The sequence below is a fragment of the Rhinopithecus roxellana genome, chromosome 1 (assembly GCF_007565055.1).
Source record: "Rhinopithecus roxellana isolate Shanxi Qingling chromosome 1, ASM756505v1, whole genome shotgun sequence".
In the NCBI taxonomy this organism is placed as follows: domain Eukaryota; kingdom Metazoa; phylum Chordata; class Mammalia; order Primates; family Cercopithecidae; genus Rhinopithecus; species Rhinopithecus roxellana.
In genome coordinates this window covers 117,882,154-117,991,572 of record NC_044549.1, presented here as the reverse complement: position 1 = coordinate 117,991,572, position 109,419 = coordinate 117,882,154, and the positions used below count along the sequence as shown (strand labels likewise).

At 41.1% G+C, this 109,419-nt stretch overlaps 1 protein-coding gene across 1 annotated transcript; it reads left to right on the top strand.

The window, feature by feature from the left end:
- The first annotated feature begins 3,028 nt into the window (after nt 1-3,028).
- On the top strand, nt 3,029-92,047 carry PRKCI (protein kinase C iota). The gene is made up of 18 exons (XM_010374966.2): nt 3,029-3,369; nt 16,541-16,662; nt 43,578-43,667; nt 48,269-48,319; nt 52,476-52,561; nt 55,933-56,073; nt 59,147-59,201; nt 61,046-61,104; nt 66,619-66,795; nt 67,576-67,673; nt 68,295-68,381; nt 70,487-70,622; nt 77,169-77,256; nt 78,230-78,355; nt 81,045-81,124; nt 82,424-82,513; nt 84,098-84,213; nt 89,097-92,047. The coding sequence occupies exons 1-18, from the start codon at nt 3,269-3,271 to the stop codon at nt 89,182-89,184; spliced, it is 1,791 nt and encodes a 596-aa protein (XP_010373268.1). The 5' UTR covers nt 3,029-3,268; the 3' UTR covers nt 89,185-92,047.
- The last annotated feature ends 17,372 nt before the right edge of the window (nt 92,048-109,419 follow it).

Here is a 109,419-nt window from a genome sequence, read left to right as displayed (position 1 = left end):
AATAACTTTTGTTTGTTTGTTTTTTTGGGACAGGGTCTCACACTGTCGCCCAGACTGGAGTGCAGTGGCGTCATCTCGGCTCACCACAACCTCTGCCTCCCAGGCTCAAGCGATTCTCCTGCCTCAGCCTCCCGAGTAGCTGGGATTACAGGCATATGCCACCACGCCCGACTAATTTTTGTATTTTTAGTAGAGACGGGGTTTCTCCATGTTGGCCAGGCTGGTCTTGAACTCCTGACCTGAAATGATCCACCCACCTCGACCTCCCAAAGTGCTGGGATTACAGGCATGAGCCACTGTGCCTGGCCAAATTAAATAACTTAACCAAAGATGGAGATTGTCAGACTGGATAACAAAACAAGTTCCAATGGTGTGATATTATATATACAGTATATACACTTTAGATTTAAAGATGCAAACAGATTGTAAGTTAAAAATTCTTTTTTTTTTGAGACGGAGTCTCTCTCTGTCGCCCAGGCTGAAGTGCAGTGGGGCAATCTCAGCTCACTGCAAGCTCCGCCTCCCGGGTTCACACCATTCTCCTGCCTCAACCTCCCGTATAGCTGGGACTACAGGCACCTGCCACTGCGCCCAGCTAATTTTTGTATTTTTAGTAGAGACGGGGTTTCACCATGTTAGCCAGGATGGTCTTGATCTCCTGACCTTGTGATCCGCCCATCTCAGCCTCCCAAAGTGCTGGGATTACAGGCGTGAGCCACTGTGCCCGGCCAAAGAAAAAAAAAATTTTTTTTTTAAAGATATACTGGCTGGGCACGGTGGCTCACATCTGTAATCACAGCACTTTGAGAGGCTAAGGCAGGCGCATCACCTGAGGTCAGGAGTTTGAGACCACCCTGGCCAACATGGCGAAACCCCGGCTCTATTAAAAACACAAAAATTAGCCAGGCATGGTGGTGCGTGCCTGTAATCCTAGCTACTCAGGAGGCTGAGGCAGGAGAATCGCTTGAACCTGGGAGGTGGAGGTTGCAGTGAGCCGAGATCATGCCACTGCACTCCAGCCTGGGCAACAGAATGAGACTCCATCTTAAAAAAAAAAAAAAAAAAACAAAACAGATATACCATCTAAACAGCAACCTTAAGGGAGCTGCAGTGGCTATATTACTATCAGAAAAGATAGACTTTAAAACAAAAAAATGTTATCCAGGTGTAGTGGAATGCACCTGTAGTCCCAGCTACTCAGGAGGCTGTGGTGGGAGGAGTGCTTGAGTCAAGAAGTTCAAGACTGTAGTGTGCTATGAGCGCATTTGTGACTAGCCACTGCACTCCAGCCTAAGCATCATAGTGAGTCTCCATCTCTAAAAAAATGAAAACAAAAAATGCTTTCCCTGATAATCACAAGTAAAGTTCCATCTTTCAGAGAAAGAAAACTTATTTATACAGTGGTATTGATGCAAATTATCAATATGTACAGATTCTCATAGCTGACAAAGTAAGCAGTAAGCCTCCTCTAGAAACAATGGTCACCTTCAAAATCAAAGCATGCTGTCAATGAAGAAGGATTTTTCAAAATGTTAAGGAATCAAGATCAAGAACACTTTCCATGTCTTACCTTTCATTTCTCTATACATTTTCACTCCCTATATGACATAAATTTCTTTTTCTACAGCATTACAAATTTGTCACAAGCCTGCTCAATTTTCCACTAGAAATAATGTATATTCCATAGTTAATCCCTCCATATTAAACATGCTGATGCAGGTCTCCAATTGCTGAAAACCTGATATCAAGTTTTCAGTGGGATTTTTGTTTGTCTATTTAAGAGATGGGGTCTCACCATGTTGCTCAGGCTGGCCGTGAACTCCTGGGCTCAAGTGATCCTCCTGCCTCAGCCTCTCAAAGGCTGGGACTACAGGCATGTAGCACTTTGCCTGACTCAAGGGGAATTTTTAGTAAGAGTATATAATCCAAGTCTGTAGCAGTTGGAGGATGTCGTACCACGCTAAAGTGTCACACATAACTGATGACTCAGTCCCCCAACCCTATTTTATCATCGTAAAGAAAGCTATTTCTTTGATTATTCCAACTGGTTCAGCACCAGGACTGCTGCAGGGGCTAGATTCATGCTACCTGTAGTTGCAGTGTCAATTATGTGTCAGAGCCAAGATCCTAGGAAAGTCAGAGACTAGGTTACAAGGCTGATTCTTTCTAATCCTTGGTAAGCCAGTTTTTAACAGAATGAAATGCTCTTGGATTGACTGACTTGATTGGGTAAGTATTCACTATGCTCTTGTTCCATGCAAGGGCAGTCTACAAGGGCCTAGATATGGGGGCCCCCAAATAAGAAAAATCGGGTTTTCATCATATCTTCTGGTTGACTTTCTTCCTTTATTATATTTGTTACATATGTTATTAAATTATTTCCATAAAAGAGGTTACGCTGAGCAGGTAACCAAATTCTTGTTCCCCAAAAAGACATGTATAATTTAGACGATTTATGCAATTAGAAGATGGGAGACTTAATCAGATAATAAAATCTAGAACGTAAGGAAGCCCAGTCATTTCCAGGACCTTCAGATGCCCAAGCTAGATCCAGGTTTTCCACCCCGACAGCTCCAGGGAGCACGCTGGAGAGAGAGACTTCATCAGCGGGAATGCGCGGAACCCTACGCGCAAGGAACCTCAAGTCCCAGAATCCCATGAGGACTCCAAATCCCAGAAACCTGCACGCAAATCTATCCCGGGTGCCAAGTCGGCCGACCGCAGGCGTGACCAAGTTGGGAGGCTAGGGTGAGGTGTCGTAGAATTTGTCCCTACCATTGTTCCTGCAGGGAAGAGACTTTAGTGATCTAGAGCTGGTCATTGTCTCTTTCACAGCTCGCGTGAAAGCACCCCTCCCGGCGTGTTTGATGCCATAAGCAGCGTCTCCCATTCCCCCTGTCCCCTTTCTCTATCCCCGTAAGGATGGTTCAGCCCGGTATTGAGGCTCCTTGAGCTGGCTAGATGGTTGCGCCCGCCCTACCCCGGAATGTGGGCCTTTGGAGCGAGCGAAGTGGGAGGGACCGACGCAGGAGGTGTCCTGGGCCCAGGCGGCTATAGAGGCTGCGGCGCCTACGGGGAGTGGGAGGAGCCGCGCGGTTCCGGCTGCTCCGGCGAGGCGACCCTTGGGTTGGCGCTGCGGGCGAGGTGGGCAGGTAGGTGGGCTGACGGCCGCGGCTCTCCGACAGGCGCGGGCGGCGGAGTCCCCCACGGGGTCCGGAGCGACCCCCCGCACCCCCGGCCTCCAGTGTTGAGGCAGGGGAGTGAGGAGATGCCGACTCAGAGGGACAGCAGCACCATGTCCCACACGGTCGCAGGCGGCGGCAGCGGGGACCATTCCCACCAGGTCCGAGTGAAAGCCTACTACCGCGGGTGAGTGTCCTGGGGCAGGGCGGAGGGCGGGAGGGGACAGGCCGGCTCCACTCGGCATGGAGGAGGGGAGGGTGAGGGGCTGGAGGTGTTGTAGGCGGGTTGGGCTAGGCGGGTTGGGTTGGGAGGGCGGGCAGGCGGCTCCGGTGACTCAGGGCGAGTTACGAAGTGATGAGGGTGGGGGCGAAGCAAGGGGACGCAGGACTCGGGGGGTACCCAGGTATGGCGGTGCGGGGACCCGAGGGGCCAGAGTAGGGTCCGAGGAGGAACCTAGGGGATAGAGTAGGTGCACCTGGTGTGGACGAGAGACTCGTCTACTGAGAGCTTTGTAGTGGCCTTGCATCCTTAAGTCTGGGTGTATTTAGGGTTGCGAGTTGAGGATTCCCAGTGGTGCTTTAGTTAACTCTGTTTGCTGTGGGGATAGAAAACGGGACTACTTCAGTTAGCTGACCGTTTTGATTACCAGCAGGCCTAACGCCTCTCGTTCTCTTAGATGTATCTTCATCCCCGTTGTGTTCACGTAGTGTATCTGCACTGCCAGTGTGTTAGACATAGGGGTTGTATTTAAGAATCAAGTCGATGCGTTTTCAGGGACGTGCAGTGGGTACTTATGTCTCGTCAAGATTAAGTTGCATGTGTGTAAATCAAAATTTTGTGAGCCTTTCTTTCTCAGTGTTGTTTCAACGACTACCCGATAGGGTGAGATACTGCAAGGTGAGAAGACTAGCCTACTTACAGTTTTAAATTCTCTGATCTTCACTCCCTTACTATGGTTACAAAAAAAAACACCGTTCTGAGTTCATTGTGTTAAATCATTTTCTATCAGTGACGCAAAGTGCCCCCTTCCTTTAAATTCAGTTGTAGTTTGAATTTTTTTTTTTTTTGAGATAATTATGTTTAGGAGCATTAGAAATGTGAAATGTTAGTGTGACCATAAAGGTTTGAGACTGAGAAGTCACAAAAAACCCAGCTACTTTGGCTTGCCTTACTGCTTGTCCAGGTAGAAGTAAATTGCTTTAAAAAACTCAAGCAGTGGTAGGTTGAAATTGCAGTGCATACTTTTACATTCCTGAGAGGATCAGTGAAGATAGCAAACTCTCAAACTGCTTCTCTTGTTTTGATTTCAGAGAAAATCTAAGCCCCTAAATGTTGTGTTGATTTGATGTAAGGACTTACTAGTTTGCTGCCATGAAGCCTCTGGCCTCTGTTTATTATTAGCCTGACTGTATGCAGGAGTAGTTTATTGGAGTTATATAGGACAGTATGATACCTTTGTGTTTAAACAGGTAAAATTGAATAAGGAGGTTTTGATTTTAAATCAGTACCAAGAAATATGTGTATATTTTTTCAAAGTTTGTGGTTGTCACAAGAACTGTTTTGACTTGAGGATGGTCAGCCATGAACTTTGCAAGGCGAGAAAAAAGCTTCCTTTGCTTTTTTTAAAAACCCTTACTTGTGGCCGGGCGCGGTGGCTCAAGCCTGTAATCCCAGCACTTTGGGAGGCCGAGACGGGCGGATCACGAGGTCAGGAGATCGAGACCATCCTGGCTAACATGGTGAAACCCCGTCTCTACTAAAAAAAATACAAAAAAATTAGCCGGGCGAGGTGGCGGCGCCTGTAGTCCCAGCTACTTGGGAGGCTGAGGCAGGAGAATGGCGTGAACCCAGGAGGCGGAGCTTGCAGTGAGCTGAGATCCGGCTACAGCACTCCAGCCTGGGCGGCAGAGCGAGACTCCGTCTCAAAAAAAAAAAAAAAAAAAAACCCTTACTTGTAATTTGATGAATGAGATGTTTCACTTTATTCTTTTATTTTATTTTTGTTTGTTGGTTTTTGAGACACAGTCTTACCCTGTTACCCATGCTGGAGTGCAGTGGCATGATCTTGGCTCACTGCACCCTCTGCCTCCCGGGTTTGAGCAGTTCGCTTGCCTTAGCCTCCCGAGTAGCTGGTATTACAGGCATGCGCCACCACACCTGGCTAATTTTTGTGTTTTTAGTAGAGACGGGGTTTCACCATGTTGGCCAGGCTTGTCTTGATCTCCTGGCCTCAAATGATGCGCTCGCCTCAGCCTCCCAAAGTGCTGGGATTACAGGCATGAGCCACTGCGCCTGGCCCTAAGGCTTTCAATAAATTCTTGGCTTATTAAATTGAGATCATCTTCTCCAATGAGTCTGTGAAAGGTAAGAAATTAGTGCTTCTGCTGGGCGCGGTGGCTCAAGCCTGTAATCCCAGCACTTTGGGAGGCTGAGACGGGCGGATCACGAGGTCAGGAGATCCAGACCATCCTGGCTAACACAGTGAAACCCCGTCTCTACTAAAAAATATGAAAAACTAGCCTGGCGAGGTGGCGGGCGCCTGTAGTCCCAGCTACTCGGGAGGCTGAGCAGGAGAATGGCGTGAACCCAGAAGGCGGAGCTTGCAGTGAGCTGAGATCGCGCCACTGCTCTCCAGCCTGGGCGACAGAGCGAGACTCTTGTCTCAAAAAAAAAAAAAGAAAAAAGAAAAAAAAAAGAAATTAGTGCTTCTTTCTGTTTTCCCATTTATATTAGTTTGACACATGTAAATAGGCCTAGTTAGGAAATGAAAATCGTTGTAAACTTCTCCTTTGAGAAGAAATCGAAGTCTTGCTGTACTTCATGAATTTAGATAGCAAATTATCTTGGCTTATTGCTCCAGTTATTAAAAAGAAGAGAATAAGGACATACAGCTTCTTTAGTGTTTGACTAAAAATTTTCCAAGACATTCAAGGTAACATTGTCTTCTAAAATCTGTGAAATTTTGCTGAGGCACAGATAACCTCTTGCCCATTGTATACTGGTCTTTGCTCAGTGAAAGCTTTCTAATGGTACCTTCATTTCAAGCCTCATTTAAAGACAATATCAGCACTTTAAATTGTACCAAATTTCTGTCCTCTGAAATTAGATCTGTTAAGATTCTGTGTTTGTATAGTCTAAACTGATGATTGTGGTATTACATAGTCAGCTGCTCATTAATATAGATGAAGCTAAAATGAGTCACGGACAAGGATAGTTAATAAACAGGTTGGCTAACTAGAACACCTACCTGATTTTAAAATAGAAAATGCTTCCTTTATTCCAAGAAATGTAAGAACATTCTGCATTTGAAAAAGTTTTCTTTTCTCTCCAATCTTCTGAAGGGCCATTATTACATAGCATTTCCTCTATCCCTCTACCCTTTTCTTTCTTTCTTTCTTTTTTAAATAGAGACAAGCTCTCACTGTGTTGCCCAGGCTGATCTCAAACTCCTGGGCTCAAGTGATCCTCCTGCCTCACCCTCTCAAAGTGCTGGGATTACAGGTGTGAGCCCCTGTACCTGGCCCCACTACCCTTTTCTAACAATATTTCCTTCCAGTGAATGTTGACTCATTTAATAGCCAGCATTTTTTAGTGAATAAATTGCCCTCTCTTTTCAAAGATGTGTATAGTGTTGTTATTCTGTTAAGCTTGATCTCAGTGAAAATGTGTTATCTCTAGATCAAATAACATTTAATTTTTTTCTAGTTTTTATTTTTATTTTATTTATTTATTTTTTTGGAGATAGAGTCTCGCTCTGTCGCCCAGGCTGGAGTGCAGTGGCGTGATCTCAGCTTATTGCAAACTCCATCTCCCACGTTCAAGCGATTCTGCTGCCTCTGCCTCCCGAGTAGCTGGGACTACAGGCAAGCGCCACCACGCCCAGCTAATTTTTGTGTTTTAGTAGAGACGGGTTTTCACCATGTTCGCCAGGTTGGTCTCGAACTCCTGACCTTAAGTGATCTGCCCACCTCGGTCTCCCAAAGTGCTAGGATTACAGGCATGAGCCATCTTGTCCAGCCAATTTATATCTAGTTTTTAAGCAAGAGATTAATAGCACTGAAAATTAAATTTTATTGGACACCACGTCTTAGTTAGATGCCTTTCTCATGGCCTGCACCCGTCGTTTCCTAGCAAGGAAGGTTTCCAGTGAGGGGCCTTCAGTTATTACCTAATGTTATTAGGTTGGAGGAAGAGAAACAGGTTTTGCTAATTAGTGATAAACTGTTAATGTATGTGCTTATCCTTATATAAAATTACTTGATATTATGGGATAGACTTTACCAAGGCAACATCTGGACTGCTTGTATCTTTACATTATATGTGTATGGAAATTTTTGCAGAAAGCTTGTAAAAGTTCTTTTTAAACCATTGCTGCCAAGCAGTAATAACAATACAGAGGATTCCTTCTGTGCACATCTAGAAATAAAAGATTGTTAACTCTTTGCATATTTGGAATAGCTGCTTCAGTGAAGAAGTATGTAGAGTTTTTCTTACTGTGAACAAGTCTAGGCAAGACTTGTTTTTGAAAGAAATGCAAGATTATTTTAGAAATATACTTTAGTAATGGTTTTGAGGAAATACAAGTGGTATCTTGAGGGTTGGGGGGATGTTAGCTGATTGGTCTTGGAGCTTCAGCCGTGGCACCTAACCCTAGGGCAGCTTATCCATAGCTTGGCCAGAGAGAGAAAAAAATAGAGCATGCTAGCCTGGTGCCAAAAAACCAAAACCAAACACAAAAAACCCTCAGAAATTTGAATGAGATAATATGGAGATAAAATTGGTCAGCACTGGGAACTGAAGCTGGAGTTGCAGAGAGAGTCTGGTGAGGCCAGAACTGACAATGTGCAAATGAAAGTTGTGAAGAAGCAGAAACTGAGGAAGCAAAGGAGAAAGAAGTAACTCTATAGAAAAATTCTCCCCAGAGGTCCTTAGTTTGTGATAGCTTTTGAATGCAACTCCCACCGCCCTTTTACAATTTTAGTGTCTGTTTTTTTTTTTTATGATTGAAATGAGCCTAATTTAAACATGAATTTTAAAAATTCCGATCTTGCTTAAGATTTCAAATATTACCAGAGATTATTCAAACTGAGTTTAGTAAATATTGTTGAACATCTGTAATCCAAGCACATGATGCTGTCGTAGCACAGAGAATGTAGAGATAGGTAAGGCTCTGCCTTTAAGGAACTAAGAGACTTGCGGAGGGAAAGACATGAGTTACAATAGAAACAATTAAATTTGAAGTACGTATGTAAGGTATTTGCAGGAATGAATATTGGGGAGGAGTTTGGGATGATGGAAGCCTTCCTGGAGGAAATGTCTGAGGCTTTTAAAGGATAGCTAGGAGTTTGCCTAGTGAATAATGATGTTAGGTGGGTGTTATAGGCATTAAACAACCACATGGTAAGTTTGGAGAATTAAGATCAGTTTGGTTGTTAGTCTCATATTCATTCCTTATTAGGATATAAAGTATGAAGTAGGCACTGGTGAGAGATGAGGCCTAGAAAGTTCATAGGGGCTAGATTGTGAAGACCCTTGAATGTCATACTGCAGAGTTCAGACTTTTTCTCAGTGATGAAAATTTTAAGTAAAAGAAACACATAATCAGATTTCCATTTTAGAAAGATAACACTTGAAATCAGTATGGGAGATGGATTGGTGATGCATGAAACTGATTTGGAGGTTTTTGAAGTAGTCCAGGTGAGAGATTTTAAGGAGAGAGAAAAGAGTATATGGATTCAGTGGAAATTTTAAGGCGTAGTATCAGTAGAATTAAAGGTAGTCTTATGGGGGTGACGGGAGTTGGACAATCATAGGTTTCTTGTTTAAGAGAGACTGGGGAATGTGGAAGAGATGTGTGGGAGAAGTTAATTAATTGGCTGAAACAGTTCCCTGAATTTTGAGTTCTAGGTGCTTATGAGGTATTCAGGAGGAAATGTCAGAAAGAACGGAACAATTATTTATTGTCTGTCTGCTCTATGTTGCAAGCACTGTGCTTGACAGCTAACCTATGTAGGAATGTGACTGAGAATGATAATAGAAACAAAAATGACACCAGTGGCCAAGTACAGATCACAAAGGCAAGGCACTAAAACTGAATTTTAAAAATACAGAAATACAGAAAGAGGCTGGGTGCGGTGGTTCATGCCTGTAATCCCAACATTTTGGGAGGTCAGGGTAGGTGAATCACTTGAGCGCAGGAGTTGGAGACCAGCCTGGGCTGAATGGGGTGAAACCCTAACTCTACAAAAAAATTAGCCTGTTATCCTAGCTACTCGGAGGGTGAGATGGGAGAAACACCTGAGGCCAGGAAGTCAAGGCTGCAGTGAGCTGTGATTGCACCACTGCACTCCAGCCTGGACAACAGAGTGAGACCTTGTCTCAAAAAAAAAATTTTTATATATACACACACACATAAAGTTCTCCTGTAGTCTCTCACTCTCACCTTATTTTATTAGTTCATTTTTATATATTTAAAGGGTACAAGTGCAAATTTCTTTCTTTCTTACATGCTTATATCATGTAGCAGTGAAGTCTGGTCACTTAGTGTACCCATCACCTGAACAGTAAACAGTAAAACCTAGAAAATTACCTGTACCCGATAGGTATTTTTCAACCCTCATCCCCCTCCCACCTTTTGTAGTCTCCAATGTCTGTTATTCCCTCTTTATGTCCATGTGTGTCTTTTGTTTAGCTCTTACTTATAAGAGATTATGTTGTATCCGGCTTTCTGTTTCTGATTTTTTTCACTAGGGATAATGGCCTTCAATTCCATCCATGCTGGTCTAGAAGATGTGATTTCGTTCTTTTTTATGGCTGTCTTGCTCCCACTTTCTAGAGGTAGCCATCGTTAACAGTTTGGGATATTCTATATCATATCGGTATATTTATAAGTATAGATATTTATGTGCATACACACACACAGACATACCCTTTTATTTTTCCAATAAATGAGTTCGTATTTCCACACATGCATCTGCAACTTGATTTAAAAAATCATGGTCATCTTTCTATGCCAGGATAGACGGACCTCTTTATAGTTGGTAATACAGTGTTCTACAATTGTTGTTGTTGTTGTTGTTGTTTTAAGAGACAGAGTCTGATTCTGTTGCCTACGCTGGAGTGCAGTGGCATGATCTAGGTCCTTTGCAGCCTCAACCACCCCGGGTTCAAGCAGTCCTCCCACCTTAGCCTCCTGAGTAGCTGGGATTACGGTGCATACCACTAGGCTCAGCTAATTTTTTTTTTGTATTTTGTAGAGACAGGGCTGGTCTCCAGCTCCTGTGCTCAAGTGATTCTCCTGCCTCGGCCTCTCAGGGTGTAGGAATTACAGGCGTGAGCCATTGCACCCAGCCGCCATAATATGTTTAATCTTTTTTCGGGTTGATGAACGTTTAAAGTTGTCTTCATCAACTCACTATTTCAAATAATGTTGATGGAACCTCCTTATATTTAATATATATTCTTGCAAATATAGTCAAAGATATGCCTATCTCAAAATTTGATATTGTTTCCCACAAGAGGTTAATTTACATTCTTAACAACAGGACTAGTGAAGCTTCTTCCTTATATTCCCATTGCATGTTATCTGTCTTTTAAATTTTTGACTGTCGGCTTGGCAAAAAAAATGGTAACTTATTTTTATGAGTATCTTTTATATATTAATGATAATTTATATTTCTTCTGGATTGTTTATTCCTATTTTACCCATTTTCTGTTGTATTATTTTTCTTATTAATTTGTTGACAGGACATTGACATTTTGTTAAAGTTGCCAGCATTTCCCCAATCTTTTGCTAGTCTGGAGTTTTTTGTTTTTATTTAATCAAATCTGCCCTTTTTAAGAATTTCCTTGATAGTTTCTGGACTTGCTGTCTTAGGTAGATGTGTTTTTCATTTAAAAATACTCTATTTTTCTTCTATTATGCAACTTTTTTTTTTTTTTTTTTTTTTTTTTTTTGAGACAGAGTCTCGCTTTCTTTCCCAGGGTGGGACCCAGTGGCGTGATCTCGTCTTACTGCAACCTTTGCCTCCTGGGTTCTAACAATCCTCCTGCCTCAGCCTTTTAAGTAGCTGGGATTATAGGTGCATGCCACAACACCCACGCCACAACACCCAGCTAATTTTTGTTTGTTTTTTGAGACAGTGTCTTGCTCTGTCGCCCAAGCTGGAGTGTAGTGGCACGATCCTGGCTCACTGCAGCCTCTGCCTCCTGGGTTCAAGTGATTCTCCTGCCTCAGCCTCCCAAGTAGCTGGGATTACAGGCATGTGCCACCATGCCTGGCTAATTTTTGTATTTTTAGTAGAGACAGGGTTTTGCCATGTTGGCCAGGCTGGTCCCAAACTCGTGACCTCAAGTGACTCACCTGCTTTGGCCTCCTTAAGTGCTGGGATTGTAGGTGTGAGCCACTGCGCCTGACCTATTATGAAATTTTTAAAGTGATTATCTTTTCAGTGAATATGGTATTTTGGGGTTTAGTCATTTATAGGGTACTGACACTACTTTTTTTTTTTTTCAAAATTTATTCTAATACCATTATTGGACAGATTGTCCTTTTATCACTGATTTGAAATGGTAACTCTGTTGTATACTAAATTTCTCACAATGTGCATAGGTACTTTCTGTTGTTTCATTGATTTTAGGGGAGAGATCTATTTTTGCACATACCACTATTGGTTTAATTATTGTAATATTATAGTTAACTTTGATATATGTTATGGAATGGCTTGATTTCGTTATTTAATTTTTTTTTTTTTTTTTTTTTTTTGAGATGGAGTCTTGCTCTGTCATCCAGGCTGGAGTACAGTGGCGTGGTCTTGGCTCACTGCAACCTCTGCCTCCCAGGTTCAAGCGATTCTCCAGCCTCAGTCTCTTGAGTAGCTGGGATTACAGGCAAGGCGCCACCATGCCCGGCTCATTTTTGTATTTTTAGTGAAGATGAAGTTTCACCATGTTGGCCAGGCTGGTCTGGAACTCCTTACCTCAGGTGATCCATCTGCCTTGGCCTCTGAAAGTGCTGAGATTACAGGCCTGAGCCACTGTGCCCAGCCTATTCCTATATATTTTATAATCATATGCTTTTGTGAATGGGGTCTTCTCGTAGACCTATTATATACTGTTTTCTTTTTGTATGTTTAAATTAAACTTTCCACCTTACTAATAATTTACCTGTCTTAGAATTTTTAAGGTAGAGAATGTCATCTGCAAGTAGCAGTTTTGCCTCTTCTTTTCTATATCTTATTTATTTATTTATTTTATGTTTTCTGAGACAGAGTCTCACTCTGTCGCCCAGCCTGGAGTGTAGTGGTGTGATCTTGGCTCACTGCAACCTCCGCCTCCCAAGTTCAAGTGATTCCCCTGCCTCAGCTTCCTGAGTAGCTGGGATTACAGGCACGCACCACCGTGCCTGGCTAATTTTTGTAGTTTTAGTAGAGATGGGATTTCACCATGTTGGCCAGGCTGGTCTCGAACTCCTAACCTCAGGTTGTCCACCCACCTTGGCCTCCCAAAGTGCTAGGATTACAGGTGTGAGCCACTGCACCCAGCCTTTTTTATTTTTAATCATTGGCTAGGATTTTCTAGACGGTATTGAATTATAGCAATAATCTCTTAGTGAAATATAATAGAAAAGTTTCTGTCAATTAAAGAAAAAAGCTTTTAAAGAATTAAAGTTAGTGTTATTCAGAACTGTTACTGAGAACGAGTGCAGTGGCTCACGCCTGTAATCGTGCCACTGCACTTCAACCTGGGTGACAGAGTGAGACTCCGTCTCAAAAAAAAAAAACCTCAACCAAAAAAAATGGAACAAAAGAAAAAGAACTGTGATAAGTATTTGGCACTTTCTTTTTTTTTTTTTTTGAGGCACATTCCTACTCTGTCACCCAGACTGAGTACAGTGGTATAATCACGGCTCACTGCAGCCTTAACTGCCCAGGCTCAAGCAATCCTCCTATCTCAGCCTCCCAAGTAGTTGGGACTGTAGGCACGCACCACTGTGTCTGGCTCATTTTAAATTTTTTTGTAGAGACAAGGTCTCCCTATGTTGCCCAGGCAGGTCTTGAACTCCTGTACCCAAGCAATCCTCCCACATTGACCTTTCAAAGTGCTGGGATTATAGCATGAGCCACCTTGCCTGGCTGCACTCATTTATTTTCATTTATTTTTCATTTTTTGAGTCAGTGTCTTCCTCCATCACCCAGGCTGAAGTGCAGTGACATAGTCACAGCTCACTGCAGCCTCAACCTCCCAGACTCAAGCTGCACTTATTTTTATTTAGTCTTCATGATAATACTCAGAGGCATATATGATTATCTCCATTTTTCAGATGATAACATTGAGACTTAGTAACCCACAATACAAAGCTGAGTGTGTGTTTTTTTTTTAGAGACAGAGTCTTGCTCTGTCGCCCAAACTGAAGTCCAATGGCTCAATCATGGCTCACTGCAGCCTTGAACTCCTGGGCTCAAATGATCTTTGTGAGTAGCTGGGAATACACTATGCCTGGCTAATTAAAAAAAATTTTTTTTAGAGACAGGGTCTTGTTCTGTCACTCAGACTGGCCTTGAACTCCTGAGGCGATCCTCCCACCTCAGCATCCTGAGTAGGTGGGATTACAGGCGCAAGCCACCTTGCTGAGCCAAAACTGGACCTTGAACTTCAAAGAGATTTCTCTTTTCCCCTTATTACTTTGACAAAGCTTTATAAGATTGCCTTTTTACTTTATTGTCAAATTCATATTTCATAATTGTTATTTTTGAGTTCACTATCTTTTTGATTATTAAAAGGTGGAAATTGCTTTATGACTTTTTTATAATTAATAATTTGGGAGGTGATTCTTTGAGATTATATGAATACTCTAGTCCCCCAAAACATTTTGCCCAATGGTCTTACCATTCATGGATAATCCTGCCTAAACCAATTATTATAATGGTTATTGCAAATAAAAGTATTTTTTCTGAATAGTCTAATTTAGGAGAAAAACTTACACTGAGGTAGCAGGACTGAATTTGATTCTTTTGGGGGTTTATTTTTTAAAAGCAACTAGTCCTAAGGAAAAACTTTATAATAGATTCTATATTTTAGAATATAGGCACATTGAAAGCAGTTTGTCTTCTGAAACTCAATAGCAAAATTAAAAATGCTTAAAAAAATTCAGCTAAAACCATATCTAAATTCACCATTTTGGGAATCTTTGTGATATAGGAGATTATATTCTGTTGAAGAACAGTGATAAAATAATTTGTGCTAATGTTGAAGTTAAACTAGAAAAAAACATCATACATGCATAATTTGTTTTATACCTTTAGAATGTAATATCTTTATTTCGCAGCTCATTTTTATCTTTGGTACTGTAACAAGGATCTGGTGATTGTGGAATGTTATGAACATAGTGGTTTTGCAATTACTGAGAGAAGTGTTTATATAAAACTCCCTTGAATGTTTTAGTTCCTGGAACTTAAGGAGTGGTAGTTGATAAAGCATAACTCCTTCATGGAGTCTCTGATGGGTGTCTATACTTAAGCTTTTTTTTTTTTTTGAAACAGAATCTCACTTTCTCGCCCAGGCTGGAGTGCAGTGACGTGATCACGGCTCACTGCAACCTCTGCCTCCTGGGTTCAAGAGATTATCCTGCCTCAGGCTCCCAGGTAGCTGAGATTATAGGCACCCACCACCAAGCCTGGCTAATTTTTGTATTTTTAGTAGAGATGGTGTTTCACCATGTTTGCCAGGCTGGTCTCGAACTCCTGACCTTGAGTGATCCACCCGCCTCAGCCTCCCAAAGTGCTGGGATTACAGGTGTTAGCCACTGCACCTGGCCTATACTTACACTTTTTTTTTTTTTTTTTTTTGAGATGGAATTTCGCTCTTGTTGCCCAGGCTGGAGTGCAATGGCTCAATTGGTTCACTGCAATCTCCGCCTCCCGGGTTCAAGCGATTCTCCTGCCTCAGCCTTCTGAGTAGCTGGGATTACAGGCATGCGCCACCACACCTGGCTAATTTTGTATTTTTAGTAGAGATGGGGTTTCTCCACGTTAGTCAGACTGGTCTTGAACTCCCAACCTCAGGTGATCTACCCGTCTTGGCCTCCCAAAGTGTTGGGGTTACAAGCGTGAGCCACTGTGCCCGGCCTTATACTTACACTTTCAAGTATTACACAGATGTTTTGAAAGTATTTGTATGTTCTGATAAGTGTTTTTTAGCTTTTGAAAAGTAAAATTTATGTAAAAGCCTTGCTGTTTATAAATGTTTACCTATGTGTTAATTTTAAATGTGGACTTTGATAAGGAAGTTATATTTTCGTGATATCCAGTGTAACTAATTTTTTTCCCACTTATTCAAGAAAGATAATTTTACACTTACTCTTTGACAGAGAAATTCTATAGAAATTTTCTTCTTCTAATTTAATTCCAGAATACATTCTTTCAACCCTATGCCCTCATACTAGTAATCTTGAGGGTTCTTTGAAAGAAAGATTGCTTTAAAGCAAGCAATTCTCTTTTGTCATTAAAATAAACTATTTTCGGCCGGGCGCGGTGGCTCAAGCCTGTAATCCCAGCACTTTGGGAGGCCGAGACGGGCGGATCACGAGGTCAGGAGATCGAGACCATCCTGGCTAACATGGTGAAACCCCGTCTCTACTGAAAATACAAAAAAAAAACTAGCCGGGCGAGGTGGCGGGCGCCTGTAGTCCCAGCTACTTCGGAGGCTGAGGCAGGAGAATGGCGTGAACCCAGGAGGCGGAGCTTGCAGTGAGCTGAGGTCCGGCCACTGCACTCCAGCCCGGGCGACAGAGCAAGACTCCCTCTCAAAAAAAAAAAAAATAAAAATAAATAAATAAATAAATAAATAAGTAAACTATTTTCTATTTTTATTTTTAAAAACTATTTAAAACAGTATAATTATTCAAGTGTATATATATGTATTTGATTTTTTTTGTTTTTATTTATTTTTTTGAGACAGTCTCCTCTGTTGCCCAGGCTGGAGTGCAGTGGTGTGATCTCGGCTCACTGTAACCTCTGCCTCCCATGGTCCCAGCCTGAGAAAGGATCCTTCCACCTCAGCCTCTTGATAATTTTTTTTTTGTATTTTTAGTAGAGACAGGGTTTCACCATGTTGCCCAGGCTGGTCTTGAGCTCCTGGGCTAAAGTGATCTGCCCAGCTCAGCCTCCCAAAGTGCATGAGCCATCATGCCCAGCTTGATATTTTAATTTTTACTTTAATGAAATCATTTACTGGAAGCAGTGCATGTTGATGCACACACAAAATGACTGAAGTTCATCAGATTGTCAAGCATTCAGTAATATGTAGAACATCATTATTTTTAATCATTTTCAAACTTAAAACTCCTTTTCTTTTTCAGGGATATCATGATAACACATTTTGAACCTTCCATCTCCTTTGAGGGCCTTTGCAATGAGGTTCGAGACATGTGTTCTTTTGACAACGAACAGCTCTTCACCATGAAGTGGATAGATGAGGAAGGTGAGTGGTAAAGGCAGGGCTGCCTGTGTAAGCATTTTATTTAAGATCTTATTCTATCATTTGTTCTAAAAATATAAGAGTCCTAAAAAGTTTAAGAGGAAAGACTATTAGAAATTTGATGTCATTCTTATTTTTTCTTAAAGTGTTTAAAAGAATACTGAAGAGTACAATCTTTGTTTTGCCCCTTTTATGCCAAAATGATGTGAAATTAACTTGACCTTTTTTTTTTTTTTTTTTTTTTTTTTTTTTTTTGAGACAGAGTCTCTCTCTGTTGCCGAGGCTGGAGTGCAGTGGCCTGATCTCAGCTCACTGCAACCTCTGCCTCCCAGGTTCAAGCAATTCTCCTGCCTCAGCCCTCCGAGTAGCTGGGACTACAAGCGTGCGCCACCATGCCTGGCTAATTTTTGTATTTTTAGTAGAGACGGGCGTTTCACTATGTTGGCCAGGCTGGTCTCAAACTCCTGACCTTGTGATCTGCCCACCTCGGCCTCCCAAAGTGCTGGGAGTAATTACAGGCATGAGCCACCATGCCCAGCCTAACTTGACTTTTTTGAGCACGAGGTAAGCATCTCATCAAATAGTGTGATATTTTACTTTAATTTTGTTTTTTATTTGAATTAAATTTTTGTTTGTTTATTTATTTATTTATTTTGAGACGGAGTCTCGCTCTGTCACGCAGGCTGGAGTGCAGTGGCGTGATCTTGGCTTACTGCCAACTCCGCCTCCCGGATTCACGCCATTCTCCTGCCTCAGCCTCCAAAGTAGCTGGGACTACAGGTGCCTGCCACCATGTCCTGCTAATTTTTTGTATTTTTAGTAGAGACGGGGTTTCACCGTGTTAGCCAGGATGGTCTCGATCTCCTGACCTCATGATCTGCCCACCTCAGCCTCCCAAAGTGCTGGGATTACAGGTGTGAGCCACCGTGCCCAACCTTTTTTTTTAATTTTTAAAGACAGGGTCTTGCTAAGTTGTCCAGGCTGGTCTCCAACTCCTGGCCTCAAGTGATCTTCCCACCGTGACCTCCCAAAGTACTGGGATTACAAGCATGAGCCACTGCATTCAGCTTCACTTAATTTTTTAATTTAATTTTTTTTTTTTTTGAGACAGAGTCTGGCTCTGTCGCCCAGGCTTGGAGTATAGTGGCAGGATATCAGCTCACTGCAACCTCTGCCTCCCAAGTTCGAGCAATTCTTGTGCCTCAGCTTCCCTAGTAGCTGGGATACAGGGGTGCACTACCACACCCAGATAATTTTCGTATACGTAGAAGAGACGGGGTTTTGCAGTGTTGCCCAGGCTGGTCTTGAACTCCTGGCCTCAAGTGATCTACCCACCTAAGCCTCCCAAAGTGCTGGGATTACAGGTCTGGGCCACCACACCCGCCCCCCAGCTTCACTTTAATTTTGAATATGCTTTGTCTTACATTTTAATTTAAAAGATTATGGGTTTTTAAGCTGAATATTACCTTAAAGAAAATATTATGGAATGAAAGTGATTTTGACAATCACTATTTCAAAGTAGTGGCAGAAACCTGATACCTCAGTGACTTGTACTCAGAAAACATTTATCATATATATAGGCTTACGCCTGTAATCTCAGCATTTTAGAGGCTGAGGTGGGAGGATTGCTTGAGGCCAGGAGTTCGAGAACAGCCTGGGCAACATTGTGAGACCCTGTCTCTACAAAAAGTTTTTAAAACTTAGCTGGATACGGTAGCGGGCACCTGTGGTCCCAGCTATGTGGGAGACTGAGGTGGTAAGATTGCTCAAGCCTAGAAGGTCAAGGCTGAAGATGGGCCCTGATTGTGCCACTGCACTCCAGCAACAAAGCAAGCAACTCAAGACCCTGTCTCAAAAAAGAAAAAAGGAAAAGCAAAAAAGAAGCAAGTATCTGTGTGCTGAGGACAGACAGTTCCTATCTTCAAACCCATAGTCTGATTGGGAGATGGACACATGTGTAACAAATGTGATAAATTCTGGAACATAAACGCATCGGGGCCTTGAGGAATACAAAAGAAGACACATCTGTAATACATCTGCAGTGTTTGACCTAAACCTATAACAGAGTAAAAGTTTTTGAGGTAGAGGAGGTGAGGAGAAAACCATATAGGCTGAAGAAGAATACATAGAAAGGCACAGGAATGTGAAGAACATGATGAGTGAAAATCTGTAATTCGCTGTATCTGAAGTATGAAGTGATGAGGTATGAGTTTGGGCTAGACCCTCGCTACTCAAAGTGTGATATACTGGACTTGTTAGAAATGGGGACTTTTAGGTCCCGCTGCAGACTACTGAATTGGCCTACAGTTTAACAAGATCCACGGGTGAGTTGTATGAATACAGAAATGTGTTTGAGAAGCGTGAGACTAGATCCCCAAGAGCTTTGCAGATCACATTAAATTTTATTTTACATGGCTGTTGTTGAAGTCTAGTTAAAAGGTACCCTAAAGGAAGGGTGGGTTGGGGTGAGGGATAAAGGTACATATTGGGTACAGTGTACACTGCTTAGGTGATAGGTGCCCCAAAATCTCAGAAGTCACCACTAAAAGAACTTGCTCGTGTAACCAAACACCACCTGCTCCTTGAAAACCTATGGAAATATATATATAAAAAAAAGATACCCTAAATAGACTACTTTTGTACAATAGTTTTCTGTTAATTGTTATACAAATAGAATTTCATTTTAAGGAATGTCATTATAATATTTAGCTCAATATTTGGGATAATTTCTATATTCCCTGATATAAAGAGCTCTGGAAAGTCATTATTGAGACTGCAAGCTATAGGTAAGCGCAAACACATTCTCATTTTTTAAAACAGTGTTCCTGAAGTAATTCATGTTCACTGTTCAGGAAAAAAAGTAGTGCAAAAAATTATGAAATGTAAAAAGAAGCCCCCTGTTTTTCTTTTTTTCTCTCTCCTCCCTCACCAATTCCAATTGTAAGAGAAGAATAGCTTAGTATATATCCTTTTATATATTTTCTATGCATTTGCAAACATGTATGTTTCTATAAATTCTTTATTAACAGTTTTATTAACATGACAAATGACATACAGCTGATATTTTGCAGTCTTGGTGGGCATGGGGAGCTTGGGGCTCAGTGCCACCCACCTTGGCCCTCCATGGCCTTTAAAAAAAAATTATCGGTGGCTCAAGCCTGTAATCCCAGCACTTTGGGAGGCCAAGACGGGCGGATCATGAGGTCAGGAGATCGAGACCATCCTGGCTAACAGGGTGAAACCCTGTCTCTACTAAAAATTACAAAAAACTAGCCGGGCGTGGTGGTGGGCACCTGTAGTCCCAGCTACTCGGGAGGCTGAGGCAGGAGAATGGCGTAAACCCGGGAGGAGGAGCTTGCAGTGAGCCGAGATCGCGCCACTGCACTCCAGCCTGGGCGACAGAGCAAGACTCCGTCTCAAAAAAAAAAAAAAAATTATATGGGGCCGGGCATGGTGGCTCATGCCTACAGTTCCAGCATTTTGGGAGCCCGAGGCGGGTGGATCACCTGAGGTCAGGAGTTCGAGGCCAGCCTGACCAACATAGTGAAACCCCATCTGTACTGAAAAAACAAAAATTAGCTGAGCGTGGTGGCGGGTGCCTGTAATCCCAGCTACTAGGGAGGGTGAGGCAGGAGAACCGCTTCAACCTAGGAGATGGCGGTTACAGTGACCTGAGACTGCACCATTGTACTCCTGCCTGGGTGACAGAGTGAGACTCCATTTAAAAAAAAATATATATATATATGTGTATATATATATGTGTGTGTATATATATATATGTACACACACACACACAAATTGTTATTCAGTGTTTTCCTTTATAGTGTGCACTGGACATTTTTTCATTTCAGTGTATTTCAATTTGCATCACTTTTTTTTTTTAGTACTGCATAGTATTACATATTATAGATGTTTCTTGATTAATCCCTTATTGGTGGACATTTGAACTATTTTTAGTTTTTCACTACCATAAACAGTATATAATGAACATTTCTTTCTTTCTTTTTTTTTTTTGTGACAGTCTCACTCTGTCGCCCAGGCTGGAGTGCAGTGGCTCAATCTCCGCTCACTGCAACCCCCTCCCCCTGGATTCAAGCAATTCTTGTGCCTCAGCCTCCTGAGTAGCCAGGATCACAAGCTTGCGGCACCATGCCTGCCTACTTTTTGTATTTTTAATAGAGATGAGGTTTCACCATGTTGGCCAGGCTGGTCTTGAACTTCTGGGCTCAAGTGATCCACCTGCCTTGGCCTCCCAAAGTGCTGAGATTACAGGCATGAGCCACTACTCCCAGCCTTATTTATTGATTTTTTAATATAGAGGCTGGGTTCTCACTATGTTGCCCAGTCTAGTCTTGAACTCTGGCCTTAAGTGAGCCTCCTGACCCAGCCTTCCAAAGTGCTGGGATTACAGGTGTGAACCACTATGTCAAAACATATGTATATCAAAACATCATGTTGTTTTTTTTTTTTTTTTTTTTTTTTTTTTTTTTTTTTTTTTTTTTTTTTTTTTGAGACGGAGTCTTGCTCTGCCGCCCAGGCTGGAGTGCAGTGGCCGGCTCTCAGCTCACTGCAAGCTCCGCCTCCCGGGTTCACGCCATTCTCCTGTCTCAGCCTCCCGAGTAGCTGGGACTACAGGCGCCCGCCTCGTCGCCCGGCTAGTTTTTTGTATTTTTTAGTAGAGACGGGGTTTCATCGTATTAGCCAGGATGGTCTCGATCTCCTGACCTCATGATCCGCCCATCTCGGCCTCCCAAAGTGCTGGGATTACAGGCTTGAGCCACCGCGCCCGGCCCAAAACATCATGTTGTATACCACAAATATAATTTTTGTCAGTTAAAAAATTCAACTAATTTTTCACACAACTACATGAAATGAGAGGATTTTTTCATTCTTGCCCTTACCAAGCTTAGATATTATGAATCATTAACATTTTTAAAAATCAGTAAGTGAAATGCTAACCTGGTATTTTAAATTCTGCATTAAGAGGAAGGTTGAGTATCTTTATCTTTTTGACCTACTCTATCACAAAGATAGTTTAAATGTGGTTACTTATAAATTTCATGACTGTCTTACCGTGTGTCTTCAGCCAGAAAATGAGACTATATATAATTTAGCACAGTGTGCGACTTATGCTTAGCATTCAATAAAATGCTTCTTATAAACAAATATTACTCTCATTTTAATCCTGTCCTGATCATTTCATACCATTTATTTGCTGATTAGAGTTGTTTTTCAGTCACTGATTTTCAAACTGCAGCGCATGTAGGAATCACTGGACAGTGCTTTTTATTAGAAGTACTTAGTTTAGCGATAGTGCATTAAACATTTTTATAATACCTTTGTATTATCCTTGCCTGGAGAGTTCTGTTCCCAGATTGTCACCTCGCTGTCTCTCATCATTCAGGTTTTAACTCAAAATGTCATGTCCTCCAAGAAGCCTTCCTACCTCCATTCACTTTGTATCTTTTTGCCCTGTTTTTTCTCTTTTTCTGTTTTTGGTGGGTTTTTTTTTTTTTTTTTTTTTTTTTTTTTTTTTTTTTTTTGGTATGGTAGAATGTAAACTCCATGAGAGAAGAGGTCTTGTCTGTTTCGTTCACGTTGGAGCTGCGTGCCTAGAGCAGTACTAAATAATATTATGCTCAAAAAATATTTGTGACTGGGTGCAATGGCTCACGCTTGTAATCCCAACATTTTGGCAGGCCAAGGCAGAAGGATCCTGTGAGCCCAGAAGTTTGAGACCAGTCTGGGCAACATAGTGAGATAGTGAGACCCTGTCCCTACAAAAAAAATTTTTTTTTTAATTAGCTGGGCATGATAGTGCGCATGTATAGTCTCAGCTACTCAAAAAGCTAAGGTGGAAGGATCGCCTGAGCGTGGGAGATCGAGGCTGCAGTGAGCCATTGTTGTGCCACTGCACTCCATCCTAGGCAACAAAGCAAGACCCTTTCTCCAAAAAAAAGATATATTTGTGTGTGTGTGTGTGTGTGTGTGTGTGTGTATATATATTTGTGAGTTGTACAAAAGTCTAGGAGCAAGCCTTTCCCTGGTTTAATTTTACTTCAGTTATTGGAGACTTTTTTGTTTTTTTTTTTTGAGACGGAGTCTCGCTCTGTCGCCCAGACTGGAGTGCAGTGGCTGGATCTCAGCTCACTGCAAGCTCTGCCTCCTGGGTTTATGCCATTCTCCTGTCTCAGCCTCCCGAGGGGCTGGGACTACAGGCGCCCGCCACCTCGCCCGGCTAGTTTTTTGTATTTTTTAGTAGAGACGGGTTTTCACCGTGTTAACCAGGATGGTCTCGATCTCCTGACCTTGTGATCCGCCCGTCTTGGCCTCCCAAAGTGCTGGGATTACAGGCTTGAGCCACCACGCCCGGTCAGTTATTGGAGACTTAAGCATTGGCAGTTATTGTTTGTTCTGTTTTTTTTTCTTAAAGTAGCATATTTTAATTAACAGATGTACATAGTAAATTCACTTTCTGATGAAACAGTCCTATTATAATGCATTTCATACTTCTTTCTCCCTGAGTAGCTGTTAAGTTTCCTAATTTTCTGGGGAAAGCTGTGAAGCTGTAGGCTTTGTCTTGTTCCAGTTAAAGGTTAAATTTTTCATTAAGGTCTATTGATTCCCATGCGATCCTTTTTACCTTGCTTAATTCTGATACCAATCTTTTCTTAATTTTAGACATACAGAGCCAACAGTAATTATTTTTAAGTTACTTTCAATTATTTTTCAGTTGTAATTTTGTCACCTTTGTTTTTAATCATGTAGGCATTGGGGCATGTCGGTCTGATCTGGAGAAAAAAAATTCTCTAGGATCAAAGACAGGCCAATCATTTGATTTCTCTGGCATATGAGAAGTGCTGTTCCTCAAGCCAAACGTTTAATTGTTGGGATTTTATGTTGGAGCAAGTAAAGATCTTAAGCTTTCTTCATCTGTTTAAAGAGATTTAAGACAACTGCCCTTTTTCCTTACACTCAAAACCAGTCTTATTGATTTGTTTTACTGTGGAAAAACTGGTTTGCTTAATCTAACTAAACATTTTAGAATGAGTAGTAATTTTGTAACCATCATGCCACTCTCCTCTTTCTCATAAATTCTTGTGTAACAAAAGTGTGGGACAGGGAATGACAAATGTGACTTTATTTTTTTTTAACAAAGGTGAGTTTTCAGTTTTTAAAAAAATTTTTAATTGCAGATAATAATTGTATATGTTCATGGGATACAGTGTGATGTTTCAATACATGTATATGTTGTGGAATGAAAAAACCAGGGTAATTAACACATCTGTTACCTCAAATGCTTATTTCTTTGTGGTGAGGACATTTAAAATCCACTCTTTTTGTTATTTTGAAATACGCAATACATTATTATGAATTGTAGTCACCACGCTATGCAATAGATCACCAGAACTTACTACTCCTGTCTAACGACAACCTTGTACCCTTTAACTGGCGCCTCTCCTTTCTCTATCTAACCCACTCCCTCCAGCCTCTGGTACTCTATACGTGTATGAGTTCAACTTTTTTAGATTCCACATATCATGTGGTATTTGCCTTTGTATGCCTGGCTTATGCTTATTTCACTTAGCATAATGTCCTCTAGGTTCATCTGTGTTGTTGAATATGACAGAATTTTCTGCTTGAGGCTGAGTAGTATTCCATTGTGTATATATGCCGTATGTATTGTATCTGTTTATCCATTGATGGACATATCTTAGCTATTGTGAATCATGCAAATGCTATAGTGTAGTTCACCTTTGTTTTGAGAGAGAGAGAGAGAAAGTCTCACTCCGTTGCCCAGGCTGGAGTATACTGACGCGATTATAGCTCACTGCAGCCTCAAACCCATGGGCTTATGGGATCCTCCCATCTCAGCCTCTTAGCTACAGGTGTGTACCACCACACCTAGCTACTTTTAAAAAATTACTTTGGCTGGGTGCAGTGGCTCACACCTGTAATCCCAGCACTTTGGGAGGCCGAGGTAGGAGGATCGCCTGAGGTCAGGCCAACATGGAGAAACCCCATCTCTACTAAAAGTACAAAATTAGCCGGGCGTGGTGGTGCATGCCTGTAATCCCAGCTACTTCGGAGGCTAAGGTAGGAGAATTGCCTGAACCCAGGAGGTAGAGGTTGCAGTAAGCTGAGATCACACCATTGTACCTAGCCTGGGCAACAAGAGCAAAACTCCATCTCAAAAAAAATTTGTTTTTGTAGAGACAGGGTCTTGTTACATTGTTGCCCAGGCTGGTCTTGAACTCCTGACCTTAGCCAATGCTACTTCACCTATTTAGATAGCAGTATTATGACTCCAAACCTGAAAATTGAAAAATTAATTTTAACAGCCAGGCATAGGGTTCATGCCTGTAATTCCAGCACTTTGGGAGGCCAAGGCTGGAGGATCACTTGAAGCCAGGAGTTCAGACCAGCCTGGGCAACCGCGAGACCTGTCCCTACAAAAAAAAATAAAGACGATTAGCCAAGTGTGGTGGCATGAGCCTTTAATCCCAGCTACTTTGGGTGGCTTAGCCCAGGAGGTTGAGGCTGCAGTGAGCCAAGAGTGCACCACTGAACTCTAGCCTGGGCCACAGAGTGAGACCCCATCTCAAAAGAAAAAGAAAAGACGCAGCACACCAACATGGCATAAGTATACATATGTAACAAACCTGCACGTTATGCACATGTACCCTAGAACTTAAAGTATAAAAAAAAAAAAAAAAAAAAGATCATCTAAAAGCATCAAAAAAAAAAAGAAAAAGAAAAGACAAGAAAAAACAGCAATTAGAAAAGGAAAGCTAAGTACCTCCAAGCATATCTAGTTTTGTAACTGATATAGTTTTCCTTTTGTTTGAAGAACTTCCTTTAACATTTCTTTTGTTTTTGTTTTGTTTTGTTTTGAGATGGATCCTTGCTCTGTCGCCCAGGCTGGGGTGCAGTGGTGTGATCTCGGCTCACTGCAACCTCAACCTCCAGGGTTCAAGTGATTCTCCTGCCTCAACATCCTGAGTAGCTGGTATTACAGACACCTGCCACCATGCCCGGCTAATTTTTGTATTTTCAGTAGAGATGGGGTTTTGCCACATTGGGCAGGCTGGTGTTGAACTCCTGACCTCAGGTGATCTGCCTGCCTCAGCCTCCCAAAGTGCTGGGATTACAGGAGTGAGCCACTGCACCTGGCCTCTTTAACATTCCTTATAGAGAAGTTCTACTGGTTATAAATTGTTCATGTTTTTAATTTCACTTAAAAATAAATTTATTGACGTATAATTGACATATAATAAGTTATACATATTAAAACTTTACAGTTGGATGAGTTTTGATACCTAGGAACCCATCAGCACAGGCAAGATAGAGAATGTATCTGTTATCCCCAAATATTTCCTTGTGCTTAGCAGCACCTCACTCCTGCTCTTTTGTCCTCAGGCTACTACTAATCTGCTTTCTGTTACTACAGAGTAGTTTGCATTTTTTAGAGTTTTATATGGGTAGAATTATACAGCATGTACTTTTTGGTGGGATGTGTGACTTCTTTACTTAGCATAATTGTTGATACTTGTATTAGATGTGTGTATCAGTAGTTCATTCCTTCTTATTGCTGAGTAGTTTTCTGTCCTGTGGATGTATTACAATTCATTAATCTGTTGAAGATCATTGGGATTGTTTCTGGTTTTGGCTGTTTTAAAAAAGGTGCTGTGAACAGTCATGTATAAGTCCTTGTATGGAAATATATTTCCATTTTTCTTGAGTCAATACCCAGAAGTAGAATAGCTGGATCATGTGGCAGGTATATATGCTGCTTTTATAAAATGGGAAAAGATTTGGAAAAGGAGATGAGATGGGGCAGTTCATCCCAGGCACATCCTTAAGGAATTCACATGGAAGTTGAGGATCAGGAAATTGATTCCTTTTAAAAATTGTCTATGCCTGTTCGTCCCTGAAAAGTTTGCCTGCACTCTAGGGGTGCCGTTTTCCAATTAGAAGATAGCTGACTAGAGATGTCCCCAACTACTTCTCTTAGTTCTGGCCTCTGCCCCTGCTCTGTTCTTCAGACAGACCTTATGCCCAGGAAATTCTGGCTGCCATCTTTTATACACCAGGCTGTCTGGAGGCCTGGGAGGAAAAGGAATTACACTGGGGTTCACCTGGGAGAAACCCTTGGCAGGAGTGGGGATGGATTCAGAGGTGAGGTGTGATACTATAATGTAATGAAAAAATATATCTGCTATTCATCACTGGTTCCTGACAGTGCCTAAAACCCTTGTTTTAGGCACTGTAAAAGGTTAGATTTTTCATTAAGGTCTGTTGATTCCCATGAGATCCTGAGTAATAGAAATTAGAAGACCATCTTTTGTTATTTATGATAAGCCCCTGCCAACCAAACCTTATTTTATGCTAATGAGGTGGCTCTTGGAGGATGGCTTCTGGTTGCCAGAGGAATCAACCATGTGGTTAGAGAGTTGGGACCTTCAGCCTACCTCCCCCTTATTTCTGGGGAAGGCAGAGGGGCCTGGAGATGGAGTTAATCACCAGCGGCCAATGGTTTAATCAGTCTTGCTTAGGTAATGGGACCCCCTTAAGAACCCAAAATGTAGGAGTTCAGAGAGCTTCCTGCTCGGTGAACAAATCAAGATCCTGGGAGGGTGGTACCTCCAGACCAACTTGGAAGCTCTGCGTCCCCCTGTACCTTACCCCATGTACCTCTTCATCTGGTTCTTCATTTGTATCCTTTATAATATCCTTTAAAATAAAGTGTTTTTGGAGTAAATTGTTTAACATGAGGAGGGGGTTGTGGGTGTAGGGGCCAGGGAAAAGCTTCCCCATTGCTCTCCAAAGGTTTGCTGAAAAATCAACTTGCCGGCAGGGCGCAGTGTCTCACGCCTGTAAGGGAGGCCGAGGCGGGCGGATCACGAGGTCAGGAGATCGAGACCGTCCTGGCTAACACGGTAAAACCCTGTCTCTACTTAAAATACAAAAACATTAGCTGGGCGTGGTGGCGGGCACCTGTAGTCCCAGCTGCTGGGGAGGCTGAGGCAGGAGAATGGCATGAACCCAGGAGGCAGAGCTTGCAGTGAGCCGAGATCGCGCTACTGCACTCCAGCCTGGGCGACAGAGCGAGACTCCGTCTCAAAAAAAAAAAAAAAAAAAAAAAAAAAAAAAAAAAAATCAACTCACAAGAGGCAGATTAATTGGAGAAAAGTCATACAGATTACAGATTTTATTGCACGAGGGAATCACAGAGATTACTCACCCCCCAGTGGAGTTCCGAAGCATATGTAATATCCTGTCAAAACAGGTTATATGGCTGGTCCAGGTGCAGTGGTGTTTACAGCTAATTGATCACAGCCAGTTACAGATTTCTTTGTTCCTTCTCCATTCCCATTGCTTCACTTGACTAGCCTAAAAAATAAATTAATTAAATAAAACAGGTTATAGGAGAAGGGAAAAGAGGAATTTTGTTGTGGGGATTACTAGGAAGAATGAATGGATCAGGGAAGGGAGATTAACTTGTACATTATCTTGTGAAAGGATCTGTAATCTGTGTGATTACATTCTTGGTCTTACTGGGAGGGGAAGACAGAACAGTTGTCCTCCTTGGTGGGTCTGGATTTTGGGCTATAAAGGAACTTCAGAGAAGTCATTCTGGCTTTGGGAGAGGTCAGTTGTAGGGGTGCGTGGTTGGGGGAGAAAGTCTGGGAAGTATTGGTTACCAAGTCCCAACATGGGAATGCCCAGTTTGTAGCCAAGTCAGACTAATTTGGCTGATTTGTGGCTGATTTGAAGATCCACTACTTGCAGTTAGCATCTGAAGTGGGGGGCGGTCTGTGGGACTGAGCCCTAAACCTATGGGGTCTATGCTAACTCCAGGTAGTATCAGAATTTAATTAAGTTGTAGGACGCTCGATTGGTCTCCACAGAGAATCAAAGATTTGCTTGTGGAAAACTCACACATCTGGTGTCAGAAGCATTGTAAGTGGAGAAACAGTTTTTTATTTATGAGGCAAGAGAGGCTGTGGGAGTCTTGAGGCGGTATTGTGGCCCTTAGACGCTTCGTCTGCTCCAGTATCTGGGAAGGTCTGTCCTCATTGGCATCCCATCTCCAGTTGCCCTGTCCTCTTCCTCTCCCTCATAGACCACTGCTCACATGGAATACCCTTATGATCCCCACACTGTTTTCTCCTCACTCTCACTTCTCCATCCGTAGGCAATCACTGATCTGCTTTCTGTCACTATTGCATACATATAAATGACAAAATGTAGTGGGTTTTTTTGTTTTTGTTTTTGAGAGACAGGATCTCACTATGTTGCTCCGGTTGGCCTCCAACTCCTGGGCTCAAGCAGTTCTCCTAGCTGAAACTACAGATGTACACCATGACTTCTGGCTCAAGCATAGTGTTTTTGTGCTTTTTAATAAATGACATTATGTATCCCACATTGTGAAATGTCTCTTTTTTCTCTGAATGTTAATGTCTTTTTTTCTTTCTTTCTGACACAAATCCTTTCTTTGTCACCCAGGCTGGAATGCAGTGGTGTGATCATGGTTCACTGCAGCCTACCTCCCAGGCTCAAGCAATCTGCCTGCCATAGCCTCCTGAGTAGCTGGGACTACAGGAGTGCTCCACCATGCCCAGCTGATTTTTTTTTTTCTTTTTGAGATAGAGTCTCGCCCTTGTTGCCCAGGCTGGAGTGCAGTGGCATGATCTCAGCTCACTGCAACTTCCGCCTCCAGTGTTCAAGTGATTCTCTTGCCTCAGCCTCCCGAGTAGCTGGGATTACAGGCGCCTGCCACCATGCCCAGCTAATTTTTGTACTTTTAGTAGAAATGGGGTTTTGCTATGTTGGCCAGGCTGGTCTCGAACACCTGACCTCAAGTGATCCACCCGCCTCGGCCTCCCAAAGTGCTGGGATTACAGGGGTAAGCCACCGGGCCCAGCCTAAATTTTTTATTTTATTTTTTGTAGAGATAGAGTCTTGCTGTGTTGCCCAGGCTGGTCTCAGAACTCCTAAGCTCAAGTGATCCTCCCGCCTTGCTCTCCCAAAGTGTTAGTTAGGATTACAGGCGTGAGCCACCATGTCCAGCAGATGTCTTGAGATCTGTTAATGTAGTTAGGGAACTAGTGTACCCTTTAAAATTTTTTTATTGTAATTAAATATAAATAAGAAAACTTACCAGTTCAACCACTCTTAAGTGTACAGTTCAGTGGCATAAGCACATTCAGTGTTGTACAACTATTACCACTATCCATCCATTTCCAGAACTTTTCATCATCCCAATCAGAAACTGTACCCATTAAACAATAACTCCCTATCCCTCCTTTTGCAGTCCCTAGTAACCTGTGTTAAACTTTCTATGAATTTACCTATGCTTGGTCACCTTTGTTTTTATGTTTTTGAAAGATGATTGTGATTGGTAAATAATTCCAGGTTGGAAGTTTTTTTTATCTCTCAGTACCCTGTCTTACAGCTTGCATTGTTTCTGATGCAAAATCTACTGTCAACTTCCTTTTTGTATGTGAAGCATCTCTTCTCTGGCTGCTTTTAAGACTTTTTTTTTTTTTTTTTGGAGACAGAGTCTCACTTTGCCACCCAGCCTGGAGTGCAGTGGTACAGTCGTGGCTCACTGCAGCCTTGACCTCCCAGGCTAATTTTTTCGTTTTTTTTTTCTTTTTTTGTAGAGATGGGATCTCGCTATGTTGCCCAGGCTGGTCTTGAACTCTTGGACTCAAGCAATCCTCCTACCTTGGCCTCCCAAAGTGCTGGGATTACAGGCATGAGCCACTGCACCCGGCCTTAAACCACTGTTTAATCCAGTGTTTGAAAATAGTTTTAGATGGAGGATTATGTCTATTCATTTACTTCATCTCTCCCAATGTAAGCGCTGAGGCTGGATGCAGTGGCTCACGCCTATATTCCCAGCACTTTGGGAGGCCGAGGAGGGTGGATCACCTGAGGTCGGGAGTTTGAGACCAGCCTGACCAACATGGAGAAACCCCCGTCTCTACTAAAAATGTAAAATTAGCTAGGTGTGGTGACACACGCCTATAATCCCAGCTACTTGGGAGGCTGAGGCAGGAGAATCGATTGAACCTGGGAGGCGGAGGTTGCAGTGAGCCGAGATCGTGCCATTGCACTCCAGCCTGGGCAACAAGAGTGAAACTCTGTCTCAAAAAAAAAAAAAAAAAAGTTGAGGATGAGCAGCTTCATGCGATGGCATATATTTCTGTAAACACTGACTTACACCTCCCAGAAAAAGGAAGCAACAAGCCAAAAATTCACTACTATTGTTATTGGGCCTAATAGTGAAAGGATGACCACCTAAAAATTATGGCATTCTTGGAAAATTTTTGCAAATCTGTATTTTAAGCAGTGTAACCCTTTAAGTAAGGGAATACAGTGACTTGCAAATGGTTTAGTGTTCTGACTGCATATCCAGAGGCAAGGTGGCAGCACGATGGTCCTGATGGGAACAGAGAGTGAGAGTCTGTGAGTCTGTGGCCAACTCAGATGTCTGGAAGAAGAGTGTGTGACACTGTCTCAGAGGTTGCCAACTTTGGTATTAGGCTGTGTTCTTTGAAATGTGGGGCACTGAATTTAGGCATATACTGAAATAACTAAATAAAACGAGAGTTACATGTATGTTTCATGTTCTATATCCTGTCAGGTTATCTCATATAAATAATTGGATTGTGAATATTTACCTAACTTTTTGAGGTCTAATGCCCTAATTTGCTTTTGTTTTTATAGGTAAAAAACAACAGCGCAACAAAAACGAAAACAGTAGATGTGTTGGGGGAAAAAAGCAAAAAAACCTGCTGATTTAATATACAGATTTCATTACCTTGAAATTCACTGCACTGAACAGTTCTCATTCTGAGTGTATTCCTGCTCTAGGATGTGAATTTGGACTTTTGTAATAGAGTGGGCTTTGAGAAATAGCTTTTCTGCTCATTTTAGTTTCATGATGACTGCTTGGAATGTTTTGCTTCACACTTATGCATTCAGTTTTATCAGGCATTAAGCAGTTGGCCAAAACAGGTAATACTTGAACTAAAGACATTCAGTCCAAGAAAAACAAAATGGATTTTAACATATGTAGAGTCAGTAACTAGCTCTTATTTTCGTACTTCCTTATGGTTATTCAGAAGTGGTAGTCTCTAGGTACATTTTGAAAACAAGTACTTGATCTAGCTTAGATTTCAACTAACAGCAAGCAGATACTGGCCTGATAAAAAGATGATGTCCAGCAAAAGTGAGATGGTTAGAATTGGCTTTTTTCATTCATAGACTACTACAGTAAAATCATCCTAACTGCAGAAGTCACTTGAAATGTGGAAATCACAGTTTGCAACGTATTGGATTTGGTTCAATCCTTTTTTGCTTTCTGGGACATCAGAATTAGCCAGTGAGTCTAGGGAAATCTGGACTTAATGTTTTAATGTTTAGATTTTGAAAAGCCAAGATGCTTATAAAACACTCATTGGTGGCCGGGCGCGGTGGCTCAAGCCTGTAATCCCAGCACTTTGGGAGGAGGCCGAGACGGGCGGATCACGAGGTCAGGAGATCGAGACCATCCTGGCTAACACGGTGAAACCCCGTCTCTACTAAAAAAACTACAAAAATCTAGCCGGGCGAGGTGGCGGGCGCCTGTAGTCCCAGCTACTCCGGAGGCTGAGACAGGAGAATGGCGGGAACCCGCGAGGCGGAGCTTGCAGTGAGCTGAGATCCGGCCACTGCACTCCAGCCCCGGCGATAGAGCGAGACTCCGTCTCAAAAAAAAAAAAAAAAAAAAAAAAAAAAACACTCATTGGTATCATTTATGACAGAGAGAGAGAAAGAAAGAGAGAGAGCGCGCGCATGTATGTGTTTGTGTGTGTGTGTATCTTATTTAAAAAACAGTCTGGACTCAGTTTTCTCACCTGGAATATTAGAAATGAAGTGTTGGCTTGGCGTGGTGGCTCATGCCTGTAATCCCCGCACTTTTGGAGACCAAGGCGAGAGGATTGCTTGAGCCTAGGAGTTTTAAGACCAGCCTGGTCAACATAGGGAGACCCTGTTTCTACAAAAAATGAAAGGGAAAAAAAAGCCAGCCATGGTGTCATGAGCCTGTGGGGTTCAGCTCCCACCTTGGAAGGCTGAGATAGGATGATTGCTTGAGCCTGGGAGGTCAAGGCTACAGTGAACCAAGATCATGCCACTGCATTCCAACCTAGGCAACAGAGTGAGACTCTATCTCAGGAAAAAAAAAAAGGAAAAAAAAATAAATAATGATACTGACTTTCATATTTGTGGCAAAATGAGAGAAATTTACGTAACTGAAAAAGGGAGTCCTTTTTTTAATGACTTACTTTATTTCTTTGAGAAAAAATAGAACAGACTTGTAAACTTTGCTCCTGCTATTTTGCAGGCAAACTTACTTTTGTAAAAATGCTAGACTCTGGCTGGATGTGGTGGCTCACGCCCATAATCCCAGCACTTTAGGAGGCTGAGGCAGGTGGATCACCTGAGTCAGGAGTTTGAGACCAGCCTTGCCTCTGTCTCTACTAAAAAATAAAAAAAAAAAAAAATTAGCTGGACGTGGTGGCGCACACCTGTAATCCCAGCTACTAGGGAGGCTGAGGCAGGAGAATCACTTGAACCTGGGAGCTGGACGTTGCAGTGAGCTGAGGTGGTGCTACCACACTCCAGCCTGGGTGACAGAGTGAGACCAAAAAAAAAAAAAAAAAAAGCTAGACTCCACACTCTTTAAAAAAAAAAAAACTTTACTAAGATATAATTCACCAATGTAAAGTGTACAATTCATTGGTTTTTAGTATAATCACAGAACGGTGCAGCTGTTATCACCATCAATTATAGAACATTTTCATTACCAACCCCCCCTCCAAACAAAAAATCCTGTATCTATTAGCAGTCACTACTTGTTTCCCCCCTACCCCTTTCTCTGCAGGCCCCAGACCTAGGCAACCACTAATCTACAATCTGTTTCTATAGATAGACTGATTCTTGACGTTTCCTATACAGTGTCATTACTAATTCCTTTTATGGGTGGATAATATTCCACTGTATGGATATACACATTTTATTGATCTACTTATTGGCTATTGTGGGTAATGTTGCTATGAACATTTGGTTACAACTTTTTGTGTGAGTATGTTTTCATTTCATATGGTAACTGTTTAACCTTGCGAGGAACTGCCAGTTTTCCAGAGTGGGTGCACCATTTTTCCAATTTCTCTGCATACACTTATACTTATTATTTATCAGTGTACTGAGTTTTGATCAAAAATAGTGTATCTGTGTAATGTGGTTAAATCATGTTGACCTCACTCTTTTTCATCTAGGCTCTTAAAATATCAATACTAAGACATTTATAAAATGAGCATATGAAAACCAGTAACTTTCCTCCCTACAGATTGAAAATATTCAATCAGAAAGTATATTCAAAGAAAATATTTAATCCACAGTAACAACATAAAAACTGGTTTTTGAAAAAATCTAGTAATAAACCTTAGAGAAATTTGAAGAAACTACATAAAGAAACAAAAAACTAAATTGAGTGTCATAAAACGAAACTTGAATGAATGGTTTGGGAAAAAGCAACATTATACAAAGTGAATTCCCTACATATCAATCTGTAAAGAAAACATTTCTCCCAAATTTCCAACAGGATTTTAAGTCTGACAAAAATTTCATCAGGAAAAATAAATGCTCAAAAATAAAAGGAAAATTTTGAAAAAGGAAGTTTGGAAAGAGAAGACTTTTCCTAATTTTGTATACAAGAATAGTAACAACTGAGAGGAAATATTTGCAACATTTACAACAAAGGATTGCTATCTCTATTGTACAATAAATGTCAAGAAGAAATAGATGAAAAATCTACATAGTGAGGTATAAATAGCCAATTCATAAATAACAGGTTCCAAAATCACTAATAATTAACGAAGTTTTAAAATATTAAAGTGAGACATCACTTTTCACCTATTGGATTGGAAAATACAGAATATAGTAATTATCTGTAAGAAATTAGGTGTGATGACTCACACCTGTGATCCCAGCACTTTCAGAGGCCAAAGCCGGTGGATCAGTTGAGGTCAGGAGTTCAAGACCAGCCTGGCCAGCATGGTGAAACCCTGTCTCTACTAAAAATACAAAAATTAACTGGGCATGATGGTGGGCCGCCTGTAGTTCCAGCTACTCAGGAGGCTGAGCAGGAGAATTGCTTGAACCAGGGAGTGGAGGTTGCAGTGAGCTGAGATCATGCCACTGTACTCCAGCCTGGGCAACAGAGTGAGACTATCTCAAAAAAAAAAAAAAAAAAAGAAATTAGGAAAGGTACACTGTTGGTCAAATGAATGTATGTGTAATAACTCTTTTGGGGGATAGTTGGAAATACGTGGCCAAATTTTAAATGGGCAGACTTTTTTTGTTAATTTTTTACTTTAAGTTTAATGGATACATAGTAGGTGTATATGTTTATGGGGTACATGAGCTATTTCGATGCAGGCATACAGTGCATAATCATGTTGGGTAAATGGGATATACATCACCTCAAGCGTTTATCATTTCTTTGTGTTACAAACATCCCAATTACACTCTTAGTTATTTTTAAATATACAATAAATTTTGTTGACTGTAGTTACCCTGTTGTGCTGTCAAGTACTAGATCTTTTTTTCTTTTTTACTTTTTCTAACCTTTTTTTTTTTTTTTCTGAGACAGTGTCTCACTCTGTTGCCCAGACTGGAGTACAGTAGCATGATCACAGCTCACTGCAGCCTTGACCTCCCATGCTCAAGCAGTCCTCCTGCCTCAGCCTACTGGGACTACAGGCTTGAGCCACTATTCCTGGCCATTTAAAAAAATTTTTTGTAGAGACGGAGGTCTCACTATGTTGCCCTGTCTGGTCTTGAACCAAATACTAGATCTTACTCATTCTGTGTGACTATAGTTTTGTACCCACTCTCCACCACTATCATTCCCAGCTTCTGGCAACTATCATTCTACTCTCTGTCTCCATGAGTTCAATTTTTTTTTTTTTTCTTGAGACAGAATCGCACTCTGTTGCCCAGGCTGGAGTGCAGTGGCACAATCTCGGCTCACTGCAAGCTTCATCTCCCGGGTCCACGCCATTCTCCTGCCTCAGCCTCCCGAGTAGCTGGGACCACAGGTGCCCACCACGACACCCAGCTAATTTTTTAAATTTTTTAGTAGAGACAGAGTTTCACTGTGTTAGCCAGGACGGTCTCGATCTCCTGACCTCGTGGTCCACCCGCCTCAGCCTCCAAAAGTGCTGGGATTAACAGGCGTGAGCCGCTGAGCCCGGCTGAGTTCAATTGTTTTAATTATTAGTTTCCACAAATGAATGAGAGCATGTAAGGTTTGTCTTTCTGTATCTGGCTTATTTCACTTGACACAGTGTCTTCCAGTTCCATCCATGTTGTTGCAAGTGACAGGATCTCATTCTTTTTTGTGGCTGAATAGTACTCCCATTGTATTGCTAGACACTTAAGTTGCTTCCAAATCGTGGCTATTGTGAATAGTGCTGCAATAAACATGGGAGTGTACATATCTCTTCAATATACTGATTTCTTTTGGGTGTATATCTAGCAGTGGGATTTCTGGATCATATGGTAGTTCTATTTTTAGTTTTCTGAGAAATCTCTGTACTGTTCTCCATAGTGACTGTACTAAAGTACATTCCCACCAACAGCATGTGAGGTTTCCCTTTTCTGCACATCCTTTCCAGCATTTGTTATCGCCTCTCTTTTGGATAAAAGCCATTTTAACTGGAATGAGATGATATCTTGATGTAGTTTTGATTTGCAGTTCCCTGATGATCAATGATGTTGAAGACCCTTTCATATATCTGTTGCCATTTGTATGTCTCCTTTTAAAACATGTCTATTCAGGAGCCGGGCACGGTGGCTCACACCTGTAATCCCACCACTTTGGGAGGCTGAGGCAGGCAGATCTCGAGGTCAGGAGATCAAGACCATCCTGGCTAACACGGTGAAATCCCCTCTCTACTAAAAAATTAAAAAAATTAGCCAGGCATGGTGGCGGGTGCCGGTAGTCCCAGCTACTCGGGAGGCTGAGGCAGGAGAATGGCATGAACCTGGGAGGCGGAGCTTGCAGTGAGCCAAGATTGTGCCACTGCACTCCAGCCTGGGCGACAGAGCAAGATTCCATCTTAAAAAAAAAAAAAAAAAGTCTATTCAGGGTTAGGAGTGGTGGCTCACGCCTGTAATCCCACCACTTTGGGAGGCCGAGGTGGGCAGATCACTTGAGGTCAGGAGTTCAAGACCAGCCAGGCCAACATAGTGAAACCCTGTCTCTACCAAAAATACAAAAATTAGCTGGGCGTGGTGGCACGTGCCTGCAATCCCAGCTACTTGGGAGGCCGATGCAGGAGAACCACTTTAACCCAGGAGGTGGAGGTTGCAGTGAGCCAAGATTACGCCACTGCACTCCAGCCTGGGTGACAGAACAAGATCCGTTTCAAAAAAAAGTCTATTCAGACTTTTGCCCATTATTTAATCAGATTATTAGATTTGTTTTCCCATTGAGTTGTTTGAACTCCTTGTATATTCTGGTTATTAATCCTTTGTCAGATGCATAGCGTGCAAATATTTTCTTCTATTCTGTGGGCTGTTTCTTCACTTTTTTGATTGCTTTGTTTTGTAGAAACCTAAGTTGATGTGATCTCACTTAACTATTTTTGCTTTGATTACCTGTGATAGTGGGGTGTTACTCAAGAATTACTTGCCTGGACCAATGTCATGGAGAGTTTCCACAGTTTTTTCTTTTAGTAGTTACATAGTTTGAGGTTTTAGATTTAAGTCTTTAATTCATTTTGATTTGATTTTTGTATATGGTGAGAGATAGGGGTCTAGTTTCATTCTTCTGCATGTGGATATCCAGTTTTCCCAGCAGTATTTATTGACAGTCTTATTTATTGAAGACTGTCTTTTCCCCAGTTTATGTTTTTGGCAGCTTTGTAAAAAATGAGTTCACTCTAGATGTATGAATTTATTTCTGGGTTCTCTCTTCTATTCCATCAGTTTATGTGTCTGTTTTTATGCCAGCACCATCCTGCTTTGTTTACTACAGTTCCGTAGTACAATTTAAAGGCACAGAATGCGATTCCTCCAGTTTTGTTATTTTTGTTCAGGCTAGCTTTGGCCATTCTGGGTCTTTTGTGGTTCCATATAAATTTACAATGATTTTTTTTCTATTTCTCTGAAGAATGTTATTGGTATTTTGATAGGAATTACACTGAATCTGTAGATTGCTTTCAATCTACAGATGTCCAAATGTAGTATGGACATTTTAACAGTATTGATTCTTCCAATCCATGAACATGGAATATCTTTCCTTTTTTTTTTTTTTAATGTGTGTGTCTTCAGTTTCTTGCATCAGTATTTTATGATTTTCATTGTAAAGAAAGGATCTTTCACTTTTTTTTTTTTGAGACAGAGTTTCGCTCTTGTTGCCCAAGTTGGAGTGCAATGGCACGATCTCAGCTCACCGCAACCTCCGCCTCCTGGGTTCAACTGGTTCTCCTGCCTCAGTTTCCTGACTGAGGATTACAGGGATGAACCACCACGCCTGGCTAATTTTGTATTTTTAGTAGAGATGGGATTTCTCCATGTTAGTCAGGCTGGTCTCGAACTCCTGACCTCAGGTGATCCGCCTGCTTCGGTCTCCCAAAGTGCAGGGATTACAAGCATGAGCCACTGCGCCAGGCTGAGATCTTTCACTTCTTTTTTGATATTTATTAGTGGGTATTTTATTTTATTTGCAGTTACTGTTAATGGAATTACTTTTTTGATTACTTTTTCAGATTATTTGCTGTGGCATATAGAAATGCTATGGATTTTTGTATGGTGATTTCATATTCAACTTTACTGAATTAGTTTATCTAACAGTTTTTTTTGTGGAGTCTTTAGGTTTTTGCAAATATATAAGATTATATCATCTACAAACAAGGATAATTTGACTTCTTCCTTTCTAATTTGGAGACCCTTTACTTCTTTCTCTTGTCTCATTATGTTTTTTGTTTTTTTTTTTGAGACGGAGTCTTGCTCTGCTGCCCAGGCTGGAGTGCAGTGGCCGGCTCTCAGCTCACTGCAAGCTCCGCCTCCCGGGTTGACGCCATTCTCCTGCCTCAGCCTCCCGAGTAGCTGGGACTACAGGCGCCCGCCTCGTCGCCCGGCTGGTTTTTTGTATTTTTTAGTAGAGACGGGGTTTCACCGTATTAGCCAGGATGGTCTCGATCTCCTGACCTCGTGATCCGCCCGTCTCGGCCTCCCAAAGTGCTGGGATTACAGGCTTGAGCCACCGCGCCCAGCCTCTTGTCTCATTATGTTGAATAATCGTGGTGAAAATGGGCAGCCTTGTCTTGTTCCAAATCTTAAAGAAAGACTTTCAGTTTTCTTCCATTCAGTATGATACTAGGTGTGGGTCTGTCTTATATGGCTTTTATTGTGTTGAGCTATGTTCCTTCCATCCCCAGGTTTTTTAGGGTTTTTGTCATGAAGGGATGCTGAATTTTACCAAATGGCTTTTTTTTTTTTTTTTTTTTTTAGCATCAATTGAAATGATCATATGGTTTTTGTCCTTTATTCTGTTGTATCACATTGTATCAATGTGATGTATCACATTGATTAATTTGCATGTGTTGTTGAACCATCCTTGTATCCCTGGAACAAAGTCCAATTGGTCATGATGAGTGATCTTTTTAATGTGTTGTTGAATTCAGTTTGCTAGTGTTTTGTTGAGGATTTTTGCATCAATGTTCATCAGAGATGTTGACCTGTAGTTTTCTTTTTCTTTTTCTTTTTTTTTTGACGTATCTGTCTGGTTTTAGTAATACTGATGGATATTACTGGATCTTAGAATGAGTTTGAAACTGTTCCCTCCTCCTCCATATTTTGGAATAGTTTGAGTAAGACTGGTATTAGTTTTTCTTTAAATGGCACTGAAGCCTTTGAGTCTTGGGCTTTTCTTTGCTGAGAGACTTTTTATTATGGCTTCGATCTCACTACTTGTTAGCAGTCTAGTCAGGTTTTGGATTTCTTCATGGTTCAGACTTGATAGGTTGTATGTGTCTAGGAGGTTATCCATTTCTTCTAGGCTTTCTGATTTGTTGGCATATAGTTGCTCACCATGACCTCTAATGATCCTTTGAATTTCTGCAGTATCAGTTGTATTGTCTCCTTTTTCATCTGTGATTTTATTTCTTTGGGTCTTGTCTCTCTTATTTTTAGTTTGGTTAAAGATTTGTTGATATTGTTTATGTTTTCAAAAAATCAGGGTTATGTTTTGTTGATCTTTTGTGTGTTTTGTTTCAATTTCATTCATTTGTGTTCTGATCTTTATTATTTCTTTTCTTCTAATTTTGTGTTTGGTTTGTTCTCGCTTTTCTTGTTCTTTAAGATGCATTGTTAGTTTGTTCATTTAGAGCCTTTCTCATTTTTTAGATGTAGGCACTTATGACTTACTATAAACTCAACTCTTAGTACTGCTTTCGCTGTATCCCATTGGTTTTGGTAGTATGTTGTGTTTCTATTTTCATTTTTTTAAGAAATTTTTCAGTTTTCTTCTTGATTTTGTATTGACCCACTGGTTAATAAGGAGCATATTGTTAACTGTCATGTGTTTTTGTAGTTCCCAAAGTCCATTTTGTTACTGATTTCTAGTTTTGTTCCATTGTGGTCAAAGAAGATACTTACTAGTTTTTGTAGGTTAATAACAATATTTGGATTATACTAAGGAATTTTTATCTAGAGTTATAGAGATTTTGTCAAAATGCTGCCATGGTAGAGAATAAGTGGGTGGATATATAGGGAAAAACAACATTTTGAAATATGTTTCAAATTTTCCAGAATAAACAGTTAAAAAGAACAGTTGGTGAACCTAGAGACAGGATTTCTATAATACTCAGTGGGCAACTTTGTCAGGGGCTGCAAGAGAGATCACCTAGAATAAGGACTGAAAAGGTCCTAGATTTCAGCAGCTGGTTTCATGACCTTTGCAACCACAGTTTTGGTGCAGTGTTTGGGCTAAAACCTGGCAGCAGCATTTTGAGAAATGTGTGTAAGATAAGAACATGGAGAAAGGATATGATCACTATGTGAAAAAAAGTTGTTTCATTGTAAAAGATTACAAACTTATGATTTTTAAAATATTAAAGAGAAGTATGTAGTGAAAAAAACAAAGACCTTGCCCCTTTTCCTTTCTCGTCTTCTCACCTGTTTCCTCCAGTTTTAGTGTCTAGTTTTACTCTTGAGATTTGTGGCTACTGAATGAATGGAGTGTCAATCTGAATGGGAAAGAGATTTTTTTTCCCCCCTGAGACGAAGTCTCGCTCTTGTTGCCCAGGCTGGAGTGCAATGGTGTGATCTCGGTTCACTGCAACCTCCACCTCCCAGGTTCAAGTGATTCTCCTGCCTCAGCCTCCCGAGTAGCAGGGACAACAGGCATGTGCCACCACACCCGGCTAGTATTTTTAGTAGAGACGGGGTTTCACCATGTTGGCCAGGCTGGTCTCGAACTCCTCAGGTGATCCACCTACCTTGGCCTCCCAAGTGCTGGGATTACAGGTGTGAGCCACTGCGCCTGACCTGAAAGAGGTTTTTTTTTTTTTTTTTTGAGACGGAGTCTCGCTCTGTCGCCCAGGCTGGAGTGCAGTGGCCGGATCTCAGCTCACTGCAAGCTCCGCCTCCCGGGTTTACGCCATTCTCCTGCTTCAACCTCCCAAGTAGCTGGGACTACAGGCGCCTGCCAACACGCCCGGCTAGTTTATTTGTATTTTTTAGTACAGACGGGGTTTCACCGTGTTAGCCAGGATGCTCTCGATCTCCTGACCTCGTGATCTGCCCATCTCGTCCTCCCAAAGTGCTGGGATTACAGGCTTGAGCCACTGCGCCCGGCCGAAAGAGATTTGGTTTTTGAGAGGGAGACTCAGAAACTCCTTTGCCTGATAAGAGCTAGGAAATAGAAAAGAAAAAATGGAAATGGAGCTGACGAGTTCAGAAGATAAAAGGAAGTAGGGATGCAGTGGTCAAGTGGGAGGAAAAAAAGGGAGAGGCACTCTTCTTTGAGAAGCCAGCAAAAACGACTTCATTTTTCTTTCTCAATTAGCAGACTGAGCTGTATGCTGGTGATTGAGGTTTGGATAGGGTTGGTGGCATCTAGTGTGTAGTAACTACAGGAATTAGCAAATCAATGGCAGAGAAAAGGACTCACTCTCACTCGCTCAGGTTCAAACTAGGCTCTAAATGACTTCTTCTTCTTTTTGTTTTTGAGAGTCTTGCCTTGTTGCCCAGGCTGGAGTGCAGTAGCACAATCTTGACTCACTACACCCTCTGCCTCCTGGGTTCAATTGATTCTTCTGCCTCAGCCTCCTGAGTAGCTGGGACTATAGGCACACACCACTGTGCCTGGCTAATTTTTGTATTTTTAGTAGAGACGGTGTTTCACCATGTTGCCTTGGCTGGTCTCGAACTCCTGACCTTAAGTGACCCGCCTGCCTCGGCCTCCCAAACTATTGGGATTACAGGCCACCACACCTGGCCTGAATGACTTTTTCATTAAGGAATGCCATAGTCCAGGCAGATGTGCCACCTCATTGATTGCCAGGGGTGACTCAGTTGTCTGGCTAGTTGGGTAAGAGAGTTGTTTCTTCCGTCCCTTCTCTGTGTGTCTGTCACTAAAACTGTTCATTTACATTTCATAGCAGCTCAAGTGTGACTGTTCTTCCATAGTTTTGTAGCTTTTCATTTCTGTGACTCCTTTGAGGAGGCTCTGTCATGTGAAGGGAAAAATTTGATAAAATGATTACATGGAGACTTCTAACTAATCATATTGTGGCAATGGAACTACTTTCACTTCCTCTTTTAAAGAAACAAGTAACAGAAAGCCTGCTCTTGGCCATACCCATTAGACACATAGCAGTGACAATTTAAACTGTGGTCAGTAGCCAGTCGTGGTGCTGCACGTCTTTGGTCCCAGCTATTCGTGTGGCTGAGGCAGGAGAATTGCTTGAACCCAGGCGGAGGTTGCAGTGAGCCAAGATCACATCATTGCACTCCAGAATGGGCAACAAGAGCCAAATTCCATCTCAAAAAAAAAAAAAAAAAATGTGGTCAGGAATAGATTCTGTTTGCTGTATTTGGGATATATACAATGTTAAGAACAAAATGGCCAGGTGTGGTGGCTCATGCCCATAATCCCAGCACTTTGGGAGGCCCAAGCGGGAAGATTGCTTGAGCCCAGGAGGTCAAGGCTGTAGTGAGCCGTGATCCTGTCACTGCATTCAGCCTTGAGTGACAGAGTGAGACCCTGTCTCACCAAAAAAACCCCAAAGAACAACATTTTATATCTATATAAATTAGTGTCTGTGAACCTCATGTAGTATTTTTGTACAAATAGAAATGGAAGTTATGTTACCTACCTCAGAAAATTGAATTGTCTAAATAAATATCTAAATATTTGTCCTTAAGCCAGGCATGGTGCTTCACGCCTATAATCCCAGCACCAAGGCAGGCGGATCACCTCAGGTCAGGAGTTCGAGACCAGCCTGGACAACATGGTGAAACCCCGTCTCTACTAATATAAAAATTAGCTGGGTATGGTGGTACACGCCTGTAATCCCAGCTGCTCGGGAAGCTGAGGCAGGAGAATCGCTTGAACTCGGGAGGCAGAGGTTGCAGTGAGCCAGGATCACGCCACTGTACTCCAGCCTGGGCAACAAGAGCAAAACTCCATCTCCAAATAATAATAATAATAAGTAAATAAATATTTGTCCTTGTCACATATTTATGTTTATGAGATTTTTTCTCAAAATTTACATTATGAAATTTGTTTAGTAATCATCACATTTAGGGGTTTTAAAGTGACCATTACTTTACTTTTGTATTTTTAGGAGACCCGTGTACCGTATCATCTCAGTTGGAGTTAGAAGAAGCCTTTAGACTTTATGAGCTAAACAAGGATTCTGAACTCTTGATTCATGGTAAGAGAGTAGTCATTTCATACTCGTCCAGAGTGATAATTTCTTTGACCATTTTGAAACATAATCTTAATGTCATTTTCTCAATCTCTGTGACTCATGCCTAAGTAATTGTCCTTATTTAGTAGTTTCTCACATGCTATAGAAGGTAAAATTAATCTGCTTCTTACAGTCTGGGGAATTTTGTGATCTCTGTATGTCTCGTTGGATATTAAAATGTGATTTCTTAGTGTATCGTAGCAAGTTTATGATTAAGTTAAAAATTGAGAGCCTGGGGAATCTAAGTCACCTACTTGAAATATTATAATGTATACAAATAGTGACCTCCAAAGGTAAGGTATCTTAAATATCCTTTCTTTTGCTTAAAGGTTAATAGTGAAACTATTTACATGATTTCTATATTTATTTTTGGAACAGAGTCTCACTCTGTCACCCAGGCTGGAGTGCAGTGGCATGATCTCACACCACTGCAACCTCTGCCTCCCGGGTTCAAGCGCGCCTCAGCCTCCCAAGTAGCTGGGATTACAGGCGTGCACCACCATGGCTGGCTAATTTTTGTATTTGTAGTAGAGATAGGGTTTCACCATGTTGGCCAGGTTGGTCTCGAACTCCTTGCCTCAAGAGATCCGCCTGCCTTGGTCTCCCAAAGCACTGAGATTACAGGCATGAGCCACTGCACCCAGCCCATTTACATGATGCTCTAGAGGCATTAGTATGTTTAAACCTCAGCAACCTTGCCGGGCGCGGTGGCTCACGCCTGTAATCCCAGCACTTTGGGAGGCCAAGGCGGGTGGATCACGAGGTCAGGAGATCGAGACCATCCTGGCGAACATGGTGAAACCCTGTCTCTACTAAAAATACAAAAAAATTAGCTGGACGTGGTGGCGGGTGCCTGTAGTCCCAGCTTCTAGAGAAGCTGAAGCAGGAGAATGGCGTGAACCTGGGAGGCAGCGGAACTTGCAGTGAGCGGAGATCGCGCCACTGCACTCCAGCCTGGGCGACAGAGCGAGACTACGTCTCAAAAAAAAAAAAAAAAAAAAAAAAAAAGAACCTCAGCAACCTTGAGATGTAGGAAGTGGCATAAAAAGAAGTAACCTAAACTCAGTTATCATGTATGTAACTGGCACATTGTAGACCTGGATTGTGAATCTAGGAATTCTGATTCCAAATTTGTGTTTATTTCATTCAACTATGCTAACTCTCAAACTTTTTTTGTCATGTAAAACTTTTTTTTTTTTTTTTTTTTGAGGCAGTTTCTCTCGCTCTGTTGCCCAGGCTGGATTGCTTTGGTGCAGTCATAGCTCACTGCAGCCTTGACTTCCCAGGTTCAAGCGCTCCTCCCACCTCAGCCTCCTGAGTAACTGGGACCACAGGCACTGCTGCACCGCTATGACTGGCTAATCTTTTTTTTGTGTGTGGAGATCGGATATCACTACGATGCCCAGGCTGGTCTCAAACTCCTGGGCTTAAGGAGTCCTACCACCTGGGCCTCCCAAAGTGCTGGGATTAGAGGTGTGAACCACTGTGCCCACCCAAGAACCTCTTAATATACTGCATTTAATTGCAATGTATTGGCAGTATTTCATTGAACATTTTTGAGAGCTGTGAGACCAGACTTAGGAAACTTTTACAAAAGTAAAACAAATGTAAATCTTTCCTTAAGTATAATGAATCATTTCAGTGCCTTGTTACTATTTCTTTGTATTTTCCTTTACAGTGTGTTTTTAAAAAAAAACAGTGGTTTGATTTTATCTTTTTTTTTTTTTTTTTGAGACAGTTTCACTCTGTTGCCTAGGCTAGAGGGCAGCGGCACAATCTCAACTCACTGCAACCTCGGCCTCTTGTGTTCAAGTGATTCTCATGTCTCAACCTCCAAAGTACCTGGGATTACAGGCGCCTACCACCATGCCCAGCTAATTTTTGTGTTTTTAGTAGAGATGAGGTTTTACCATGTTGGCCAGGCTAGTCTCAAACTCCTGACCTCAGGTGATCTGCCTGCCTTGCCCTCCCAAAGTTTTGGGATTACAGGCGTCAGCCAGCACACCTGGCCTGATTTTTTCTACCTCCAGAATTTGACATAGTGACTCACAAGGGATCCATAATGTACTTTGTTGAGATTCTTTTTTTTTTTTTTTTTTGAGACGGAGTCTTGCTCTGTTGCCCAGGCTGGAGTGCAGTGGCTGGATCTCAGCTCACTGCAAGCTCCGCCTCCCAGGTTCCCGCCATTCTCCTGCCTCAGCCTCCGGAGTAGCTGGGACCACAGGCGCCCACCACCTTGCCCAGCTAGTTTTTTTTTTTTTTTTTTTTTTTTTTTTTTGTATTTTTTAGTAGAGACGGGGTTTCACCGTGTTAGCCAGGATGGTCTCGATCTCCTGACCTCGTGATCCGCCTGTCTCGGCCTCCCAAAGTGCTGGGATTACAGGCTTGAGCCACCGCGCCCGGCGAGATTCTAATAGGACTTTAAGAATCTATTTTTTTGTCATCTCTTTCCAGAATAAAATTACAATGAATGCATAAAGAAGTGATTGATGAATGGTATTAAACAGTCAGTTTTAAGTCTTATTGCCTTTTAATACTACATCACAGATGCTTTCAGAAGCTAGCTTATGTTTCAGCTTTTAAAAATATGCATTAGGAACTGTGCTTCCTGTAGTCTGTGCTGTTTATTTTTATTTATTTATTTATTTTTTGAGACGGAGTCTCGCTCTGTAGCCCAGGCTGGAGTGCAGTGGCCAGATCCCAGCTCACTGCAAGCTCCGCCTCCCAGGTTTACGCCATTCTCCTGCCTCAGCCTCCCGAGTAGCTGGGACTACAGGCGCCCGCCACTTCACCTGGCTAGTTTTTTGTATTTTTTTAGTAGAGACGGGGTTTCACCGTTAGCCAGGATGGTCTCGATCTCCTGACCTTGTGATCCGCCCGTCTCGGCCTCCCAAAGTGCTGGGATTACAGGCTTGAGCCACCACGCCCGGGCCTGTCTGTGCTCTTTATTAAGCTGTGTCCTTTAGTACATCACAGACCAGCAATAGCTGACTAGATATTCATAAATACATTGTTGCTTTATATTCTACCTTGTTATAAAAATGGTTTGAATCAGTATATAAATTTATAGTTTCTGGCCGGGCGCGGTGGCTCAAGCCTGTAATCCCAGCACTTTGGGAGGCCGAGATGGGCGGATCACGAGGTCAGGAGATCGAGACCATCCTGGCTAACACGGTGAAACCCCGTCTCTACTAAAAATACAAAAAAGGCCGGGCGCGGTGGCTCAAGCCTGTAATCCCAGCACTTTGGGAGGCCGAGACGGGCGGATCACGAGGTCAGGAGATCGAGACCATCCTGGCCAACCCGGTGAAACCCCGTCTCTACTAAAAAATACAAAAAACTAGCCGGGCGAGGTGGCGGGCACCTGTAGTCCCAGCTACTCGGGAGGCTGAGGCAGGAGAATGGCATAAACCTGGGAGGCGGAGCTTGCAGTGAGCTGAGATCCGGCCACTGCACTCCAGCCTGGGCGACAGAGCGAGACTCCGTCTCAAAAAAAAAAAAAAAAAAAAAAAAAAAATAAAAATAAAAATACAAAAAAAAAAAACTAGCCGGGCGAGGTGGCGGGCGCCTGTAGTCCCAGCTACTCCGGAGGCTGAGGCAGGAGAATGGCGTAAACCCGGGAGGTGGAGCTTGCAGTGAGCTGAGATCCAGCCACCGCACTCCAGCCTGGGCGACAGAGCTAGACTCCATCTCAAAAAAAAAAAAAAAAATTTATAGTTTCTAATGTAAATTTACATTTTTGAGTTAATTTATTCCTAATTAGTATACATCTTTTAAAAACTAATATTTTATGTTTCATATTTGTATACATTTTGTAATTTAATTTTCATCCTTCATTGTGACAAGCTTGTCCTGCTATACCAAGGATTTAACGAAATGCTAGTTAATGATTTATTTAAGGATAAGAAAATAATGATGTAACAGGGACTGGAATTAGTAATTTGAGCTTCTGATGCTTTGGTTTTTTGTTTTGTTTTGTTTTTGTTTTTTGTTTCTGAGATGGTGTGTCACTCTGTCGCCTGGGCTGGAATGCAGTGGCATGATTGCAGTGCACTGCAACCTTCGCCTCCCGGGTTCAAGCGATTCCTGGGCCTCAGCCTCCCAAGTAGCTGGTATTATAGGCATGCCACCATGCCAGGCTAATAGGCTAATTTTTTTTTTGTATTTTTTGGTAGAGACAGAGTTTTAACATGTTGGCCAGGCTGGCATCTCCTGACCTCAAGTGATCCACCCACCTTGGCCTTTCAGAGTGCTGGGATTAGAGGCGTAAGCCACCATGACCAGGCTAATGCACTGTTTATAGATATGTTTGTTTTTATAAGACCTTTATTTTTATTTTTTATTTTAATATCAACAAAGCAAAGGCAAATAAAACCTTCTTTTATATGGCCTTGGTAAAATGAATCCCTTTGGCAAATAATATTGACCGCATGCTATCTTGTCTCAAATGAAGAGAGGGTCAGGTTGAAATCTGGGTCAGTGTCTTTTACATTTGAATTTTAAATTCTGTGTAATTTGTATGTTTTAAATATGCTGTTAACTCATGTTCATTTATTTTCTTTCAGTGTTCCCTTGTGTACCAGAACGTCCTGGGATGCCTTGTCCGGGAGAAGATAGTGAGTGTTTATATACTTCATACCTTTTGCAAGAGTTACTATGCTATGGTACAAATGAAAGAGAAATCAGAGATAGAATTTTTAGCTAGGCGCAGTGGACAGTGGCTAATGCCTGTAATCCCAGCACTGTGGGAGGCTGAGGTTGGAGGATCGTTTAAGCCCAGGAGTTCAAGACCAGGCTGGGCAAAAAGTGAGACCTTGTCTTTCCAAAAACACACAAAAAAGTTAGCATGGTATGTGCCTATAATCTCAGCTACTTGGGAGGTTGAGGTGGGAGGATCCCTTGAGCCCAGGAGTTTGAGGCTACAGTGAGTCTAGTGTGGGTGACAGAGACAGGCCTTGTCTCAAGGAAAAAAAAAAAAAGGAACTAGAAGTTCTAATTCATTTGATTTCTTTTCCATTTTTCAGTCAATTTAAAATATATTAGTGACTGCCCAAATGCTACTTTTGCCAGATCAAATTCAGATAGTTCTTAGTTACAACTTACATAATTGTCTGTTGCACATATGAAAGGAAAATTAAGTTAAATTTAAGTTTTAAAATTTAATTTTGGAAATGTTCAAACCTATGCAGAAGTTGAAACAACATTGAAAACAAGGATACCTATATATCCTTTGCCCAGATTTACCAATTTTTAACATTTTCCCTGTTTGCTTCATCTCTGTATCTGTCTATGTCTATGCATGCACAGTTATACATAACAAACACACTTGTTTTTTTTTTTTTGTTATACCACTTGAAAGTGACATGACACTCAGCACATGTCATTAGGAATTGGCTTTTATTTTTCTGCAGTGTTTTTTTTTTTTTTTTTTTTAACAATTACTAAGTCACTTTTTTTCTTTTTTTTTTTTAAGAGTCTCGCTTTCTCACCCAGGCTGGAGTGCAGTGGCACAATCTTGGCTCATTGCAACCTCCGCCTCTAGGGTTCAAGTAATTCTCCTGCCTCAGCCTCCTGAGTACCTGGGATTACAGGCACCGCTAACATGCCCAGCTTATTTTTGTATTTTTAGTAGAGTTGAGGTTTCACCGTGTTGGCCAGGCTGGTCTCAAACTGCTGACCCCAGGTGATCTACCCACCTCAGTCTCCCGAAGCTCTGGGATTATAGGCATGAGCCACCGCACCTGGCCCCAAGTCAGTTATTAAATGTCTTAAATATTGCAGACTTCCTACAACTGACTCAGAGAAATGTGTATATTTATTAGATCTCCAACTCCTAGTAACTTCAGGTAACCAACCATAGTCCACAGTGGAACAGTGGTTCTTACCCTTGGACACATTAAAATTGTGGGATGCAGGGAATGATCAATGCCAGATTTCCATCCCCAAGCCTAATGAATTAGTTTGTAAGTGAGATCTGGACATCTTTGTATTTTAAAACTAACTCTCAAAATGTAGCCATTGGGGTCCACGGCGTCAGCTTCACCTGAGAACTGGATAGAAACTGCGCTCAGGCCGGGTGCAGTGGCTCATGTCTGTAATCCTAGCACTTTGGGAGGCTGAGGTGAGCAGATCACCTTGAGGTCAGGAGTTCAAGACCAGCCTGGCCAACATGGTGACAGCCCATCTCTACTAAAAATACAAAAAAGTTAGCCAGGTGTGGTGATGCATGCCTGTAATCCAGCTACCTGGGAGGCTGAGGCAGGAGAATTGCTTGAACCTGGAAGGCGGAGGTTGCAGTGAGCTGAGATCATGCCACTGGGCAACAGAGCGAAACTGTCTCAAAAAAAAAAAATGCACTCCAATCTACGTGATTCATAAACTCGTGGACTGGGGCTGAGCTACCAGGTTTAACAAACTCTTCAGGTGATTCTGATGCACACTAAAGTTTGAGAACCACCACGTAAAAGCTTCCCCAGGTCAGGAATTGTTAATAGAATTTCTTCGGAATATCTAAGCCAATGGTTACTATTAATGAGATGCACTAAAAGAGTCCAACTACTCTTTGTTCTAATGTAATTTAAGTATGCAAACCTATGTTTGATTATAAGTTATTGCTTTTGGTATTTGGTATAATTTACTAATTGTGGATATTAGGCAACTCAATTTCATTTGTGGTTTCTGCACATGCTCATAACTTTAGAAGGAATAGTGGTAAATGTTTTGCTTTGAATTAATTGAAATAGCTCTAAACTTTCAATTCTGTATTAAGCTATCCTAAGAGTTCTAATTGAGAGCATTGCAACTGGTCTTTAGTATCTTAATTTTAAATAGTAAACCCATTGCTACATTTCGTTTAAAATATGACTTTGGGAACCTAATGTAATCTTTCTGTGGTATTAACTATTACTGTTATTACCATTACTGTGGGATGTTATTATTAATGACTAATAGACAATATATATAATAATGATGGACTTAAAAATATGAAGGTGAACTAGATTTGGTCATTTGGAACCTCTTTCTCTAACTATACTTAAGAAACATATTAATATAAAGACTACTGGATGAAAAGTTGTTGGGGAAAAAGATACGCTTTTGGTACAAAATATCTCTTTACAGATAGTTACAAAGAGTGAAATGTGCCTTTACAATGAAGAGATCTAGCAGTCAATACCTTTAATGATTATTGAACATCAGTAGTGGGAGTTGATATTCTGACATTTGTGTACCTCGTGAAAGGTAATGAGATAAGAAATACACAACACTACCTATGTATTGTTTTTGCCAAAGGTATTTAATACTGCCTCTAATTGTAAGTAAACAGACAAACCCAGAATGTGGGATATAATATGAAACAACGAATGAGACTCTTTAAATAAATAATAAATAAATAAATAAGTCAACATCATGAAAAAGAAGTCGCAACAAATAAGGCAGAGTGAATGTTTTAGAATGTTAAGGAGACCAAAAAAGCATGATCAAATGCAGTCCCTGAATCTTGATTGCATCCTGGATAGAAAAAGTGAGCTTTGAAAGTCACTTTGGGGCCGGGCACAGTGGCCCACGCCTGTAATCCCTGCACTTTGGGAGGCTGAGGCAGGCAGATCACTTGAGGTCAGTGTTTGAGACCCACCTGGCGAACATGGCAAAACCCCATCTTTACTAACAATACAAAAATTAGCCAAGTGTGGTGGCGTGTACCTGCAATCCCAGCTACTTGGGTGGCTGAGGCAGGAGAATTGCTTAAACCCAGGAGGTGGAGGTTGCAGTGGGCTGAGATTGCACCACTGGATTCCAGTCTGGGTGATAGAGTGAGACTATGTCTCAAAAAAGAAAGTCACTTTGAGAGCAGTTAAGGAAGTTTGTATATGAATTGTATATTGGTTGATACTGAATTAGTATTGATTTTCTAAGACATGGTAATGGTATTGTGGTTAGGTAGAATTGGGTCAAGCGGAGGGAGTGGAATATCCTTAATCTCAGACAACGGATACTTGGGTATTTAAGGGTATTTAAGTGTCATGATATCTGCATTTTACTTCCAAGTAATTCAGAAAAAAAAAAGTATGTTTTTTTATAGTGAAGAAAGTAAATATGACAAAACATGAATAATTGGTAAATCTTGGTGGAAGATGAAGGTGTCTATTCTTTTACCTTTTCTGTGGGACTAAAAGATGTTCAAAATAAAAAGTTGGAGGAAAATTTTTAAAAAGAAAAGCAGTAGTAGGCTGGGCGCGTTGGCTCACACCTGTAATCCCAGCACTTTGGGAGGCCGAGGTGGGTGGATCATCTGAGGTTGGGAGTCCAAGCCAGCCTGACCAACATGGAGAAATCCCGTCTTTACTAAAAATATAAAACTAGCTGGGCGTGGTGGCGCATCCCTGTAATCCCAGCTACTCGGGAGACTGAGGCAGGAGAATTCTACTCGGGAGGCTGAGGCAGGAGAATCGCTTGAACCTGGGAGGTGGAGGTTGCAGTGAGCTGAGACTGTGCCATTGCACTCCAGTCTGGGTGACAGGTGACAGAGCAAGACTCCGTCTCACAAAAAAAAAAAAAAAAAAAGACAAGCAGTAGTAGTCAAATATTTGTACCCTGTGGATTATTTTTGTCTGGTCCCTTGATGAATCTATTTTATTTTTTGACGTTCACGTTTTTATCAGCATTTTTTTTTCTTGCAATGAGTATCATGAAAAAAATTACAGACTTAATTATAAAATGACTTTTACTCACACTTGCTCTTTTTTCTTTTTTTAACTATTACTCTCTCTTCAGAATCCATCTACCGTAGAGGTGCACGCCGCTGGAGAAAGCTTTATTGTGCCAATGGCCACACTTTCCAAGCCAAGCGTTTCAACAGGGTAAACATAGTTTGTTGAATGCTGATAATGTGAGACAGCTATTTTTTTCCTTTCTGCTGTGAAAGAAAGGTAGTTTGTTATTAAGTCTTGTTACCACACTTTTAAATACATAAGTAACATGACCTTACATTTCCAATTTGCCTGAGGCAGTATGCCTATAATTTTTAATAGCATCTCTTTTCACTCTTAAAAATGCTCCAGGCCAGCACTTTGGGAGGCCAAGGCTGCCGGATCAGTTGAGGCCAGGAGTTCGAGCCTGGCCAACATGGCAAAACCTTATCTCTATTAAAAATACAAAAATCGCCGGGCGCGGTGGCTCAAGCCTGTAATCCCAGCACTTTGGGAGGCCGAGACGGGTGGATCACGAGGTCAGGAGATCGAGACCATCCTGGCTAACATGGTGAAACCCCGTCTCTACTAAAAATACAAAAAACTAGCCGGGCGACCTGGCGGGCGCCTGTAGTCCCAGCTACTCGGGAGGCTGAGGCAGGAGAATGGCGTGAACCCGGGAGGCGGAGCTTGCAGTGAGCTGAGATCCGGCCACTGCACTCCAGCCTGGGCGACAGAGCGAGACTCCATCTCAAAAAAAAAAAAAAAAAAAAAAAAAAAAAAAAAAAAAAAAAAATACAAAAATTAGCCGGGTGCAGTGGCGTGTGCCTGTAGTCCCAGCTACTTGGGAGACTGAGGCAGGAGAATCACTTGAGTCTGGGAGGCAGAGGTTGCAGTGAGCCGAGATTGTGCCACTGCACTCCAGCCTGGGCAATGGAGCAAGACCCAGTCTCAAAAAAAAGCTCCAGATTTGATGATTAATTATTCCACATAATATACCCTAGCTGTAAGAAAATTGGATTTTAAAATATAATTTAGGGCAGCCAGAAAACAAGCAAGGTTTATTTTCTTTATTTAATCTTTATTTTGCCAGTTAGTGTTATAATTTGATTTTCACGGTTTAGAAAATAATAGGCCGGGCACGGTGGCTCAAGCCTGTAATCCCAGCACTTTGGGAGGCCGAGACGGGCGGATCACGAGGTCAGGAGTTCGAGACCATCCTGGCTAACACGGTGAAACCCCGTCTCTACTAAAAAAAATACAAAAAGCTAGCCGGGCGAGGTGGCTGGCGCCTGTAGTCCCAGCTACTCGGGAGGCTGAGGCAGGAGAATGGCGTGAACCCGGGAGGCGGAGCTTGCAGTGAGCTGAGATCCGGCCACTGCACTCCAGTCCGGGTGACAGAGCGAGACTCCGTCTCAAAAAAAAAAAAAAAAAAAAAAAAAGAAAAGAAAATAATAATAGCAAACACTTATCTGGGTTGTACTATATACCAGGCACTTTTCCAAATGCCGTATATACATTGATTCATTTAATCCTTACAACAACCCTGTGAGATAGGTACTATATATTTCCACTTTATAGATGGCAAAACTCAAGTGCAGGCCTCTTAAGTAACTTGCCCAAGATCATACAGCTAGTAAGTGATAGAACCAAAGTTTGAAAGCAGCAGTCTGTCTTCAGAAGTAAGTTATTAATTTATTATTTATTTATTTTAAAGATGGAGTCCTGCTCTATCATCCAGGCTGGAGTGCAATGGCACGGTCTCGGCTCACTGCAACCTGCATCTCCTGGGTTCAAGAGATTCTTGTGCCTCAGCCTCCTGAGTACCTGGGACTACAGGCGTCAGCCAACAGGCCTGGCTATTTTTTGTATTTTTAGTAGAGACGGAGTTTTACCTTGTTGGCCAAGCTCGTCTCAAACTCCTGACCTCACCTGATACATCCGCCTCAGCCTCCCGAAGTGCTGGGATTACAAGTATAAGCCACCATGCCTGGCCAGAATTAATTTTTTTTTTTTTTTTTTTTGAGACGGAGTCTCTTGCTCTGCCGCCCAGGCTGGAGTGCTGTGGCCGGCTCTCAGCTCACTGCAAGCTCCGCCTCCCGGGTTAACGCCATTCTCCTGGCTCAGGCTCCCGAGTAGCTGGGACTACAGGCGCCCGCCTCCTCGCCCGGCTAGTTTTTTTGTATTTTTTAGTAGAGACGGGGTTTCAGCGTATTAGCCAAGATGGTCTCGATCTCCTGACCTCGTGATCCGCCCATCTCAGCCTCCCAAAGTGCTGGGATTACAGGCTTGAGCCACCGCGCCCGGCCCCAGAAGTGAAGTTTTTAAATACTCTTGATAACTGCAAATTTTTGGATGCCATTTCCATTCTAAAATTAATGCTATGTCCTAAATTAATTAATGTAAATAGAAACCACCACCCGAAATCCCTCTCCAAACTCTTTTACTTCCAGTAGCACTGACATTTAAGAAGGCTTTGAGGCTGGGTGCAATGGTACCTGCCTGTAATCCCAGCAGTTTGGGAGGCTGAGAAGGGGGAACACTGAAGCCCAGGAGTTTGAGACCAGCCAGGGCAATGTAGTGAGATCCCATCTCTACAAAAAATACAGTCATTAGCGGGGCATGGTGGTGCACACCTGTAGTCCTAGCTGCTCAGGAAGCTTGAGCCCAGGAGGTTGAGGCTGCAGTGAATCAAAGTGAGTCCACTGGACTGCAGCCTGGCTGACAGAGCAAGACACTGTCTCTGAAAAATACATAAATAAATAAAAAGACCGAGCGTGGTGGCTCACAGATGTAATCCCAGCACTTTGGGAGGCCAAGGCGGGTGGATCACCTGAGGTCCAGGAGTTTGAGACCAGCCTGACCAGCATGGTGAAACCCCGTCTCTACTAAAAATACAAAACGTAGCCAGGTATGGTGGCGCATGCCTGTAATCCCAGCTACACTGGAGGCTGAGGCAGGGGAATCACTTGAACTTGGGAGGTGGAGGTTGCAGTGAGCTGAGATTGTGCTATTGCATTCCAGCCTGGGCAACAAGAGCAAAACTCCATCTCAAATTAAAAAAAAAAAAAAAGGGGGGGGAGGGAGGGAAGGAAGGAAGGAGGGAGGCTTTGAAATGAAAAATCACTTTAGGTTATTGCTCTTTAAGAAAACAGAGCTTTGGTTTGACCTCTGAACAGCCTGCAAGGTTAATGTTTGCTTAGGAGTCATTCGATGGCTTTTTCTGCCATGTATATTTCTAATTTAATTCACTTTTTCTGTTTTCATTATTCTGAACTTAATTATATAAAGACTGAAAATTCTTAGACTTAGAAAGAAATGTGATTGCAAGTTTCACTGTCTGTTTAAAATAAGCTCTGTTTTTCACTGACCTTCATAGCTTTTAAAAAATTATGTATGAAGAAGCTTTGTTTTGCTTTTGTTTTTGTTTTTGTCGTGGGCTGACAGTTGACACCATGACAAAGGGAATTGAGTCAGCAAACTGGGAAATGATTATGACCTTCTTTTTGGTTAATAAAATATTGTTGAATTACTCTTTTCAGCGTGCTCACTGTGCCATCTGCACAGACCGAATATGGGGACTTGGACGCCAAGGATATAAGTGCATCAACTGCAAACTCTTGGTTCATAAGAAGTGCCATAAACTCGTCACAATTGAATGTGGGCGGCATTCTTTGCCACCGGTAAGATACAGCTGTCTGTCCTTTTTTTTTTCTTTTTTTTTAAGAGCGTGCTTGATAACACTACTGGAACAGAGTGCTAAAATAGGGAGGTGTTCAGGAATTACGACACAACAGAGTAGCTACAGAGTGTGGGTAGGAATACCTTACGTTCCTGTTAACATACCTTGAACTTTGGAACTTCGAAATATCTGTGGTAATATTTGTTTGTGGGATACAGTTAGCTTCTTTGACCTACTATAAAATCCTCTGGTCTAAATTAGGAAACTATAGAGAGAACCATTTAAGAGACTTTTTTCCCCCTCTCCTTTAATCTGAACATATTAGTTTATAGCTCACATTATTCTGGCATCTCTCCTAAGCAGATATCAGGTAAGAAGAGTCAAAGATACCATGTTTGCTATTTAAAGTGTGAGATTACTGGGGAGGAAAGCATTTAAAATTTTTATTTATCAATTTCTATTTTAAGTATATAAGTAAAATATGTTTGTTGTAAAAAAATACAGAATACAGATGAATAAAAAAAAAATTAAGTAAAAGTCCACATATATTCTACCATCTAAAGGTAATTGTCATTTGGTGGATATCCTTCCAGAACTTTTCCTGTGCAAATTTATATGCATAAACATTTTTAATTTTCCATATGGAAAAAATGTAAACATGTATAAAAGTAGGTAGAACACTATAATGAACTCCCATGTACTAGAGACCCAGCTCCAACAGTTATCAACTCATGACTAATCTTGGTTTCATCTGTACCCCATTCACTTAACTTCCCCTTGCCCTGTGTTATTTTCAAACAAATCTCAGACATATTTCAGTATGTACCTCTAAAAGAGAAGGACTTTTTAAAAAACTAACTAAAAAACAAATTCCTTATGTCAAATATTCAGTAAGTGTTCTCATAAATATTATAATTTTTTTTATAGTTTTTTTTTTTTTTTTTTTTTTGAGGCGGAGTCTCGCTCTGTCGCCCGGGCTGGAGTGCAGTGGCCGGATCTCAGCTTACTGCAAGTTCCGCCTCCCGGGTTTACGCCATTCTCCTCCCTCAGCCTCCCGAGTAGCTGGCACTACAGGCGCCCGCCACCTCGCCCAGCTAGTTTTTGTATTTTTAGTAGAGACGGGGTTTCACCGTGTTAGCCAGGATGGTCTCGATCTCCTGACCTCGTGATCCGCCCGTCTCGGCCTCCCAAAGTGCTGGGATTACAGGCTTGAGCCACCGCGCCCGGCCTGTAGTTTTCATTATGAATCAGGATCCAAATGAAGTCCACCTGTACAGTTGATTGATCTCTTAGATATTTTTTAACTTACTGGTTCTTTCTTCATTTATTGCTGTCTCTCCTTTTTTTCCTTACAATTTAATTGTAAAAGAAACCTTTGTTTGTCATTTACAGTGTTGCAGAATTTGGCTTATTACTTCTCCATGGTTATGTTCAGTATGTTATTGTCTTCTTTATTCTTTTGTCTTGTACAGTAGTTGGATGTCCAGGTTTAATTAGATTCTGGGATTTGTTCGTTTGTTTTTTGGTGGGTTTTCAGTCAGCTTTACAGAGGGTTGTTTATCCACCAGAGGGCACATGTGCTTGCGTGTGTCTTTTTATTGTTGTTGTTTTGAGACAGAACCTCGCTCTGTCTCCCAGGCTGGAATGTAGTGGCGCGATCTTGGCTCACTGCAACATCCACCTCCTGGGTTCAAGCGATTCTCCGCCTCAGCTTCCCAAGTAACTGGAATTACAGGTGTGTGCCACCACGCCCAGCTAATTTTCGTGTTTTCAGTAGAGACGGGGTTTTGCCATGTTGGCCAGGCTGGTCTTGAATTCCTGACCCCAGGTGATCCACCCACCTCGGTCTCCCAAAGTGCTGGAATTACAGGTGTGAGCCACTGCACCTGGCCAGTCTTAGTGAACTTTCTGGCAAATCTTACTTACTTAAGGATCCAGAATTAGAATTACTGCGTTAAAAGATATGCATTTAAAAAGATACCTGGATGCAGCTTGTCTAAGTGCATTGCCTGTCGATCAGCCCTGCTCCACAAAGAACAGTCAAAAAAAGAAAGAAAGAAAAATGCCTGGATGCATCTTTCTAAATTGTTCTTTAGAATTGTTATTCCATGTTTATTCATGGGACTTTCTTTGGACATTGTGAAAGCAGGTTATTACTGGTAGTTCTTTGATATTAGAATTCTTTAATTAGTTCATATAAGCTTAGGAATGGGTTTGTAGTAAAGGGGAAAATCCAATCTTAAGGAAAAACAGAAGGCTGAATATTTCCAACATAATTTATATAGATTACTGTTAATATTTTTAAGTATTATTTGGTGACATATGGAAGGAAAGGGGGCAGGGTTAGTGATTATATTGGAAATTTAGGATGGGATTAAATGCATTTAAAAATCCTTAAGCTTACTTATGAGCCTGTCTTTAAGGCAGCCTTGAAGTGCTAACTGTATCATTAATGTTCTTTCTCAAGTTTACTTTTTCCTGCTGGTATTCATTAAATGTGAGTCTAAGAATAAATCAGTAATAACTTGGGTTTGAATTTACCTTTTTCCTGAGATTATTCGCCGTTTTTTGGGTAAGTTAGTTTCTAGGAAGTATTTTTTTTTCTCTTTTTTGGGGCCACTGACACCCTTGAGAATCTTCAGGAAAATGAGAAACCCACAAAATTTTACATGTAATTTTAAGGTGTTTTAGATATCCTGAAGTCTACCCCTGTGCCCCAGCTAAAGAATGCATATTCCAGAGACTTATTTTTGCCAAAGATTTGAAGTGGAGCTTGAAGGAAGAATAGGTAGTGTTGAAGAAAAACAAAGCAGAATATATGGCAGTTTAATTTGATTTCTAATTGGTGGTCTGAAATTAGTTTTGTATTTTCTGTAAAATGTGACTAACATTACCTCATTCATAGCAGTATTGTATAGTTTCATAAAACAAAATTAAAAGTAAATATAATTCTCACTTAAGTTATATTCTTTCAAAATTTAATTTTAATATGCTGTGTATTGTTGAAGTAGTGTTGTTTCTGGGTGTAATAGAGGTACTCCACTGAGTTACTGTGTCTTTGGAAATGTTTGTAGGAACCAGTGATGCCCATGGATCAGTCATCCATGCATTCTGACCATGCACAGACAGGTAAGAGTGGTACTGGCACAACCTATTGTTCAGAGTAGCATGTAAAGACTTACTTAGGTGACTCTGTTACCCAAGTTTAACAACATTTATTTCTTTCCAATTAAAAGTAAATACATATATTTTGCTGTGGTAAAATCACACAATTTAACATACACATTTGGCATTTTTAAAAGACAACTATGCGCTGGGTGTGTTAGCTCACATCTATAATCTCAGCACTTTGGGAGGTAGAAGCAGGAGGATCCCTTGAGCCCAGGAGTTCAAGACCAGCCTGGCCAACATAGGGAGACCCTGTCTCTATTTGAAAAAAAAAAAAGGTCGGGCGCAGTGGCTCAAGCCTGTAATCCCAGCACTTTGGGAGGCCGAGACGGGCGGATCACGAGGTCAGGAGATCGAGACCATCCTGGCGAACACGGTGAAACCCCGTCTCTCCTAAAAAAACACAAAAATCTAGCTGGGCGACGTGGCGGGCGCCTGTAGTCCCAGCTACTCGGGAGGCTGAGGCAGGAAAATGGCGTAAACCCGGGAGGCGGAGCTTGCAGTGAGCTGAGATCCGGCCACTGCACTCCGGCCTGGGCGACAGAGAGAGACTCCGTCTCAAAAAAAAAAAGTTATGTAAACTACAACAGATGACTATTTTTTCTAGTTCACATAAATTTCTTTTGAGACTCCTTTAAATTCAGCAAACTCAGTTTTTTTCCATAATGAAAACCATGAAGCTGATTTTGTGACCCATGTTGACTGTGTTCAGGTGACTTGTTTTTTTCTTTTTCTTTCGAGACAGAGTCTTGCTCTGTTACCCAAACTGGAGTGCAGTGGCGCGATCTTGGCTCACTGCAACCTCCACCTCCCAGGTTCAAGTGGTTCTCCTGCTTCAGCCTCCCGAGTATCTGGGATTACAGGTTCATGCCACCATGCCCAGCTAGTTTTTTTTGTATTTTTAATAGAGACGAGGTTTCACCATGTTGGCCAGCTGGTCTGGAATTCCTGACCTCAGGTGATCTGCCTGCCTTGGCCTCCCAAAGTGCTGGGATTACAGGTGTGAGCCACTGCGCCCAGGCGAAGTGACTTGTTTTTATTAAAAGCTTTATTATCAGAAGTAGAAATTAGGTGAAAGATAGAGAGATGCAATATGGGAAATTCCAGGAAGATGGTATAAGTGAAAATGTTAGATAGGTACAAAACCTTAAACACGTATCTGGGAAATTTGGAGAGCAGTGAAAGGCGGTAGAACAGCATGATCTTCTCTGGACTAAATCAAGAAAGGGAAAACAAGGGAGTTTTTCTGGAAAGACAAGATGCAATCTCGTAGTCATAGAAGGATCAGCTCTATGAAAGGTAGGCTGTGTTTTTTTGCCCCAAGTAAGTAGCTTTAAGAAGTAGAAGTTCCATTCTTGTCTGTTCTTTACTTGACCATTGTGGTAGTCAGGAAAATTTTGAGTACAATGGAGTGAGAAGTGAAAACCAGAGGTCCTGTATCTCTGTGTCTTAATCATAGTAAAAAGTTTAAGCATATCTTATAGAGTCATTCATTTAGAAGGAAGTGTTTGATTAATTTGTAAAGAAGAGAAATGTTTTAAAAATAACAAAAGTACTTGTTAAACGCAGTACTTGGCTACCAGGTTGTAATGCTTGCTCTCTTTACCCTCACTAAAGATTGGGATTTAACTATTGTGTTTACATACAATTTGTTATTAGTAGGACAGGTATTCAGTTTTAAATAAGGAAATTTATTCAGAAGTAAAATCTAAAATAAAAATCAGGAGATAATTTTTATTTCAAACTCATTAATGGTTGCTGTTTTTTTCTCCCTGTACCTTTTTTTTTTTTAAATGGGTTTTTAGTAATTCCATACAATCCTTCAAGTCATGAGAGTCTGGATCAAGTTGGTGAAGAAAAAGAGGTAAGATAATTTGTCTTATTGTACATTATGTCATTAGCTTTTTAATAGGGCTCAGGAGTTTAAAAGTATGACATATTGACCTGCTTAGACTTTAGATCATAATGGTGAAATACAGAAATGATTTGTGATGATTCCAGAGTTTTGTTCTCATTTAATTTACTAATTAAATCACTAATTTAAACTAGGAAATAATTTAGTGGGATAGCTTATTTTCATTTTAAAATAGCTGAATCTAAAAATCACAATGTATTTGATACTGTTTAAAATACTTGGTAGTATTGTTGAAAATATGTAGTAGACCCTTCCATTTTGTGCCTGAATTGCTTATTTAGACAATAAATGATTAAACATGTTAACTGTCATTATTTTTTGACTATTAAGTATTTTATCAGTTTTTAAAACAAAACAAATTCTTAATTAAAATTATTTGATTACAATAATAATCAGTTTTTTGAAAAAAACTTATAGTGAAAAAGATGATCGTGTCTCACACCTTCCACTCCCAGTTTGACTTCTTAGCAACCTTTTAAACCATTAGTTGCGTCCATAATGTTTGTATTTCTGTTTTTTAATTTTTCATTTTTGTGTATTTCTGGACATGAAAAGTTTAGTTCACACTGTCTCTTTTTCCCATATCTTTCTTTTTTTTGAGTTGGGGTCTTGCTATGTTGCCCAGGCTGGAGTGCAGTGGTGTGATCATGGCTCACTGCAACCTTGAACCCTGGGCTCAAGTTATCTTCCCACCTTAGCCTGCCTATAGCCAGGACTGTAGGCATGTGCCACCACACCCAGCTAGTTTTTTCATTTTCTGTTTTGTAGAGACAGAGTCTCACTATGTTGCCCAAGCTGGTCCCGAACTCCTGGCCTCAAGCAGTTCTCCCAGCTCAGCCTCTCAAAGTGTTAGGATTACAGGCGTGAGCCACCGTGCCCAGCCAAAAATTTCAAACATAAATAAAAGTAAACAGAATAATATAACAAAGCCTTTGTATCTATTGTTAGTTAAAACAGCTATCAGTTCATGGCCAGCCTTATTTTGTCTGCTCACTTCCCTCACTCCTGTATTATTTTGAAGAAACCTGTAAGTCACCTGTTTGATGTTATGTTTTAGTTTCTTGTTCTGTTTGTCTGAAAAAGTCTTTTTTTCTTTTTAACGTTTTTCTTTTTTTTTTTTTGTGAGACAGGATTGTTGCATAGGCAGCCGTGCAGTGGTGCAATGATGGCTCACTACACCTCAACTTCTTGAGTTCAAACAATTCTCCCATCTCAGCCTCTCAAGTAGCTGGGACTACAGGCATGTGTCACCACTGGACCCTTATCACCATATACAAAAATTTACTCAAGATGGAATAAAGATTTAAATGTAAGACCTCACACTATAAAAATTCTAGAAGAAAACCTAGGAAATACCCTCTCAACATTGGCCTTGGCAAAGAATTTTTGGTTAAGTCTCCAAAAGCAATTGCAACAAAGCCAAAAATGGACAAATGGGACCTAATTAAACTACAGAGCTTCTGTGCACCAAAAGAATCTACCAGTAAACAGACAACCTACAGAATGGGAGAAAATATTCACAAACTATACATCCAACAAAGATCTCATATCCAGAATCTATAAGGAACTTAACAACAAAAAACAACCCCATTAAAAAATGAGCAAAGGGCCAGGCATGGTGGCTTACATTGGTAATCCCAGCACTTTGGGAGGCAGAGGCAGGCAGATCACTTGAGGCCAGGAGTTTGAGACCAGCCTGGCCGACGTAGTGAAACCCCATGTCTACTAAAAATACAAAAAAGAAAAAATTAGGGCATGGTGGCACACACCTATAATCCCTGCTACTTAGGAGGCTGAGGCATGAGAATCACTGGAACTGAGGAGGCAGAGGTTACAATGAGCCAAGATCATGCCACTACATTCCAGCCTGGGCGACAGAGCAAGACTCTGTTTAAAGAAAGAAAAAAAAGGTTGGGGGGGAGCAAAGGACATGAACAGACATATCTCAAAATAAGACCTATCAGCAGCCAACAAACCTGAAAAACCATTCATCATCACTAATTATCGAGAAATAGAAATCAAATCCACAGTGAGATACCATCTCACACCAGTCAGTATAGCTGTTACTAAAAAGTCAACCTGGGCGTGATGGCTCACACTTGTAACCCATCACTTTGAGAGGCTGAGGTGGAAGGATTGTTTAAGCCCAGGAGTTCAAGAGCAGCCTAGGCAACATAGTCTTTACAAAAAAATAAAACATTAGCCAGGTCCAGTGCTGCGCCCCTGTAGTACCAGCTCTTCAGGAGATTGAGATGGGAGGATCGCTTGAACCCCAAAGGTCGAGGCTGCAGTGAGCCGTGATTGCGCCACTACAGCCTAGGTGACAGAGTGAGACACTATCTCAAAAAGAAAAAAAAAACTCAAAAAACAACAGATTCTGGTGAAGCTGCAGAGAAAAGGGAATGCTTATACACTGTTGGTGAGAATGTAAACTAGCTCAGCCACTGGAAAGCAATTTGGAGATTTCTTAAAGAACTTTAAACAGAGTTACCGTTTGACCTAGCAATCTCCCATTACTGGGTATGTACCCAAAGGAAAGCAGATCATTCTGTCAAAAAGACACATGCACTTGTATGTTCATCACTGCACTGTTCACAATAGCAGAGACATGGAATCAACCTAGGAGTCCATCAATAGTGGATTGGTCAAAGAAAACATGAAACCATGTGTTTTGTGGCAATATAGATAGAACTGGAGGTCATAATCTTAAACGAATTAACGCAGGAACCAAAAGCTGAATGCTACATGTTCTTGCAAGTAGGAGCTAAACATTGAGCGCACATAAACATAATCATAGGAGCAGCAGACACTGCTTGCGGCAGGGGCAGCATGGGTTGAAAAACTACCTATTCAGTACCACGTTCACTACCTGGTTGCAATATACCCATGTAACAAACACACACACATAGCCCCTCTAAGATAAAATTTGAATTTAAAAACATTACAAATAACACTTTTACTGTTTCTCTAGAAAATGCAGTGCTTGGCACACTTTAAATTCATTCCTCTTCCATTCCTGCCTTTGGGTGCTACTATTGTCAGAGTTTAAAATTCTGTGTGTGCATATATTTGTTTTTTTAAACAGTTACTCCTTAAGTAGATTTACCCACATTTTACCCTTTTTGTTTTTCGTTCGTTCCTACATCTTTGTTCCTCTATCTGAGATCATGCTTTTTCCCCTTCAAGAACTTTAGTTTTTCCTTTAGTGAGTGCCTACTAGTGATGGATCCATTCAGTTTTTGTCTGAAAATGTTTTTCTTTCACTTTCACTTTGTGAGCTGCTTTTGCAGGATAGAGAATCTAAGTCAGCTGTTTTCTTCTCTTTTAGGCCCTTTGAAGATGACATTTCACTGTTATGTGGCTTCTGTCATTTCATTCAGCCTTATTATTGTGTCTGTGAAGTTTACTCTGCTTTTTTGCTCCACTTGATTCTCTTTTATAGTTTCCAGTTAGCCATATTTCAAGTCTATATGTTGACTTATTTTCTTACAATTCTCTTCTTTCTTAACCTGCCCGAACGTGGTTTCTTTTCACTCTGCTTTATTTGCTTTATTTATCCTTGTGTGTTAGTCTGTTTTGTGTTGTTACAAAGGAGTACCTGAAGGTTGGGTGTTGCGGCTCGAGCCTATAATCCTAGCAGTTTGGAGCTGGAGGATCATTTGAGGCCAGTAGTTCGGGATCAGCCTTGGGAACATAGCAAAACACCCCGTGTCTACAACAAATAAATAAAAATTAGCCGGGTGTGGAAGCACATGCCTGTAGTCCCAGCTGTTTGGGAGACTGAGGCAGGAGGATCACTTGAGCCCAGGAGTTCATGGCTGCAGTGAGCTATGTTCGTGCCACTGTACTGCAGCCTGGGTGACAGAGCAAGAACTTTTCTTAAATAAATAAATGAAGGAAGGAATAAAGGGATACCTGAGGCTGGGTAATTTATACACGATTTATTTGGCGCACGGTTCTGCAGGCTGACCAATAAGTATTGCACTAGCATCTGCTTCTGGTGAGGGCCTCAGGAAGCTTTCAGTCTTGGCAGAAGGCAAAGGAAAAGCAGGTGTGCCACATGGCAAGAGAGGGAGCACCAGAGTCAGGGGAGGTGCCACACTCTGAACTCACTCATTAACCACACAGGAATGCACAAAGCCATTCATGAGGAATCTGTCCCTGTGACCCAAACACCTCCCACTAGGGATCACATTTCAGCATGAGATTTGAGATTTGGAGGTTTCAAATATACTGTATCACCTTGTTACCAAATCAAATTATTATTATTATTATTATTATTATTGACAGGATCTCACTTTGTCACAGAGGCTGGAGCGCACTGGCACAATCACAGCTCACTGCAACCTCGACCTCCCTGGCTCAGGTGATCCTCCCACCTCAGCCTCCCAGGTAGCTGGGACTACGGTGCACACCACCAACACCCAGTTATTTTTGTATTTTTTGGTAGAGATGAGGTTTATCACCACATTGCCCAGGCTGGTCTTGAACTCCTGGGTTCAATCAATCCACCTGCTTCAGCCTCCCTAAGTGCTGGAAATACAGGCATGAACCACTGTGTGCAGCCCAAATTATTATTTCTAAATTGTTAAGTTGTCATTCTCACTCGGTTTTTCTAATACCCTTCTTTCAGTTTTGTGCTTGCAGTTTTCTTTATCTTTCTCAGAATTTCCTCTTTGCTTTTCTTGGTATTCTTCACTTCAGAGATTTCATACTTTATTCTCATGGGTCCCTTGTGTGCTGATGATTTTGCAGGCATCTAATAAAAGACTGTCTTCAGGCTTCTCTGTAAATTGCCAGAAGCTTACATTTGTAGTTGTGAACGAATTTTAAGGCTTACTATGTCGTCCCAGAGGGGCCTTGGTATTCTGTGGAAAAGAATGTCTTCCATTCGCTGAACTACTTCTTGCTTGTTTTCTGTCTATAGCATCCAAAAACGCCTCTGAATGTGCGCTCTCACTAGCTTACATTTTATGTATCAAGCTTCCAGCAGACTCTATCATCTTGATGTCTCATTATAATTTCTGAATTTATTATGAAAAACCCAATCGTTCTCTCCAGTAACTTTGTCAATCTTATCCTAGCCACACACTTGACGTTCCCTGTCAGTGGTACCCCCAATCTCTTGGTCACCAAGGTTAATGTGTTTTTAAAATTCCTGCATCTCTATTGCCTCTATACCTAAAAGTTATCATATCCTTTTTAAGACATCCTTCAATATTTTTGTGATTTCAACTCCCTCCCCATTCTTATTACCATCCTTCTTATCTCAAAATTCATCCATGTAATCTGGGTAGTTAGATTATGTGGTTTGGAATGACATTTGAAAAATATTAAGAACTTAAAACATATTTCTGTTAGGAAAATATCCTTAAATCGTTATAGGTACAACTAGGTGTTAGAAATATAATGTACTATGCAAAGCATTTCCCATTATAACTCTGATACAAATGTTCTCAACAGGCGATGAACACCAGGGAAAGTGGCAAAGCTTCATCCAGTTTAGGTCTTCAGGATTTTGATTTGCTGCGGGTAATAGGAAGAGGAAGTTACGCCAAAGTACTATTGGTTCGATTAAAAAAAACAGATCGTATTTATGCAATGAAAGTTGTGAAAAAAGAGCTTGTTAATGATGATGAGGTAAGCACTGCATATTTTATTGTTTCTAAACTGCTTAAGAATACTATTCTTTTTTTTTTTTTTTTTTTTTTTTTGAGGCGGAGTTTCGCTCTTGTCACCCAGGCTGGAGTGCTAGTGGTGCAATCTTGGCTCACTGCAACCTCTGCCTCCCAGGTTCAAGTGATTCTCCTGCCTCACCCTCCCAAGTAGCTGGGATTACAGGCATGCACTACCATGCCCAGCTAATTTTTGTGTTTTTAGTAGAGATGGGGTTTCAACATGTTGGCCAGGCTGGCCTCGAACTCCTGATGTCAAGTGATCCGCCTGCCTCAGCCTCCCAAAGTGCTGGGATTGTAGGCATGAGCCACTGCGCCCGGCCAAGAATACTATTTTAAAGAAAACCTCTATGTTTGTGCTTTATTATCTCATTCTGCTTTTCTAAATATGTGCTAAGTAAATGAAATATATTATTTCAGTTTACTTTTCTTATAGACTGTATAAGATATTTAAAGTAATTTGATTATTATTAGATTTTTTTAGAAAAACAAAAATCAAACCACATTATTATTATCAGGAGAAATACCTGAGCTTTGTAAAACTTTTCTAGACAGTTTTATAATACTGAAAGATTTACTAGTGTTATTTTTTTCTTTGTTTGTAAATTTTCGTTTCATGATTATCAAAGGTTTTGATATTTAGCCTAGTTAACCATTGCATTTGCAACCATTGAATTGCTCAGAGCAAATTTATCATTAATTGTGATATCAGTTTGACATAGCTTTCTTACATGTTTCAAAACAGGATATTGATTGGGTACAGACAGAGAAGCATGTGTTTGAGCAGGCATCCAATCATCCTTTCCTTGTTGGGCTGCATTCTTGCTTTCAGACAGAAAGCAGGTAAGATTGAAAGATAATAGAATGATTGCTTCATATTTTTGGTCATATTACACAGTTAGAACCTTTCTGCTCTAATTCATGAAGTAGACATCATGGAGGACGCAACAGTTTAGGCTTGTAACTTCCTGCTAATAATACTTACATCAGTGATATCAGTTTGATATTAGATCAGCATTAGGAAATGACCTACTTTAGGCAGAAAAAGAAATAGCCGTGTCATAATTATGGCAATAGAAATCCAACCTTTTAAATATCCCCAATATTCTAGTTTTATGACTTAAAATTTTCTAGAGTTTAACAAGGAAGAAAAATACCTTGACAGTCAAAAATTACTTATTTAGCAAATGCTGAAATTAGGATATTAATAATTAACTCTGGGTTGCAAGTGGTACTACTTTAGAGCAGAAGTAGTCGGTTACAAAATTATTATCATGCTGGTTTACTTTCTTGTATCTTCTGTATCTTCCGTACCCTAGATACTGTTTGTTTCCGCCAAAATTTTGGCATCTTTTTAAAGGCTAAATAGTAGAGAATGCTGTCTGTTGTGATGGTTTCTGAAAATGCAAAGTTACACTACCTTATTTTGAATCTTGATTTCATGGGTTCTCTCCTGTGTTTTAGATTGTTCTTTGTTATAGAGTATGTAAATGGAGGAGACCTAATGTTTCATATGCAGCGACAAAGAAAACTTCCTGAAGAACATGCCAGGTGAGTTTTTGTTTACTGTTTGTGTTGTTTTCTTTTCGGGGCCTTGTGGCTTTTTATGTGCAGAGGTTGGAAACAGTAGATAAATAATTTATTTTTCTACAATTAATTCTTCATAAGTCATGCAGAGGCTGAGCTAAAAGTTACTTTACATTATATATGTAAGTGTAAAACACTTATATATGTGTAAAACAATTATAGTGTATATGATTTTACATTTATACACATACGTGTACGTACACATGCACACAGTGCTTCCTAAGCAATTGAAAAGTGTTAACAGTATTAAAAGGGAAACCTTTAGTCTACTAAAACCAATCTTTTTCAAATATTTTGTCTGTTTAGCATCAGCCGTTTAAATAATTGAGACTAATAAACACTTATTAGTCTTTTCAGGTTTGTAGTGGTCTCTCAGAGAGTTTTTCACGATAGAAGTGCTATTCATACATACTTGAGAGTAATTAAATGATCCCTCTGGCTGGGCACAGTGGCTCACACCTCTAATCCCAGCACTTTGGGAGGCTGAGGTGGGCAGATCACCTGAGGTCAAGAGTTTTGAGACCAGCCTGACCAACATGGTGAAACCCCATCTGTACTGAAAATACAAAAATTAGCTGGTTGTGGTGGCAGGTGCCTGTAATCCCAGCTACTCAGGAGGCTGAGGCAGGAGAATTGCCTGAACCCGAAAGGCGGAGGTTGCAGTGAGCCGAGATCGCACCACTGCACTCCAGCCTGATGACAGAGCAAGACTCCATCTCAAAAAAAAAAAAAAAAAGTATTGAATATTAATTTTGTGCCCTTAATTTGATATTAATATACAAGATTGTAAATTGCTTATGTGTTGGAGGAGATAGGTGGGAAGGGATCATGGCCTTGAGTAAAAGGTTTAATCCATCAGTACCATGTTTTGTTTCTTATTCATAATCAGCAGTAATTCTCACCCTTTCCTACTTCACAAGAGTAATGCCAAAATGAAGCACGTGAGTTTGTGTATGTATGTAATTATCGTGCAGGGAACAAATATTAGAAATTTCATTTAAATTAAAACCTTTGGAAAATTTGCTACTTCATTATTGCATGTCAAAAAGTGATAATCTTTAATTTCATAAGAAGATATAAATTGTACTTATCTAATCTTGAGGCCAAGCTGGGTTTTTTATTTGGGTTTTGTTGTTGTTCTGGTGTTCATTTATTTTCATTGTGTATTTATGCCTTATCAAATGGTCACCCTTCTAGCAGAGCCACAGATGATATTTTGAATTGCAAACATAGCCAATATTTGTTCCTTGTTTGTTCAGTTGAATGTGGGAAAGCTAGTCTGGTTTTTACTATATTAATGTGCCAGTTCTGGTTTTATACCATCTTTGCTTTTGTAAGAACGAAAGCCCAGGATAAGGGCTTAAGTTCCCAAATCACAGAATTAAGTAGCTCGAAGGTATATGTTATGTCCCTCCACACATGATCATGATAATATGCCAGCAAAGCAGCCATACATCAGCTCAGGTGTTCCATTTTCATTAGTCAGGCCAGAAGTTCTGGGTTGTCACCAGTGAGTTGGTAGCATTTTTTTTAAGTTCTTCATTTAATATTGAATTTTATAGTTTGTAGAGTATTTTCATTTAATTCGTTTTCTAAAACCTTCATGAGGATTTTATGGTTTTGAGTAGTCAACTCGTAGTATTCTTTCTATTCTTGACCCCATCAGTGGTTCTTAGCCTTCTCGGGGGATCATGGGTCCCTTAGAGAAGTGATGAAGCTTTGAGGACTCTGTAGATAGTGCATGTACATTTGTGCATACACCTTTGCCCCCAGTTGTAGAAGTATGGACTGCCTGAAGTTCACCCAAGGACCCAGATTAAGAACCCCTGTTTGAGGCTTATCAAATTAATAGCTTTATGAAAAATGTGAGTTTAAGTTAGACAGGAACTTTTACAATTGTGTCTTGGGCTCAGATGTTTTAAAGTAGTTCTTCAGTTCTTTTTTAAAATTTGTTCCTAATATCACTGGGAGAAAAAAATATGTTTTGATACGAATTTTTGTGTTTCCGGTTGCAAATGTAGAACTTAAATATGGTTGAATCAAATGACTTATTTTTTATTTTATTTTAGATTTTACTCTGCAGAAATCAGTCTAGCATTAAATTATCTTCATGAGCGAGGGATAATTTATAGAGATTTGAAACTGGACAATGTATTACTGGACTCTGAAGGCCACATTAAACTCACTGACTACGGCATGTGTAAGGTGAGGAAAATTTTCTAGTTATTTCAAAAGGTCTTCAGCAGCTATTTTAAAAAGTCTTTAGTCTTTGTAAAATAACTTCATGTTTAAAGGTGGAGAAATGATTACTAATGTTGCTAATTTACTTAAGAAAGTTTGTGGAATTCTAGCACAAAGACAACATTTGCAAAATTTGTATCTTCTGTGTTATGTGTACTAAAATAAGAGTTAATTTCTTTTTATTATACCTAACTTTTTATTTTGAAAGTTGAAATATAATTAAAGAAAATTTGGAAATAAAAATTGTCTGCAATTCCACTGCTTAACACAACCATTTGTATATGACCTTCCAATTTTTGTTTAGTAGTGAATCTTATATAGTGCATTCAGGATTTTCCTCAGAAGTAAAACATTTTTTATATTTAAATTTTAAGCATCTGACATAAAGCATAATAGGATAAAACAAGAATTTTAGTTACTCTCAGAATATGTCTTCTTTATTTCTTGATGTTTTATTCTTTTTATAACAGTGTTCCATTTTAAAGGTCTGATATTTTCCCACAAAATGCGTAAGGAACTACTGCTTGTTAAGGTAACTGATACCAAATTATCCTCACATAAACAACAACCAGTATGTAAATGTGTGAATTGCATTCCCTGTTCACCTGTGGGAAGTGCCTCCAGAGTCTGGAGATTATCTAAATGCTAATAACATGGCATATGACAACCTAGTTGTATCGAAGATTTAACTTTATTATTTGTTCACCATGTATTAAAGAATAAAATATTCACTTAAACTATGTTTGATTTTATGTACAGAATTCAGCTGCACTTTTCCCATGATACTTATTAATTAATGATTTTTTTTTTTTTTTTTTTGGAGACAGTCTTGCTCTGTCGTCTAGGCTGGAGTGCAGTGGCACAATCTTGGCTCACTGCAACCTCCGCCTCCTGGGTTCAAGCCATTCTCCTGCCTCAGCCTTCCAAGTAGCTGGGATTAAGGTGCGCCCTATCATCCCTGGCTAATTTTTAATTTTTAAGACAGAGTTTTGCTCTTGCTGCCCAGACTGGAGTGCAATGGCACGATCTCGGCTCTCTGCAACTTCCACCTTCCAGGTTCAAGCAATTCTACCTCAGCCTCTCGAGTAGCTGGGATTACAGGCATCTGCCACCACACCTGGCTAATTTTTTTGTATTTTTAGTAGAGATGGGGTTTCACCGTGTTGGCCAGGCTGGTCTCGAACTCCTGACCTCAGGTGATCCACTCACCTCAGCCTCCCAAAGTGCTGGGATTATGGATGTGAGCCACCATGCCCGGCCCTTACATATTTTTATTATACAGGTTTTCAATCATAAACAATTAGAAAGCTTAGCGAGTGGAACCCCTGTGTACTTATCACTTATATTTATGATACTCTTTTGATCTCATTTTTTTTCCCTGAGGGATTTTTTCTCATTTTAAAAAAAAGTGACAGTGATAGAGGAGTCTTATCCCCAAGAATAAATGAAACTGAACAAAAACCAATGAGAGTATTAATCTTCATATGAAGTGCACAAATTAAAACAATGAGACTTTTTTCTTTTTTTTGCCTATGAGATACTGGTTTTAAAGTTACAACAGTCTATATGTACAAGAGTTTAAAGAAATGGGCATATGTCACTGGTGTGTGTATAAATTGTTACAGCCGGGCGCCGTGGCTCACACCTGTAATCCCAGCACTTTGGTAGGCCGAGATGGGCGGATCACGAGGTCAGGAGATCGAGACCATCCTGGCTAACACGGTGAAACTCCATCTCTACTAAAATACAAAAATAATTAGCCGGGCGTAGTGGCGGGCGCCTGTAGTCCCAGCTACTCAGGAGGCTGAGGCAGGAGAATGGCATGAACCCAGGAGGCAGAGCTTGCAGTGAGCCGAGATTGCGCCACAGCACTCCAGTCTGGGCGACAGAGCAAGACTCCGTCTCAAAAAAAAAAAAAAAAAAAATTGTTACAAACCTTTTGAAAAGCAGTTTGATGGGGAATTATCAGGAATCCTAAAGATGGCCATGTTCTTTGATCCAGTAATTCTGCCTCTTGGATATTCCGAGTAAACATTTTGGTTTATGAAGAGAGATTTCTGACTAAAACTTTTATTGTAGTTTATGATAGATATTATAAAGTCACTTAAGAAGATCTTTATTTTTATTTTATTTTTACTTTTTTTTTTTTAAATAGAGACGAGGTCTCGCTGTGTTGCCCAGGCTAGTCTCAAACCCAGGAGTTCATAATGTTAGCATTTAGATAATCTCCAGGCTCTGGAGGCACTTTCCTCAGGTGAATGCGGAATGCAGTTCCTACATTCACTTATTTGTCTTATTACTATGTGAGGATAATTTTGTTCCAGTTACCTTAACAAGGAAAGCAAGCCATAGCTCCCGGCTGAAGATATTTATAAAAAATGCCTAACACATGATGGCTCAGACCGGTAATCCCAGCACTTTGGGAGGCCAATGCAGGCAGATCGCTGTAGCTCAGAAGTTCGACACTAGCCTGGGCAACATGGCAAAACTCCATCTCCACAAAAAATAGGATAATTACACTGTAGTCCCAGCTACTTGGGAGGCTGAGATGGAGGGATCACTTGAGCCTGGGGCTGTAGTGAGCTGTGTTCACACCACTGCACTCCACCGTGGGTGACGGTGAGATCCTGTTTAAAACAAAAAGACATAACAATGCTTATAATGCCTATAAAATGCTTATAACATTAGGTGAAGTCTTAACATACAGAGTTGTCTGATTCTTTTATGTGTCGTTCTGTTATGTAGCATCACACGTTGGTTCTGTTTACATTTCAGTATTTTTCAAGTTGTTATTTTAAAATGTTATGTTAAATGTGGTTACCAATTGCCTTATAGTACACTAATGCATTTTAATAACATTTCAAAATGTTATTTTTAAATAACAACTTTAATGGAATTACTGCATTGTTTAAACAATGAAAATGGGCAGGATGTGGTGGCTCATGCCTATAATCCCAGCACTTCGGGAGGCCCGGGCAGGCAGATCACTTGAGATCAGAAGTTTGAGACCAGCCTGGCCAACATGGTAAAATCTTATCCCTACTAAAAACACCAAAAAATTAGCTGGGTGTAGTGGCACACCTGTTGGGACCACAGGAGACTAAAGCAGGAGAATTGCTTGAACCTGGGAGGCGGAGGTTGCAATGAGTGGAGATTGCGCCACTGCACTCCAGTCTGGGTGGCAGTGTGAGACTCTGTCTCAAAAAAAAGGAAGAAAAAAAAAAGAAAATATAATCACAAAAATGAATTAAGACTTTTCTCTTGGCCGGGCGTGGTGGCTCACACCTGTAATTCCAGCACTTTGGGAGGCCAAGGCAGGTGGATCATGAGGTCGGGAGATTGAGACCATCCTGGCCAACACAGTGAAACCCTGTCTCTACTAAAAATACAAAAAAATTAGCCGGGCATGGTGGTGGGTGCCTGTAGTCCCAGCTACTCGGGAGGCTGAAGCAGCAGAATGGCAAGAACCCGGGAGGCAGTGGTTGCAGTGAGTGGAGATTGCGCCACTGCACTCCAGCCTGGGCAACAGAGTGAGACTCCATCTCCAAAAAAAAAAAAGACTTTTCTCTTTTTGTCTTTCTTAGTCTTTTGTTACCCTTACTGGAAAATAATATTGGCTTCTTATACATTTTCATTTCTTACAGGGATCCTCAATCAGGTTAGTCCAGGTCTTTGATAAATTTGAGATATTTATTGAGTAGGTCTTTAAATCAAATGTCCTCCTACCTCCCTTTCTGCCTTTCCCCCTTCTCCAAGAGCTGCCTAGGGCGGGTGCAGTGGCTCACGCCTGTAATTCCAGCACTTTGGGAGGCCAAGGCAGGCAGATTACTTGAGGTCAGGAATTTGAGACCAGCCTGGCCAACATGGTGAAAACTCATCTCTGCTAAAACCACAAAAACTAGCCAGGTGTGGTGGCGTGTGCCTGTAATCCCAGCTACTTGAGAGGCTGAGGCAGGACCATCTCTTGAACCCAGGGTGGGGCGGAGGTTGCAGTGAGCTAAGATCACACCACTGCACTGCACTCCAGCCTGGGTGACAGAGTGAGACTCCGTCTCTCTCTCTCTCTCTATATATATATATAAAATTAAAAAAGTAAGTTTATGAGACATTCACCCTCCAAAAGTTTGAATGCTCTTTTATGACTTAGAGTCAACATTTAGCTTACCTGAAGCTTGACTTCATGCAAGTGTTGGATGAATTTCTTTATAAAGATTGCAGAGGATAGTGATGAAAACTTGAATTAATATCTTTAGAGTTATGTTTGAAATGTTTTATGAACATTGATTTTTTGAGTGGAAACCTTTAGTGGTTTTATGAACTGATGTGCCTTTAAGTGTTTTTTTAATCAACAGAGGAATTCTAATAACATCTATGTTATGCTGTAGAAAACTCAGCAAGTGGACCTACATTCCGACATTCACTCAACAAGTGAATGATTAAGCATAACTGTTACAAGTTAACAGAATACATCTCTTACCTCTGACTAGTGCACTGAAAGTACATGTCATTTATCATGAGAATGTATTTCCATTGCCAATAATAGAAAACAATAAAAACCATATTCACATCACTAAAAATAGCATATATATCCCTTTTATAAATCATTTTAAAAATTCTTGGAGTCACAACATATTACTAAATATTTATTCTAGATGTTTATAGCAGTGTTATATATAATAGGGTGAAATTTGAAGAAAAATATGTTCACCATGCCCAGAATATCTCTGGAGGGCCACATAATAGTGGTTGCCTCTAGGGAGCTGGAACTGGGTGAGTCAGGGACAAGAATGGAAGGAAGGGCCAGGTGCACTGCTCACGCCTGTAATCCCAGCACTTTGGGAGGCTGAGGTGGGCGGATCACCTGAGGTCATGTTGGTCAGGCTGGTCTCAAACTCCTGACCTCAGATGATCCACCCACCTCAGCCTCCCAAAGTGCTGGGATTACAGGCATGAGCCACTATGCCCGGCCTGTATTTTAATAGCTACAGGATGGAAAAAATTAAGGCAAAACACACTAACGGGCATAGTAAAGGAACTACCCAATAATTAATGGGGCAATCACCAAGAAGTTGTAACAAATATAAACTTGCATACACTCAACAACACAGTCTCAAAATACAAAGAGTAAAAAAGGACAAAATTAGTATGAGAATTTCACAATCTCCAATCATGATAGGAAAAGTTAATATGAGAATAATCTATATTAGAAAATGATACATCACACATACTAAAAATCAGTAGGCAGAGAAAGATTTGGAAAGAAGCTAGAGCTTTTATATATATATATGTAGAATATGTATGTCTATATGTATGTGTGGAGTGAGGGAGAAGGAAGAGAGACATTAGAGAGAGCGAGACTCCCTGCATGTAAAGATTATCCTTTTAAGTACACATGGGTTACTGGCCATATATTAGGTCATAAAGGAAATCTCAATGTATTCCAGTGAACTAATATTCAAACCATTCTCTGGCCACAAGGCAAATAAAAAAAAAAAAATCAACAGGCCAGGTGTGGTGGCTCACGCCTGTAATCCCAGCACTTTGGGAGGCCGAGGTGGGTGGATCATCTGAGGTCAGGAGTTTGAGACCAGCCTGACCAACATGGAGAAACCCCATTTTCTACTAAAAATATAAAATTAGCTGGGCCTGGTGACACACGCCTGTAATCCCAGCTACTTGGGAGGCTGAGGCAGGAGAATTGCTTGAACCCGGGAGGTGGAGGTTGCAGTGAGCTGAGATTGTGCCATTGCCTGGGCAACAAAAGTGAAACTCTGTCTTAAAAAAAAAAAAAAAAGTGTTCTTAGGAAAATTAAACAGAAGGAAAATATTGTAGTCTTATTAATGGTTGTATTAGGAGGTGAGATTTAAAATGCTTCTTTTCTTAATGAAATATGCCTTATTCTACTAATATTAAAATTTTGGTATTAAATTTTAACTTGTATGTAAATTATTTTAAATGCAAGTCTTACCTTAATTGAATCAACTCTAACAACATCTAATGAGGACAGGTTTTCTTCAAGCTGTTTAGTTGTGATCTGTGATTTTAATAATAAAGGCAGTTGCTAGGCATGATGGCTCACGCCTATAATCCCAGCACTTTGGGAGGCCGAGACGGGTGGATCACTTGAGGCCAGGAGATAGAGACCAGCCTGGCCAACATGGTGAAACCCTGTCTGTACTAAAAATACAAAAATTAGTCGGGTGTGTTGGTGCCTGCCTGTAATTCCAACTACTCAGGAGGCTGAGACACAAGAATTGCTTGACCCAGGAGGTGGAGGTTGCAGTGAGCTGAGATCGTGCCACTGCATGCCAGCCTGGGTGACAAAGCAAGGCCCTGTGAATAATAATAATAATAATAATAATAATAATAAAGGCAATTGTTCTAGTGATGTTAAGTGAGTTTAATGTATCACTACAGATGCTGAACTTATATGATAGGTGAAATAGAAAGGGGGAATTTAAAACAGAATTTTTTATCTCATTCTTTCTTTCTGTTCTTTTTAATAAAAGGAAGGATTACGGCCAGGAGATACAACCAGCACTTTCTGTGGTACTCCTAATTACATTGCTCCTGAAATTTTAAGAGGAGAAGATTATGGTAATAAATAAATTGGTGGTATTATTTTAGCTATTGCTAGATGGGTGGTTAAATGTGGTGCCAATTACATTACAGTACACTAATGCATTTTGATATCATCTTATTAATATAAGCATTCTTGATCCTTTTAAAAACTACACGGAGAGCCCCAGACTTTGAAATCAGAGACAGTGGGACCTTGACAGTATTTGGGGTTACCAAGCTGAATAATGTTTTATTAGTGACAAAACTAAGCAGTAGCAGGCACTATTCTAAGCAGTTTACATATATTAACTAAGTTAATCCTCTTAATGCTGTGAGGTAAGTACTGTTAATGCTCCTTTTATAGATGAGGAAACTGACATACAGAAAGTTTAAATAACTCGTCTAAGATCAAGGATTCAGAACAGCACCCATGTGACTCCAGAGTCATGAACCCCTGGAAGATTTTTCAGACTTCCTGTGATATTTCCCCCAGGAATCTGAAAGATGGTGGAGAGATTAACTGTATCTCAGGCACCCGAAGATACACCCGAGAAAACATTTGACTTTTTGGGTTTTGGCCCTCTGCCTTCAGCAGATATAAAGGAGAATGTGGTACTTGTGAAAGCTGCTCAGAGTCTGCGTCCACTGCCCTTCACTGGTCTTTATCAGCTAGCAAAAGATCGAATTTAAGACCAAGGAGATAACTCTGAAATACAATTTAATTATATCCTCAGCACACAATATTAGATATTGGGCATGAGTCTGAAAGTAGACATACATGGAAAAAGAAAGGTTTTTTTCCTCATAATTTTATTTTTAGAATTATCTTTTAGGTGCCTATCCTTGTAAGTGAAGCATTTCTATAATCTTCAGTGCCTACCATGATAGTTGGAATGCATTTAGTTTCCTTTTTCATTGTTTCTTTTTCCTTTATGTGATAAAATCTCTAGTTACTAACTTTCAAGAATGCAAACTGTATAATTTATTGCTTTAAAATTTCTTTCTGAAGGTTTCAGTGTTGACTGGTGGGCTCTTGGAGTGCTGATGTTTGAGATGATGGCAGGAAGGTCTCCATTTGATATTGTTGGGAGCTCCGATAACCCTGACCAGAACACAGAGGATTATCTCTTCCAAGGTAATTTGGAGTATTTTACAGAGGTTCTCTGAGAAAAACCTATTCTAGAGTACAAATGAGAGTGATTCAGGTTACTACTTTGAGTAAGAAAAATGAGCATAATCTGGAAAATATACTTCTGACTCATTGTATTAGGTTTTGTTGTTGTATTTGTTTGTTTTTGAGACAAGGTCTCACTCTTTGGCCCAGGCTGGAGTGCAGTGGTGCAATCTCAGCTCACTGCAACATCCATCTCCCTGGTTCAAGCAATTCTTCTGCCTCAGCCTCCCGAGTAGCTGGGATTACAGGCGCACACCACTATGCTCAGCTAATTTTTGTATTTTTAGTAGAGACAGGGTCTCACCATGGTGGCCAGGCTGGTCTTGAACTCCTGACTTCAAGTGATCTGCCCACCTTAGCCTCCCCAAAGTGCTGAGATTACAGGCATGAGCCACTGCGCCCGGCCTCTGTGTATTAGGTTTTGATGTTTTTTAATACGTTCTTTCTTCTCTATAGTCTTCACTCCAGTTCACAGTTACCTTCTCATACTCAATATCATAACAGGGGTTATTTAGAATTATCCATCACAGACAGATTAGAGAAAGGAATCCTGTGGCTAGAGAGGATAATCTTTACACAGGGACCCTGAGGCTCGGTGCATAAGTTCAAGAACAGTATGAGGGGAAAATAGAGCACCAAGGTGATGAGTGATCAAAAGATGGGGGAAAAGGCCCCACATCAGGGAATATAAAGAATTGACAGAAACAAGCAGACAAGTACAGGGACCTCTAGCACGGAATCCAAAGAAGTGTGAAAACTGCTATAAAATTCTACATTTAGTAATTAAAGCCATCACCAGATATAAATAGGCATGTCATATAACAGAAAGCCCAAATGGCCATGGAATATGTGAAAAGACATTCATTCTCACTAGCAATTAAGGGAATGCACACTAAATGTTAATGAGTTACCATTTCATATCAGTACATTTGATTAAAATATTAAAGTTGGGGCCGGGCGCGGTGGCTCAAGCCTGTAATCCCAGCACTTTGGGAGGCCAAGGTGGGCGGATCACAAGGTCAGGAGGTCGAGACCATCCTGGCTAACACAGTGAAACCCCGTCTCCACTTAAAAAATACAAAAAATTAGCCGGGCGAGATGGCGGGCGCCTGTAGTCCCAGCTACTCGGGAGGCTGAGGCAGGAGAATGGCGTGGACCCGGGAGGCGGAGCTTGCAGTGAGCTGAGATCCGGCCACTGCACTCCAGCCTGGGCGACAGAGCGAGACTCCGTCTCAAAAAAAAAAAAAAAAAAAATTAAAGTTGGATATTACCAGTGCTGGTGAGGATGTGGAGCAACTGGAACTCCTCTAGACTGCTGGTAGGAATGAAAACTGGCGAAACATTTTTAAAGAATAATTTGGCAATGTCCAGTAAAATTGCATATTGTATATGCCAAGCATTTTACAAATGTTATTTAAGCCTCATAACAATCCTATGAAGTATTTTTTTATTCCTATTTTACAGATGAGGAAATTGAGGTACAATCAGGTAGTCAAAGAATAAGACATTCATGTAAATGATAAATAGTATTCAGATTAGAGGCTTTCTCTGAGAAGAATGGAAAAGAAGGGGATTAGGAAAGTACAAGAGGCACTTCAGTTATATATGTAATATCTTATTTTTTCTCCTGGAATGCCTTAAGTATCTTATAATAAAAAATTGAAAGATTGCTTCCAGGCACAGTGGCTCACGCCTGTAATCCCAACACTTTGGGAGGCCGAGTTGGGTGGATCACTTGAGGTTGGGAGTTTGAGACCAGCCTGGCCAACATGGCAAAACCCCGTCTCTACTAAAAATAAAAAAAAAATTAACTGGGTGTCATGATGGGTTCCTTTAATCTTAACTACTCAGGAGGCTCAGGCAGGAGAATCACTTGAGCCTGGGAGGCGGAGGTTGCAGTGAGCTGAGATTGTGCCACTGTATACCACTGGGCGAGACAGTGACACTCTGTCTCAAAAAAAAAAGAAAAAAGAAATTTAAAGATTGCCAGGTGCAGTGGCTCACACCTGTAATCCCAGCACTTTGGGGGTCCAAGACAGGAGGATTGCTTGAGCGCAGGAGTTCAAGACTAGCCTGAACAACATGATGACACCCTTATCTCTACAAAAAAAAAATTAAAATTAGCCAGCCATTGCTGGCTGCAGTGGCTCATGCCTGTAATCCCAGCACTTTGGGAGGCTGAGGTGGGCGGATCACTTACCTTCATGAGGTCAGGAGTTCAAGACCAGCCTGGCCAGCATGGTGAAACCCCATCTCTACCAAAAACACAAAACTCACTGGGCATGGTGGCACATGCCTGTAATCCCAGCTACTCAGGAGGCTGAAGTGGTAGAAGCCCTTGAACCCGGGAGGCAGAGGTTGCAGTGAGCTGAGATCGTGCCACTGTACCCAGCCTGGATGACAGAACAAGACTCCATCTAAAAAAAAAAAAAAAATTAGCCAAGCGTGATGGTGGCGCCTGTGGTCCCAGCTACTTGGGAGGCTGAGGTGGAAGGATTGCTTAAGCCCAGGGAGTCAAGGCCACAGTGAGCTGTGATTGCACTACTGCACTCCAACCTGGGCAACAGAGCAAGACCCTTTCAAAAAAAGAAGAAAAAAGATTAAAGCCATGTAAAAGTTAAATATAATACTATAATTTCTATCTTTCTAGTTATTTTGGAAAAACAAATTCGCATACCACGTTCTCTGTCTGTAAAAGCTGCAAGTGTTCTGAAGAGTTTTCTTAACAAGGTATAAACTGTGTATAAAAACATTTTGTGATTTGTCTCTTTATATATCAAACTGATCAGTAGCAGTTTGGGAAATGTAAAATTCCAAGACAGTAGAGAATGTAACTTTTTCAGTTTGACCTAGAATTTTCTCTTACCCAAAGAGTAATTGACAGCATTAGATCCTGAGATAAGTTAGTTGTCCTTTCCATTTTGGCAATAAAATTTACTCCCCAGCTATATATTACATATTTTTTTTGTGTGTAAATAATACATACCATATTCTCACATAGGGGAAGATTTAATCTTTGGGTTTAGCCATAATTGTACTTTGAACTCTGTTTCCATTTTTTCTGTGTCGTTATCCATAGAATCTATTTATTACCATGTACTTTTTGAGCACATGGGCCACAGTGCTCCCTACAAATGCTCATGTCGAAAATGCTATAATTAGGTAAAATTCAGAAGAAATGAAATGCTGTCTTCGGCTCTTAAAAATGTGAACATCATTCAATTGTTTGTTGCTGTTGGTAGGCTAGAGGAGTTTTAGAATCTAAGTGTGGTCTTGGCAATCATAAATTCTACCTTAAATAAATGGTATGATAGAAAGGTTGATGTACATTTACCTTCTAAGGTAAATAGATAGTGAATTTTAATAAAATAAGAAATTGAAGCCTTTTTAAAAATGAACAATTTATGTGAGGAAAGATTTAAAATTGAAACCTGATTTTTCACATAATGATGAAAAATGAAGGCAAGAAGTGTTGATATGTGAAATAAAATACCTTTTATCAGAAAGAAGAATGGGAACATATTCTCATTCATAGTAATGAATAAGCCAAGACTTTTTATAAGTTGCAGGCTTGGATTAAATTTATAAGTTGGATTAATGTCTTACACAGGTGATGATTTGTTGCTGTAATTGGGCATGGGGCTTTTAAGCTAAAAACAAACTTCTGATGAAGTTTGGAGGTTTGCATGTTTGACTCTCACACTAGGTCATGCCAAATAAATGGCTGGGTGCTACTCAAATGATTCTGCTGTTCTCTTTTTCCTCCTATTTTTCTTTAGCAAGGAATTGGTGATGATTCTCTGTTTTAATTACATGATAGGTGGAGAAGGTGCCACAAGGAAATCTTACCTATCACAAGCTTCAAATAACTCAATTTGTTCTGGAGTTGTACTTTCTAGAAGTAAAAGGTAGACCATTCCAACTTCAGAAATAAGACTATCATGTGAGGGCACAAAACACAGATCACAAAGATGATTTATTTTAAAGCATGATGTTCACCCAATTCTTGAAACATTTCTTTCACCATAGGACCCTAAGGAACGATTGGGTTGTCATCCTCAAACAGGATTTGCTGATATTCAGGGACACCCGTTCTTCCGAAATGTTGATTGGGATATGGTATGTAAATTTTGATTACTTTCTCTATTAGGTTTCATTATTATCTTCGGCCAAATCTTTTTCTTTTTTTTTAAGACAGAGTCTTGCTCTGTCTCCCAGGCTGGCGTACAGTGGCATGATCTAGGCTCACTGCAACCTCTATCTCCCAGGTTCAAGCAGTTCTCCTGTCTCCGCCTCCCAGGTAGCTGGAATTACAGGCACGCACCACCACACCCAGCTAATTTTTGTATTTTTAGTAGAGATGGGGAGTTTCACGATGTCGGCCAGGCTGGTCTTGAACTCCTGACATCAGGTGATCCACCCACCTTGGCCTCCCAAAGTGCTGGGATTACAGGTGTGAGCCACCGCACCCGGCCTATCTTGGGCCAAATTTTATTGTCTTAGCTAACATATCACAGCTTTAAAAACTTAAAACCACTTTCTAAACTGCTTTTTAGAAAACTTTTTAAACAAAAAAAATCGATTTTTAAAAAATTTATTGTTTTTTCTGAGATGGAGTCACATTCTGTTGCCCAGGCTGGAGTGCAATGGTGTGATCTCTGCTCACTGCAACCTCCACCTCTTGGGTTCACGCAATTCTGCCTCAGCCTCCTGAGTAGCTGGGATTATAGGCACATGCCACCATGCCCAGCTATTTTTATATTTTTAGTAGAGACAACGTTTCATCATGTTGGCCAGGCTAGTCTTAAACTCCTGACCTCAAGTGATCCACCCGCCTCAGCCTCCCAAAGTGTTGGGATTCCAGGGGTGAGCCACCATGCCCAGCCAAAAAATTGAATATTAATGTAGTAAAGCAGGTTATAATGTTATTGAAGCCAATATCAATGTTTATGCTTTTTTTTTTTAAGAGAAGCAGTCTCACTCCATCGCCCAGGCTGTACTGTAGCTCACGACAGCCTTGACTGAACTCCTAGGCTCAAGAGATCCTCCTGTGTTAACCTCTCAAGTAGCTGGGACTACAGGCATAAGCCATGGTACCCAGCTAATTTTCATTTTTTTTTTTTTTTTTTTTTTTTGAGGTGGAGTCTTGCTCTGTCTCCCAGGCTGGAGTGTAGTGGCACAATCTCGGCTCACTGCAACCTTCGACACCTGGGTTCAAGCAATTCTCCTGTCTCAGCCTCCAGAGTAGCTGGGATTATAGGTGCACGCCACCACGCCTGGCTAATTTCTGTATTTTTAGTAGAGACAGGGTTTTGCTATGTTGGCCAGACTGGTCTTGAATCCCTGACCTCAGGTGATTTACACACCTTGGCCTCCCAAAGTGATGGGATTACAGGCATGAACTGCTGTGCTCAGCCAATTTTTAATTTTTTAATAGAGATGGGGTCTTGCTATATTGTCCGGGCTGGTCTTGAACTCCTGGCCTCAAGTGATCCTCCCATCTCAACCTACCAAGCAGTTGGGATTATAGGCATGAGCCACCATGCCCAGCTCATATTTGTAAATTATGTTCATCATTGCTAATATTGTACCATGCTTCAGGACTCACTTTAATAAGGGAAACAATGAGTGCAGAGGAGAACTGTAGAGGTGCAATTTTTCTAATAATACAGACTTGAGCTGTCATCTAATATGTCTTTTCAGATGGAGCAAAAACAGGTGGTACCTCCCTTTAAACCAAATATTTCTGGGGAATTTGGTTTGGACAACTTTGATTCTCAGTTTACTAATGAACCTGTCCAGCTCACTCCAGATGACGAGTAAGTAATTCTGTACACTGAAATTTTTTTTTAAGTTCTTTGGAAATCCCATTTTTAGTGACTATGCAATGTTTCATGATCAGATTATACTATAATTTTTTTATTTTTTATTTTATTTCATTTTATTTTATTTTTGAGACAGAGTCTCGCTCTGTCTCCCAGGCTGGAGTGCAGTGGTGCAATCTTGGCTCACTGCATCCTCTGCCTCCCAGGTTCAAGCGATTCTCCTGCCTCAGCCACCCTGAGTAGCTGGGACTATAGGCTCATGCCATGACACCCAGCTAATTTTTATATTTTTAGTAAGGACGGCATTTGCTATGTTGGCCAGGCTGATCTTGAACTCCTGACCTCAGGTGATCCACCCACCTTGGCCTCTTAAAGTGCTGGGATTACAGGCGTGAGCCACTGCGCCCGGCTTACACTGTAATTTATATAACCATTCAGTTACTGGTATTTGAATCCACTGTACCATTATAAGTTTTAATAGTAACTGTCATTTTCTCCTTTGCTTTATCGTGCATTATCTCATTTTCACAACAACTTTGTAAACTAGTTAAATTGTCATCTTCATTTTACAGATGAGGAAACCGAGGCTCAGAGAGGTTAAGCAAAGTTACACAGCTATCAGGTGGTAGAGTCAGGATTCAAACCCAAATCTCTCTATCCCGCTGCACTGTTTCCCATTTGACAAGGACTGTCTTTGTCTGTCTAAGTTCCTGAGTATTGCCTTAAGATAGATTCCTAGAAAGGGAATTAGGTCAGAGGGTATTAACATTTTAAAGCTCTTGATATGTATTGCCAAATTGCTTTTTTAAGGAATTACATTGAGTTATTAAATCCAGCCAGCAGTGAGCTGATGTATTTTCTGTACTGCATCTTTTAAAAATATAGCTTAAAATACTTGGGGGATATTTTGATTATTTACCTGTTGTTGCAGATTCATTCTCTCTAATCTCAAGGAGGCCCTTATTGTTTGGCAGTCATTTTACTTCTATCTTATTTCTTACCACATTTCTCCCAGCACCTGCTCCAAACAGTCTCTTCATTTCAGAAGCCTTCAGTTCTACTCCTTTTTCCATCACTGTTAAAGGATTAACCTTGTCTTAATTTGATGCAAGGACTGATAACCTCTCTGGCGTGACCTTGCCTCCTTTCCAGCTGTCCTCCTTTCCAGACCACCTTACATCTCAGAATTGCTTTCTAATTATTTTCAACATTTTCTTATTCCCTACTCTTGGAAGGCTCTCCCTTTACAAAGAGCGTCCCTCCTATTTTCCTAGACCTGTTTCTGTAGTTTTCTCCAATATTTCATTTTGTCAGTTATCTTGTTTTTTTTTTTTTTTTTTTTTTTTTTTTTTGAGACAGAGTCTCGCTCTGTCACCCAGGCTGGAGTGCAGTGGCCAGATCTCAGCTCACTGCAAGCTCCGCCTCCCGGGTTCACGCCATTCTCCTGCCTCAGCCTCCCGAGTAGCTGGGACTACAGGCGCCGCCACCTCACCCGGCTAGTTTTTTTTTTTTTGTATTTTTAGTAGAGACGGGGTTTTATCGTGTTAGCCAGGATGGTCTCGATCTCCTGACCTCGTGATCCGCCCGTCTCGGCCTCCCAAAGTGCTGGGATTACAGGCTTGAGCCACCGTGCCCGGCCAAGTTATCTTGTTATTGGACCTTCTTAGATTTATTTTTTTCTATCTTGCTTCCCTCTATGTAAGCATGCTCAGATTCTCTGATTTTTCCCCCTAACTCATAGTCCCTCTTTGAACAACCACATTTTTCCTCATTTTCATTTCGTCTTGAAGCCTCATAAAAAAAAAAAGTTGGCCGGGCGCGGTGGCTCAAGCCTGTAATCCCAGCACTTTGGGAGGCCGAGACGGGCGGATCACAGGGTCAGGAGATCGAGACCCTCCTGGCTAACACGGTGAAACCCCGTCTCTACTAAAAATACAAAAAATTAGCCGGGTGAGGTGGCGGCGCCTGTAGTCCCAGCTACTCGGGAGGCTGAGGCAGGAGAATGGCGTCAACCCGGGAGGTGGAGCTTGCAGTGAGCTGAGATCCGGCCACTGCACTCCAGCCTGGGCGACAGAGCGAGACTCCGTCTCAAAAAAAAAAAAAAAAAAAAAAAAAGTCAATAGATGTTCATGGTCAAAGAAAAATAAATATGCAGCACCTCTAATCTAACTTCTTCAGACTAGTCAACGTTGATTGTCTTTAATTTTTTTTTTTCTGTCAACACTTCAACCCCTTACAACTGAGCCTGTCTTCCAGCTTTTGAAAGTTGAATCAATTTCTTAATTTCTAAATTATAAAGCATTTTGGGGTGAGTCCTCCCCTCCCTTGATGAATGTAAAGCATTTGGTACTCATGGCTTTGCCTTGGGTAGCCCTGCCTATTCTGGTTCTGTTTCATCTCTGTGACTACTTTTCTCTCATGTGTTTTCCCTGTCCCCTTGAGACCAGGGTGCTTCATGGTTCTGTTCATGACAACCTTCTTTTTGCTGTATGCAGTTTGTACCTTGGAGATTTCAGCCAGCCCTGTAGCATAGATACCAGCTAATTAAATGACTCTCAGTTAAATGGCAAGTGGTTATTGAGCAAAAGGCGTTATGCTAAATACTAGACATTCAAAGACAAGACAGTCTAATCTCCCCAAAAGCATCCTGTCTACTAGAGGAGAAAGATGTGTACCAGATCATTATTTCTGACAGCATTGTGTATTAAAAGGAACACTGAATTTAATCAAAAGATAGGAGTTTGAATCTCGATGCCACCTCTTACCAACTGGGTAACCTTGTATAAGAATTGCATAACTTCTCTGAGCCTGTTCTCGAATTGACTACTTCATAAGGTTGCTGTGAAGAATAAATGCATGATAGTTTCTGAAGCACTTATCCCCTGCCATTAGATCTCCTCAGCTGCATTTCTGTTTAACATGTGACTTCCCCAGTTTGTCATCAAGCAGCTCAAATATATGAAGTCTAAAATCAAAGTAATGACCCTTTATGGTCTCTTTCTATTGTTCTCAATCAGTTCCTTTTTTTAGTTACCTAGTTCTGCTCACTGTACCACAGTGTGTTCCTGTCGTTCAGATTCCAGATGTCAGGGATTGTGGACTACTCCTTTTTCTTTCTTTTTTTTTTTTTTTTGAGACAGAATCTCGCTCTGTCACCCAGGCTGGAGTGCAGTGGCGCGATCCCGGCTCACTGCAAGCTCCGCCTCCTGGGTTCACGCCATTCTCCTGCCTCAGCCTCCCGAGTAGCTGGGACTACAGGCGCCGCCACCACGCCCAGCTAATTTTTTGTATTTTTAGTAGAGACGGGGTTTCACCGTGTTAGCCAGGCTGGTCTCGATCTCCTGACCTTGTGATCCGCCCGCCTCGGCCTCCCAAAGTGCTGGGATTACAGGCGTGAGCCACTGCACCCAGCCCATACTCCTTTTTCTTAACAGATTACATAATACCTGCAGCTGCCAAGTCTTTGTCTATGTTTTCATTATTTCATCATTTACATCAGGTCCTTCTTTTCTCTTCCCATTGGCAGATCCTAGTTCAGGCCTCATTCAAGTCATACCCAGAGTATTGTATCAGCCTCCTAATTGATCTTTACTCCTTCACTTTGCAACCTATTCTGTATGCCTTGTGAAGTACCACTCCAATTCTTGAACCCCTTTAATCAGAAACCTTCGGTAACTCCTTCATTGCCTATTAGGTAACATCTATCCTCTTGGCTAGCATTTAAGGCCTCCCCACATCTGCTCCAGCCTGACTTTCTAGTGATACCTCTTACCATAATACAAACAGTGTTCTCATCAGTCTTTGCTACTCACCATTCACTAATAGTATTATTGTCTCTGCCTCTGCCTGCTCATTCCTGTATATTCCCCCTTCATTTTTACCTGTTGAAATCTTCCCATCTTTCAGAGCCACCTCAGATGCAACCGGATCTTTGATGGATCAAGGTGAAACTCCTAAGAAACATCACTGGCTTCTTTGATTATTAGCCATTATTTTTCTTCCAGCATCATCTGCCATCTAACACACTTCTATTCCTGTGTTCCACCCTAATAAATTACTTGCATTTCCCCAGCCCTACCACAGTCTTTCATCATTCCATTCATTAAGTGTTTGCAAAATGAATACTGCCTTCCTTGATTTCTCCAACTAGAAGTCATGCCTTTCTTTAGAACCGTGGTTAGAACAGGACTTAGCTTGTTGTGTGTAAAATTTAACAAGTACTGCTTTCTCTTCCAGTATGAGTTACCTCCCCTCCTTGAAGGAAGGGACTGTATCCTCTGTAACTTTGTGCTTCTTAGTATGGCATATACATTTATGTATTAAATATTTGATAGCACTACTCACTGTGTATTAAAGTAGAAGCCAGTGTAACAAAATGACAACCTCTCCCCTCTCTGTGACCCAAGGTCTCCCTGTGGTGTTCTCTCCTCATTCCAGGTCTCTCAGTGTACTTGTTCTGTTGCCTTTTCCTTTTGGCTAACTTCTTCTTGGCTATACCATCTAACATCTGGCTGTTGAGGTGACTACTAAATTGAATGCTAATTCAAACCTGGATGTTCACCTGTAACTAAGAATATTGTTCTGGTCAAAAGTTAAGATTAACTGGAATGGTGACAACTGGTGTCTTCTTTATTCGGTCCTCAGTTTCGAACTCCTTTTTGGCTCTAAACTTGCTTGTGGGATTATCGGGGCTTTTTAAATTTTCAGTACTCCATTCTTGATTCGTCTAGAAAATTTTGGGGATTAATCTAAAAATTTATAGATTTTCTTTCAGTACAGTTAACCTAATTATTTGTTTTTTAATCTTATTTTACCATTTAAAGGTTGAAGAAATCTTTATTATGATGATGAAAATAAATTTATTTTTCTTTCAACAGTGACATTGTGAGGAAGATTGATCAGTCTGAATTTGAAGGTTTTGAGTATATCAATCCTCTTTTGATGTCTGCAGAAGAATGTGTCTGATCCTCATTTTTCAACCATGTATTCTTCTCATGTTGCCATTTAATGCATGGATAAACTTGCTGCCAGCCTGGATACAATTGACCATTTTATATTTGCCACCTACAAAAAAACACCCAATATCTTCTCTCATAGACATATATTAATCAATTATTACATCTGTTTTACTATGAAAAAGAAATTAATACTAGCTTCCAGACAATCATGTCAAAATTTAGTTGAACTGGTTTTTCAGTTTTTAAAAGGCCTACAGATGAGTAATGAAGTTATCTTTTTTGTTTAAAAAAAAAAAAGAAAACCACTGCATTAAAAAAGTATCTGTTGCATTAAGGCACGTAGTGGGATTACATCATAAACCTCCCATAATTTTTGTCATTCTGTATTAAATCATTTCAGGGTTTAACTTTGAAATAAAAGATTAATATAAAATGCAACAACTTTTAATATTACCTATTAGTTTTGGAGTTCTTTATGTTTAAAAATTCAGATGTAAATTTTACTGCCTTGGATAAATAAATTATCGATTTTTTTAAGGCAGCAGTTATTAAACTGGTAATAGAGATGCTGCTTGCTTAGAATTGGGAAATTCAGCTGAGTGCAGTGACTGACGCCTGCAATCCCAGCACTTTGGGAGGCTAAGGCGGGCAGATCACTTGAGGTCAGGAGTTCGAGATTGGCCTGGCCAACATGGTGAAATCCCGTTTCTACTAAAAATACAAAAATTAGCTGGGCATGGTGGCGGGCACCTGTAATCGCAGGTACTCGGGAGGCTGAAGCAGCAGAATCGCTTGAACCCAGGAGATGGAGTTTGCAGTGAGCCAAGATTACTCCAGCCTGGACAACAGTGAGTGAGACTCGGTCTCAAACCAAACAAAACAAAACAAAAACCAAATTGGGAAATTCTTCTTGAGCTAAAACACAGACACTTTTTATTATAAATCAGATTCCAAATCATTAACTATTTTTGCAAAACTGGCACAAGTGATTTTTCTTTTTAAGTATATTAACGGGGTAGCTCCCTTCTGAGCCTATCCCTGTATGGGAAACTTTAACTGGAATGTTAATCTATATGATGCAAAGGACCAAGGATGCAGTTGAATGGAAAATTACTCAGTATAAAGAAAGGAAAAAAACGGAAATTTAAAATAGATACAGAAAAGTACAGTGGTAATATTTTTATTTCCTATTGGAGAGTGAATCCCCACAGTTGCTTTTTGTGACTTGATTCAAATGAGGCACTCAATATTGTTACCAAACTTGTAAAAGCATTCCATGTATTCAGTGGAGGCAGAATGTATAATATTTTTTCCTTATAATTTAGTATACAGGAAAATTATTTATTTTTTTAAGTAGGATATCTTAATTATGCTCATTTCTTCCCCTAAACCACATTATATGATTGGACCCTGTTTATAGAGTCTTTAGTGAAATCAGAAAAATAAAGTAGGCATGAATGTTCAGGATACACGTATACACTCACACACATCACAGTATCAGCTCTTTCAGTGAGTTTTTATTAACTGATAACACATGTAACACATAGTAGAATACATTTCAGAGGCAGAGTTCCTTGGATTATTTTTTATTAATATTAGTGTTTAGCAGTTTATTATTTAAAGGGGTGCCAAATATAGTATCCTTCTGTTTATTTTAAATATTTTTTTAATGAAAAGGGACTTAAAAAGTAACCATGATTATCTAAATTACTTAAAATTTTTTAATCTTATTAAGACTTTAGGAAATTATCTAGTTTAAATTTCAAATGTTTTAAAATTTGTAGGCATTTAATAAATTATCTTTTTTTGGAGGGGTGGATGCTGCATTTTCACTGGAAATGTCATTTTTCCAAAGTTTCTAGCTATGTACTCTCTTTCCTTCAAATAATGTAAGTCTGAAAGCAATGAAAACCTCAAAGGAAAATGTTTATATACATCCGCATGTTTATTTAATATGTTTCTCTTAGCACCTGAAATTTCTTTTAAAACAAAAAGCAGTATTCACTTCAAATCATAAACTTAGAATTCTGTATCTGATGTCAGAAATATGTTTATGACCTTGCTTTTCAGTGGTGCTGTTTCCCATAGGGCATTAGTTCTCAGATTTTGGAATGTGAAATAACCACCTAGGAAGTTTGTTTAAAATGCACACTAGTGGGCCACCTTAGACTTCTTTTGGGGCCTTCGACACCTTCTTCAGGTTATTCTTTATGTTTGTCCTGTGGTTAAATACTAGAGTATTCATGATAAAACATTTTGAGAAGGGGTAAGCCGTGAGTTATTACCCACAAATGAAAGCAAATTTTGAATGAATCTTTAAGTTAGGTATCTACCTTCCCCCCAACCCCCTAAAGAAACCTCTCGGTAGTTTCTATCAATAATGTACAAAATGATGAGCATTTTTCTATGATGAGGTTTTAACGATTATTCAGGGTGGTCTTTTGTTTTTAAATCTTTTTTTAACTAATAATATTTACGGTGTATATTTTATACAGAAATGCATTGTAATGTTTTTAATTGTGTTGTTTTTTGCAGTCTTTTAAGTGCCATGCCAATTATTTTTATATTCTATAAAAGTTTGCTGAAAATACTCAACAGGGGAATAGGCAGCGGACAGTCAGAATGGTTGGAATTTTGGTGTTCTAAGAAAAACTTTATTTTGCATAAGCATTTGGTCAGATCATTTTGTGCATATGCAGCCTGGATTGGATGTTAAGTAAATGCTTTTACAGTGCCGGTACATTTACTTAAATCTGTTTTTATTTTTGTCATGTAGAATACTACTGTGGTCATCATAATGTAATCTGTATTTCTGTACTTTTTTTTTTTTTACTTTGAAGTCTTTAAATAAAATGTATAATACCCATTGAGAGTAGATCATTTTTCATATGTAGTATGTCAGAAATTTGCATAAGAACAAAGATACATCAAAATTTGTTCAAGAAAAAATGAAAATTTTAGAGTTTGGAATTTTGCTGTACTTAATTAAAGCAGCATTCTGGTAGAACTGATGCTGTAGTATTTACATTTAATAATGTTATATTTAGCTGGACATAGTGGCTCACACCTGTAATCCCAGCACTTTGGGAGACTGAGGTGGGAGGATCACTTGACCCTAGGAGTTTGAATTCAGCCTGGGCAATATAATGAGACCCAATCTCTACAAACAGAAAAATAAGAAATTAGCCAGGCATGCTGGCAAAGTGCCTATAGTCCCAGCTACTTGGGAGACTGAGGCAGGAAGATTGCTTGAGCCCAGGAGGTTGTGGCTGCAGTGAACTATGATCATGCCACTGCACTCCAGCCTGGGCAACAAAGTGAGATCCTGTCTCTCAAAAAATTTTGTAATGTTATATTTATTAATGTAGATATTATTAAAAATTAGGAATTAAAATATTCTCCACTGTTTTATTTATTTTAGCAACGGGCTCACTCAGTCACCCAGGCTAGAGTGCAGGCTAGAGTTCCTAACCTTGAACTCAGGCTCATGGGAGCTTCAGCTTGGAGTAGCTGGGACTACAGGCATACACCATGACACATGGCTATTTTTTTTTTTTTTTTTTTTTTTTTGCGGGGGGTAGAGATGAGGTCTCGCTATGTTGCCAAGGCTGGTCTCAAACTCCTGGGCTCAAGTGATCCACCCAATTTGGCCTCCCAAAGCGCTTAGATTGTAGACATGACCACCACACCCAGCCCTCTCCAATATATTTTTAACTCATCTTTCCATTCATCTCTAATTAGAAAACAAACTTGTTAAGACATCGGCTGAACATAGAACATTTTAACTGGTTTTAAAACTGAAGCAAGGCTGGGCGCAGTGTCTGACGCTTGTAATCCCTGCATTTTGGGAAGCCGAGGTGGGTGGATCACCTGAGGTCAGGAGTTCGAGACCAGCCTGGTCAACATGATGAAACCCGGTCTCTACTAAAAATACAAAAAATTAGCTGGGCATGGTGGTGGGCGCCTGTAATCCCAGCTACTCAGGAGGCTGAGGCAGGAGAAGCTTGAACCTGGGAGGCAAAAGATTACAGTGAGCCGAGATCGCACCAGTGCACTCCAGCCTGGGCAACGAGAGTGAAACTCTGTCTCAAAAAATAAATAACCGGGCGTGGTGGCTCACGCCTGTAATCCTAGCACTTTGGGAGGCCCAGGCGGGCGTATCACGAAGTCAGGAGATCAAGACCATCCTGGCTAACAGTGAAACCCTGTCTCTACTAAAAATACAAAAAAACTAGCCAGGCATGGTGGCATGCGCCTGTTGTCCCAGCTGCTGGGGAGACTGTGGCAGAAGAATGGCGTCAACCTGGGAGGCGGAGCTTGCAGCGAGCCAAAATCGCGCCACTGCACTCCAGTCTGGGTGACAGAACGATACTCCGTCTCAAAAAAAAAAAGAAAGAAAACTGAAGCAAATTCGAACAGATTATCTCATTATGCTTTACAGTGATCCAAAATCTAATATTTCTTCTTTTTTTATTGTAACTTAATGTCCATATTGTAGCTAGTGTCTATATAAACAAGTCTGAGTGCCTTTACTTTCTTTTTTCTTTTCTTTTTCTTGGTAGAGGCAGGATATCCTTGTGTTGTCCAAGCTGCCCTTGAACTCCTCCATCTTTCTGCCTCAGCCTCTCAAAGCACTGGGATTACAGGCGTGAGCCACCATGCCCCATCTCTTTTCTTGTCTTGATTACAGTCATGAGCCACCGCACCCAGCCTTTCCAGATAAGATAATTATTTTATCCTAATTTCAGCTCTTGCTTAAAATGGGAGTTCTAGGTAGTATTAAGAAAGTGCTTTCCAGGCTATTCCCTGTATCATATCATAAATTTGGTTGTTTTCTGTGAGTTAGTAAAATACTAAAACTGACTCCACAGAGGAACTTGAAGCTTTAGGGAAATTTTTCATTAAGGCATTCCATCACTGGGATAACCAGTTTCTCCCCCAAAGGTAGAACCAATCTCCAGTCCTTGAAATTCAACAGCTTGCTTTGTGGACAACGCCCAACAATGAGTCATTTGGTCTATCTGAAGGTCTCCTTTCCTAGATTTGCTAGTTTACTCTAGGACTTAAGAATCAGTTAAGAACCAGATGGCTGGGCACGGTGGCTGACGCTTTAATCCCAGCACTTTGGGAAGCCAAAGCGGGTGGATTGCTTGAGACCAGGAGTTCGAGACCAGCCTGGGCAACATAGTGAAACACCATCTCTAAAATTTCCCAGGCGTGGTGGCATATTCCTGTCATCCCAGCTGCTCGGGAGGCTGAGGTGGGAGGTTTGTGTCAGCCCTCAAGGGTGAGGCTGCAGTGAGCACTCCAGTCTGGGTGACAAAGTAAGACACTTGTGTAAAAAAAAAAAAAAAATCTGAATAGTTTATATCCCTAGATTATTCCAGAATTTACTGTGCACGATGCTAAATAAGGCTAATAAAAATAAGGCACAGTAAACTGGAATTTACTGTGCACGATGCTAAATAAGGCTAATAAAAACAACCTCTGCCGTTGATGTTAAACGTAGAAAACAGACATACTGAGATGTTCATCTCCACAATGAATAGTCCAGTGACAAAAGCCAAATAAATGCATCAAAATACACATTATGTAATCATGATGGTTCACTCATGAAACTACAGGAATTTTATTTAACATTCTTTTGTAGTTAACGCTGGACATTTTTCAGATTTATGGTAGATTCCACAGCTTTCTGGGTTTATATATACACAATAAGAATAGAATCTTTAGATCAATCTCTTAACATACACACTATAAGATTGTTTTTGGCTTTTGTGCTGAGAAATATGAATTGGATTTTGCCCGGGAATGGGAGAGCAGATTGTCAGATGCTTCTGCTCAGACTAGATCTTTTACAGTCCATCTCTGAAATTTATAATTAAAATGAATCCAGCTCAGAATTTAAGAGTGATTTTTGTGGCAGTGCAATTCACTTTCATGTAGTAACTTGTGCCTTACTGGTGTTGATTGTATTTTTATTCCAATTACTATTTTTAGTATTTGTATGGATAAACAGATTATAAGTACCTAAGAATTAAGTGACTGTTTAGTGTGATCTTTTACAAGATACCTGAAAATGAAAACCCATGCCAGATGGATTCATTAGACTTGAGAGGGTTTTCATCAACAATGTAGCTGGTCAGAAGCAAATTCTAATTGTTTAAGAAAGAGGCTGTTGAAACACTCTAGCAAAATTTTTGAAAATTTAGATGCTTTGTTTTTTCCATAAAAGGGAAGTGCTGGGTGGTTTCTAGAGGTAGTGCCACGTAACCAGATTTAAGACTTGCATGAGATAAACTATCTGCAATGTGGGTGGCGACACTTGATGACTTTTTACATTATTCATAATATATTTAGGAATAAAAACATGTAAAGGAACTCAAATACAGAAAATTAGCTCACATTTTATGGCCTTTTACAGAAAATTTTTTAAGAAAAAAATTTTGAGGCAGTAGATTTTTATTTAAACAGCCAGATTTTTTTTTTTTCTTTTTCTTTTTCTTTTTTTTGTTTTGAGATGGTAGTCTTGCTCTGTCACCCAGGCTGGAGTGCAGTGGTGCGATCTCGGCTCACTGCAACATCCGCCTCCCAGGTTCAAGTGATTCTCATGCCTCAGCCTCCCAAGTAGCTGGGATTACAGGCATACGCCGCAACGCCAGGCTAATTTTTGTGTATTAGTAGAGACGGGGTTTCGCCATGTTGGCCAGGCTGGTCTCGAACTCCTGACCTTAAGTGATCCACTGCCTCGGCCTCCCAAAGTGCTGGGATTACAGGCGTGAACTCCCGCACCCAGCTCAGATTTTTTAATTTAAAGATCATGAACGAACATGCATTTATGTACAGTTTGGCTCAAGTTTATCCAGTTAGAAAGTATTCATTTTCTAACAGGGAAATTTGAATCAGTGTGCTAAAGACTTGCTATCTTCCTAGATTATTTTTATGTTTTAAATTTTAATTTATGTATTTATTGAGGGCCTTATAATGTGTCTAGCACTATGCTGATTCTGTAGGATTTGGGAAAGTGTTATGTTAAATAATTTTTTGTGTCAGAAGGAATAAGTGCATTTCAGAAAAGTTGGCTTAAAGTTTAAAAAAAAAGGCCTGTGTGTTTTAGAAGATACTTCCCATGATTGAAATAAAAATGAATGTTCTCCCCCAATAGCGGGGAGTGCGTGGTAAGGGGGCAGGGTAGGCCTGGTAGACTGCAGTGTGCCTGGTTGGCAGAATACTGATTCTATCTGCTTCACTACCACCAGGGGCCAGTCTCTTGCTATAATGAAGGTCAGAGTTACCAGCACCATAGCCCTCTGGAGGAGCCAGTGTATTCACTACAGGCCGGTTACCTAGAGGTTCCAGGATTCTATCAGTGCTGATAGAATTTTGATTTTACGGAACTATTAAAAGTCAGTATACCGGCCGGGTGCGGTGGCTCACGCCTGTAATCCCAGCACTTTGGGAGGCCGAGGCAGGCGGATTACTTGAGATCAGGGTTTGAGACCAGCCTGGCTAACATGGCTAAACCTCGTCTCTACAAAAATACAAAAATTAGCCAGGTGTGGTGGTGCATGCCTGTTATCCCAGCTGCTCGGGAGGCCAAGGCAGGAGAATTGCTTGAACCGGGGAGATGGAGGTTGCAGTGAGCCACTGCACTCCAGCCTGGGCGAGAGAGTGAGACTCTGTCTCAACAACAACCACAAAAAAAGTCAATATACCCTTTGAACTGTTCTTCAGAACTCTCTAGTATGTTATCAGGGAACCTGGAAGATTTTGTAATAGAATTGCTCTGCCTAATTTAACCATTCTGGATGTTAGAACTTCCATATAAATTAAACACAAACAGGGCCTGTCAAGTGCCAGGCACTGGAGATTCATCAAGCAAGAGTCTAATTGTATCATGTTTCATCTGTGAAGAATACTTTCAGTTGAAATAAAACCAGGGCTGATTTTGGTCATTAAAACACAAAGGAATCCAATTAAAACAAAATCCAGGAAATTATCCACATTCTTTAGTTTTTGTAAACTTTATTTATTTATTTATTTTTATTCATTTATTATTTTTGAGACGGAGTTTTGCTCTATTGCCAGAGTGCAGTGGTGCAAACTGGGCTCACTGCAACCTCTGCTACCTGGGTTCATGCCCTTCTCCTGCCTCGGCTTCCTGAGTAGCTGGGACTAGTAGGTGTCCACCCCCACGCCCGGCTAATTTTTTTATATTTTTTTAGTAGAGACGGGATTTCACTGTGTTAGCCAGGATGGTCTCTATCTCCTAACCTCATGATGCAACTGCCTTGGCTTCCCAAAGTGCTGGGATTACAGGCGTGAGCCACTGTGCCTGGCCAGTTGTGAACTTTCTATATCAAATATTGCATGGCATTAAAATAGTGTCATTTACTATGACCTGGCATTCATATGCAAAGAAAAACTTTTTAAAAATAGTATCACTCACAAATTTAACCCATGGATATTTACAGACACTCAAATTGTCAGTTAGAAACATGATTTCAGAAGTGTTTTGACTATGTTGCTATTTCACAAACACTACTTTTTGGAAAAAAAAAAAAAAACAGAGTTGGGTCTATGTTGGCAGAGTTGGGTCTATGTTGGCCAGGAAGGTCTTGAACTCCTCAGGTGATCCTTCTTCCTCAGCCTCCCAAAGGTTACAGGGATGAGCCACCACACCTTGCCCACTAAACACTTTTGTACTGGAGGTAAATATTTGAAATGTCTTTTCCCAAGGAAAGACATTTATCTTCTAATCCTCTTGAAAATTAATTTTTACCATCCCTCAATTCCAGGCAGTTGTTTACCTCATTGCCCAAAATAACTCTACAATGTGCAATAAGTTGCATTAAACAACCTCAAATCTTCTCCACGGATTTTTTTAATCAACTTTTTAGATTTGTTGTATTATTGACAACACTTTATAATCTGCTCATTTTAGCTAGGCGCAGTGGCTCATGCCTGTAATCCCAGCACTCTGGGAGGCTGAGGCAGGTGGATCACCTGAGGTCGGGAGTTCGAGACCTGCCTGGCCAACACGGAGAAACCCTGTCTCTACTAAAAATACAGAATTAGCTGGGCATGGTGGCGCATGCCTGTAATCCCAGCTACTCGGGAGGCTGAGGCAGAGAATCACTTGAACCCAGGAAGCGGAAGTTGCGGTGAGCCGATATTGCCCCATTGCACTCCAGCCTCAAAATAATAATAATAATAATAATAATAATAATAATAATAATAATAATAATCTGCTCATTTTAACTTGGTAGTAAGAGTAATCGGGAAGTATGAAATCTGTCCGATTACAAAGTACAAGAATTTTTAGGCCGGGTGCAGTAGCTCACACCTGGAATCCCAGCACTTTGGGAGGCTGAGGCAGGCAGATCACTTGAGGTCAGGAGTTCGAGACCAGCCTGACCAACATGGCAAAACCCCATCTCTACTAAAAATACAAAAATTACCATGCCCACGCTTGGTAGGCTGGTCGGGAGGCTGAGGCAGGACAATCACTTGAACCCGGGAGGCAGAGGTTGCAGTGAGCTGAGATCATGCCACTGCACTCCAGCCTGGGCAACAGAGGGAAACTGTCTCAAAAAAAATAAATAAATAAATAAATAAATAAATAAATAAATAAATAAATAAAAATATTTTAAAATAGAAGGGGAAGCTGGGTGCGGTGGCTCACACTTGTAATCCCAGAACTTTGGGAGGCCGAGGCAGGTGGATTACCTGAGGTCAGGAGTTCGAGACCAGCCTGGCCAACATGGTGAAACCCCATCTCTACAAAAAATATAAAAATTAGCCAGTAGTCTCAGCTACTTGGGAGGTTGAGGCAGGAGAATCACTTGAACCCTGGAGGTGGAAGTTGCAGTGAGCCGAGGTTGCGCTACTGCACTTCATTCTGGGCGACAGAGTGAGACTGTGTTTCAAAATAATAATAATAGTAATAATAATAAATAGAGGGAGAAGCTGGTACCTTATAACCGTAATGAGGCCTGGTGTTTTTAACTTATGTTTGTTTTCAGTGATGCCAAAGGAAGTTAACTTTCCCAAAAGAAGTTACTCCTCATGTTAGGTCCAGTAAATGGAAATATTATTTATGGGTTATAATTGCTGACCTTGTCCAGACATGTGTTAAACATTTTGCATATGTCTCATTTAATTCGAACAGTCCTCTGACAGTGTTTTCCACCCCAGAACTACTGAACTGAAATCTCTGGGAGGTAGGATCTGGGACTAGCATCTCAGGTTAGTCTCAGGTTAAATTCTGAGAGCCACTAGCCTGTACGAATATGTGCTATTATGCCCGTTCAACAGACAGAGGGGGAAATAGATGTAAGGAAGTTAGGTAGCTTACTCATGGTCCATATGGCTCCAGTATGCCATTACCTCTCAAGAAAACAAACACAAAATTTGCTCAAAATATAACTTTCAGGCCAAGCACAGTGGCTCACGCCTGTAATCCCAGCACTTTGGGAGGCTGAGACAGGCAAATTACCTGAGGTCAGGAGTTCGAGACCAACCTGGCCAACATAGTGAAACCCTGTCTCTACGGGGAAAAAAAAAAAAAAAAAAAAATTATCTGGGTGTGGTAGTATATGCCTGTAATTCTAGCTACCCAGGAGGTTGAGGCAGGAGATCGCTTGAACCTGGGAGGTGGAGGTTGCAGTGAGCTGAAATCACACCACTGCACTCCAGCATGGGTGACACAGTGAGATTCTATCTCAAAAAAAGTAAATAAGGCCAGGCGCGGTGGCTCAAGCCTGTAATCCCAGCACTTTGGGAGGCCGAGACGGGCGGATCACAAGGTCAGGAGATCGAGACCATCCTGGCGAACACAGTGAAACCCCGTCTCTACTAAAAATACAAAAAACTAGCCGGGCAAGGTGGCGGGCGCCTGTAGTCCCAGCTACTTGGGAGGCTGAGGCAGGAGAATGGCGGGAACCCGGGAGGCGGAGCTTGCAGTGAGCTGAGATCCGGCCACTGCACTCCAGCCTGGGCGACAGAGCAAGACTCCGCCTCAAAAAAAAAAAAAAAAAAAAAAGTAAATAAATAAAAATAAAAATAAAATATCAGTCTCGCTGGGAGAAAGTACACACACACAACCAGTGCACTGTTTGTCAAAGTGTCTTGCTTACTTCTTGATGGCCATCTCTGGGTATCTGTTTAAGGCCTTACTCCCTTCTCTGAAACTGTCTGCATTGTCTCAACCCTGCCAGGCTTTTTCCATAATGTTGTGCTCTATCTTTCAATGGTTTGAACCTCCGATGTCATGTACCTGTGAAATATACTTTCTCAGGCAGCCCAGGATCCCTTTGTTTGAAATTCTCAGAACTGGCCGGGCGCAATGGCTCAGGCCTGTAATCCTAGCACTTTGGGAGGCCGAGGTGGGCGGATCACAAGGGCAGGAGTTCGAGACCAGCCTGGCCAATATGGTGAAACCCTGTCTCCACTAAAAATACAAAAAATGAGCCAGGCATGGTAGCGGGCACCTGTAGACCCAGCTACTCGGGAGGCTGAGGCAGGAGACCCACTTGAACCTGGGAGACAGAGGTCCCAGTGAGCCAAGATTGCACCACTGCACTCCAGCTTGGAGGACAAAGCAAGACTCTGTCTCAAAAAAAAAAAAAAAAAAAAAGAAAGAAAGAAAAAAAGAAATTCTCAGAACTGTGTGGTATCCCATCATAAATGGATCCTATTGCCATCATGGGATATGAGCCTGTCCAACAAAATAGTACTGTTACTGGCCTCCTTACTTGACTATGACTCTCTTGGATAAAAAAAGTCCAGGAGGCTGCTGATTTCTGGGAAAGGAGAGAGGGTGCCCCCGCGATACACACATACCTCTAATCCACTAGATGACTGCTGGGGTTAGATCTCTTGAATATCTTGGAATAGTTGTATCCATATGCTAGTTATCTATGGCGACCATCCGAGATGTGCCTCTAGTAACCCAGCCTCCCTCCCATCCTGCTCTGTTCTTGCCCTTACCAAACTCAACCTTCCCTTTGTCCTCCCCTCCTTTCTCCTGTGCATACTAGAACTCTCTTTCTGAGTAAATGAGCATCTACGTTCTCAGCTTTTCCGTTGCACTTTCCCCTCTGACTATCCCCTGACGACACTGTTTTTCCTGCCACCCTCTCTCAAGAGGAGGCTGCGTGTTCTCTTGCTGTTTTCCTGGGTTCCACATTCTGGCTCCTTCATGCTGCTTGTGTGCTATTATTCCTCCACCATGTGTAAAAAAAACCTACTTCTTTGGGGTTTACACTATGTGGCTGTGCCTCTTTAACATATGCCACATTGCTGTTTATTGAATTTCATCTGAGGAAGGTTTGGCACCTGGGTCACTGATTGCTCTACCCCAAGGCCTTGCCATCCTTGATAACTTCAGTGTCTAAATAGGCCAAGGATCCGACTGCAATCAAACACCAAATCCCATCCCTTCCTTCTTCTTAGTGTGTCCTACCACACTTGTTTCCACCTACAGATCTTAACACATGTTGTCCCCATACGTTAATACTCTCCTTCCCTCTTTCCCCTTATAACCTTCAGGTTTGTGTCACTTCCCCAGAAAGGTGTACTCAAGGAGGCCATGTTATCTAGTGGTTCCCTCTGCTATTCTCTATCAATGACCCTTCATTGCGCCTCTTCCTCATAGCGTCTCTCACAATGTGTGTGTGTGTACGTGTGTGTGTGTGTGTGTGTGTGTGTGTGTGTGTCTGCTGGTTTATTTCATTATCATCTGTCATTTCCAGCAATCTGTATGTCCCTCAAGGACGGGGCCATGTCAATTTCATTTACTTTTGGAGTCTCAGCATAAGAACAATGCTTGGCACACAGACCCTCCAGAAATATTTATAAAATAAATAAATAAATAAGTGGATAGACTTAGCTCTGTACTTTGAAAGGAGAGAGCTCCCATTGGCTCATGGTTCCACCATCAGTAGAGGTTGGCAAGGAAACTTTCACTGCTCCTGCTGGGTGAAGGCTAAAGAACCAGTAATGTTTTAAGGCAGAAGTGCAGAAGCAACAAAATATTTTTGGCTTCAGTTTTTAAAGTATTATGCTCTTTTTATTTATTTATTTATTTATTTATTTATTTATTTATTTATTTTTTGAGATGGAGTCTTGCTCTGTCACCCAGGCTGGAGTGCAGTGGCGCGATCTCAGCTCACTGCAACCTCCATTTCCCAGGTTCAAGTAATTCTCCTACCTCAGCCTCCCAAGTAGCTGGGATTACAGGTGTGCACCACCATGCCTGGCTAATTTTTGTATTTTTTTAAGTAGAGATGGGGTTTTGCTATGTTGGCCAGGCTGGTCTCGAACTTTTTGACCTCAAGTGATCTGCCTGCTTCAGCCTCCTAAAATGCCTCCCAAACAATTAATAAATGCTTAGGAAAATATTTAGTAAGCTTGTTCTGTATTCCTGCACAAAGAGTATAATAGTAACATATTCTACAAGAGTAAAGCAAAATAAGTAAAATTATTGAAAGTAAAGTAAATTAGAAGGCTTTTTATGAACTGGGAAGTTGTTGGAACTAAGCTGGTATGGGATTGTTAACTGACTGTAATGTGCCCAGAATTAGAATATTGATCCAGATTTTTACATTTCCCATCCCTTTTGGGGTTTTTTTTGGAGCAACAATTAGAGCTCATTGGTTGGTTTACAGGAATAAGCAGGGTTAGCCTAAATTGCAGAAACAAACTGAAAAATAACTAATGAGACTAGAATTTAACAACGAGTATACCATAGTTTTTGAAACATAATATTTTTCTTTCCAGTTTTCCATTATGGTAAGACTGATTTGCTTTATTATACTTGATTATTTGTATAAAGTGCCGCAAGAATATTTTTTATATAGGCTTTTTAAAAATTGGCTTTAATGGAACTTTCCTCCATAGAAGGAATATTTTATTTTATTTTATTTTATTTTATTTTATTTTATTTTAAGATGGAGTCTTGCTCTGTTGCCCAAGCTGGAGTGCAGTGGCACCACCTTGGCTCACTGCAACCTCTGCCTCCTGGGCTCAAGTGATTCTCCTGCCTCAGCCTACCAAGTAGCTGGGATTACAGGCGCCCGTCACTGCGCCCAGCTAATTTTTGTATTTTTAGTAGAGATGGGTTTCACCATGTTGGTCAGGCTGGTCTCAAACTCCTGACCTCAGGCAATCCGCCTGCCTCGGCCTCCCAAAGTGCTGAGATTACAGGCATGTGCCATCGCGCCTGGCCTAAATTTTACATTTTTAAGACATTTTATTTTACCAATAACCTTTAAACCTGTCTTTATTTTTAAAAGATTTCTGAAGTCATGTGAACAAAAAGGCATTAAAGTGTCTATTTTTCTGACAAAATATTTTATTTAAGCACTTATTTTTTAAACCAATTAGAGGTCTTCTACATATAAACATACGACACATATTAATACACAGACAGAAGATTTAGCACTGTAAGATTTTTCTATTTCTAGTTTTTTGTTTCGTTTTGTTTTTTTGTTTTTGAGACGGAGTCTCTGTCGCCCAGGCTGGAGTGCGGTGGCGCAATCTCGGCTCACTGCAAGCTCCGCCCCCCGGGTTCATGTCATTCTCCTGGCTCAGCCTCCCTCCTAGCTGGGACTGCAGGCGCCCACCACCTCGCCCGGCTAATTTTTTGTATTTTTAGTAGAGACGGGGTTTCACCGTGTTAGCCAGGATGGTCTCCATCTCCTGACCTCGTAATCTGCCGGCCTCCACCTCCCAAAGTGCTGGGATTATAGGCGTGAGCCACCGCGCCCGGTCTATTTGCCCGTTTTTTAACTGGATTACTGGCTTCAGGGCAGAGCCCTTGGAGGACCAGGGCCAGGAAAGCTTGCGTTTCTAGGGCCAAATAAGCAGCAAATAAACTGCCGAAAGCAAAGACAGATCCCCAAAGTTAAGGGTGCCATTTTATATTGGTTCCTGGATTCCCAAAAGGAAGGAAATACTACGGGAGCAGAGGGTGCGGTGCTTCTACTCTTCATTTCATTGCAAGGCAACGCAAAGCCAATCAGCCCATTTTATAATCAGCCCATTCCTCATGGGAGTTTTATTTCCCAGTGAGGTTGGGGTGTCTCTCTATCTTCTAGGTGGCCAAGAGCATGCTTTTTTGATTCAAGTATGCAAAGAGTCAAGTGTCCCTCCTTAGCTATTATTAGCCATCCCTTAAATTATATTTCCTACCTAGTTATTATAAAACACCAAAGCTTTTTCATAATGTGGAGTAATTTCTGATACCCCCAAAACTCAAAACCATTAGATAACACAATGCAAACCAGAACAGAGCCTTTGATTTTTTAGAGGGATCTGTCTGCTTTTAATTCCTGGGGTTTCATGAAGAAAACAGAGGGTTTTTTTCCCCAAAACAGAGTCTGTGGCTCCTCCTCCGTTTTTCCCAAGGAGTCCCAGGCTACCAGAACTTACCTTAGGGCCCCTCATATGTGCATTGAGAGTGGCAAAACAAACAAACAAAAAATGGAGAAAAATAATTCAGTCGACTGAGAAGAAAAAAATTTTTTTCCAGAGACACAGATTCCAAGAATAGAAAAACATAAAGGCCTTTTAAATATATCTAGAGCTTGTTTATCCACTTTTAATTAAGCTGACTTTCAACCACAGTGCTCTTTAAAAAAAAGAAGAAGAAATTTTTTCAGATCTCTTATTACCCGCCTTTAGCCATGCCAAGCGGCCAAAATCTCCAGCTTTTGAACTTTACCAAAGGTAACCTTCCAGGCACTTAGAGAAAGGAGAATTTAGAGCAGTTGACAGAGAAGAGAGTAGACAAGGTCACTCAGATATTACCCCAGAAATGACTTGCTTCCTAGGTGGGGAATCGAACCTAGACCACTACTGTGAAAGCATAAGATCCTACTTACTGAGCTACAGTGGGCAGCATCCTGTGTGCTTCTTCTCAGAAGAAGTCTAGAGTAGTTAATTTTGAGCTTTCCAAGGCTTTTAACTATTTAATATGATCTTTAGAGCTAACTATGACACAAACCCTAAAATTTATGTTCCCTGGAAGGCAGAGACTAAGAGAAAGTACCACCACGTGATTAAAAGGTCATGCTCCCAAGAACATAACACAAAGTGGAGACTTCATCCAGTTTTTTTGTTTGTTTCAGGGACCTACAGCCAAGTTTCTTACTGACTAGCTTGCTGGGTCGTTTTGAAAAGCAGGCTTACAAGTGTTCTAAACCCATGTTTTGCCGGGCGCGGTGGCTCAAGCCTGTAATCCCAGCACTTTGGGAGGCCGAGACGGGTGGATCACGAGGTCAGGAGATCGAGACCATCCTGGCTAACACGGTGAAACCCCGTCTCTACTAAAAATACAAAAACTAGCCGGGCGAAGTGGCGGGCGCCTGTGGTCCCAGCTACTCGGGAGGCTGAGGCAGGAGAATGGCGTAAACCCGGGAGGCGGAGCTTGCAGTGAGCTGAGATCCGGCCACTGCACTCCAGCCCCGGCGACAGAGTGAGACTCTGCCTCAAAAACAAAACAAAAAAAAAAAAAAACCCATGTTTTACTCTAAAGTACTACTCAACACAGAAAAACAAATTTATAGCACAAAATACACCAGTTTAAGATTAGCCTTAGAATTTTTTTCTTTTTTTTTTTTTGAGATGGAGTCTCGCTTTGTCGCCCAGGCTGGAGTGCAGTGGCCGGATCTCAGCTCACTGCAAGCTCCGCTTCCCGGGTTTACGCCATTCTCCTGCCTCAGCCTCCTGAGTAGCTGGGACTACAGGCGCCCGCCACCTCGCCCGGCTAGTTTTTTGTATTTTTAGTAGAGACGGTGTTTCACCATGTTAGCCAGGATGGTCTCGAACTCCTGACCTCGTGATCCACGTGTCTCGGCCTCCCAAAGTGCTGGGATTACAGGCTTGAGCCACCGCGCCCGGCCTGGAATTTTTTTCACATTAATTAAAACTTTACAAAGGAGATAAACACTGATTTATTTATTTATTTTTCCATTCATTCAACCATTTTCACAGAGAGAGAAGCCAGAAATCTCACTGGTAGGAAATTCTTACCCTTTTGCCAGCATGCCAGGCTTCTGGGTTCCCTTTCCCTGAGTGGCATTACTGATCAGGCTTGTGGCACCATCGTCTTGGGGGCCAAGCCACATCATAAAGGAAAATTGTTGGTTTTTGCTCTGGCGAGAGCAAAATACATGTGATGAAACATAGACATGGCAGGGCACGGTGGCTCACGCCTGTAATCCCAGCACTTTGGGAGGCCGAGGTGGGCGGATCACGAGGTCAAGAGATGGAGACCATCCTGACCAACATGGTGAAACCCCATCTCTACTAAAAATACAAAAAATTAGCTGAGTACGGTGGTACGCACCTGTAGTCCCAGCTATTTGAAAGGCTGAGGCAGGAGAATCACTTGAACCCGGGAGGTGGAGGTTGCAATGAGCTGAGATCATGCCCTTGCACTTCAGCCTGGGTGACAGAGGAGACTCCGTCTTAAAAAAACAAACAAACAAAAAACATAGACATTAGCTACTTTGCTTACCACCCAATATCAAACTGGCGAGGCTTAAATTTGCCCCCAGATGGGTCCCATCATCTTTGATCCAACCTCTGACTGGGAGTTTCAACACGTGGTCTCTGGGCAAGATGGTCATCTTGAGTAACAGAAAAAATAAGAAAGGGAAGGGAAAAGTAGAGAAGGAAAACAGCAAGTGGGGAAGGTCAAATGCTCAGGGAGGCCAGAGAAAGACCCCCTCATTGCAGTGACACTTTAAAGTTCAGGTGGCTGCGGCTGCTGTCGTTAAGGCGTTCTTCCCAGCAGTCCCGCCAACTCTCAGGTTTCCCCTTTGGGAAGGAAAAAGCTCCCAATGTCCCACGATCCTGTACATGCCTAACCCTGTCACCCACAGCCATCAGCAAAGAGTGCAAGGCAGATTAACCCAAAGAGAATTGCAGTTAACATCCCATAGTGCTGAACCTGTTCTTAGCCCAGAGGGACTTTACCTAGAAGGGTCTCTAACCCTCTAAATCTCAGAAGAGACTCTAACGCTCCTAAGTTGGGTCTCTAACCCAGTCCCATTCTTCACCTGGGTATATGCACTCTACTTACCCTAAGTCAGCCAATTGGTGAGCACAGATGATTTTCCTTTGGGTCGGGAGTCTCTTCAGTATGGTCCCTTTTGTGGTTTGCAAGAAAGATGTTACAGGACCACAACACTTACCCAAAGGTAGCCGTTGAGCCACGATTTCTGCACTATAGTCCCTTCTGTAGTCACCAGAAATAAGTTACAGGACAGAGAAATACGTTACAGGAAAGGGGTCCTGATCCAGACCCCAAGAGAGAGTTCTTGGATCTCGCGCAAGAAAGCATTCAGGGCGAGTTCCTAGTGCAAAATGAAAGCACGTTTATTAAGAAAGTAAAGGAATTTTAAAAATGGCTACTCTAAGGCTGGGCGCTGTGGCTCACGCCTGTAATCCCAACACTTTGGGAGGCAGAGGAGGGCAGATCACGAGGTCAGGAGATCGAGACCATCCTGGCTAACACGGTGAAACCCTGTCTCTACTAAAAACACAAAAATTAGCCAGGCATGGTCCCACACACCTGTAATCCCAGCTACTTGGAAAGCTGAGCAGGAGAATTGCTTGAGCCCGGGAGACGAAGGTTGCGGTGAGCCAAGATTGCGCCACTGCTCTCCAGCCTGGGCGACAGAGTGAGACTCTGCCTCAAAAAAACAAACAAAACAAACAAATAAAAAAAAACAAAGGCCACTCTATAGACAGAGCAGCTCTGAGGGCTGCTGCTTGTTTATTTTTATGATTTTTTTTATAATATGCTAAACAAGGGGTGGATTATTCATGCCTCCACTTTTTAGAACATATAGGGTAACTTCCTGATGTTGCCATGGCATTTGTAAACTGTTTTGGTGCTGATGGGAGTGTAACAATGAGGACGACCAGAGGTCACTGTCGTCACCATTTTGGTTTTGGTGGGTTTTGGCTGGCTCCTTTACTGCAACCTGTTTTATCAGCAAGGTCTCTATGACCTGTATTTCGTACTGACCTCTTATCTCATCCTGTGACTTAGAATGCCTTAACCGTCTGGGAATGCAGCCCAGTAGGTTTCAGCCTTATTTTACCCAGCTCCTATTTAAGATAGAGTTGCTCTGGTCTACCTGCCTCTGACACTGTCACCAGGTAGACAGTGTTTGTTAGGACACTCAGTTGTTATCCACTGCAGAATTGCTTGGTTGTTGATAGGGAGAAATCCCCACACATTTTGGTGACCGGAGGGGAAGTATTCTGTGTTGAGTATTTTAACCAGTGAGAGCAGGAAAACACTTTGTTTTGTTTGTTTGTTTGTTTTCCCATCCTTTTCAAAGACTATGTTAAATGCTAAGGAGAAAGGTAGCTCAAAGAGAAAGGCAGTTTAAAGACTTCATATAAAAGATAAAGCTAGATATTTCCTATACCATTCCAAAGCTTGCTTTGTCATTGCGCTCATATGACCTTTCCGTGTTTTTAACAGCGTTATAACTACGTTTTGAAATGAGGATCTGTTTTAATAAAAATATGAAAGCTATAAAGAGAAATATGTATGCAGCCTAAAAGTTGGACTGACCAAAAAATTCTTTAGAGACTTATGTCTTGCCGGGTGTGGTGGCTCACACCTGTAATCCTAGTACTTTGGGAGGCCGAGGCAGGTGGATTGCCTGAACTCAGGAGTTCAAGACCAGCATGGGCAACATGGAGAAACCCCGTCTCTACTAAAAAAAAAAAAAAAAAGAAAGAAAGAAAAGAAAAAAAATTAGCCATGCGTGGTGGTACATGTCTGTAATCCCAGCTACTCGGGAAGCTGAGGCATGAAAATCGCTTGAACCCGGGAGGCGGACGTTGCAGTGAGCCAAGATCGCGCTACCGCACTCCAACCTGGGTGACAGAGCGAGACTCTGTATCAAAAAAAAAACACAAAAAACAAACAACAACAACAACAAAAAAAAACTTACGTCTTTTGGCTAAGTGGACCTGGAGAAGGAATTGTAAGTTATGGAATGATAGAATTTTAAAAGGATATGCTAGGTAGGAAACAAATCCTTCATTACAGAACTCGACTTATTTGAACTAAGAGGAGAAAAAACAAATGGATGGTTTAAAAGGAAATGTTTGACTGAAGCCTGCCTTCTGTACCCATAGCTACCTGCCCACGAGAATGTGGCTCCCTGGTGACAGCTGCACTAATTATAGAAAAACAAGTTGAGTGGAA

What these genes read in the sequence shown, in the direction of transcription:
- PRKCI (XM_010374966.2), top strand. Translation starts at nt 3,269, where the DNA reads ATGCCGACTCAGAGGGACAGCAGCACCATGTCCCACACGGTCGCAGGC. An exon ending in GTGAAAGCCTACTACCGCGG is followed by an intron (nt 3,370 to 16,540) that starts GTGAGTGTCCTG and finishes TTTCTTTTTCAG; the next exon opens with GGATATCATGATAACACATT. An exon ending in CAGCTCACTCCAGATGACGA is followed by an intron (nt 84,214 to 89,096) that starts GTAAGTAATTCT and finishes TTCTTTCAACAG; the next exon opens with TGACATTGTGAGGAAGATTG.